We start from the raw sequence: 144179 nt of genomic DNA, 5'->3' as shown, positions 1-144179 counted from the left end.
GACGTCTCACAGACAGACAATTGTTGAAATGGTTTCATTATTTCTCTTCCAAGACCTCCAAGAGGTCATTGTTTTTTGGAAGAGGGGGAAAAAAGAGATAACTTTTGGCTGGGATGAGTCCGAAATTTGCCTGAGGACACACACGGGACACACACAAATGCGCACATGCACGATGTACCTCTCACTCAGTCCTAATGAGGCTTTAAAGCTCTGAAAGGTGTTGGCACACACATGTCTACACACATGTTTACATATCATGCAAATGAAGGCATGAACCACTGTTTGACCTGATGGGAGCACCGACTGACTTGCTTTACGTACTTCAAAAGAAAGTACTTCAGTGACTGATCATCTGAGCATAGTCTGATTCAGATCAATAGTCTGCACAACCCATCTCCACCCACAGACATTCATCCTACTCTGTAATCCAGATATTACCAGATGTTATGTGACGGATCGTGGCCTTTACACGCCCACACATGCAGAAATATAGGCAAACGTCTTTTTTTTCCTGTAAAAGCCAGCACCTGGCATAAGGCTGATTTGACTGAGAAAACAGGTTCTCATATTGACTTCCTACTCTAATTCGCTCGTGTGTCTGTGGTATACTATGTATCGCTGACTGTTATTGCACACTAATAAGAAGACTATGTACACTGAAGGGCTTCTTTGTTTCAAATACACCCTGCAGTTAGTAAGAATAAGCTTACTGTCTTCTGGTACAATCTAGCTTTTTGCTGCTGCTCACGGTCTTTGATTGAACTTTGATTTCCCTATTACGCTTCATTTTATGCCTGTTCTCTCTCACAAACAAAAACACGAGTTCACATGATAAACAACAGGGTGATGGTCCTGTTACTGGTTTTTTTTTTGAGGAGCAGAGTGTATCAGTAGTCAGCTGAGCTGATTTTAAATCAGGAACAGGAAATGTGATCTGGGGCTCTGGCCAGCCCAGAACACTGTCCCTATTGTCAGAGCTCACACAGGGAAAACACTCGGGACTTTTAAAGGTTATCTGTCCTGGGAAAAGGTTAATATTCTCCTCCATAACTACCCTACAAAGGACAAAGAGACACCCAAAATGGATACTGGATGATGACCCTATCACTAAATATGTCTTTGTTGTGCCTCTTACTATAAATGTATGAGTTTATTTCCAATCAAGAGGGGTCAGAAAAAGGTTCTCTATCAGTGTTTGCTCAACTGTTTTTAAACCACTGACGAAATATACTGGAAAGACGTGAATAATGCTGGTGGTGGAAGATCCCTAACTGGTCAACTTAGTCATCAATGCAGCATGCAAAGCGAAAATAAAACATTTACATGGTCAGTTTATGATCTCTGCTCGATAAAATCAATACTACAGCTCCCATTTAGACCATAAATTATTTGCTGGTTGACAATGAAAATAAACTGGCGACTACCATGATAATCTATCCAGTGCGTATAATTCACGAAAAGAAAAGAAACAACTGGAAAACAACAGTTCCTTTGTTCTGTGTGATAGATCTCTATCGCATCATCTCAACATGAATGAACCAATTAGGAATTCAAGAGAAAATGTATCCACATCTACTTTGATAATCAAACACATGATCTTGGGCTCTTCAAATCAGGCTTTCATTAAGACCAATGGTTCCTGTTATACTGTATGTCCCACTGGGTTTGTGGGAATCAAGTCTATGACGACTAGCGTCCCCTATAAGATGAGCCAAACCAACTGGTTAATCGCTAGGTTAAATAAATAAATACAGTGATTTAGTATGTTTTAAACCACCATTTATTTCTATGACCCCCAATGCAAAGTGAAACTGGGCTTCATGCTGCAAAACCAAACAAAACAACACTGACTGATTTCAGCCCCCACCACAGATAGGCTACTTAGACCAAAGTGTCACTGTCAGTTCATGTTTGCTGTGTGAGAAAAAGCTAAAGTTAAGTTGACTGTGAAAGGCCTCGGTTTACCATAGGCAGACAGTAACACAATTTCTACATCAGCATTGTAAGCGTGAATCATCTTTTCTTTTTGTTCTCTCTGCCATAGAAGGCCTAGTCATAGTGACTAACCCATGTGCTGCCACAGCCTGTGGGCCAAAGGGAATAGTTTAGGTAAGGTGATAAGCTAACAGCAAGGCCTGGTAAATACAATATGATCAAAGTCTTTATTCAGGGATACACTTTTGTAAACACAAAGGGACATAGATGCGAGCAGAGAAATCTAAAAGGCAACAGAAAGGGGCCGCGGGGTGTAGGTGGTGTCGATTCCTCTGGCACGGCCCACATTAAACTAATGTAACTGTATCTCTGTAACAGCACTAAAGGCTATGACCTCATCCCGTGGTGAGAGAGGGAGCAAACCTGGACACATGACACCATTACACCAGCATGGCTGCTGTGGGTGTGTATATGTGGGTGTGCTTTTATTTTCCCTGGATTGAAGGGGCTTGGGTGGGATTGAACTGTTTTCTTATTCCACGACTTCTCTCATATTAAAGCACATCAGCCCACAGTCCATCATACAACCAAACATTTGTTTCCTAGTAGTGAATGAGCAGTGGAGTTTGTCAGCTATGGGCAGATATAGATCCAACAGGAAATTCTACACTCACAATGAGGCCTTAACGCCATAATTGCACACTTATTTGCCCCATTTAATGCCCTAAAATAGTCATGTTGTCTGCCAGATTAGATTACCGGGCCACCTTTTGTTACACATTCAGTTCTTTGTTAAATACTTCCATAGCAGGGTCATGATCTCGAGACATGGAAACTCACTTTATTTAAAATAATAATGATAGTAATTTAAGCAGTTTTTAAACAGTTGTACACCAGCGATTTTTGAAGTGTATAACCATCACGGTCATGTTAGGATTTACACCTGCAGATTTTGGACTGAAGTCAAAAAAATTTTGTTGCAGTGTTTTTTGTTTTGTTTTTTTTAAACAGAGGAGCTGAAATTGAATTCACATTTTCACAATACATCAGTGTGGACACAGTAAGTAGTTCGGCACAAGAAAGTAATAAAGTGACAGTGGGTTTTTTTGTTTTTTTTTTAAAGTAATTAGAACATTTACCACGTTTTCTAGCTACTTTTGCAGAACACTTTAAGAAAGTAAACACCGCCTACCTTTTGGAGGTGAAGTTCAAAAGCGACGTATTTGAAACTTTCAAAGGCAGGTGGGAGTAAAAATCCCGTTACGAGGCAGCTACACCAAGTCGGGCGAACGTAAGCACAGTCCAACAGCCTATCCTCGTCATCTTCGCCGGGGTTTTTCCTCCGTTATTGTGACAGTTATCTGACTGCGCGAGGTAAAAATATCAAAAGCGACAGCTCCAGCCGTGAGCGCGCGCCGCTGTCTAAGCCGTACGTCCGTACGTACAGTATAACATCACCTCCGCGCTCCGAAATGTCTCGGTAATCAACTTATGTAAGAGAAAGCGAGTGTGCACGCACTGCTTTCTATTTATCTGTCTCCTCCTCACCGAGTTCGTCTGTCGGTGTTGAAACTGCTGATAAAACCAGCTTGAAGTCTCACTTTCATCCGCGTGTGTCCTGCTGGTGTGCGGGCTCCATCTGCTGAACTCCGCGGGGTAAGGGAGATGCGGATATGTGTGTGTGTCTGTGTGTGTGTCTTCTGCTCTACGTCTGGCATAAATGTGAAAAAACGTACCAATATATCCACAGACCGTTTCATCATAGATTTATAATCAGTTTGAATCACTTTGTTGTTCCTGTACTTTATGCTATATTGCAAACTGTTGTGCTACAAGTAAGAAACACTCACTGTGTACACGTTGCTAGTACTGAGTTGGACCCTGTTTTACCTTCAGGACTTCCTTAATTCTTCTTGGTACACATTCAGCAAGGTTTTGGAAACTTTCCCTGGTCCGTACTGACGTGACAGCGTCACACAGCAGATTTGTGAGCTGCTCAACCGTGACTAGGGTTGCCAACTCCCTGAAAAATAAATAAGGGACACCTCGTGGCCAGGGCCGGGCGACCCAGTTGTCTTCACCCTTCCCAGTGTGGTGAATTTTCTAGCTCTTTTTTTGTGTGTGAAATTATTTTTTTAACCATTTGACTTGAAGTTGATTTAAGTAGATGCATATTCTATTCTTTGTGATATGAACACATGTGAAACAAATGATCATTTAGCCATTTATTTTTAGCTCAAAATGACAACATTAACACAGTAAAACAGGTCTCTTTCTTAAACAGAAGCCTGTCATGCTTAACTTTTGAGAATATAAGTAAATCTTTCTTTAAAAGAACTCTGTCCTGCTTAACTTAAAATAATAGAAAACAATAGAAAGAAAAACATTCTTGTAACAGTGCACATTTAGTGCATTTAGTACAATTGGCTTCAGTTGAGGTATTATTTCAGCTTTTCTAATGCTAATCAGCTGCTCCTGTTTGTAAACCCGCTTGTTCCCATGATTACGCATCATAACTCATCATCATTATTCATCTATGTATTACTTTTATGTATTAGTCATCAATTTGTTGTAATCATCTATCCTTGCAGTTGTTTATTACACAAAATAAATTATATTATCACACTTCTGGCCACATAGCGCTGATATTCACTGCACATGCCCATATTAACGTTTTCCAGCCAGGTGTTTTCCTTTTCCCATTCTTCCCTTTCTCTGAGGGGAACAAACATTGCTGCTCTAATGCTGGGCTCACACTGTGCGATTTTTGGCCCATTTTGAGCCGATTTTTGAGTGATCGGACCGATTTTGGCCTTCATCGTGCATCGTGTAGTATACGTGGGGTAACGAGAAGTGATTAACACCTCACGACCAGCTCCCAATCATCAATCGCTCGTGAGGGTGTCACCACAGGCGCTCACACTGCTCACGCGCAAACGTAAACGTTGGTGAAAAAGATGGCGCAGCACGGCTGTGCAGCGTGTGATCTGGACACAAGCGATGGAGGCACAACTTGTAGAACTTTGGAAAGCTCATCCGAGCCTTTTCGATGTGGCATCACAAAATTATCACGACCACAACAACCGTGAAAATAGTTGGATCTACACTGCTGCTCAATCACAGCTGCCTGATCAATGTTTTTCATTAGCAATTTAGCAAAGTTGATGGTGGTGGTGGTGTGTCTGTGTGAGTGAAAGACAGAGCGACAGATTTTCTGTTATAACCTTCATTTTATGGAGGCACAGTGTGAGCACTCAGGTCGCATCAGAGCATCGGGCGGTATAGTGTGAGACCTGCATCGTGACCTACCAACTTCTAACCCCTGTGAGTCAATCGTGCAGTTTGAGCAGGAGCTGAATAACGTGACTGAAAAAATCGCACAGTGTCTGCCCAGCTTTAGGTGTACTGTCGTCCGAGACTTGCACCGCAGAGTCGGCGTTTGTTTCCCTGTTGACCATGCTTCTTGTTGTGGTCATCTGTTGTCTTCCGGTATTTTCTCCGCAAGCGACCTTTCCTCGACCAATGAGATGAGCGGTAATCTGAATTGTCATACTCGAATTGTCATAAGTGTGCTGTCAGCTCATTGGTCACAAAGCAGGAGAGGGGCTGGGAATTATGTTTTCAAACAAAGCGTTAATTCCATAAACATTTATAGACTACTTTTGATTCTCACTGTATTACGGGACAAAGTGCGTCCCTTATTAGCTCAATACGGGACGTGTACTTTTGTTTCTAAATACGGGACGATTCCGTATTTTAAGGGACGGTTGGCAACCCTAACCGTGACGCAATCTCCACATCCCAAAGGTGCTCTGTTGGATTGAGGTCTGCTGAGTGTGGAGGCCAGTGAACTCATTGCCATATCCAAGAAACCAGTTTGAGATGATTTGAAGTTTGTGACACGGGGCAGGAGGCAGCCATCAGAAGATGGCTACACTGCAGTCATAAAGGGACTGACCTGGTCAGCAGCAATACTCTGATAGGCTGTTGCCACCAACAGCAGCCGCAACCATTAACACATGGCACGATGGATCCATGCATTCATGCTGTTTGCAACAAATTCTGACCCTACCATCAGATTAACACAACAGAAATCGAAAGTCACGATATTTTTCTAATGTTCTATTTTTGTTCACTTTTAGTGAGCCCATTTGAAGTGTAAACACAGTTTCCTGTTCTTAGCTTTCAGGCGTGGCACCCTGTGTGGTCTTCTGCTTCTGGTTATTTCAGTTACATTGTGGTACTTTTCCTTTGACTTCTGACATCATCGAGGCATTTTCAGTCAAAGACTAACTGGATGGTTTTTCTCTATTTTTATTTTTGTTGATTGTTCCCTGTAAACCCTAGAGATGGTGTGGAATAGATCAGCAGTTTCTGAAATACTCAGAAAAGCCTGTCTGGCACCAGCAACCACTTCACATTCAAATGGCTGATTAGACATTTGTGTTAATGAGCATTTAAACATGTGTACCTAATAAACCGGTCAACGAGTGTATCTACTGTACACTGAGTGAAAGCTAGTTAAGCCAAAGTAGACAATCTTGTTCTGAAACTGTGGAAATGGTAGAATTGGTCTCTATTCTATTGTAGGCTAAGCAGACTTCAGTATTCTCTAAATGTCAGAGTGAACTTTGTTTTTCATAGCTCCCCCCTCCAACCACCAAAAAATATATAACTTGTATTTAAGATATAAGATGTCATGGCAGGAAAAGCAAAGGAATTACTTACATTTTTGTGTGCGAGACATGAGAGTCTGACAGCGTGAACACTGCAGTGACTGATTTTAATAATGACACCCGTGCTTTTCTTACCGTGACATGTCATCAGTCAAAAAGACTTGTAGCTACAGTCATCAGGCTAAAAATGAAAAAAATAAAAATAAAAAATACACGCATGCATTGTTACTAAGTTCCACTTCCAAAAACAGAAGAATGCAGGTATCGCAGTAGGTAACAGTTGACTGAAATACAATAGGATGAGTCACCACTGGTGACATAACAAAAGCCACGCTACACATCCCCACAGCAACAGCATAATTTAACAATGAGTAAAGTGAAACTACCGTAACGTTGATTAACACGATCCTTAACGACTTTCACAATACATCTATAAAGATGAATTACTCTCTGTGTTTGATGTGCAGTTATGTAGACACAGCAGTTGCTGATTTGCTGCAGGACGACAATGCAGGTGAAATGTTGTTTTTGCCTTATTAATGATCATATTGTGCAAATAGTTAAACAGTTATTTTGAATGTGTCAGTTTTATAGCAAATACATCGTGCACATCTGGAGCAGTTTTATGTTATCTCACATGTAAATCTGACCACACAAATGACCTGGAAGCCATGAAAGTCTGTGTTTAGCTAACTGCTAACTGCTAATTTTACTTTTTAATTTGTCATCTGACCACCATGTGAACCTCACTGGACAGTAGATATATCACATTGTATAATATAAAAGTAATAGACTGTGATATCGTTGCTACAGCAACACCATGCATTTGTGCTCCACGGTCCTCACAACAATGGGACAAGCCCAGGTATCTCTGACAGCAAGAGCCAAGCCTCCGATGATGATTTAGTACCTAAAAAAGGAGCTAGTTGAACAATGCACTGGACTCTGAAAAATATGCAAGAAAATTACTCCTGCTAAACACACACCAAGCTGTGAAGCCATGAAAAAGTCAATACCATATGTCACCCCTCAAATGTTTTTCTTTTGTTTCCAAGGAGCCAAAGTTTTATTTAATTTTTTAAAGTGAGTCTTGAGCAATAGTTCTCCAGGCTTTCAAAGGTCTTTCAGAATTTTTCTTTGGACATTGGCGGATTTTTCCACTCATTTTCAATCCAGTCCTGATCATTTTCAGGTGAATGTTTTTTTGTTTTTTTTTCTTAAGCCGCTTAACACTGAGCCATTCAGGCATAAAAAGGCACCTTTCACAAGAGATGAACCAGTGTTGTTTCTACGCATTGCAGACAACTTATCAAAGAACCAGTTTTAAATTGTGTTTTTAGGCATTTGTTACTAGCAGCCTGTTGGAAAAATATACAATCTGTACCAATTTCTTTAGCTGAATCGATGAAAAATGCCAAAGACAACAGTTTAACAGGCATAAAATAATAATTTTGCACCAACAAAGTGATTCCCAAAGAACTATTAGCTGAAAACTCATCTCAGCATGTTGTGCAGTGTGTCCTTAAAGTGAAGGTAAAACAAAAAGAGTTAAAAATAAAAATCCAGCAAAGACTTGAGATATGCACCTGGCCCTTCACTTGATGCATTTGCTGTTCATTGAAGTCTTACCAGAAGCTTTCAGTAAGCCATTCTTACAGATAAGAAACAGGGAGTAAAGGCTGAGGTATGCTAAATTACAAGAGAACAGAACTGAAAATCAGTGGCAACAAGTCTAACGGAACGAAAGGCAGCAATCATCCAAATAAGAGCTTTGAATGTCCTTGAAGGAGCCTGGAGAACTATTCCTGAAGAGTACTTAAAGAAATTATAAGAAGTCTTGTCCACTAGAGTGGAGACAGTGTGGAAGAACAAAGGTGGCTTATTGAAAAACCGACTTTCAAGCGCATTACAATTGTACAAACTCTGTGTTTGCCTTTTTGCTGTATTTCCATGTATGATTGCTCATGTTTCAATGAATCACTGCACTTATCTCCAATGTTCCTTTCAGAATATAAAGAAATGAGGGATGACTAAAGACGTTTGCCTAGTACTGTACTAGCAGCTGGTGATGTGTGACCCAAAAAGTACACAAATGAGTCAGCCGAGCATCGCTAGCTGCACTCGATAGTTGCACTCCATACAGGACGAGCAAATGGTGGATGGAAATTACTGCCGTGTTTAAGCAACTGGTTAAAAGAGCTCGACCCGGGACACAACATCCCAGGTAGAAAATATTCTTCAGTTTTGTCATGCGACAGTATTGTGTAGGCTAAGCTTTATAAAGTTAAGTATCTTTAGTGATTAAACTAAAAAGCCATGTTCTTACTCTCCTTAAAATTTCCAGGGAAATTCTCAGTAGATTCCCATTTTGATAGTTTATTTATTTACATTCACCCATAAATGCTGCTGTCCCTGAGCTGTAAGCATCAATAAAACATTGTTCAGCAAGTTTTTTCTCTATATCATAAAAAATACTATCGAGAATTTTCTTGAAATATCTGCCGTTATGTCTCTTTCTCTCCTCTCCTGGACAGCAATATGCGAGTTTATCGCTAAAAATACTCACACGTTCTTTTGCATCCATGCTCATCCAGATTAAGTCAGCATAACTGGAAAACCTAACATAAACTAATCACAGAGACAACAACTGATAACTGTCAGCGAACTAGGTCAGTTCTATTTTTTTTCCATTCCATGTGACTCAGACTGGTCCTATGATGGAGTCAGTAGATTTGAGGTTGTTAAATTATGTACCTAAAGGGAAAATTGTGGCCTGAGAATTTAAAAAAAAAACCTCCTATCAACAGCACTTTGTGCTTTTCCTTGTACTCTTGGCAGGTTTTACCAGTCCATCCCAGAGTCACGGGGCTGACTGTGGCCTGAATCATTTGAGATGCGTTCGAGCAAATTGAATTTGATTCGAGTTTGAACAGCACATGCTTCAGACAGAGCTTCTCCTATTTACAGATATAGAGGTCATTTGGAAACGGTTGCTACTAAAATTACATTTGCCAATAAATTAGCTTATTTTGGATTTATTAAATCATTCCATGAGCTGTTATTAAAACATCATTATTCATATTAAAGAGGGCAAAAACAGGCTTCTTTCAGCTGGCAGTGATCACTGTCAGCTGGAATTTGCAGCCTAATACGGTTGGTAATGATTTTATTTTTTAATATTTATGTTAATACATTGTCTACAGATGTCAGTAGAGCTCTCTCTTCTTACTTTCCACCCTCACAGCATCACTTTATTGCCTTTGCAGTCAACGAGCACTCTGGCTGCTGGTAGCACTGAGTATTTAGATTTCACCATGCAAACCTTTTGGATTCTGGACAGTGGGGTCTGACTAGACCCTCCAGTAAAAATATCCTAATGTCAGCGAGGTATCGGGGCTCAATTTTCCCCCAAATTTCCAAAAGGATATTAAAACGGAAAACACTGGTAGGGAGCGATAGAGTGAAATGGCACACGGGATACATGGGAAGGACTTCAAGGTGGAGGTTTGTGGCCGGTGGGGCTCGCTCCTCATTCAGTCACAGGAAGCCGGTAGGAATGAGAGGAATGCAGTCAGGCAATACGGTGATGGAGGGAGCAGCAGTTGCAGGGCAGATTGCCAGAAAGAACGGAAAAAGGAAAAGATAGGAAGAGTGAAAAGTGATTAAAGGGTGAAAAAAATGGCAGGTCTCATTTACCAAAAACAGACGCCCAGTGGCAATTTGTTGTTGCTCACCGTGCAAGTGTAACTTCTTTGTCTGATACTGACCACAGGATGCGGATAATGTGCATGATATTGGAGGGGTCAGGCACGGAAATACCTCAGTACATTATTGGGATTGGGATTGGAATGTGTGGAGTTATCAGTCGGACAGATTTCCTGAAAATGGATGGAAGCAGAGGATCCATAAACAACAATAAATGATTGTTTTTTTGTCATCCTACCTTAGAGACACATCTGTGCAGACAGAAACGTGCTTCGACATGAAGGGAAACATGCACGCAGGTGGCGCTATGTGCAGTCTGTTTTACTTATCCAGTTTTCTCTTTCATTCTGATATGTTTATTTTTTATGTTTGCTCCTTTTTTTTCTCACTACTGTGCCAGTTATTCCAGTTTTCCCACAAAAAGACTTTAGCAGACGCAGTAAACTGACAGAAAGCGTGCATGAGGGGATGGTAAACAGGATGCGCTCAAGCAGCACAGGATTGGATATTTGCTGTGTGCCACCTCAAATGAGGTGCTCACTTCCAACCTCTGCAGTCTTTAGGCTCATTGTTTTGGTTTTGCACCACTTTCCTGTTTAGATTAACGCTAACTCTCATTAGCCTCTTTTTCATGTGCAGCTGTATGTTATCATAAAAGCTAACATGATCTACTGTTAAGTACAAATGCAGGAGCATCAGATAGATAAAAGTTAGCCAATGAAGATGCTTCAACACTTTACAAGGCGGTGCCAAACATAAGGCCCGGGGGCTAGAATCGGTCTGGCAAAGACTCCAGGCTGGCCCACTGGAAAATAGATAGATAAACAATTAAATGACAGAAAACCTCCTATTTTTTCACTATCTGCTACAGAAATGTGATGTTAATTTTACACATTTATGTCTCACAATTTAAGCCCCAAAATTTGACATACTGTCCAAATTGTACTTATTTTTCTTGTATTAAGAAATCTGATAGACTAAATTTTAGTTTAGACAGAAGGAGTTTCACTGGTCTGGCCCACTTAAAATCAAAGTGGACTGTTTATGGCCCACAGTGTAAAGTGTGATATATTAGTGTTGTGTTTATAGCTTGCTTTGTTTCCTCAAAGTGGCTAAAAAGATCAATTTAGCATAATTAATGGTGCTTTAAGCTGTTAATGTGGTTTGCAAAACCGAGTTAAATGAAAGCCAGTAAAAATGAAAAAGACAAAAATCGTGTATTCAATGTAAAATTGTGGTTTTCAAACTTGTGTCATAAACCATAGCACGTGTTCAGGTGGGCCTCGCTAAGCTTGAGCTAGCAGCTGTGTGGTAACTTTGAACCAAGGGAGGCTGCTGGAGGCCGCTCGCAGCGGCGGGTGCAGCCTCTAAAGCCTTTCCATTCCCGACAGCAAAGCGTAGGAAAGCCACAGAGGGGAGCGATGGCGCTCATCGCTCGCCTGGTTTCTTGGGAAACTGTCTGTGACACTGGAAAGTGTCGCTTTGTGACGCCTTCACACTCCTCTGCGAGCGCGTGTGAAAAACATTTCAAAGTTTGGAGCAGTGTATAAACCTCTGACAATGTGTTCAATGTGGCTTTTAACGCATTTTGCATATCAGGCTGCACAAACCCACGAGGTGGTGATTTTACTGAAGGTTCTGTAAACTTTGCTGCTCTTGAAAGAAAGGTCTTAAGATGTGGAACTGTGCTCGCAGCGGCCACAGTGCATTTCTGAAAATCCTCCTGCTTATAACCCATGCTGTTGCCTACATAAAAATTTAAACAGAGAGGAAAGCAAAACCCTTAAGATATATAATCTTTCCTGCTATGAGGGCTTTTTGGATCTAGTCTTGAAATTTTTGAAGCTCTTAAATGAAACTACTTCCTCCAGTTCAGCTCAACACCGCCACAGATCAGGCTCTTACATTAAAAGTACACTTCCACAAGATAGTAGTATAAATATTAATGACTGGGTCATTTGTTTTTATTAATCAAAACAAACAACAGCCTGAGAAGACGACCTGAGCTTACAAAAGGACACTCACTAGAGGCTCTCTACACGTCCTTCCTCATTGCTTTATAGTGCTCACTTCACTCCAGTTTGCAGCCTCTCCTGTCATGAAGAACCCTCTTTAGACCAGAGCCGGCCTGATGAAAGCCGCTCTGATTTGCTGCACTTCTGGCCTGCCGTAAAGCCAAGTTATGGTACTCTCAATCATCAGCTCGGAAAATGTAATGGGCTGGTGCAAATCCACAAAAACAAATGATGTGTTGTGGGTTTGATCAGAAAACAAAAATTATTGGTGGAGATTTCCAAAAATAAACAATGACCTCAGGTGAAACCTTTAGAGAAAGCCACAGCAGACCGCAAGACTAATATCGCAGATGTCAAAATGAAACATTTTTAGCAGTCCTTCCTTTGGCCTCAGACACAAAGTCTGAAACCGAGAGGGAGAGTGACGTCCCAGAAGGCCACTTTTAGAAGACCGTGGCCTCTTAACTTGTTGCCCCCCGACCTTTACAAACCAAACAAACCAGAACTCTGATGATTTATCACAGCACCAGAAACACAAACTACCAAGTTCATCTACTTGTTTGTCTTCTCAAATTTGATTTCACATTTTGCACTTTGTTCTTCTCCAATCAAATCAAATAGGTTGTCACGTTCCAATACACTTTAAAAATGGCCACAAATATCCATTATTATTAATTAATCATTTTGTCCATGAACTTCCACATGTTGCTATAAATCCTCAATTTAGAAGTTTTAAATTTCTCTTTTAATTCAGCCAAACAAAACTATGTAAAGAGCCGTCATGTCCCCCATTACTTTAAAGACAGCAGAGCAATTAAAGTCTGATTTATAGTCCTAAAAAAACACGTAGCGGAGTCTCTAAATGTGTAGCAGCACATGGGAGTAAAAATAGAGCCAAAGTTTAGTGCTTTGAGCGAGAGAGGAGCCAAAGGCCGAAGCCAGCGTTTCATCTTATGCAGGAAGATTTACTGTATGTAGAGTCACAGTGCACGAAAACAAGGAAGAGGTGGTGAAAAGCTAAACCTGCTGTACAGTGCGCCCCCCTATCTTTACCTGCGTTCTACAAATGAGCCCCCCCCCAAAAAAAAGCATGCCATGTTAAAGCAAGATTTGTCATGTCAACACATTTTCAATGTTCCTTTACTCGTGATATCCTTGGTTGCTGTGCCACCAGTCAACTCTCACTGTCAAACAAATCTCTTTCCACCTTTTCGCCGTCTCTTCTCTATCGCTCTGTCTCCTCCAGCAGTTCATCGCAGTGAGGGACTGTTGTTTTCTGTCTACTTGTTTTAGGCGCTCTTATACTTTTCGTGGACACACTAAGTCTCCAGGGTGCCTGCTCTGTTTCCAATTTTCTCCCCTTCCCAATCCTGAGAAACAGCACGTCCAAAACCAAACAAATAAAGCCAGAAAAAAACAAATCAAATGGAGTAAGAAATCATTTATCCTTGTTACCCAACCGCAGTGTCCTTCCCGGGCATTTGATACACATGTATGATCTTAAAGTGTTTGCATACATTACAGTGTGTGTAATAAATTAAGAACAAACTCAATCTTCTCAAAACTCACAGCCAAACCAAAACTCTTAGCACTTAAAACCACTCTCCAACAACTGGACCAAAAAAACCACGTCCACATCTGCAAGTTTAACTAAAAATCCACTCCTAAGTTCATGAAAGGCTGACATACTTTCCTGGTGATACATTTACGTTCAGTCCCTGAAGAAGACTCTTTTTTTTTTTTTTTTAAACACAGCTGTTAATTATTCCTTCACAGATAGATAGAAAATAGAAAATGTGCAAAAGCTCACCGGCTTTCTGCGCTGACATTCAGCGAGTGGTCCTTCTGTGCTCCCACAGCGAGTCCAGTCAGTCACAGGAGGCAGTGGTGGGACGGAGTGGAAAGCTCAGGGAGAAGATAGCTCCTGCTCTGACAGGGGAGTGGTGGTGCTGCAGCGCCGGAGCCCAACCGTGCGCTCACAACGCGAGTCACAGTCAACTGCTTGACACAAGCAGCTCCCTCTGACTTTTCTGTGTCTTGCACTTCCTCTCATGTGAGCTGAACTATCTCGCTGTAGTTTTTTTTCTTTTTCTCTCTCACTCTTTCGAAGTCGCTACCCTTAATTCTCTGTTTCAGAGAAGACACAGTTGCTCTGCCCTATCACACACACACGCACACACACACAAACTAACTTATTTGGCAGGGCTCCCCTTGCACCAGAAGCTCCAGAGAGGAGGGAGGGGATGGGGTTTGTGGACATTGTGTGTGTGTGTGCACGCGTGCAGACAAAAAGAAAGAGAGAGCGACAGATTGTGTAGTCACTTGCGTCTGACAGACAATAGCAGGAAGTGTTGCTTTTGGATGCACAAAGTACACAAGAATGAAATAAGAAAACTGCGACAAGCGTGAAACTTTAATGATTTTTACTTTTAAACATTACAGTGGTGCTTATCTCTCAAAGTGAAGCAAACACCGAAGGAATAACAGCACGATTATCACTCGGAGAGTCTCAGACTTTTTTGTATTCGATGGCATAGTACAATTTACACTAGTTTGGATGTTTTTTAGGTTTTTTTTTTAAGATTGCAAATGATTTTAGGTCATCCACAGAACTTTGATGCTTCAGAGCGGATCTTGTTAGAAATTTGCAAAACAACACGTTTTTACCAGTTCCTCAGAGGGATCAGTTGACTTGGGATGCTTATCAAAGGCACATGACTTTTGTATTTGAGATTTTTTTTTTTCTACTGCAGTGACCCAGTCAAGCTCCTACTTCGGCGTTTAAACACAAGTGGAGCATTCAGTGTGATTACTTACGTAAGGCAACACATTTCAAACCAGCAATTGCATTTCAGTCTGAGTAAAATTATCAAGGGGGGAAAAAAAGCATCCACGAGGTCTGTGTATGTGGAGAGCAGTTTCAGTGTTGCCACAAATATACTCACGAGCTCGCTTAAAACATTTAATGCTTTCACATTCATTTAAGTAACTGAATCCGTGTAATACAGGCTGGAAGTACATATGATATAAATTTATATGGGCGCTGTAATTTGAGTAAATATGCATTTCCCCAGAAATACAAGCGGAAAAGACACGTTAGTGAATGTGGTTTTGTCTGATTTGTCATCGCTGAGATCACTTGATTCATTCATATAGCACTGCAACGTCAGAGAGCGTAAAAAAGCCAAACCTATGTTTCAAGGCTACGGGATGAGTGCATGCATTTAGCATATTCATAGCTTGAGCCTATAATTCCCATGTAGTCTTGGTTTAAATAATGTGGATACACAGGATTCTCCAACACATATAACCACAAAAATCTTGTGAAACATAAAACTGCTCCCCTGTGAAATGTAAAGCGTTTCCAAAGATTCTAGTTTTATTTTGGATACTTACATTATTTTACTTTGCACACAGAAATTAAATTATTTCACAAAAACCGAAAACTAGTCAAAATTATTAGCCCCCAGTGCTAATAGTCAACTATGTAGCCTTTTTGTTGGATGACAGCCTGCAGTCGTTTATCGTAGTTTCGCTCATGACTCCTGACCAAGCCAGGTCCATCCTTCTTTGGCGACTCTCTCCAGCTCCTCCAGCTTTGTTGGTCTTCAGGCCTGGAGCTTGGTCTTCAGTTCACCCTATAGATTTTCAATGGGATTAAAGGCAGGGCTTTGTGCAGGTCAGCCAGTAATGTTCTTCACCAGGAACGACGATAATTTTGGGTTGTTGTCGTGACAGAAGGCAAAACGGTGACCCAGACCCAGTTTTGGTGGTGACTGCTTGAGGTTTCCTTTAAAAATCTTCACATAACCTTCTGTCTTCATAATTTCTTCCATCTTGACAAGATTCCCAGTTCGAGACACACTGAAGCGTAACACTCCCACCACTGCGTTTCACTGTGGGGACAGTGTTCTTTGGGTTGTACGCTGCTCCCTTCTTTCTTCAAACATAAGAATCAGAATCAGAGAAACTTTATGAATCCCAGAAGGATATAGCAGTCGTATAAATAAGTGCACATGTGTACAAGTATACAGTGTGGCGTATATTAAAATTGATAGAGTGCAGTGAGGTATGTTTAGTGAAGAAGCGTCTCTCTGGCCAAAGAGCTCTAGTTCCAACTCTTCTGACCAAAGGATGCACTTCCAGTATGGATAATCTTTCTCTGGGTTGTCCTTGGCAGACTTGAGTCTGGTTTTAAGGTGGGTCCTCTGCAGTTGTTCTGGGGTCTGTAGACACATCTCTCACATCTCTCACTATTTTATTTTTTCCAAAGTCTTTTAAATCTTTTGCTTCTTACTTCTACCAGTCTTGTTCTGTACTGTGTGGCTCTGTTCATTTCTTGATGATAGTTTTCAATACAGATCTTGACACTTGGAAACATTGTTATAACTTTATACGTCCATCTCTTGCTTTGTGAACATCAACAACCTTTTTTATCAAGTCTAAATGGATTTTATGTTTTGGCACGATGCTTTCTGTGCGACTGCCAAACTCTTGCTGAAGTTTTTATACAGTGTGTAAACGGCAAGATAACCCTCAGGTTTAACTTGATTTCACAAGCTTTGAGCATTACAAAGTTAAAGCATGTCATTTCACCGCGGTGGTTTGTGCTGTGGCTCAATAAAAAGGTCTGCTTGCTAATTATAATGACTCTGGAAATTTGGGGTGTTTTTTAGTGAAAAAAATTCTGCAATTGCGTGCAAATAGAAAAAATTTATGTTTTCTAAAGAAAACGAACGTTTAGAAATGCTGTGTTGAAAATTTCTTGCTCTGTTAAAAACAGAAGGGAAAATGTACACAAAACATTTCAATTACATAGGAGGCCTAATAATTTTCTCTTAATTTTAAACTGTCACCAGTTTCATGATCCCATTACATTTTTATAGAAATGTAAAAGTGAGTCTGCTACAAATGTATAGTTTCACTTACTATCTAGCCTTCCACAAACCTTAACTATGCCACAGACAGTAGCAGACAGTGCACTGCAACTAAGCCAACTCACATTAACCTGTGTTGATTTTAGGCGGTGCACTCTCTGTGGTTTCTTCTGTCTGAGGGAGAGAAATGCAGTTAAAAGGTCAACAAGTCTTCTGACCTGAACTGTTGTGTGGTCTGGCTCGCTCCGGTTTGCCGCTAGCAGCTATGGATTAGCTTACTGGTTCAAATGTAACTTTATCCTTTGGGAAAACACAGTGACCAAAGGAAACTCATGTTTGGGGGTTATGACCTTCTGTCCTCATGTCAAGCGAGAGACATTCTGAGGCTGGCTTTCCCTCTGGTTTCAGTTTCTCCTCAAACAAACGTTATGATGTGCAAACTTTAAATCTATGCAAAAAAGCAAACAGAAAAGAAAAAGGCAACACATTTCAGGTTGTGCATGCTTTTTTTGTAAGAAAAACTACAGTGGATGAATACTTGTGTCTATTCCAACATTTTAAGACCTTTTAAGTTTACCAGAACTTTCATTCCCATTAGAGCGGTGCACTGTTTATGTGTTCATATGTGCACTGCAGAAACACAACCCTCTCAGATGGAAGTTGGGCACTTGTGGTTGAGTTGATACAAATAGCCGACCTGTTCCTTTTGGATTACAGAAAAGGAAAAGAAGAAAAAATAGACGTCAAGGCTGATAAGAAGCAGGTTGGGAGTCCTTGAGTAATACAATGGGATCTGCAATATCTGGAAACATGAGGTCCACGCTGGCTGTTAAAAGTCCCTGAAGATCAGTGTGTGGAGGAGCAGAAGGAAAGGGAGGGGGGCGACTTTATCTGCCAGTGCAGTTGAGGCAGATCACATAAGAGGAAAATACTGGATTCGTCTTATCACCCTGTGACTGGCCTGCGCTTTTCCACGTTATCCGTTTTAACTCTGTCTACATTATGACTGCACCGCATGGCATTTGCAGCAGGGTTTCAAAACGTCTTCACTCGCCTCAGAAAGTTTATCCTTTATCAAAGAAAACATAAACATTGTTGACACAACTATTTTCCCCCATTAATGTTAACTAGCGTTTGCCTAAAAGCTGAAAATATTTAATAATTTAACGGTCTGACTAAACATCGGAGAATATATTCATCTTTGGATTAAGACACATTGGATAATCTGAGTAGTTATGGCAGCAAAGATATTTTATGTAGTGTTTGTATAACTTTAATGTTTAGTTTTCGCCAAATCACAACAACAGTCAACTCAGGGCACTTCATATTTTATGGTTAGGACGCTACTGTAATAGAGAGAACGAGACGATCCCCTGTAAACAAGCATTTGGTGACAGTGGGAAGAAAAAACTCCCTTTTCACAGGAAGGAGCATCCGGCAGAACCAGGCTCAGGGAGGGAAATTCACTTTCTGTTTGCTTTTCAGTCGACTGTATAGGCTGAGGAAGGCTGTTTAGGACCTGCAACCAAAAAAAGCATGATAACCTCAGATTTCACAATAAGAGTGTGAAAAAGTTAAGAGACCCTGATCAGATGATCTGGCCCTGAGGATTTATAACGTCTCAGCAAGTCTGCTGTATACACAGGAGGCTGGGTATGTAGGGCTTTATATATTATTAAAATTAATTCTGAATTTCACTGGAAGCCAGTGAAGCTCAGCAAGAACATGGATCTAAGGAGCTTGGAAAGAATAGGGATGATAGAGATGATGTGGTAGCTTTAGCTAGTTTTTGTTCTGAACCAACTGAAAACGAGCTAGCGAGGACGGAGAGACGTGCGTGAGTGTTACAGTATGAGTGAATATATTACCCATCATTCAGAGGATACAGTGTAAGCATGTAGTTTAACAAGTTTCAATTCAGTTCAGCTAAATTCCATCTGATTTGCTGGATGTAGTGCAACAACAAAAGTAATCTCTGGGATTCTTCTATGATTTTGTCAAGACAGATTTTACAGAAACATAACTATTCAACCAAGTACTTGGTGACACTGTTCCTGGATTAGATTTGTTTAGTAACAACTTAAGTACCAACTAAATGGGGAGTCGGGAGGATTATATTAAGATTTGACACTGATGTTGCTGTCTAAACTGTAAAGGTCGGTGTAAAGGTTGTGATGAACGTCTAAAGAAATAGCTTCTCCAACTTTGTCAGGTGTTTTCTCGAACTACAGAAGGCCCCAACTGAATTGTGGCACTGAATGTTCATAACATTTTTTGAACAGTTTAAGCACTGGAGACAATACTCACGATTAGTGTTGGCTCTTCCTGCAGTGGAAGAGAGCCAGTGTGCATCTTAAATATGCACACTGGACTAGAGAGAGCAATCACAATGTAGCAGCAGCTGGAACTGGTGCAACACATTACAAAGCAAAAGCTGTCAGACTAAATATGTCTTTTTTATGGGAAAATCACTGAACTTTTTATTTACAGACAGCGATCTGATCTGCATCAACATTTGTGATATTTTCTGGCTGATTGGCTGGAAAATGACTGAATACAGACTCATCCTCTAAGCAAACAAGATTAGAAATCTCACAGCGTTCAGATTTTTTCTGATGCTTGGTTGGTTTGAGAAAAGTATCGAGGCTCATTACCAAAAACAACAAGTAAATTAAACAATGCCATTCCTGCCTAGACCACAAAGGTTAGCATGTAGGTTGTGCCGACTACTTGAGAGAGAAAAAAAAGGCATCAACCAACTGTGTCAAACATGCTCACGTATTTCCAAGAATGCTGGCTGTTGTGCTTCTCAGCTTTCAAACAGCCTGAGCGGCGAGTCGACCCGTCTCTAACAGGAAGGGGGAGTTTCCTGAAAGGTCACGGTTGTTCCAGCCAGACCAAACACCAGCTAATTGCTTTGTTGTTTGTCGGTTCGGTGCCTGTTTTTGTGTTGCGCTTTTCCTTTGTTTAGCATTCCCAAGTATATTACCTGAACCTGTGCCCAAAAGATGAAGAGGACAGCGAGGGTAAGTTCTGAGCATGGGAAGCAAAGGAGGGGGAGGTAAAGCACGGCAGTTGCGTGATGGATGCTGTAATTAGGCCGTGAAGGGGCCCCAGTCTCGCTTCGTCTCTAAAGCTAAAAATAGCAAGAGTGGGAAGGTGCTCATGGGACTGGGGGAAGCACTTGAGGGGACAGGACAAGCAGGGACCACAGTAATTGGTGAGAGACAAACAGCTGGAGGTGTGTGTGCGTGTTTGTGTACTGCTTGCAGCTGTACTGTCTTTCAGCCTCTAGATTCCTCTCAAATTGTTACATCGCCTTTTTCTCTTTCACACACAAACACCCAGCAGGAAGGGCTGTAATGGGTCCCTGACAGCCTGAGCCCCGAAGAATGAAAGAATGTGCAACATGAGGCAAAGGAACAGCTGTATAGAGCAGGAGGGTGTGTGTGTGTGTGTGGGGGGGTTGATTCATAGAAGGCTGGTGGAGGTACGGCCGCAGAAGAGATGATGAAAAAAACGGGGCGGGAGGTGGGGGGGCTTTCTGAGAGTAATAGTATGTGGAGAGGGTGGACTTTTTCTGGAAGTGGAATGAACAGATTTATCGGTTTATGTCAAACGTCGGTCTAAATCAACTCCAGTGCGTCCTGGCTGGAATCCCAGCAGATGTTTTACTCAGCTGTTGCAGAACTGATCCACAGTTGTGTGGATGTGCCTCCTATTAAGTGGGCTCTCTGTAATGAAACAGCCTTGGGAACTTGAATGGCTGAAAGGGGCTGAATGAACAAGGACAACAAACTGCAGATTCCCTTGTGTGGGAGGAGGTGGGAGGCAGTGGAAAAAAGACATGAAGTCACCATGACTAAGAGGGTACTGGCCATTTAATTTTGTCTCTGGGCTCCAGTTTTGGCACTGTTCTGTTCATTTGCTATGCGCCCATTCACATAAATTGGTATTTTTATGCACCATCGCCATTTATTTTGGAGGCAGATGTGGCCAAGATATACATCTGTACGTTATGTTTTGTCTTTTTTAATGCTAGAAAGCATCTGCATGTGGTTTACTGTGGCACTCCCATTTTTCAGACGACAAGCTACATTTTACTCAGTGTGCACACGGTGAGTGGAGGGGGGAGAAAATAGCAAGAAAAAAACCACAAACATAATGAGATATAGCCAGAAGACCGCAGCAGCAGCGCATGTGTCGCAGATACAAGCATTCATACATGCAGAGGAACGTGCGAGTATTTCAGTCAGTTTGGGAGATCAATCAGCCTCCGTTTTCATTTCTTTTCTTTGTGCCGTTCCAGAAAAATTGACACCTACTGACGACGCACACCTGGATCACATGTGCACACTTCGTTTAGAGAGCTTTTTTACCTCTGAGGCTTCTCTTCTTGTGAAATCCCCTCCTCCCCGTATCTCTACTGAAAATACCACCATCGCAGTGGTTGGAGATGACACCTATCGCACCATCTGAAAGTGTGTGTGTGAGATCAAGGTTGTGCCGGGGCTATATGTCACAATGCACCTGCGCACCGGCGGAAATGCAGCTCCCACTGTCACCACAATATACACACATACACGCAAACAAACACAAAATGCACACTGGCCACCTGTACTTGTTCTGCATGTCTCGTAACCTTAATACTTGTCTGCAACTGTGTCGCTTGCCACCACAGCACAGTGGCTGTCATGCGCAAAGTCAGTCAAGTCTTTTTATTCAACTGTGTGTTCATTTTGAAGTAAAAAAAAAAAATACACAAATGCTCTTTTTCATTATATGACAAATCATAACCAATTCACAAATGTTTAAGTTTCTTTTTCTTAAAAGACTGAACTTCTTTTTTAATTCTAGTTGTGATCAAGTAGAAATAGCTGTTAAATAATCTGCTCTGATAAGTTTTTTTATATGTTTCTGCACCTAAAATGTTGTTCTTTTAACATCTGTGCAATTAGTGAACAATTTCCCTTGGCAGAAGTTACATACAGTTGTTCGCATTACTAATAATGGCGTGGCGATCTGAGGCATGCATTCACCGTCTGAGTATGAACTCCAACACTTGCTGATTTCCGGTCCTCTGCAGAGATCTCACGTTCCAGATCTTTGTTCCATTAATTAAGCTTATCGTGTGAACGTTCTAGGTGATAAGACTCGGACATAATCCCAGTTCTTCATCGCCGTAATTGCGATAAGTGGTTGTAGGACTTTGGAATGTTAAATTAGCTTTATTTTTTATGTTCATGAACTTTATTGTGCATCTTAAACAAAAAGTGGCTTCAAGAATGGGGTCTACCCTCTGCTGTAAATAGATTTAAAACTAATTTGGCTTCTTCTTCGATTCACAAAGGGCCATAAAAGTGTTTTCATGGCCAGTGTCTTTCTTGAAAGGACCCCAAAGGGATTAGTGAATCTTCTTGTGATCAACCTGGGAATCTTTTCCTTGTTAGGTGACTGTGTAACTCACTAAGCTAAATGATCAGTTTACCTACATGCAACCAAAGCCACCTCAAAGACGACTTGTGAATTGGATTTAAACTACAATCAGACAAAGAGATACCAAAAATCCCGTCCTTTTTGGTACAGATTCTGCATATTCACATGCAGATTAATTGATTTGAGAGTATTCAGATGGGATCTGATAGAGTCAGAATTACTCGTAGATGGTTTTATTCCATCTTATTCCATTCCACTTACCAATCTCGTTCACACCTTTTTCAGACATGAGTAAAAGCTTTAAGACGAACTGGTCTTAATTATAGCACTTTTCCACTTTGCCACATGCACCCACTGACACACAGGTCCACACCAGCGGACACATCTGAGGGAATTTGGGGTTACGTGCACTTCAACATGTGGACAGCAGGAGCCAGGGGACTCAAACCACCTGCACCACAGCTGCCCGAAAACCCACCCCTATAAGTCGAAACAAGCCCAGCCCGCTACACCATATGGGACACACGTGAAACACCACACACACTGCAAATTAAGTTAGCCATTAGCGTCTGGCCATTTCAGACAAGTGATCTTGACCTCAGCAGTAAATGGACACTAAAGCAAACAAAATAGGTGAGTAAACTTATTGGGTTCTTCATATGGATGTTCATGCTAATGTTCATACTCTGTCCACCCAATCAAAACTTGAAATAAAAATATCACTGTGCGCTTGTGCTTGAGACACTTCAGATGATAGTGAAGAGGAGAGGCCTGCAGAGGCTCTAGATCTAATAGTTTTGACTTTGTTTTTGTGTTCACGTGCAAAAAAACAAAAAAAAAAAAAACAAGTACAAAATCTTTATGTGCTGCAAACATTTGAATACATGAAGCCTGTGGCGTCAGTATTTGCTGCACCTGCAGTGCAGCTCATATCCCTGATGTGAACCTTTCTAATCAGATCTTATCTGTATTATAGTTTTGTCTGCTGTGTTAGACATGTTTTTTGTCTGCCTCTTGCTGTATGTAGGGCAGGGTGACCACAGGGCTGATGAGGGGACGACAGGTGTCCCCCTGCCTCCAGCTGTGATCAGAAAGTCTGTGGTTTTTACTGAGAAAATGCCCCGCTGCAGAGGCGTGAAGGCACATCTTCGAGCTAAAGAGCTGCTCGCTTCACACACACACACACACACACACACACACAAACTTTGTCTGACTGAAGATGAGCACCTATTACACAATATAACCATCGTGATATTCCTACACTCTAATGACGCAGCCAACTCATAAATGCGTAAAACACATGTGTACACAAGCGTCATGCTTTTGCTGTACGACTGCAGAAAGTCCTGCGTGCACGCACACTATTGCACAATTAGTCGCAAAGTTTAATATGAAACTTGCATTTTGGTTTATCCGCAAACCTGCTCATCTAACGTGCCTCATCTAATTGGCAGTGTTTCATGTGCTGCCTATGTGTGTGATCTCAGCAAAGCCTGAGATGTTAAATGTTCAGGAAACCACAAAGACATTGAACTGGAGCACCACACAATGACATTTAAAACCACGTTCGTATACACACACATTCGTGTATTGAGCAGTAGTCAGGTGGCTAACTTTCTCTACAAGTGTTTAAACTTTTATATGTTGCGCCCGCGCAAGTGGAGAATGTTTTCATACCTTTTTAAGTTTTCCTATGCTCCCTGTTGACCTTAAAATGTATTTGACTCGTTTTTCTAAATCATCAAGTCATACGTTTAATCAGAAATGACAAAAATAGGTTTTCAAACTGTTTGGAAAAATTATTTTAAAAACTAAAATAATGAAATATCCCAATAAGATAATTCTGTCATGACAACAAAGCTCTTAGACGTCCTATTCCTACAAAGGCTTCTTGAGATGATACTATAGCCTGACTGGGGCCTGTGCCCTCATAACATTTACTACACATGTGAAAGAAATGCATACCTGTGTCATAGGTGATGGTTTTGAAAGTGAGAACCAAGCTGTGAAACAGGGTTTTCTGAAGGTACTGATGTGGTGGAGCATACAAGAAAATATCTGCCTAGGAGCAAAGTAGCTGATATTGGTCTTAAATGTAAAAGTTCTTAAATATTTTCTGAGCTTTCCCAAAACAAAATACTCACTGACAAGCGGCTTTGGTCAGACAGGTAGCCAAGAACCAAATGGTCCTCTGATGGAGATTGGCGCACACAGAAGAACCATGTCTGCCTCCACCCATCAAGCAAGCTGGGATGACAGAGTGGCCAGATATTCCTCACTAAAGAGCTCAGAGCATCGGAGGCAAATTCCTCATCTGTCTGATGAAACTAAGATTGAACTATCCAAGACCAATTTCTAACAACCAGAATATGTCCTTCAATGCGTATATTAATCAAATACATTTAGGACTGCTTTCCTTCACTTGTGCAGTATCTCTAAGATCAGAAACATCCTGTCTCAGAGTGATGTTTAAAAAATAATTCACACATCTATTACTTGAACTTGAATTCATTATCATCAGGTTGTCCTAAAATGCTCCAGCAAGAGTACTGACAGGGACTAGAAAGAGAGACAGTATTTCTCCAGCTACCAGTTTGGATTTGGGAGACAGACACCCTGCCTACGTTTAAGAGGCTTAAAACTTTCCTTTTTGATAAAGCATGCAGGTAGATCTGCATCAGGTGACCCTGATTCCTCCCTTGGCTCTCCATGGTTATGCTACGATAGGGCTACACTGCCTGCAATAGGCTTAGGCTGAGTGTTTCTCCTTTACTCACCTTTTTCACTCTCTATGTATTTATACGCCACCCTTCATTTAATCATCAGTTATTAATCATCTGTGGCTCTCTTCTACAGCGTGTCTTTAGTCCTGTCTCCCTCCTCGGGTCTGGTTTCTTCTTGTAAAAGGGAGTTTTTCCTTCCCATTTCTGCCAAAACCTGACTCGTAGGTGATCATCTGAAGCAACTGATTTGGTGCTATATAAAAAAAATTGAATCGAACAGAAAAGTGTGTGTGGTGAAAGCCTGGCAGAGGCTACAGCATGTGGTGGAGTTGTTTTTGTCAGGAAAAAAAAACAGGAAATTGATCTATGGGTTGTTTTTCCAGGGAAACCCAATCTGAAACCTCGATCTTGTAACATTTTGGCTGTTGCCACCTTGTTTGCTTTTTTCACCTTAGTAATTTGGTAACCCTAGACAGCTTGGTTAGCAGGTGCTTCCAATAGGAAATAGGAAATATTAATAAAGTACTCAAAATTTGCAGCACAGACTTTGTGGATGGTTTATTAGTATAATTAAAGTATAATTAAACCCATAGCAAATCCATATTGTAGCACAAACGCAATCAAGAGGTCAAGTTCAGTGATTTGGTCAGCAGAGGTAAGGCTACAGCCAAATGCTTTGGCATTCATCCTAGGCTGATTTTGGACAGGCCAGAATAATTTTGGCTGGACTTTGTAAGCACAGAAGTTAATGTTTTTACTCCTACCTCTTCTATTCATTACAAGTGTGTACATGCACCTGTACAAATTTTAAAAAACTGTACCCGATCTGTCATTGTTATTTTAGGGGCAGGTTGAGATCGAGAGTGTGATTAAATAAATAAATAAATACAGTCTTATCCAAATGATTGCTGTCATATAGATCAGGGAAGGAAAGAAACTGCCGAGCGAGCTTCTTGTCTGAAGTTAACAGAGAGAGAGAGAGAGCGGCGCACTGTGGTGCAAAGATTCATTCCTTCCTCTCAGTGGAAGCCGCTCGTGCTTTCAAGGAGAAAGCCAAAATGGGCAGAAATTTTCAACTCCCGTCGTCTTCTTTATTGAAATTCATTTTCTAAATAAACTGTAGTTAAGCGACTTTATCCTCACTCTAACCTGTTACACCACAGTCTGCGCATCATGCAACTGATGCAGTGTTACAAATACAAACTGTGAAAGCATAAAGTAAAATGAGAGATATCCGACATCTATTTGTTACTGATGATATATGTCTTATAACAAATGAGGTTTTCTATCAGATATACTGCTTGACAGGTATTAGCTGTAGTGAAATGGGCAGTTTGCCTAGGATGATAAAAGTTGACTTTTGCCCTTTTTTTTAGAAAGGAAAACACAGTTGTCAAATTTATTTTTATTTTATTTATTTTGATAATTGAAAACAAAACTTAAGAAAATGCTTCTCACGGGCAGTCAGCGCCAGCCTGTTCAAGAAGTCAGTGAGTACAGACCCCCTTAGGTCTACCCAAAATGCAGCGCTAGATTCATCTGTTAGTCATAACCATACATAGTTAGGCTGCCCCTCTTCATGTGGGTCTGCAAGGCATTTTTATTCCTTGTTCCACATCTTGAGACAATGTCCCAGACTTAGGACTGCAGGATAGGCACACACGACTCCATCGTTGTACCCACTGTCTATAAAGGGGAGACTTTTGTTATTATAATCAAAAGAAGAGGGTTACATTGTCTAATGCAATACTCATTAGGGAAAGTTACAAGTCACCAAAAAGTCGCAAACATTTCAGATTTTGTTGAATATGATGGAAACTACCACAAAGAATATGAAGCTGGAGCACATTGTGAGAAATCATAGTTTTTGGCTTTTTTTGCTAATTAGTTTGTTGGTTTCGCACAGGAAGGAAATACGATGTGAAGTGACACCGAATATGTGTCATAACTGGATAAAAATATCAAATATGGTCCAAAAAATGGCATGAATCAAACTGAACTGAAACCTGAAAGACTATCGCATAAGACCACAGAAACAAACTTTAGCTTTCTTTTACTTGGCAAGAGAGTTGTAAACATGATGTGTTTGGCCTGTTAATCCCAAATTTTTAAGTTAGATATGAAATCTTCAGACTCTCAGCGTTGTTGACGTGTCCCACTTTGTCCCAAACAAACAGTTAGTTGGTTGTGATCTGGTTACCCTGCACACAGCTGATCTGAGCTGGGAAATTAGCTACAGAGATCAAAACACTGCTTAAATACGCTCATTTCTGCTGTAAAGTGAAGTGTTTTTGGAATCGGCCTCAAGCGGCCACTTCACTTTCTTGCATTTCTATGTTGGACTGATTGATCCTCTTGTGTCAAAAGAGAAAAAGCTCAAAGTTCAATGTAAGGTCTGTACAGAAATGGAGCCAGTACTGGCACTCGCCAACACGTCAAGGGCTTTACAACACGTATGGCATACCTATTGGTTTTCCATGCATCACACATAAAAAACTAAAGTGAACAAAGTGATTAATCCTTGTCGACATACTCGGGGTGATGCCTGAACAGTTGAGATGTAAGGCTTTTCCAGTAAGCCAATTTAAAGCTCACAACACTTACTCTATGTTTATGTGCATCTGACCAAGAAGCCGTGTGAATCGGAGAATTTGCTGCAATCTGAATCAGTTCTTGGGAACTTAAACATGAAGTCTGTTCTCAGTTTCACAACTCGGCACTGAAAACTTTCACTCTTTTTTTTCTGAACATCAGGTTGATGCTAGACCTGTTCTTGTTTTCAGACCAGGCAACCACTCATCCTGTTACTACTGGGATTATTTTCAGCCACGAGCTTACCTGAAGTGACAGCAAACAACAAACAGCAGAAGGCTCTGCTGAGAAAATAATCAAAAATCATGTGGTTTTATTCATATATTTTCGCAATTGTGAGAAAAGTCAGTTGAAACCTCTCAACTGACTTTTCTCAGAGTTTATTTTTCACTCATGCAGGACTAATTTGGGTAGATCTGTTTTCAAACTGTTATTTCTTCTGATGTTTCTTTACAGTAAAAGCTCGTACTTTAGCACGGATCTTGAATGCATCAGTCTGACTCCGCAGCAGTTGAAGTTTTACTTTTTTTTTTTTCTCAAAGTCTCACTAAGAGTGGCATGCTCACTTTCACTGACGATTTTCCCCAGTTCTTCTGGAAAATGAAACCGGTGACCTTTCATTCGTAAAGCAGCATGCAGTTTTAGGATATGAGCTAAAAAAAACCCACACATGACTTGGAATTGCAACGAAAAATGACTTTTCACCTTAAAAGAGCAGCATATCAGAGTCGTTAGATCACATCTTTAAAAACAGCTCGTTGGGATCCAACAAGCTGTCTGCACCAAATGTGTAAATACACACTCACTGGCTAATACTTTTAGGTTCACCCACCTTGCTAGTACATATACTTTGGACCCCCTTTCACATACAGAATTGCATTCATTTTTCACTTATAGGCTGTCATGTCAGCCATACTGACATGACAGCATCACCCAGTAGCTACAGATCTTTCAGCCCCACGTTCATGATGCCAGTCTTCTGTTCCACCACATCCTGTGAGTGTTGCATTGTTCGTACAGTGAACTCACTGCCATGTTCAAGAAACCAGTTTGAGATGGTTTGAGCTGTGGTTTGTCCTGCTGGAAGAAGCCATCAGATGATGGACACACTGTGGTCATAAAGGGATGGGCATGGTCAGTAACATGACTCAGATAGGCTGTGGAGTTTAAAGAAGGCCAAGTATCGGCCACACCGTTAACTACCACTGCAGGCTGGAACGTTAATACAAGGCATGATGGAACCATGTTGTTTATGCCAAATTCTGACCCTGCCATCCAAATGTTGCAACAGAAGTAGAGGCTCATCAGACCAGGAAACATTTTTTGAATCTTCTATTCGATTTTAACTAGCCCATGTGAACTGTAGCTTCAGCTCTGTGTTCTTAGTGCCTGGTGCGGTCTTCTGCTGCTGTAGCTCATCTGCACTTCAGAAATCCTCTTCTGTACGACCCACTGAAGGACCAAATAAAAGACCCACTGAGCGACCTACTGAACGGCCCACTGAATGACCACTGAACTGAATTTGGTGGTGAAAAATGTTTGTTATGCTAATTTAAGAGCTGTTAAAACAGACCAGTCAATTTTGACCGGGAGCACTAAAGTAAGGGGTGGGGTGAACGCGACAGGAGGGTTAAGTAATTATTTGAGTTCCTGTTGAACTCAAATAACCACAGTTATCAGTCTGAAGCAGTCTGGCTATTCTACTTGGACCTCTGACATCATCTGACTCACTATATTTTTTCCTCTTTTCCCTAGAAGTGAATTTATTGAAAATGATCCCATTAGATCAACTGTTTCCTAAATAATCAGACCAGCCTGTCTGGCACCAACAATGATGGCATGTTCAGAGTCACTTAAATCACTTTTCTTCTAAATTCTGATGCTCGATTTGAACTTCAGCAGGTCATCTTGACTGTGTCTACATGCCTAAATCCACAGAGTTGCTGCTATGTGATTGGCTGATTAGATATTTGCATTAAAGAGGAGCCAAACAGGTATACCCAGTAAACTGTTTGGTGAGTCTATATTATACCCTATTAGACAGTTTATATCATACCTAGTGTTTGAATTCTTGAGTAAAGGTTGGGCCAAAAACAAGCTCATACTGTAGTTCACCCTGAAACACAACCAGCAAAATCTAATAAGCGGATCACAGCTCCCAAGTAAAAGGTTGTGCAATATTAAGAAATTCACTCAACAGAATGACCTAAATGCTCAGGGATGTATGTACAGATGTACGGACAACATGAAAACAGAATTCCTCTGGACACGCCCGTCTCCAGCACAGGAACGTAATAAATCAGCACTTCTTCCAACTTTCCACCAAGACTCCATACATAATAAAATCAAGGCTGTTATGGAGACCACATGACTGAAGTGGCTAAAAAGTGAATAAACACAGTGGTATGCAAACTGTGTGTGTGCGTGTGTGTGTGAGACAGAGAGACTATAAATATAGGGCACGGGGAAAAAATGGAGGAAATGTTTGGCCATTAATGTGATTTTGCTGCCATTATTTTCCAAGGAGAACACTTCCTTACACACACACACACACACACACACACACACACATACAGCATCTTTCAGCTCTGCCCTCTTCCTTTTTACTTGGAAAGTGAGGAGGGCAAAAAAACTGCAAAAAAAAAGGAAAAAAGAAGAAAAAGAAAGCCAAGATGTTTTTCTTTCCTCTTTGGAACAATGCCAAACTCAGAGGAGGTAGAGGATGAAAAATAAATGCGTCGGGAAGAAGAACATATTCTTCGTGCCACAGATTTCTTTTAAAAAAAACCTCTCAGTATCAGTAACATGTTTTTTCCTTGCCTCAGTCTTTACACAATTGCGATCGCCAACCTTAGCAATGATAACCAACAGCATTTAGACTAAATGACTGCATGCTGAAGTGTGGGGGGAAAGACCCACTTCAGTCTGGTGAGTGCTACATCCCAAAGGTTTATTGATGTTCTGCACGTACTGTATTTTCTCTGCGTCTCCACCTTCGGTTCTGTGAGAACACAGACAGTTATGCCGCCCCATGTTGGGCCTGAGAGCAGAGGGACATCCATGCGTTCCTCACATTCTGAACCAAACCACATGGTGGGTTTAGCCCTAATGATATTTGGATGACTTGCATAAAGGGCAATAACATCCAGTCTGGGATAAGTGGGCACAGAATTTGTAGAAGAGAGGAATAAAAGGCCTTCTCTTTTGACCCGCAGGGTCACACAGAGGCAGAGTCAATGCATTGCATGAGCTTCACATTACTGATTCGACTGCATGATTTTTTTCCTTTGCTTTGCCCTCTTATCACGACTGTCTGTTTAGTTAGCAATAAAACTCTCTGTTGCTCTCTCTCGCTCCTTCACTCACACACACACAGAAAACAACACGCCCTTGTTATTACTGGAAAGTCACAACTGACATCCCCCTGCAGGCGGCTGTGTGGCAACCGAACAGTCATACCCCAAGCTGGGCGCACAAAAATGCACTATCAGTGTGCACATGTGCTGCTTCGAGTTGTAGTATCAGGCGCTGATCAGGGCACCACCCGTCAAGTATTAATATACCCCAACAAACAAAAATAAATAGTCTTTGAGGACTACCTTAAAGTACGTGTACACTGACGCCACTCAGCTCTGTATGTGCGTGTGTATAGCTGTTATCTGGTACCCACGAGTAGCATCTGCCTCACCCGAAGAACCTAACGAAGTCACCGACCGCCGCTCCAAGAAACTGTCCTAGTGTGACCCCGGACACTGAGACAGCTAAAAGTGGAGAATTTTGAACTTTGATATTATTATTTTTCCTTGTATCTTCGTCACATTGAGTATAAAGTCCTTTTTATTGGGCTTTATGGTGTTTGATTAAGGTCATTCCATCTAAAATCAACCAAGCCTTCTGTTCGACCATCTCAAATTTTAGCTTGATATAGCAAAAATATTTCAAGATATATATACATATATTTTGAAAATGGTCCATCCGCCCACTTTTAGGGCGAGTCTGAGGCAGTGTTTGAACATGAATATTTTAAAAACAGGTCTTGAAAATAAAAAAAATACACACATATTTAACAAAATTATTTGGCGAGTTATCTGGAAACTGCACTCTTTTGTCTTATTTCAGTACAACTTGTCATTTTTGCTCAATCCTGCATGAAAGTTGAATGAAAATAGGATTTTCTTTATTTCAGAAGTTTTATGTTAAAAACTGTTCTTGGTGTATCTACCATTCTTCACTAGTTGTGTTTTACAAGTTTTTTTTAAATTAGTGTCAGTTCAAATAGGAGACTTTGCAGGAGTGCTGGACTTTATTTTTCACATTTTAACTAACCAGTACATAACATTTTACCGTGTATCTGTTCTAAATTGCAGATTCTGCTTAATTTTGATGGTAAGAAAGGAAATTTGAGGCTTTTATCTTTAATCGTTTTTGAGATATTCCTATTCAAACACTGCTGTGAAAAAAATGGCTTGAAAGTGGGTCAATGGACCACTTTTCAACACACCATATCTTGAAAAGTATTTGATATATGAAGCTAAAATTTCACAAAGATCATTATAAATGCTCAAATTTTCTACCATAAAAGTTTTATGTAAAGTGGCGAGCAGCAAATGTTCTAAAAATTGGCAGATTTCAGATGGGATGATGGGAGAAAAAAACAAAACAAAACACAAACAAACTGTAATCAGAGGGCTGATGTATTATCACCCCATTGGTGCTGAAACCGTGTTAGCAAACAGCTGATTAACGACACATCTGGCACCATTACTGCTCACTTAGAGCTGAATTTATACCCTCTTTGTGAACAGAAGTCAAATTTTCACTCTCGTTTTAGCTCTGTTTTGTGTTTCGGCAGATACCTTCTTCAGCTCCATATTATCAGTCTCTAACAGCTCCTGTCTGCTGGGCTAAGAGGGTACAGTGCTGTCTCTCGAAACCATGCTGATGAGAGCAGTGAGGCCTGAAGCAGCAGGTGGAGCAGGTGATCTACAAATTGGGATGTTGGTGGTTTGATTCCTGGCTGCCTTAGTCTGCATGTGAAAATATCAGTGGGCAAGATACTGAAGCCTGAGTTGCTCCACATGTGGACTTTGAGTGTGTGCATGTCAGATAGAAACAGAAAGAGTGCTTGTATTAATGGGTAATTGAGACATGCTGTGTAAAGCAATGAGCGCTCAAGTTGGATAGAACAGCGGTGTACAAGAATCAGTCCATTAACCATTCACCTTAACATCAGTTAAATGTTGTTTAAGTTTTGTTTAGCCCTGATGAGCACCAACCCTACCCTATGGTATCAATGTGGTGATCTATTATAAAAGTCCTCTCATTTCTTCCTTAAATGCAGAGTTAGGGTTGCCAAAGATCATTGGTGTGGACTTTGACCTCAGATGGTTTGTTCACTTGTGATTTTTGGTGTCTGATTCCATTTTTACCATTAACATACAAAGAAACAAAGAAATAAAAGCTACTGATTAGCGCAGCCTTAAAGAATAGAAATGAAGTGATTTCCTCAGCAGTGATCCAGAATCTAAAGGAAGTGATGCGCATGAGATGCAAATCAGCGCTGACTGAATGGAGGTTTTAAGTATCATGAATTGAGTTTGACCTGCACCTCATAACCATTTAGTGTGCCCAAACTGTTGCAATAAACTGCTGCTCATTAGTAAGGCCTACATGTGGAAAAGTGCAGGATGTAGATTCTTCTGGTTCCTTCATTGTATAACGCAGCCAGAAAGGCCTCACCTAAGGGCCGTCGCTGCAACCAGAGCCTCGCTTTCCTTCATCTAACCTCGTGCACAGACACAACGGCTCAACAGACCGCACGAGCGCGAACCTTATCAGCAGGCAAAAGAAGTGCCCCTGCTTCGTACCAGAGCTGACAATTAACTGTCGCGCAATGACTGGATTTCTCTGATAACCTTTTATTTGTTCCGCCTGCACCTCGCCACTCCTGCAATCTCTCTCCATACATGTCCAGCCGGGGAGATATGAGCTGAGGTGAGCTCAAATCTCTTCCGACATATTGTACATATGTCACATCTATGTTGATAAAGGCCCACTGTGTGTGTTAATCTAGGCTGCTGCGCTTCCCCAAACACACCACAGTTTTGCTGTGAGGCAGTCCAGCGTGACCCAAATGATCTTAGTTGTCTCAGGCTGACCTCAGCAGTAAATCAGAGAGGTCATTAGGCCATTGACTGCATGCAGGTAAATGTGATGAGAGACACTGCCCTCTGGTGGCTAAGTGAGATACCAACGTCGAAATCTTTATCTGCAAGGACATGAAGAGAAAAATGGCTGGCTCCAATAAACCGGACACATTCAAAATCACTTAAATCAAGTTTCGTCTCCGTTTAGATGCTCGGTTTGAACTTCAGCAAGTGATCTCAATCATGTCCATGTTCCTAAACACGTGTGGCCGATTAGATATTTCAGTTAACGAGCAGTTGAACAGGTGTGCCTAATAAAGTGACCAGTGAGTGTATGTTACTATATTGAATATTAATATAATGTATCTTTGTTCACACTTAATTCACTAGCTGTGATTTGGAACAATGTGCAGGAAAATCTACATATAAATACTTTGGTTCTCCTGTTAGTTCATTCTTGTGATTAATCTTACTGTGAAGCGTTCTGTATGCAACAGTGTAACATTATTAAAGTGGTAACAATAGTATTGAAAGGGAACTGTGGTCCATTTGTGCAGGTGCCAGAAGATTTCTGTGTGTGACTCATCAAAGACCCCATTTTCCAGCAGGAAGGTTAATAAGGGGGGGAAACAGTTCACTTCCTTTTGTATAGCCAACCATAACTAAACAGCAATGCTGACAGTTCAACACTGTTAGAAAAAGAGAGAATTATTAAAAACAACAACAACAACAAAACAACTTTTGTGTGGAAAGCTGCTAATTTTGTTACTTCAGCAGGACACGGGGAGTCAATAGCCTGCGAATGGCAATACATACTCAGATGAACAGTACATGATATATTACACTGTGCTGTTAATTACTGAACAAAAACAAAGAAGCAGAAGCTGTGTGAGAAACTAAGTTGATATAATGGGTTGTAGAACCACTATAACTGTATGACTTTTTCAGTCTCTCACATACTTGTGGAGCAATTTTAGTCCACTCTTCTTCACACTTTTTCTTCAGTTCATTGAGTTCACTGTTCAGGTCTGGACTTTGACTGGGACACTGCAGCACATCTACAGCCATTCTGCTGTAGTCATTTTGGGAAAAGCTTTAGCTGTTGGACAGATGGCCTCACAATGGACTCTAGAATACTTTGTTATACAGAAGAGTCCGCGGTTGGTTTCATGACTGCATGGTCCCAGGGTCGCATGGCTGCAAAACAAGCCCAAGTCATCATCCCTCGTCCACCGTGCTTTACGGTTGGTATGAGGTGTTTGCAGCAAACCAAACACATCATATATTTACTTTGGTCTCATCTGTCCAAAGAACATTGTCCCATAAGTGTGACCTCTGATCTTGGGGTGAATTAACTGGGATGTCCAGTCCTGGGAAAAACTGGCGACTGTCTTGAGTGTTTTGGGCTTGTGAATAATCTTTCTTATTGCAGAATGATGGACTTTGTTTCGAAATGGCCTTAAAACTCTTCCCAGATCAATGTGCAGCATCAGGATCATGTTTTTCCTTCTTGACTTTAACACAATCAGATGGATTGCTCCAGACCAGCAAACTGTCAAAACTTTGGTCAGTCAAAGCTATGTGTTCATACTTGCTGATCATCAATCAAGTTTGATTGATCAGCACTTGGCTGCTACTTACCCCTTTCATTTTCAAGGAACCAGCAAGTCTATACTTACATTTTCACTCACTGCTTCTACATTTTGGATGATTTTTTTGTTAATAAAATAATGAAGCTGGGTATTAAGTCATGTTGTAGCAGAGGTGTGGACTCGAGTCACATGACTTGGACTCGAGTCAGACTCGAGTCATTAATTTTATGACTTTAGACTTGACTTGAAAAAATGTTCTAAGACTTGTGACTTGACTTGGACTTTTACACCAATGACTTGGGACTTGAATTGGACTTGAACCGGTTTACTTGAAAAGACTTGATATTTTACCCCAAATATAAAATTTAACACGCATATTATATGGAGATTGAAAATGTGACGTCATTCACGGGTAGAACCGCAAAGGATTCTGGGAACTCGTGGCAAGCGGTACTAGCGCACGCAGGCTTTCAATTAAAATCAGTTATACAGCGATAAAAAGAAACACAAAAATGGCAAGAAGCTGTTGTATTATTAACTGCAATAGCCGGTCGCATGACAGCCACGGGAAGCCGACGGGTAAAGAGATCGGTTGTTATCGGATTACGTCGTTGAAGAGAAATTGTTCGAGCCATGTTTCCGAAGTAACAAAGACGCGACGGATGGCCTGGAACTCCAAAGTGTTCAAAATTAAATAAATAAATAGGTCAAGATGAAATAAATAACTATGTGAATAAATAAGACACAGATATGTAATGTGAGAATGATATTGTGAAATCATGGAACACATTTTGAAAACAATGCTCATTATTGTGAAATATATTACATTCTGCTATATAAATTTACTTATTATTGTGAAATATTATTTCATGGTCATTATTTTTCACAATAACAGAGATTATTCCTGAGGCATTTTATTTATTTCCAGCCGTTTTTAGTCCAAAATGACCTTTTTTCAAAGTCAGTCTTTATTTCAAAATCCCGTTTTTCCCGATGGTCTATTTATTTCATAATGCGACTTTTCAGCAGAATGACTTTGTCTGTCAATCAAGAGAGACAGGGCGGAGCCAGTTGTGTGATTGGTTGCTCCTTTACTCAGACATAAGTAATAGCACATGAATTGTCGATTTAGGTTTAATTGTGCAATGCGTCTCCTATGCAGCTCAAAATAAACTTAAGGCACCGACAAATGCAAAACACTGGGCGCGAATAACGTTACAGGTGTATCAATTCTTGTGAAGGGCATGGCTGCAGGAAACAAGTCCGTTTCTGAGTTACTCAGAGAACTTGCTAACCGCTTAGATTGAACGTCTTCACCTCAGTCTGAGTATTGCAGCAGTGTACTGGAGATGAAGTGGTCCCTGGTCCAAGTTCTCATCACAACCGCACAGGGTTAACCTTAGCAAATGCTAACGCTATCACAGCTAGCTCCACTCCACGAAACGCTGTTCAGGGTAAGTAACGATATGTTATTATTGCTTGGTTAGTCTGTCTGTCTGCCAAATATGAGCTTTTTAAACAGTTTAGTCACAGATTTTTTTTAATACTGTTTTTTATCATAGCAAAGAATTCTATAAATTAGGTAAGAGAAAATAATTGTCTTCTGGGTTAATGTCTGTATTACTATTTACATTGTTGTAGGTAATAGTTATTCATGACTGTTTTAAAGTGGCTTATCTTCTGTGCTAATATGGAAGACAAGTAATCTATGTGAAAGAAAAGAAAGCAATTTTAGTTCAACGTAGTGATTTTGTAAGTGGGTATAATTTGAAAATGCTTTTACTAGTATAGTGGATGTTCTTTAAATATTTAACATTTAAAGTGTGTGTCACTTTACAGACTCCAACTTCAGTTTTGGTTTGGTCTCACCGCTGTAGGTCATAACACAAACAAGTCGTCAAGTCAAGCAGCTGAGGAAAGGGCTTAAGGAAACCATGGTATGGCCGCTTCTGACAGAAAGATCAGACATCATTCCTCCTTTCTTACCAAGGGAATCAGAGACTGCTCCCTGTTGTGAGGTAAGGTCAGGTCACATCTTTTAACATTTGAATAGTAAAGCTATTTGGTTAATTTATGAAGGATGAACATTAATTGTTGACACAAAACACCAATATACTGTTTTGTATGCGTGGGTTAGTTGAACAGCTGGGTTACATTTAATAAAAATACACCTAATGTTGCTGATGCTCTTAAGACTACAAGATAAGTAAAGCTATAAAATGACTGTGGCCTGCCACAGAAGATGAAGATGAGGAAGAAGAGGAATGCTCTCGAGGATAAATGCAGAGTGGCAGGTTACCTTCGGTCCTTCATTGAAAATGGTAAGTCTGCTGCGATAGGTATTTTGCCATTGGTTTTCTCTGATTATACTTTGGTAAATTACATACAGTCCAGTGATCTTGGGTCATTAACAAAGTACACTATAGTAGAGCTGGGCGATATGAGATTTTTTCATATCACGATATTTATTTTTATTTATTTTTTTATAAAAAGGACAAGAGCGGTGAGGTCTATCGCAATAGTTTAATTTTTCTATTGAGAAAAAGTTATTTCGCAATACATATCGTTATCGTTCTATCGCCCAGCTCTACACTATAGTATAATTTTGTTTTGTTATTTGCTCCATGCAATACATAAGTGGTGGCATTATCAGTTGCACTAGAATTGTATGTAGACTACTTTTAGCTTTGTTAACATAAAAATATCTATAAAAGCTACAACAGCAATTTGAGTGGGGCAAAAATGTCTGGTGCCCTGTATGTAAGTGGTCATCTTTTATGGTATTTCTCCATAAAAGATTCAAAATAATGAATATAGGATGTCATTATAGTTTAAAACAATCTTCTGTTGCAGCATCTTGTGCACAACAAAAAGCCCTCATCAAGTTTTGGACAGGATGGGAAGTCTTGCCGAGAAATGACTGTGGAAGTGGTCAACAGCAATCTTCCAAAGTCTTCCACCGGTTTTGAAGTACTACGTCTTCCTGCACACTACTGTACCTATGAGTCATTTCTAATGGACATTCAGGTGTGTCTCAACTCTACTGACTCAGGTTTTGGTCTGGTTTACGATTGATTCCATAACCACATGGTAAAATTAGACCATTTCTTATTTCTTGCATCACATTACTGTACTCGGTGTTCAAAGAAACGGACAATCTAGTGAGTTCTAGTTCTTTTTAATACACTTGACAGTGAAAAATACACACTACAGGTGTGCATTTATGGCTTTTTTAATATAAACTGATGAAGAGTTCAGATATCAAAATCAGTTGTTCACTGTACATTATAAATTACACAATATGTTTTGTTTATACTCGCTACTGATACAAAAAAAATTTCTAGAAAAAATTATTTGAATTAAGATGTTACACTACTGTACTGTGTTCATTGTATTAAATCTGCTCAGAGTTGACATGTACTGTATATCCAACCAAGAAATGAATATCATTAAAGTGACAGCTGTATAAAACAAATCCTGTTTTATAGCCACTCACTGTTTTGTTGAAAATGAAATTGGTTATGCTGTTTTGAGTCAGTATTAGCTACAAAGCTGTAGAAATTTAAAAAAAAAAAAAAATCCTCCTGACATAGAAACTGATTAAATGTAATAATGTCTTTCTACAAGTGATTTTGAAGTATTGGTAGCACAGCAGGGTCTTGTTCATTCAGTGCATCTGGGAGCTGAATCTCAGGAATGGTGATCTCATTTGATGGGCAGCGATTATGTTGTCCTGTCCAGTCCACACCATAATCCTCATCAACCTGAAAGAGCATGCACATGTTTTAAATCTAAACTGAAGAGGTGTTTCCTGCAGCTGTTCCTAGATGGACTTATTGAGTCTGCCAGGGCCTATGTGAGTTGCTTAGGCATTGGCTACCAACTAATTATTCATTCACCCATTCTAGGTCAGGATTGGTTCTCTTCAGGTATAACAAATGTAACTTTGTTTAAAGTATTGCCATCTATACCTGACAGGTGGGATAAAAGAGAATGGCTTGGGAGGCGCACAGCAAATCTCAAAGTTTTCCAATTAATGCTGAAAGAACCAAGGATGTAAATGTATTCTTGTTTTAGCTTTGCCGAAGACACCAGAGAAAGTATATCTATAATGCTGCTGAAATAGACAAAACCATTTCAATAAACTCGCTATTTAACATCAACCTTGTTATGCATTATCAGAGAACAATCAACTGCAAACAGCAATGAAACATTCAACTATGTACTATTTAAAGCACTAATGACCCTGTTGTCTAACAAGATGTGATAAGTAAGTAGACTGTGGAAAGCTGGTGGGTCTACTCTCTGTGTAAAAGGTTCCTACAGGCTCCACTGACCCCAGTCTCCGAGTTAACACACTAACAGCTAACACTGCTAAACGTGTCTCAACGCCGAGATGGCGTTGAGAACTACAACAGTTGTAGTTCATCTAAGGCTGTATTTCCCGGGTTTTAAGACTTTTATTATATCCTGATAGATAAAACCTCATACCGCAAGGAGGGTTTACTTTTATATGAAATGCATTTATACATTACAGATAACAAATAACATAATTTTAGTTTGAATAAGTAGTAATAGCTGCACACATGCAGGTCTAGTGAGAGCTGAACCCTTTCTCTTACTTCGTTACGACAAAATAAAACAAGTTTAAAGTGCATCACCACGGGTCTACATGGACAAAGCATCATTTCATAATGAATTTCCTCAATTAGCTCTGAGCGCCGTTTAAATTATAGAAATTAATTTCCTATAACATTATTTTTTTTAATGGCACCTGAAAGAAAAGAAAAAGGAAACTTTAATCAAAAGCTACCAAATAAATAAACTGTTAAGACATTAAAAACTAATCACACAGAGACCTACTGCTATGTACAACCTTTTATTTTTGATTTGCAAAACATCAGACAAAAATAACATTACATAAACACCAATTTATAATAGAAAAAGAAGATCTGAGACAAAAGATAAATTGCAATTACATTAGAATTTAGGTGACTTTGATAATTGGAGCCATATGATGCTGACCTACAGAGGCAGTTTATGGCTAGTAGCTTGATCAGTATACATGTGTTACAAACATTATATTAAGTGCTTTCGTTGGTTCAGGCATTGAAATTCAACGTGGCATGGATTTGGGTTCACAATGCAGGGAAAGGATTCAATACCAAATTCAAACTGATTCCTTATTTTTTTAAAAATAAAAATAAATTAATCATCAATACACGTGGCTGCCAGAGTACCAATTAAGCCGCCAATCGCACACTTGGACAACCTTCCTGCTCAAATTAAGCCGGGGAACATCTGAAGCCAGCTTTGTTAACACCCTCTCCTGCATGAAAAGGGTCATGTTATGGCACACAGCTCAAAGTTGATGTGACCACAGCGTTCCTCAGTATTGACTGATCAATAAAAACTCTCTAATTTTATTCAGTGTACACCTGAAGCAGTTTGACATGAAAGCAAATAAAAAGAAGGAATAAAGAGAGACAGCGAGAATTAGAGAGAAAAGAAAAGTTGGTTTGAAATCACCAAAAGTGAGCAGTTGCTCCTTAAATATGATACTCGGGTCTGAATGGAATACCCCCCCCCCCAAAAAAAAAGCAACTCCAAGCTGCACTTCCAAAGACACCATCTTCTAATGAGGCTTGTCGCGCCACTGGGGGCGGACACTTTGGACGATGCCAGCATCAGGTAGCGTCAGTGTTGCACAACTTGGTGATGCTCAAGATAAAAGCAGCATTGCATGGACACTGAGGATTTCGCCACTCCCAATTCCCCTGTGACTGAAAAGCATCAGGAATGACGAAGGTGCACGACAGAAGGAGAGGCGATGACGCGGAGAGGGTACGGCGGACGCGATGGGACAAACCACAGGGCCAAGGTCATGATGACGCACTACACAGCATAGGTCATGCTAACAGTACCAAGGGGAGCACAAACGCACCTCTCATTTCTCCTACTGCCACTTCTTTAAAGTTGCATTCACACTGAAAAGTCTTCAATTTGCCCTCGAAAGGGACAAATTACGTGCACGTATCTACACCCCCTCGCCTGCAGTGGTATAAATGTGAAATACAATAAAATTGTTCCTAAATGAATCTGCTCACAAGGTTTGTGGATTTGTCATTTAGTCCTATAACTCTGCCACTAAAGACACATTAAATTCAACAGAAACACAGCTATTTTCTCCAAAACTTACATCAAATCAGTCTAGAGCAAAGGGTGTCAAACATAAGACATGTGGGCCAGAATCGACCTGGCAAAGACTCCAATCTGGCCCACTTGAAGGCTTTGAAAAGTGTGATGGAGCGCATAGATTAGGAACTCTTTGTATTTTTATACGTTTTAACAGCTTTTCCTACTTATAAAGACCATTGTCATCCTGTATTTGCCATCCTCTTTCCTCTATGTACTAAAGAAATTAGTTTTCTTCCTAAGGTCAGTCCATATCAAAAACGGACAAACATACAAACAAAAAACAAAACAAACATTACAAATACAGGTCAGTCTGAGCAAGGAGCTACTGGAACCTTTTCCACGGTTATTGTGCAGAAAACTGAGATGTAGTGTTGAAATTGCACTGCTTTTTCTTGTATTAAGCCTTCTCAAAGATTAAATGTATACTTAAATGTCTTTACACTGACAGATAGGTTACTTTCACTGGTCCATCCCACCTAATGATCAAAGCGGGCTGCATGTGGCCCACGGTGTAAAATAAGTTCGACATCCCTGATCTAGACTGATAAATAGCTACAAGCCAGAGGAAAAACATGCACATTTCATTTTTGAGTAAATGGTCCCTTTAATGCCTGTAGGGATACTTGTCTGCAACACCGCAGCAAAATAAACTGCACGTGTTTCTGAAAGCAATGGAAGAAAAAACAACAACAAAAAACCCCCCAATAACCCCGAAACAAACAAACAAACTACCGAGCTAAAGAAGCAGAGAAGAATGAAAGTAAATGCAGCCTCATCCTAGCCAGATCCCCGATGGTAAGAGTGCAGGCACTATTTTTAAAAAACACTCCCGGTATTTTTGTGCGTAAAAAAACAAAAATGCCTTTGCCAAGTCTGAGAAGAAAGACCAAACAGAAAAAAAAAGAATGAATTCTTTAGCTGGACTCTCCCAAATCTGTGAGATATCTCTGAGGTAATCATTGAAGTATGACTCATTAGACAGCAATAAATACCAACATGAATACAAATATTATAAAAGTAAAAACAGAGGCAAATGCTTAATGCTAAAGCAAAATCTGAGCTAAAAGAGGTAGGTTTTCTTTTTAGGTAGATTATGGTGTACATCCATTGTGGACACTCCTCTTTTTTGTAAGAACTACATTATGTTGATTCCATTACAATCCCTGTCCTAAAGGGAGGAGCAGAAAGAATACAAAATAAAGACTTAAAATCATTTGCACGGGAGATGGCCAACAGTCCTCTGTGAAGGCTTTCATACATGTTTTCAGACAGGATTTGTAATGGCAACAGTTACACACGCATGCACGCCCACACGCACGCACGCACACACAAAACACCTCCTACAACATCTACGAATATGATAACTGTAAAGCTTGCTGGTGATAGTGTACCATGAGCTGTATATTGCAGGCATTGTTACTGTGTTACGTCGCAGTTCTTACGGATATCTCAACAAAGATGGCTCCATCTATTTTGAGGTCGGATTTCCACTGATGTATAGATTACAAGTTCCAGTATTAGAACAACTACAATGTAGAGTTAAAAAACCCAAAACTGATTCTGAGCAGCCTATCACGATGAAACCAAACAGGAATCTCTGGGAATGAACCACAATCAAATTTAACTTTATTTATGAGCTGTATACCGTGTTGGGAAAGAGAAAAGAAAAAAAAAAAAATCAGCAATAAGACATTCGGTTCGTTTAAAAAAAAAAAAAAAAAAAGGGGGGGGGGGGGGGGGGGGATTCTTTTTATGACAGAAACTCTATCACTACACAAATACTAACTGCTCGTTTTATACATCCACAAGAGTTTTCCTGTTCGGTTTTCAAACCCCCAAACTCAACTCCTCTTTTTACCCTGTTCGTGTGTGGAGGGAACTCTCCCTGTGGCACTTACATATTCATCAAACCTCCTACTGTATTTAAACATACACAAGTCAACACTGCAACCTCTATCTCAAAAAAAGGAAACAGAACAATTTCAAAGCCATATCTACATACAGGAGTATGTATTTCGAAATAAAATCAACATGGAGACTTTTCCAAAAAATAAAAGAAGTCAAAAGTCAGTATTCAGTAACCAAGCACATCACACCCCTCATCAAACTGACATACTATACATACAAATGGTACTGCCTAACGACACTCGAGCTTCAACTCCTTAAAGATCAATCACAGCAGGGTAATTTGTGGGGCGTGCGGATTTTTCTGTTAGTATATTATATTATATATATCTCGATGATTTCTAGGAAGAGGGCAAAATTAAATGATAATACAAAATAAATCAAGCCTATTATGTGACTACAGGAACACTGAAAAAAGCGATCAAACGGTTTGTGATATGCGGATTATCTAAGCGTCGAGCCCCAGCTGTCAGCTTGTGGCGTTTCACAGTGACTGCAGAGAGTTGGAATAAAGCCACAGTGATGTTGAATGGACTTTAAACTGTTTAAAAACAGTTTAAAAACAGATCAAAGCGACACCTGTCACAACTTCTCACAAAGCAGTTGTGAGAAAAACTCGCCATCTTCCTCACAGAGTAACCCTGGTCTACTGAGATGAAGGAAAATCTGTGTGTGACAAATGTGGACCGGACGGTCAATCGCAGGAACTCTTTAAAAGATTTCTTTTGTCACACAGCAAATACAGGACAAAGAAAAAGAAAATATAAACTTTTATATTTAATTCTTCAAATGACTTCCTTTAAGCAACACTGCCTCTAGTGAAATCATGAGCACTTGGCAGGAAATCGACTTTACTTTAGGGAATTGTCTTGATGTAAAAGATATGTTGTCTTGTATAATTTTACCATAATCCCACATGCAGCAAGCCATATATTACTGGCCTGTAAACTGAAGCATTTAAAGTCTCTTGGCAGTTTGGTTTATAAGCCATTAAATGCTGTCTGATGAAGCATAAGCCAAAGATGACGGACAGCAGAGAGAAGGCATACAAGTTCTTATCATATACAAGTTCATTTTCCAAAAGCCACAGATAAATAGCATATGAATTCAGCAGATGGCACAATGAGAATGTCCAAGGTTCTGGAGTCATCATTTTGATGTACTGTAATGTACCAGGTGTATAGCTAGCTTAGTAATCTACATGGCTTATATTTGAGAGCAGCACGGTTTGTTTAGGTTGTCCTTTTTTTTCTGAGAATGAACCTTGGATATTCACATCAGTCAACCACTAAACAAAGAATCGTTTGAGTGTGTCAAATATACAAGCAGTTCCCTGTTTAAGCCATTCCTAAATACCCCCCCAAAAAGGAACAAAGACAAGAAAAACAAAGATCAAAGACAAAACAAAGAGCATAGTGTTGGAGAACATGGTGCTTATGGATCAGAAACAAAAAGTCAGTTGTGTTTGCATATATATTTTTGAGGAAAAACAAAACAAAAGAATCTATGTAGCCCTATGTACAGCGGCAGACATTATTTATATATACCTGGTATTTACACAATGCAGCCACTAGAGGGCCACGCAGCATACATCATCAAACAGGAGGGCCCGGGTGGAGGACGTGCGCAGCAACACCACCACAACCAGGCCCCTGGACATTCTAGAAAATCCGCTTCCCAGTCAGAAACGAAAGGGGTGTGATATCTGTGGAGGTCTGAAACAGCTTCCCAAGCTCTCCATCCACTGAGCTCACTGTATACTGAGGAGGAACAATTCATGGAATTGTTTTTAAGGTGAAGTGACATATAAAAAACAACAACAAAAATATCTATTGCAATTATATCCGTAGCTATGCCAATTCTGAGTATGCTATGCAGCTATATATTAACAAGGCAGGCCCTTTGCTTTGCCATCAATTTACTATTCCAGTTAGATTTGGCATTTTAGCCCTTTAAAATCTGTGATAACATAGATACTGTATATCAATACATAGGCTTGAGTAAAAGGTGGTATAACAGTGCTTAGGATACATTTGATAGCAATTCTCTATTTACATGGGAAAAAATAACAACAATTAAACAAGAGAGGAGAATAATGAAAACAATTTCAAAAGAGAGCAACAAGCCATAAGGTTGGCTTGGTTTGATTGACAGTTAGCAGTGTAAAAGTAGCTAATACATTTAGTGGCTAATTCTCACCTCAAAACCAGGCACCCTAAGGTCCTATCAGAACCTCACTAAATTACAGTCTAAGCTCTGTACTCTGCTGTATAAACCTATAATAATATAACATTTTCCTTCATAGGCTGTGAGGCTAGTCAGACAACTTGCCGAGCGGCTGCATGAGTGAAGCAAGCCAAGGAGCAGCAAGGTTATTTTTAGGTACTGGAAGCTTTTTGAGAAAGTAGTTGACCATACCTTTGGTGAAAGGTGAAAGGCATGTGTTTGATTTGTACACAAAGTCATATACATATGCTGCCTTGGAGAGAAGCAGATTAAAAAACAAAAAACCCCAAAACAAACAAACACATAAAAATACATGATTTCTGAAAATCATCAAAAGATTCAAAGTAATGTGCAGGCACTGCGTTTGCACTGGTAAACTGAAATGTAATGCGTACTGTATCTAAATTGTTCTGAGTAAAAGTTTCACATTGGTGATGTAAATATAAAAACAACCCCAGTAAAACCAAGAGGTAGCTCAACTGAATGGCTAAATGAATAACTGAGTATGCTTGTTGTGTTGGTGTGTGCACCACAGGTACACACAGGTAATGTCCAGGCATTTGAAGCAGCTGTTTGTTGATTTAAATACAGACAAAAACACTGTATATAGCCAGAAGTCATATGTATAGTTTAATTTGTACTATCTGAAATTCCCTTGTTTACTCTATCTCTTCATATCTGCTTGCTCTCCTGCACAATCTTGGCCTCTACACCAAGACAGACTTCTTTATATGGGAATCCACACACACATGCAGTCGCACTCGCACTCACGTGCGCAGACACGCAGACACGCACACACACAATTTACTTTCTCTTTTTCATTTGCTTCATACACCACACCTGCATCTAGTCCAACCAGGACATTCTCAGCTCCCCTCTCTCTGTTTTTCTCTACCTACTGGGGTCTTGCCGCCAGCTTCCTCCCCGACCAACTGAGGTTCGGAGATTGCTTCTAGGAGACTTCACTGCCAAACACCTCCAGCACCAGTGGAGTGAGCTGCATGCTGTGCTCCGGCTGAAAGGACAGTGAGCGGTACTGTTTGGAGTGCTCCTCGTTAAGACTTCGCAGGTCGGCCAGCTTTTGGATCATCTTGGCGTAGAGCAGCCTCCCTCCCGGGTGGTGAAGCCTGATGTAGGCTTGCAGAGTCTCCGACAGTCGGTCTTGCAGGGCTTCGATCCGTGCATGATCCTGCACACCTGGGCGGTCTGCAATGAGGGAGGGGGGAAGAGACTCAGTGGTTTGATGTTAGGGAACAGAAAATAGCTTTTGAAATCTAACTGTCAGAAAGGATTATATCATTTGTGTTTATTGTGAACTAGCATACTGAAGAACAAGCAGAGGATCCAGTCATAATTCGTTTAAAAGCTTTGTGCTGCTTGTCACTTTTATATAATCAAGTGGACATATGCACAAATAATAGCAAAGTTGGCAACAATGTTTCAAATATTTTCTGTTGCAAGAAGGATACACCTCTATACTCAAATCATTCCTTCTACAGTCCTTTCTCCACACCTACACTACCTGGAGAAAGCAGACAGATGGCCATCAGCAGCACGTGCTCCTCCTCTTGCAGGTTGAGCTTCTTCAGTCCCACCTGGAACTTTACCAGCGGCTCCAACAGCTCCAGAGTGTGTCCCGCTGCAGAAGAGAACCATGCCATTAAAATGTGTAACCTACAACTCATTTCAGTGAAAATAGGCGATCAAAGAAATACAACCAATTCTTGTTAAGACTTCATTTTCATTCTCAGCTTTGTTTACACTAAAACCCGGCAATTTCTGGCTCGCACAATTGCCTAATTACCAAAGTTGAATTAGGCTCGTTGTACAGACTAATAAGAAACAGCAAAGCTAAATTTTGCATGCAAATGAGAAGACACACAATTATATATAACAAAGAAAACCCCAACTAAAATTCATAAAACACCAGTAGGCAGATCTCAACACTGTCTTTCTTTTGTCCTTACAGCAGTAAACATGGCAGCATTTAGACTGATGTTTGGACTGACCTTTGGTGACGTCACTGATCTGATATTTAAAGTCAGGTCCACCACAGCTCCAGGACATGTCTTCCAGGTTGAAGCTTTGATTTGAACGCAGCATGATCACCTCAATGGCACTGGACTTGAGCAGAGCAATCTGGTCCTCTGCAGTCAGCTCTCTACAGAAGGAAACAGAGCAATGACAACTTCCAGGAAATACGGGCCCTGACTCGTTTCAGCCTTGACCCCACGAAACACTGTGGATTTGTCAACGTAAACACAAGGAGAGAGTTTCAAGTGTGGAAGGTGGGACCCTGGTCAGCCATTCTAAATTTGTTTTTGTAGACATGTAATTTATTCTATGTGTTTAGAAAGAAAAAAATAAAATAAGATAAATCAGTTTTTCCTGGAGGTGCCCAACATAACCTGGTATGAAAGGAGATCCAGGAATTAATACTAAGGATGGTATAATCAATAAGTTATTTATCTATTCTGCACTAGGGACTGAAGAAATCATGAAAATACATTTGCTATTTACAGGACTGCAGAAGGGGGCAGCATCCATAGGTAACATATATAGTATATAGGTAGATAAGTTGGCAAATTTAGCAGTTTTATTAGCTCAGACTTTTACTAATTTAAAAAAAGTGAAGTGAAATTTGCCTTTTCAATTTTGGTTTCCTTTTTGTTGCACAGTCTAGCACATTCTTGAAAATGTTTGGCACCCATGTGTGAACTTCAGTAATCAGTAAAGCACCTTTCAAGGTTCAAATGGCTGCCCCATTAAAGACAGATTGCCATTTTGCTGTTCTATCCCTCTCCAAATATTTTTCTGTATAGTTTTGAAGTAGTACCCTTGTAGAAGGCAACTAGTTCAATCTGTGTCAATGGAGTAAGACATGACTTAGTGATATGTGTCTTTATTAAAAGGTCCCTCTGATCCTGTACAGATTACTGTAGAAACCACCAAAAAAAACAACAACCCCAAACTATCACAATCTGTTAACTTTGTGTGCATCTCACAAATCATCTGTTTTGGTTTTGTTAATTATTTTATAAATAAATAACTATTCATTAACTCTATGCTGATATCATGACTGAAAATCCGTAGTTATGGAAACATGAAAATAATTGTTTTAAAATGTACATGAAAATGAAGATTGCTCATAGATCTGACTCTATAATGACTCCCTTACTGATTCCTGATCATAATAGCACACCTACACAGGTTTTCAGGTTCAACAACCGTTTTACTATCTTAGTCCAAACAAGTAGAAAAGAGTAGAAAAGAAAATATGCCTGCCTGCATGTGACTCAGCTGTGTAAAAGCTCCTCTGCTATGTGTTTGACATTACTGTTTTGCAATGAGAACTGCCAGAAAAAAAAACATGCCAGCATAGATAAAAGAAACTGATAAGCTTAGATATAGGCTTGTCCTCGATACTGTGCTTGCTACTCCTCAAAGAGGTTTCACTCATAGTCATAAGAAAATCATTTCCACTGTAATAAAATTGTTTTTGTGAAACTGGATTTCGTTTACTCAAGTAAGCAGACAGAGTACAGTACGCAATCTGTGTAATCTATGGCCTTTGGCCCAAAGCCATCACTATGCCACAACAACAAATCAGGCAGAAAAAAAACAAGTACAAAGTCCTCAACACCAATTTAGGTAAAGTGTCACTGATACAAGCAAATAAAGAATACGTAAAGAGAGATCGCAAAAGCACATTTAAGCAATCAGAATCAGAATATATATTAATCCCTAAGGAAATTATGTGGGTTACAGTTCCTCGAAGACAGTAACAGACTAAACTATTTAAATAATACAATACGTTACTGAGTTTACAAATTTAAGAAATAGCATTAATACATACAAATGGCTCAAATAAAGGATTAGATTTTTCTAGAGCTGCATATGCTTTACTATTCTAATGAGAGCCACACACACGGACGCACACCTAAGATAAGATAGATAAGATAACTCGTTATTGTCATTGCACAGTCATGCATAGTACAGTAGTACAATGAAATTGGAAAACTGTCCTACGTCGGCACTACATATAACACAACACGACACAATATGACACATCACAACGCAACAAACAACACAACACAGTATATTAACTTAGTATAAAAAAGAAGAATAAGTGTATGTGTATTGCACACTGTTATTATTGCACATTAATTATTATTGCACCTCGTTATAAATATAAATATTATTATTGTTATTGTTTGGTATGTGACGAAACTGCTTCACATACAGTTTGGAATGTGAAGGATACCAAACTGCTAAAAAAAAAATCAAGAACATTTTAAAATCTCTTTTCTTCCTGTCAGTGACTTTACTGTCTGCCATGAGACACACAGATGAATAAATGAAAAAAAAAATCAGCAACCTAAAAACAAAATTGGTCAGATGTCAATTATTGTAATGTTATTTAGTAATTATTCTAATTTAATTAGCCTTTCTTGACATTTTAACATCGTTTTATAATTACTAAGAACATTTTTTGGCTGCACTAAAGGCCTTGGAGTCAGGTTAATCAGAAAACACTCTTGATTCTTTTGACTGACATCAGTCAGAGTGCACGCATGTACCTGAAACCGGGAATCATCTTGGCAAAGCCGATGACCTTCTGAATACTATAGGAGACCAGGTCAGCCAGATGGGGCAGCATAGAAAAGCTGGAGCCTTCTTCTTCACTGGAGTCAGGACTGCTGCCCTGATCCTGGTACATCATCAGCAGGTTGTTGAAAGTCATTTTGGTGTCAACTGACTCTGCAGTGATCATAACACAGAGAGCAGAGAGAGGGGGGGGAAAAGAAAGAGATCAAACATGAAGCAAGAAGAGTAAAGTGGTCACATGACGGCATGCAACAATTTCACACCATTTCAGTGTGAATATGCACTCAGAGATAAAGCAGTTGTGAAAACAGAGAGGGCTTGTTGGTGAAGCTTTACGACTTTAAGCTAACAGGAAGTGCGCTGAATATCCTCTGAGTGCAACTCCGAGAACATAGGAAGCTTCAGAGCTTGCTGTGGTTGTTTTGAGCTATCCGTCTCTGCTGTGTGCCGGTGCTAAGGCACATGACCCTTGCTGTGCTCACACCATTACTGACATATGCAGTAATGAACTGAGAAGCCAGGTGTCTGAGGAGTGCAGGTAATTCACACGATTTCCACTGAATTCCCAGTAAAGCAGATTATATAAGTTAACGTGAAAATAACTGAACTGGAAAATGAAATCCTTTTCCAAGTCAGGTGTTCACTCTTAGTAATTTTCCCAAAACATGTCTACCAGAAAGAGGGGAAAAAAGGGTGTTTTCTGACTGCAAGCCATTAGTAATTTCTGCTTTAATATCTTCTAATTGTAGCCTTTTTCTCGTTTTTGGAAAGACACTGCTTTCACTTGATTGCCAGCGAAGTCTTCACAGAATGTGAATTTTACCTGGAGAGTGACTGAAAGAATCAGAGGAGGCATCAGACAGGGAGTGGAGAGAGGCAGCTCTGCTAGCGCTTCGTGTCACTGGGCCCTCACGCACAGGGGGCTAGACAGGAGAAAAGGGCACATGTAAAGGTTTCACGCAGCAAAAATTAAAAAATAGACAAGCATTTGATCTAAAAGTACGCTATTTTTCTGCTGTAAAATAATCCAAACTTTTATGTAAACTGGGTTAGGGTTTCATTAATCAATAATCAATTTAAAACCATTATGGTAAAATAAGGTGAACTATGTTTGACTGGATGATGTTAATTTGATGAAGACACAAACCCTAAATTGGCCGAAGTCAGAATAGGAGTCGTCATATGTTTTATGGTGAGCCTCCACCAGCGTGGCAATGATCTGACTCTGTTCTTCGGTGAGTCTGGGTCGCCGTGCCTCTTTCTCCGCTTCGCGCTGTGCCTCCTCATCCTTCCTCCGCTGAATCAGGTCCTTCTTCCTCTGCACTTCCTCATCTGTCAGAATGACTGGATAGGGAAGATCGAGAGAAAGTGTGAGAATTGTCAGCAAAAGAGAAGAAAAGTGCACAAATAAATTCTTTGCATGACAGTTAAGCTCATACACATATACAAAGACAACATTAATGCAAAGAAAGAATAGGAAATATCTGGGGTTAAACTGGGAAAAATGAAGAAATGTATAAAAAGTTATAGTAACAGAAGTTCTAAGGTACACCACTTTTAAAGCTTTTCAGTCTGGATTTGTGTGCTACATTGTGTTGACAGCTATGTCAATGTTGTGCTGGGTAAAGGGTGTCTGTTGTTCTCTGGAGGAAGAGAAAGGCTGGGGATGGGTCCATATGGAGACCCCTGCTGCACTGAACAACTGAATGCATTGTCTTTGTTCTGTCCGCTCCTTGTTGTTCAAGCCACTGAATTAGCTCACAGAAACAGAGAGAGAGGCAGAGAGAGAACTGGCTCTCAACAACATGCTGCTGGTTTTGTTTTGTTTTTTCACTTTTAACAGCAACAGCAACGACACTGGCTCCTGTTCACATGCAATAAAGTGAAGTGTTGTTGCCGCTACAAGAAACTTTTTTTTTTATTGGAGGAGGGAGTGGGACATTTGGTTGGCAGGGAGAGACTTGGACAATATCCGGATATTAGCAGAAGAGAAGAAAACACATATCTGCTATTTACAGACTATAAAAACAAACAGCAGTGTGTGGAAAGAAGAACCCTGGCTAGACGGTACATTAGGTGTTTAAACTTCACATGGAGTATACTTACTGTACACAATGTGAGGAGGAACTGTTAGTTCAAATGAAATATGTAAACACTAAAGGAGCAAAGACCCAGAGATACTTGACCTCAGACCAAACATTACATAATGGTTACAAGCAGGACAGCAAGCCCCCATGGTAGCAAACACCACATGTGTACATTTTACTGTGAATTCAATAAAAAGAAACAAGAATGCTTTAATGTATCTAACACACAAATCTGTACACAATGTGTACATTTTTCAAAGTAGGAAGTCGGTCTTGGGCGGTCCGGGATTCCAACATTATATCCTGGATTGGTGTGAGGTCCGGCATCCAGGGAACAAAGGCTTGTGGCTTCATTTTCAAGCCCATGTGCTATGCAGTTATTTCAAGAAAGAAGAAAAAAACTGATTGTTTTTTAATAAGAGAAGTTTTATTTATTTATTTATTTATATAATTATTGTAATTTATGCTTTTAATCTTAATTATTTTGTTTCTTTTTGTGGCTTTTATGCTTTCTATGTATCTTTTTAAAATGTTAATAGCTCAATTGGAAAGCATTTTAGGTCAACTTTTGTTGTTTTTTTGTTTTATGTGCCATTTAAATAGAAATGATTTGACTTCAATAATTAATAACCTGGTTTATTAGAACTGCAATCTGAACCCAAATTGAATCCACCTACATATGCGGGTTGGGCCAGTAACTGAAGACAAATGGGTGACCTGTCATACTTACACTCTTTCATCATGCCAATGTCCACACACCGTTTGAGGCGGCATGCCTGGCAGTGGCGCCTGTTGTCCTTGGTGATGGTGCAACTGCCGTTAAAGGGACATGTGAAGGTGGCCTTGCGCTTCATACTGCGCCTAAATATATTGTACACATTACACAGTATATTAAAATACAAACATAATGAAGTCTGTTAGCGCACAAAAATAAAAATCAAAGAATTAAATTAATACAACATTTATTTATTTATTTATTTATTTTTAAAGAGAAAGAGAAGAAGAACCTTAAAAGTGTTTGGCTGAATTCAACTGCTAAGGCAATGTGGAAACCTTTTGACAAATTATTTTGAGAGAATTACAAGACATCAAGAAATTCTGTACTTTTCCCCCGTCTTTTACATAAATAAATAAAAGATACCGAATAATAAAAATGCTGAATAAACAGGTTACCGTCTTTGTGCAATTTAAAAACAGCTGTATTTAAGAAGGTGGAAGGGCAGATTGATTAAATGTAATGACCTGAATAATAACACTAGAAGACAGCAGAATCATCTCCAACAAAAACAAAATGGAGAAGCTTCATAAATAAATTACAGCAGCACAGGTTGTGGTAACTGGATGTTGGGAAAAAACTGACATCTGTCATTTTGCCAGGTTAGAACACTGATGCTGGGGCTACTGAAACAATAAATGATTTACAACACTGTTAAGAACAGCATCGGTGGTCTGTTTCTTTCACAACATAATATTAAACATACATGGCGGAATATACCCATGACCACTACGGGGGTCACAGGTGCTGCTACTCTTTAGTGCAGAGGGGGCACGTGCAATACGATTTCCTGTCAGTCAAGTGAGAATCTGCAAATTCAAAGATCTTTGTTGACTTCTTATCATTTCCCTGAGAGAAAGGTTCCTCGGATTATAATCAAAGGGTGCTGGGAATATCAGTTTTCAACTTGATAACAGAAGAAGTATTAAGCTTTTAGAATAACATAACAATTAATTAACAACAAACAAACAAACAAAAAAAACATCAAATGGGGAAAAAATGAATGCCTGCCTCGATACATTGATTATTCTTGAGCAATCACCTCAGTCCACATACTTCATATCTGCCTATTAAGACATATTGACTGTGGTGTTTAAGCGTCTCTGCTTTAACTGCAGATAGATAAATAAATAAATAGCTTTTTGGGACATTAACATAGAAAGTAACTGCAGTTAGTATTTCTGTTCATCTTTTTTCTCCAAGGCTTCACAAATCCATACTCTTTCTCGTTATTAGTTATTATCAGCTGTAATGCTACTGTACAGGTCATTTAAGAAAAAAAATCCTTACAATTTTTATGACCCTGTCGAGAAAATCTAATATAACCTCTGGATGGCAGAGTTGTTGCACTTGACTGCATTAGATTTTATAGGCATGCCTAATAAAATGGCCATTTAGTGTATAAATGAGTGCAAGAAATTTTAGATTTTATATTAAACATTTTATATTTTATTTCTGAATTAAAAGTAAAAGTTCTGTATATACTGTGTCTAGTTACACACCGTCAACGACCTCCTCCATCTGGTAGCCTCATGTGCTTTTTATTACTGACTTCTTAGAAAATCAACAACATAAACTGACTATTGCTTGCTCAACATACTTTATCTAGGCCATCAGACCCAGATAAATATTTTTGACCTTCAAGTCTGAGACTGACTAAAAGTAAGTCAAAGGCAATCTACGGGACAAAAATTTGTCCTGACAAACGGTGATGCAAGGCACAATGATTTACTCGGTAATGGACATTTATGTATGAAAATGTATACACAGATGTGAGCAAAAACACGTGCTTCGTGAAAGTTCAAACAAGGGCCATCAGCGAGCCGAGGAAGGAGATTATTAAACATCCGTCTTTTTTTCCCCCTCCCCTCCCGTTATATATATCAACACTGCTGAGAGAAACAGGCGGAACTGCACGGACACATCAAACACACACACACACACACACACACAAGCCTGGCACAAAATCATGACTTGCTCCAGTTTCGTCTTTGGAGAAATTGGAAACTCATGTCTGTATCAATGAGCAAGGAGTAGCCAAGACATTAAATACAGGAATGGGCTCGTTTGTATTCTCGGCCTGCTGCCGAGCATTAGTGTGGACACGAATGCTGTCAGCTGGTGTGTGTGTGTGTGTGAGAAGCTGTGGGCAGCGACTATACTTTATATCATAATACATACAGTGGGGCAAAAAAGTATTTAGTCAGCCACCGATTGTGCAAGTTCCCCCACTTAAAATGATGACAGAGGTCAGTAATTTGCACCAGAGGTACACTTCAACTGTGAGAGACAGGATGTGAAAAAAAATCCATGAATTCACATGGTAGGATTTGTAAAGAATTTATTCGTAAATTAGGGTGGAAAATAAGTATTTGGTCACCTCAAACAAGGAAAATCTCTGACTCTCACAGACCTGTAACGTCTTCTGTAAGAAGCTTTTCTGTCCCCCACTCGTTACCTGTATGAATGGCACCTGTTTGAACTCATCATCTGTATAAAAGACACCTGTCCACAGCCTCAAACAGTCAGACTCCAAACTCCGCCATGGCCAAGACCAAAGAGCTTTCGAAGGACACCAGGAAAAGTATTGTAGACCTGCACCAGACTGGGAAGAGTGAATCTACAATAGGCAAGCAGCTTGGTGTGAAAAAATCAACTGTGGGAGCAATCATCAGAAAATGGAAGACATACAAGACCACTGATAATCTCCCTCGATCTGGGGCTCCACGCAAGATCTCATCCCGTGGGGTCAAAATGATCATGAGAACGGTGAGCAAAGATCCCAGAACCACACGGGGGGACCTGGTGAATGACCTGCAGAGAGCTGGGACCAAAGTGACAAAGGTCACCATCAGTAACACACTACAACGGCAGGGAATCAAATCCCACATTGCCAGACGTGTTCCGCTGCTGAAGCCAGTGCATGTCCAGGCCCGTCTGAAGTTTGCCAGAGAGCACATGGATGATACAGCAGAGGATTGGGAGAATGTCATGTGGTCAGATGAAACCAAAGTAGAACTTTTTGGTATAAACTCAACTCGTCATGTTTGGAGGAAGAAGAATACTGAGTTGCATCCCAAGAACACCATACCTACTGTGAAGCATGGGGGTGGAAACATCATGCTATGGGGCTGTTTTTCTGCCAAGGGGACAGGACGACTGATCCGTGTTAAGGACAGAATGAATGGGGCCATGTATCGTGAGATTTTGAGCCAAAACCTCCTTCCATCAGTGAGAACTTTGAAGATGAAACGAGGCTGGGTCTTCCAACATGACAATGATCCAAAACACACCGCCCGGGCAACAAAGGAGTGGCTCCGTAAGAAGCATTTGAAAGTCCTGGAGTGGCCTAGCCAGTCTCCAGACCTCAACCCCATAGAAAATCTGTGGCGGGAGTTGAAAGTCCGTGTTGCTCGGCGACAGCCCCAAAACATCACTGCTCTCGAGAAGATCTGCATGGAGGAATGGGCCAAAATACCAGCTACTGTGTGTGCAAACCTGGTAAAGACCTATAGTAAACGTTTGACCTCTGTTATTGCCAACAAAGGTTATGTTACAAAGTATTGAGTTGTATTTTTGTTATTGACCAAATACTTATTTTCCACCCTAATTTACGAATAAATTCTTTACAAATCCTACCATGTGGATTCATGGATTTTTTTTTCACATTCTGTCTCTCACAGTTGAAGTGTACCTCTGGTGCAAATTACTGACCTCTGTCATCATTTTAGGTGGGGGAACTTGCACAATCGGTGGCTGACTAAATACTTTTTTGCCCCACTGTATATATCATAATATAAGCATCTGAGTATCCATTATATATGCAACTTGTGTGTACATGTGTCAGTAACTTATGCAATATTTTCCAATCATTTTGAGCTTTTTTTTTTTTCTGCTGGCCACACAAACGTTATATCTGCACAGGCGAAAATTAAAACCATCAATTTTTGTACCTGAAAAAGCCCTTGCAGCCCTCACAGGTCATGGCGTTGAAGTGGAAGCCAGTGGCTTTGTCGCCACAAACACCACAGATTCGTGGCACATTCCTATCGAACTCATCAGCGGCCACAGTGGACGTACTCACAACCGTGGGCTCCATCACTAAAAAGAGAGATGAAATCAAAGGAGGAAAAGGGGAAACAAAAAGACACAGTAAACAACACTGTAGAAACTGTATGCAACAATTAACACACACACACACACACAAGAAAAAAAAGAAAAGAAAGAAAAGAAAAATCGACACGCTTGCCCAACAACCAGCTAAGGACCCGGGGTGGTGCAGCTATTCAGGCTGAGGCACCTGATCTGTTGAATTCTCTACCTGGATCTGTAAGATCTGCCCAATGAGTGAATTTCTTCAAAAGTCAGCTAAAGATGTAGCAGTTTAAAGGGACTGTTGAATTTCAGATACAGAATCTGCTTTTACATTTTGTGCACTTTTATTCTTTAATTCTTGCATTGCTTTCAACTTGTAATTTCTGCATGGCTTTAAATTCCATCATTTATGTGCATAGATAAACTTTGATTATATTTGATTTGATATTTGATTATGTTTATATTACTTAATAATTTAATTTAATTTTTTACACTGACGCACAACACTACATATTTGAGAACGCAGATAATAAAAATAAAGTTCCACTGTCAGATTTTTAATTGTCTCTCAATTATTTGATTGTAAAAAGTGAAACACTTTGTTTTTTTAAATTTAATCTTTGGCCCTTTTTTTTTTAGGACTGCAACACCTCATCCTACTCTCTGCAGGGAAAATTAATTCTATGTTTTTGTCCAAGGAGAAAAAATGAAGACATATGAATTGAATATAAAAAAACCAACAAAAAAAACTTGTTAAACTTCAAAATGCTGAATCTCTGTAATTTGACTCTGAGGAGAAGAAAAAACTACATGTCACCACAAGGCTAGAATCCTCATGAACAACCGATGACTGTCTTTTTCACAAAGCTTCTTTCTTATTTCTTTTTTTGCGTGCACTCTACAGTTAAAGTGAGATAAAATGATTAAAGTGTGTGAAGGAAAGGGAGGGTAAGTAAACCAGTAACCCTCTTCCTTAAAAAAAACAAACAAACAAAAAAAAAACCCTAAAGAAAAGAAAAGAAAAACAGCCACTGACATACCTGAATAATAAAAAAGTTTGACGGAGTCCTTCATCATTCACAGGTAATTAAGAAACAATATTCAGCCCAAAAGTCTCAGCGACTTTTGTTGCTTTTCTGTTAGTTCAACTGTGAATATTAATGGTGTTTTGTTAAGTGAAGGTCTAACTCCTGGTCCAATTTCATTAAGGACGTTTAGTCTTCATTACAACAAAAGGTCAAAAGCAGAATAAAACAGAGGGTCTAGTCATTGCCCTTGTTCTTTGCATGCATCAAGTGTCTACAGTAGCTTCAACAGAGACCACATGCCTTAACCAGGAATATGTGCTATGGTACAGTAAGACTTGTCAACAAATATTTGTTTAGCCAATTCAGCAGATGGTCACACAAACGTCTGATAAACAACAGACCACAGGCAGACAACAGACAACTTTTCAGACTTTTCAGCCTCGCTTCTGAAACAGTGAGCCCCAGCGAGGTGATATAAAGAAAACTGAGCAATGTTTCGCATCCTACATAAGAAAATAGTTATACCTAGACTAAAATGGAGTAGTTTTGTGTGAAAGCTGGAGAGTATTTACCATCACACAATACTGGCTGTGAAAAAGCTTCTACGAATACTGTGGCGACCCTGTTTTGTTATTCCAACTAGTCTATAGTGACAGACTAGGCAGGGTGTGCCTAAACTCTTGTTGTTCTCTGTCGTCTCAGTGCATAGCTTGTGTTTCTTTTCCCACCTCCCCTTTCTCACATCCCTTTCTTTCTGAGTGCAAAGTAAACAAGTTGTCTCAAAGGTCCTTCAGAGACTGTTGGCCTATAAAGCTGCGCTAATCATCAATCATATGACCAAACATTAACAAAATTCATGTCTATGTGACAGTGCCCCCAGGTTATTTATTACATGGCTATGCTTGATATCCAGATGATGAAAATATAAATGAACATAGGTTTTACATTTCAAGCACTGGGGCTCCATGTATCCAAAATAATGAGCATTACCCTTGCTGGCCAGGATTCCGGATTTTGTTTGCAAACACCAGAATGACCCAAAACACATTTGAAGAGGCTGTTTCCAAAGCAAACCAAACAAATCCACAGATGCATATACCACCTGGGTTAACCTTATGTTGTTGCAATCTTTGCCCCTAAAATTCTCATAGGTATGTGTTATAAAAGTTATATCCTCTGGTAGTTTTGCAGTGCCAGTAGATGGAAGGACTAACTCCTAAACAAAGAAATCACATCCAGGCAATGCAATGTCCCTGGGGGGGTCTCGTGGTGCTGATCTTTCTCACATACAGTCATAAAAAAAAAAAGCCTTTAGAAGTCCTGCTGGTATTTGGAAACGTGATACATTATCAAAAACCAAGAATACTCCATGATTCAGCAGAAAAAAGCAATGCTATGGCTGATTAAAATTTATAATAATCCTTTTCACGGGTCTAGTATAAGAACCACAAAGCTGTGAGTGCTGTCATGTAATATTACACAATTATGACCAGTATAAATGAGAAAAGACCTTTACAGAAAAAACAAAAACACACACACAAAACATAAAACAAGTTCTACTGAACACAGGAAAACTACTCCCAGTACACATTCACACTCATTACTCACTGTGAACCAAAATGCCCATTTGCTTCACTATATCATCAAATGATCACTGAAGTCAGCCTTCTGTGATTGCATTCAGGCTTGACAGGCCATTACACTAAATGCACAGTAGAATTGAGAGAGCTCTAAATAATGCATCAGGTTATTAGACCAGATCTGTAGTCATTCCAGTATTGGGCACGCAAAGCCAGGCGGCAAGTTTTGTAGCTTCGGGCTTCTACTGAACGTCTCACTCTTGAATGATATACATATTGTGTGTATGCCGCTTGCCATCAATCAAATCTGTCACTGTGGTAATCATGCAAAATAGTATACTACACTGTGTGTTACAGTGGTATAAAGTATAACACTGATTTGCTTACAGAGTTGAGGCAAAGGGTAAAAGAAGACATTATGGACATTGCAAGATATAACTCTGTACAATGACATTAACCATTTTTTTGTGAAAGGCTGTAAAGTTAACCTTTTGGTTTCCTCAATATTCTTGAGAGCCAGAAATTACAATATTTAAACATCAGAACGAAGTGCTAACTCGTTTAGCAAGTTGTACCCACAAACTGAACAGGTGAAATGCACAGGCATACTTCATTCTTCTAGTCCCAAGTAGAAGAATAATACAAAGGCTAGAATGTGCTTGTCCTACATTATATGTATACACAGCAAGACATAAAATGTGGTACCTAAGTCCATTATTAATGCTCCAAAAGGTAGCAACAGCACAAACATGGTTGTGAGGTACAGTTCAGCAACTTTATCTAGAGAAGGGAAGAACGTTGCATGTGTCAGGACTAGGGCTGGGCTATATCATACCGTTCACGGTAATACCAGTGTAATTTTGGGCAACGATAGGAAAATGACATATTGCGACAGAATATGGGTAAAACGCGCATGCGCAGTGCCTTTGTTTACATACGCACATGTCGGCGACGCAGAATGAGAAGAGCGATAGTGGATCGTTAAATGAAACCGATGAACCATAATTGGTTTGTAAAAATGCTGCAACTTCAGTGGTGTGGCACTGGTTTAGCTTTCATCCGTCAGATACACAACAAAGCACTATTTTTGGTAGCGCATGCTAGCAGGCCGTCGTTATTACCGTGTTGTTTGGAAAATATGGCACACTTAAAATCAATCCTTTAATTTTTCTGAAAATTGACAGTGCCCCTCATAATCCCATGTGCCTTATGTATGAATTCTGGTTGTGTTTACTGACCTCGAAACGATTTTATGTACATGGTGCTCGAATATCTGTCAAGTGTTTTAGTGCGACTTTGCTAAGCTACGAACCCGCACCGCTTGATGGATTGTTGGAGCATTACGGCTATATTAGGCAGGCGCCTCGTGGAGTGATACGTACTGTGCTTCAACATAATATTACCGTGTTGTGTGTGTAATACCTCTTTTTAAGTTTTGTGGATATTATACATGGTTATGCTGAGGATATGTCGGCCAGTTTCCACTGGAAATGCCTTTTGGTTAAACTGTCAGCAAGGAATTTGCATTTGCACTGTTAAATTTTTATATGACTTTAATGCACATAAAAAAAACAGCTGCTTGTTTAAGTGAAAATACATTGATGGGGTTTTTTGCACTAATAAAGTTGTGGAGTTGTAAAGTATTTTGTCTAGTGTCAATTATATCGTCAGTTATATCGTTATCGCAAATTTTCAAATGTATATCATGATAAATATTTTTGGTCATATCACACTGCTCTAGTCGGGACACTTATTAGTCAAAACGACCACACTACCGTTGTTATGACGGTGGAAATCAGCCATCTAAAACCGATTCCCTAGCAGCCTGTTATCACACTGTTTTTGTCTTTTTTCATTTTATGATGGTAGTCTACAGAGACTGACTTGATTTTGGAGCAACTCCCAAATGACTACTGGAGAACCTGTGATAGATTTCAAGCCAATAAAATATAACAAAAGAGAAAGTGATTTCAGTTTTCTTAAGTGATTTTTTTTTTCTTGGAGTTATAAACTGCTGATACCGATTTTTGCTGACTCAGATTTTCTTCTTTGCCTCAACGCAAAATATTATTTTCATAATAAAACGAATGATTGAACTTTAAATTGAACTGTAATTTCCCCCACACGGCAGTAAGTAATGGGATCTTCTCGCTGAAACAACTGAAAATAAAATTGTCTGCTAGGTATTGATAAACGAAAAATGGGTTGATGTGCACCCATCTTTGTTTCCTGACACATTATATCTTACCAAACAGTGAGTGTAACAGATTTATACAAAACAAAACAATCTATGGTAATTTAACTCAAAGGTAGGGTTAAACCAGGCAGCAGCTCAGTGGAGCTGAGAGCTGTGCAGGAGCTCAGCTCCTCCTACTCTATCCCATTATTGCTAAATCGCACACAACTCTTAAAATGCACTTTCAGACACTGCAGATTTCTTTCTTCTTCATTAAGCAGGTCATCCCACAGCTGCAGGATCGATGTGTGGTTTTCTAGATTAGACCGTATAAATTTCTGAATTACTTAAATCTCCTGATATGATCTCATTGTAGCATTATTAGAATAAATGCTTTTCTGAACAGCAAATAAGTGAGCATCTGCACTAGCTGATTCAAGTTTATGAAGGAAAAATCATTTGAACCACTGCAAGATGGTTTCAAGTTATTTTCAGCAACAGTCCAAATATCACATTTTCCTCATAATTGAAGAATATAAAGACGCTGCATTAGTTCAAACTGTCATTGGGCTGCAGTAACCCAAAGAAAATCTTGGTGTTAAAGTTGTGTGTAGTTGACAACAACAACAAAAAATCTCCAGGTTACTTTTTGATGACTTTAATGGGCCCTGGTGCAGAGTATCATGTATGTACTAGCCTTATTAACCTCAATTAAATTATATTAAAGTATATTAAATCATTTTCCCATAACATATGAGAAAAACTATTAATGCTATCAGACCTCATACCCTAAACAACAAATTCAAAATTACATACCGTATTTTCTGGACTACAAAGCGCACCCGAATATTAGCCGCACAAGCTAAAATCAGGGGAAAATCCTGTTTTGTACATACATTAGCTGCACCTGACTAAAAGCCGCAGGTGTTTCAATGTTGACTTATCATATGTAAGAGAATATGCACAAAGCGAATTGTCAGGAAAGAGATGGCTGTTTGGAGACACAAACGACACACTTTTATTAATATTTTGAAAAACAAGTTATGGGTAAATATTTGCATAACTTTTTAGGTATATGTACAAGTACCGGTAATTACAAGTGCGAAACATGTACTGTGCTTCATAAATGAGTAACAAATGTAGTACATAACAGTAACCTACAGCACACCAGAAAAATAGATTCGGCCTACCTTTTAGGCTCAGGTGCAGTGACACAGCTTTAACAAGAAGAAAAGTCAGTCATTCACCACCATCTTCCTGCGCACTAAAACCACCAAAGTCCTCTTCTCCAGTGTCGGAAACGAACAGGCTCAGGGTGGCTTCGTCATCCACTCTCCGCTTCTTTCCTTCGTTGTCACTTTCAAAACCAAAGAAATCCTCGTTGTCAGTGTCAGAGTTGAACACCCTCAGAAGGGCCGTGGCAGTGTCCTCCTCTCCATCATGCAGCAGTCCAGCCCTTCAAAATCCGTTGGTGATCGTGGATGTTTTCACACTTTTCCACGCTGTCAGAATCCACTGGTGGAGTTGGGCATAACTTGCTTTTCGTAAGTTTATCGCCGCTCATCATCCACGCCTCCCACTGAACGCGTAGCGCTACTTTGAAGTTTGTTTTTCGCGCTACTTCGTACGGCACTACGTTGCCTGGCGGACGGACATGTGACCAACATACCACTCTTGAACCCCGATACTGTGTGTCTGATCACATGCCCTTCCGCCAGGCAACGTAGTGCCATACAACAGCGGAACAAACAAAACAAATCCTCTTACGATATCACAAAAATCATGGACAATCCATAGAAAAGCCGCACCTGACTAAAAGCCGCAGGGTTCAAAGCTTGTGCAAAAAGTAGCAGCTTATAGCCCAACAATTACGGTATGTAATATACTGACTTTTTTGTGTAGCTGCTGCTACTGACAAATGCCTGAGTAATCGAATCTGTTCCTACCAAACAGTCATTACACCAAGCATTTCTGATATATTTACACTAAAACTCTCAAGTGTTAAACAGTAAAGTTTAAAAGTTTTTTATCTGACCATTCACCTTGCAGTGTAGGTGATGTAGGTTTTCACAATTACGTGCTGCAACAGCGTAGATGGTATTGTTTTCCCCTTCAGAATAAGTCTGTTTGTCATCATGGCAAAATGATCATGTCAAAGTCCATCTTCTGGAGGACAATTTTTTTTCAAAGCAATACTATCACAGCCTTGAAAGGTGCAGATACACAACTTTACAGGTGTGCAGTTGACAATGGATTCAAGGCCCAGTTTGCACTGCAAAAGAACCAAGTCAGATTTTTCAAATCCTTATATTTTAACTTCGTGTTTTCTAGCATACTTGTTTTTGTTACTAGGTGGGAATATCTTGCAATAGACGAAGGGTTCATAAGAACTAGAATAAACTGAAAGTCAATGTGTTACTTGTTTCACTGTTATTATGCACAGAGCAGAGTGTTGTGCTTTTGGAGACGGGGGCGGTCTAGCAATGCTTTTACCTTTTTTCCATACAAGGTGCATCTAATCAACCATGACATGGCTGCACGAGTTATTCAAAAACATCACCGTGTTGCCTCTGCTGTTATCTTAGCAGGAAGAAGGAAAAAAACTATCCTACTGTATATAAACGATGGACACAGCCAATGAAGCCAATGAAGCCATTTCAAAAGTGCCAACTGAATAGAGATCTGAGAAAAATTACCCAAATGCTCATTTGATTTATGATACTAATGAGTGTATAGTTATAATCATTTGTTTCAAATTTTACTGAACACAAGCTGTTTTTCATTTTATAAATAATGGTCCTATTTAGCCTGAAAAAAGACAAAAAAAAATGTAACAAACAACAACAAAAAACCCCAACATCATCCCCTTGCTTGTGATGTCTGGTTTCAAAACACAAGGCAAGAGCCACAGTGCTCAGCCTTAGGCTTCAACATTAGAGTCCACAAACCAGTGGGTGATGTCATGCTGGCTACATCCTCCATCACAGTTTACCATCTTATAGAAGCCATTTTTATTCTTTTTTGATCTGGTGCAGTTGATGTTCATCCTTTTCTTTTAATTTCCAGGGCAGAAAAGAAGGAGAAATGTTAAGGGGGAAAAAAATAGATTAATTTTATCTTAATTTTAAGGCTGCTTTTATCCTCCTACAAGTTTACTTACAATTCGCTCCCTTTTAAAGAACAGGCTAAGCAATTGTGCATAGAATAAGCACAAGACAACATAATTTCATGTTATGATTTGCATCAGGACTGCCATCTTGGCAAATCAAATGAAGCAGGGCTTGAGAAAGAGGGAGTTACTATGAATTTGAAATGTATTGTATATTTGTGGCAAAAGCTCTAAATATAAAAAGAACACGAGGAGGTAAAACAAGGACAGTCAGTAAATGACACAGAAGGCTGTACATATTCTGTGCGAAATTATGTGGTACTGATGGCAATTAAGGTCACCCATCTCAGCCGTATGACTAGTACAAACAGGGATAAGTTTACCTCAGCTAAAAGAAAAAGAAAACTATAGTCTGACATGCTCATCTAGACACCTCCACTGGTTTATTTAAAATACTTTGAATCTCTTATGCTGCCTGGGTTGTTTATTGAATGTGGTCTGTCTCCAAAGCAGTAGTTGCAGTGTACATGCACAAATTCATAGCTTTGCCCTTTGCTAAACCACTACTTAGTCATAAGTACAAAAATATGGGTTTAACAGTGTAACATCAAACGGTTTTGTTGTTGCACAATTTCCGCTGGATTCCATAATCTTCGTTTAATCTTGGTGTTGGGAACATCACAGGATACAAATCTTTTCCCTTTCTTTATGTTTCAGTTACACCTAACTACAAGGATCATTTAGATGAGTTCCCATCTATTTCCCTGTGAATGGCTGTTTGCACTCATAAAGAGGAAATGCCATCCCACAGAAGCGAGCAGTGAGTTTCGTAGGACAAGAAGGATGCAGACGAGAAGCAGGCCAGAGAGTGAAAGGAGATGTGGGGGTATTGGAGCAATAAGAGATAAAGACATATACAGCAAGTAGAGGAGGGGTGACCTCTTTGTCAATGTGACTCTGTGTCTCACAATGGCCCACTGTACCCTGCTTGCTGTTTTGGAAATGAGGAAGAAATAAATACTATGAGGAGCGGGCACACAGCACTGTCCCAAAGACGGCGATCAACGCAAACAGCCTGTTTTTGTCATTTAAAAGGCTGACTAAAAATACACACAGTCATAAGCCACTTCAACTACTGGCTAAATATAAATACATGTCTCATCTTTGACAGGCCCTCATCTTGAGAAGGATCAGGGGGGAAAAAGCAATTTGCTATTCGTGTTGGAATCACATTTAGAGTATGATTTATTTCTGCTGGTCCTGCTTCACTCTCATTTTAAAATCAAGGAGCTCATTTGGCTAGTATCTGTTGTTGTATGCATACACACACCGATGACTAAGTTTCTCTACTGATCGGTTAGGATAACTAGGGCAGCTATTAACTGATATATCTGACTATATGTTGCTTCATCATTAAACGTCCTAGAAATTCATAAAAATATATATCCCAAGGGCCTCACGTCTTTGCTAACAATCCAACAGCCAATAATATTCAAAATATGAAAAACAAAAACTTTTAATCAATTCCTTAATACAGAGATAGAAACCGAGAAACAAATTGATTATAAAGCTTATAAGCAGCTTCTTTTGCACCATTGGCACTGTTCTCTCCACAACTGAATAACTCTCATTTTAGAAATAATTGCTTGAAATGAAATGAAATTACAAAAAAAGGCAAAAGCAAAATGTACTGAAAGACTGGAGCTCGGAGGTCAGACATACAGTGGCAGTGGAGGATGAGCAAGAGAAGAGGGCCGCAGTAATTATGCGCAGTACCACAAACTGACTCTAGCATGTCATTTTAACTGGGTGGTGAAAGCTGCAAAATAAAGACATTACCCCAATTTTGGATGAGAGGCTAGGGAGGTTCCCTGTCTTTTAACCCAAAAGACCAGCTGAGGGAGAACAAGTGCTACTTAACATGCAGTGGAGCAATGACTCATCTTTTCCTCCTTTGATTTATTCACGTTATGGCTGAAATGACACACATGTTTCTCATAATCCAGAGTAGGGCTGTGCGATATGACCAAAATCCCATATCCTGATATAAAACATCTATCGTCCGATAACGATATAAATCACAAAAAATTGAATCTTTTCTGTAAATTCTGTGAATCTCGGGTAGGTGAAGTGTTTCCAGCTGGGCGTCTTGTACCTGGAGTCGAGTGTTTTAACCGATGCATGAAACTACACATTTTTAGACATAGGTTGTAACGGCTGCCGTTTTCTTTGTGAGTATTTATTACACAGCGTGCTGCGGGGAAAAGCCTGTTCTAACGTTTGAGTCTAAGGTTTATTTTTTAGCACCTGACGGCTCTTTTTTTGCTTCTCATCCGTCAATACTCTGCATACTTTTTCAAGGGATTCCTTTTTTTTTGAAAATTCTCAACAGGATCTTGAGCTTTATTGTGAAAGGTTTATGTGGAAAATAAACAAGCGGACATGCGATGGTTTTACCATCGTTGTTGCTAACGACAACCCATAAAAACAGGCGCTTGTCCGTCTGTAGTGTGGTTATATTAAATATAAGAGAAAGCGAGAACTATAAGAAATTAATATAGCCACTACAGTGACCATCAAAACGATGAAAAAATATTGCCGTAAACAGTTTATTTTGCGACACCACGAAACAAACGATAGCGTAAAATGAAACGATAGATGTTTTTATATCGTCATCCGATATATATCGTTATATTGAACAGCCCTAATCCAGAGACTGATGCTATAACTGGTCCCAGGTTAGACCAGCATTGTCTGCGAAATGCTTAATGCTTCGCAGTTGAGCAGCTCATCAATTCTTAAGATAAATGGTCTAGAACTGTGAGTGGTCTGGTCTGAATTAGCATTAATGTGCCCGAAAAAAATAAAATAAATTAATTTTAAAAAATTTATCACATCTTGCAATAAAACAGAGTATCCTTATTTGCCTTAACACATGAAAATCATTTAATTAAATGTTAATTAATGAACACCTGGCAGGATTTTAACTCTGAGGACTTGGAGGAATATCCCACCAAAGTCTGCATAATTTCTTCAGAAAATGGCAACAACCACATCACATTTATTAGTGCAAAGTGTTTGCACCACACACATCCTTGTGTCCCAAATGACCACCTCTATAACTACACCTTCTAACAGGTTGACATTTGATGTCAATCAATGCAAATATGATGTCTTGAATACAGATCGTGTTAATCTGAGGAACACAGAGAGCAGACATCTTAAGAGCTAGTATATGACATGCAGTAACACAATAAACATGAAGGATTATTAATATAGTAATGCACCACTTTGTGTACCCCTGTGTGATTCTAGGTATCTGTAACTGTGTGTTTCTGCTACACTTACTGGATCTACAGGGAGTGTGAGCTGCTGTGAAATATTCATACAGGGATAAGTGCCAATGTGGACCATGGCAAGAGTCCAAAATCACTCATAAGATAACTTTTTTCCCTCTGTTCTTCTTGCCATTGAATTTCCAGCTGCATCACAAGTATGTGATTACCAAACAGGAGAGTGGTCATTGGTTTTCATTGTCAGGTGCCCTTGTTACTTACAGAAGAAAAATAAATAACACTTCAGCTGCGAAAAAGATTTGGAACACAGCCCAGATGTTAGATTAACTTTCATCTCAGTCAATATCAAGTGATTATAAAACACACCCTCAACCCATGCCCACCATCTAACAAACCTAATTAAGTGATGCCATTAGAGCCTGGACGCTGAAATGAACCGTGATTGAGGACAGGGCAGGATATAACAAAGCAAGTAACAGGGAGGACCCAGACAGCGTTTTCAAGAAGGGATCATTTTAAGTGCACCCAGATATACAGAAGAGAGAGGGGAAAGCGGGAAATAAAAATCTCTGGCATCACGTCCCAAGAATGTCAGCAATGAACTTACAGACCACATCCCAACACATAAGAGTCAGAGTCAGAATCACATCCAGACCTATAACAGTACTGGAAGAAAGAGAGAGATTGCTATGGAGCGTGTGAGGGTGTAAACTAGAGGAGGACCTGCACCACAGTCCAATGTGCATGCTCCATCTACATCACATGACGCAATCCCACAAATGAATCTGAAATTGTTCTCTTCTGCCAAAAGTTTTTCTTAAAGGGAAAAAAAACATACAGTTAAAGAGAAACCAACGAAGGGGGGTGGGGGTGGGTGGGTGGGTGGGGGGGGGGGGGGGGGGGTTTGGGGACAAAGATGAGTTTTTGAGGGAGTTACAGAGAAAAGGGAGAAAATATAGGCGATGAGTTTTACTGCATACTTCAGGCTGGGTCACTACGAGTACTTAACACATCAAACAAACTGGATCTGGAATGACCCTGGCTACAGAGGACTGTTCTACAATGGAAATACACAGCCTTGTGACTCATGCTTAGAAAGGTATATAGAGTAAAGCCAACAATACCATTTTGGGGGGGGGGGGGGGACGACGACACACAATGAAAAAAGGAAACTGAAGGAACAAGGAAGGTGGGTCTGAAAATAACACAATCTGAGATTAGTGATATATAATCTCAGATTGTGATTATATATATGTTAAAAACTCTTAAGTTAGGAAAAATAATGAATAAATAAATGCAGGAAACTGTGTAGAGAAAACAATACAACCCCCCCCCCCCCCCCCCCCCAAAAAAAAAAAGAAAAAAAAGAAAAAGAAAACGGACAACGTAGACCTAACAACAACAACAAAGCAGACAACCAGAGTCTGTAATGCAGCTAAACAACCGGCTGAGCAGACTGGTCCAGTCCTGTCTATTCACTTTGCCTCTCTCTCATTCTTCCTCCTGCAGCCTCCATGGGACTATCTCATGCTCTTTTCCTACAATCGCAGGGAGCATGTTACAGCTGCAGTAATAGCACATGACAAGGTGACCTGTGCCCCACACAGGATGGGCTAAACTGGGGTTGGAAAGGGTGGGGGGTCCCATGTCCCGTGTCCAGCCCTATGGTCTCTGTAACCCCCTCCCCACCTCACGCTCCCCCAACACCCAGGCCCCTCTGCTGGCCAGTAACGAGAGAGAGAGAGAGAGAGAGAGAGAGAGAGAGAGCTGCAGTGACGGCAGGCTGCCCCCCTTATGCTGGGCCCCTTGCTGGACTCTGGAGGGGAAAGAGACGAGGCAAGGAGAGGCCCACTCAAACACACACCAAAAGTCTTGTTTATGTCTATGTTGAATTTGACAGAAAAATGCACATTCTCTAGCACACGGAGTCACACACGCAGAAAATCCAACTGGACAGAACCGGACACACTACAGACATGTGGGTGAGGTGGATGCAAAAACACTTAGCCGACATGTCAGGTTATATAACCACCATAAACTGCTCTCTCTCATTCAGGAAATAGTCCTATTAAAAGACATAAACTTAAAGAATTCACTGTTTGTATTTCTATAAAGAAGTCAGATTTTGAAAGGTGAAGAAATGTACAATGCCATTAAAATTTTGTACTTTACCTATTTATATACTAAAATAAACAGGGAAAAAACAAACAAACAAACAAATCACTACACGCAAACTGCCCCAGTTAAAAACAATGACACAGTTTGCTTTCCAGGAATAATTCATTTCAGCATGATGCGCTCCATATACATCATGTTACCTGTGTGATGCTTCTGGCCTAGAAAGCATCAACCACAAGATGTAAAAGAGGACCCAAAGACATTAGTGAGAACTTAACACTTCATTAGTCTTACAGGCAACAGAACATAAGTGTCAAAAAGCGTGCATGCGCAGAGGTACGTATAAGTGGGTCTTCACAGCAAAGCACAGCAGCTTCTCTCTTTCTATAGGGTCACATGTAAGAGGAAGCAACCAATTACCCTAGTCATGAAAAAGAGGAGGGGGCTGGGGTATTTCAGTGTGTAGGAGACCTAATGGGTTGTGCTATCACCACAGCATACCCCTCCATAAACAACCTGCTACCTGTTACTGTAAATAATGACACAAACCAGGCCCTTTTCGTAGCTTCCCGCGAACCGTCTGTGCTCAGTCCTACAACAAAAAGGATTTACGTCACCGAGCCTAGTTTGTCTTGATTTAGGTTGAGTTCAGGCCCTGACCCAAATAATATCGGTTCTTGAGTAAATTTCCAAGTTGTTTGAATTCAGAACATCATTAATAATATGTTAGTTAAGACACTGGAAAGAGACAGACCATTTATTTCACAATGCGAGTTGTGTACGCTGATACATTAACAGGCTGCTTTATTAGAGACTCAATAGAAATCCAGTCTAATCCAAAAACACTAATTTTACAACCTTCTGAGTTTCTGTTGACATCAAAAGGCGGACAGTTTCTATTTTAGGTTTACTATTGAAGTCATACATTTTGTGGAAATAAAATCCACTCTGATTTCTATAATTATTTTATTAGTCCTTTATTTATCCAGGTTAAATTTTCACTGAGATTAAAAACTCATTTAATAATAATAATAATAATAATAATAATAATGGATACTTTATTGATCCCCATGGGGAAATTACTTGTTTTTCTCTGCATTTGACCCATTCACTCAGTGAAGCAGTGGGCAGCCCACTAAGCAGGCGCCCGGGGAGCAGTGTGTAGGGACGGTACCTTGCTCAGGGGTACCTCAGGGTAGCCGTTAAGTGGATTCGAACCGCCGACCTTCCGATCATGGGGCGACCACTTTACCTACTGAGCTATCCCTGCCCCATTTCCAAGAGAGACCTGGCATCATAATAAACATAATAAAGTAGAATCATCACCTTAGACAAAATTTACAAAAACTGAAATTTTGTAAATGTCTAAGAGCTGGTGTATTGGCCTGGAATAGAATTTACAGCTATATGTATGTAATAAAGTGAACAAGTGTGTATCTCCCATTTTTTCATCAAAAATGGATAAATGTGAGCCCACTGGGAAAATAAGCAGTATATATACCCCTTGCTATTAGTTTTACCTGGACCCATAAGTTAGTTAAATGAAGAACAGTGGTAGGCAACCTGTGAGCAGAAGGTTGTTAAAATTTCAGACTTGAAAGAGACAGGAGGCTTGTGTTAATTAATGGTGTCATTATTCTTAAATGGCTCCATTCCCCATTACTATTAATGTGAGTGCTTAAGGTGTAGTAGTATAAATAATTCCAGCCAAGCAGAAAGCAGTATGTGTTGTGTTACAGTGAAAGGGATTCTGCTCCCATGCTCACATAACAGTAGTAGCACAGGAACACTATAGCTGTAAGCTATGTGACAGGAAAGCTGAATTGTACACCAAGTACATCAAGTCACTGCAGCTTCTCAGTATCTTATCATGTTCTTATTGAGCCAATAAAATGTCAGCTGATATCAGTTTGTTATTAAAGGTGAATAAGAAAGCAGCAATTTAATATTAATATTTTCACTCTGTAAAAGTTTTTATGGGGACATATAACAATAAATTTTAAGTAACCCTGATATTCACTTTTGCATATAAACACACCTTAGTTTTGGGACTGTGACTGATTTAGGTAACTTTCCAAAATTTAAAAACTACTGACGCTTTCACTGAAAATTTATTTAACTTGTCATGGGGTAATTAACTTATAATCACTCGGGTCCATGTTAAAAAAAAAAAAAACATCTAGACACTATGGGAAATTTTGCGTATGAACAAAGTTGCATAATTTCTTAGTGTACCAATATACTATTGCACATTGCAAAGTATGATTTAAAAAACAAAAGAGAAAGAAAGGTCTCACCTGACGCTTTAGCATGTCCTTGCACAATAGGTAAGACGTGAAACCCTTCTTCAATTTATCCCAAGTTCTTAATCCTGTTTAACAGAAAAGCAAAAAAAAGTGCAAGACGCAAGTCACTGAGTGGGCCTTTTCCAACAGTACCTGACCTGCAGTTACTCTTGTTTATGTAACGCTGAACTATTTTCAACAGCAACGTACATACTCAGGGGTAATCATATAGCGTTGAGTGCGGGAACAAACACCGTGATAGAGCCACAGAGTGAAACTGCGCTAAATCAGTTTCTTCTAAAGTCTCGAGCGACTGAAATCACAACAACTCAACTCTCGACCTTAACATTCCTCCTGTGTGTGCGAGTTTCATACCTCAGCTCAACTTTTCCCCATCAAGACCGAGTTGTTTTTAATCCTCTTTAGTCGTCGTTCGTCGTAGTCGTCGTCTTCATGCTCTTGCAAAGTATGTCCCCTCCATGTTGACGAGAGGCAGGTTAGCTTAGAAAGAGAAGACGAGCGCGCGGCACTAAACTCAGAAACGTGTGGAGACTTCGGGGAGAAAACGTTAAACTCGTACGCCCTTCCAGACGTTGGCTCTCACAGCAGCCGCGGTAGTAGCTAACGTTAGCGTGGCTAGCTTGGCTGCTTTAACCCTAAAACGCGGCACCAAGTTCAGCCAGCCCATTAACCGTTCTGCAGCCGAGCGCAACGAACGAGCTGCGGGGGAAACGGTTAACACGCAACTGGGTATCACTCAACAGACAAATGCACGTGCCAAAATGATAATAACGCAATAACAGCGACGATACTCCGACGAGATTTAGGCTATCCCTCCTTCTTCAGGACCCAAATAGATGGCCATTACTTTTTTTCTTTTTTTGTTATGCACCGCCCCCTCCCTAGGACCTCTACGGGAAAGAGGGATTTCCCCCCCAGCCCCTACGGCAACCAATCACGCTTGGGCTTGATTTGTCTCCTCCGTTGTGGTTGGCCACGCGTCTCTCAAGCTCTAATCTGTTCGGTGGGCTCCGGTGCCAATAATTCGGAGTTCCGTCCCCCTCAAACAGGGGTGTGTCGTGACGTCAAAGGTAACGAAGAGGTAAACAACTTTGACCGCGTGAGGTTTAAAGCGACACCGTTTGTCTGTGATCTCTGATTCAACGGAGACCCGGTGTGGGGATTACCGTGCTTAACATTAGACACGGTATGTCGTCCCAATAGGTGGAAATTGCCTCTCCCGGGCCGTGTTTTTTTCACCTACACAGGAATGTCTTTGTTTGCAGCTACGTGCAATATGAACAATATTGATTAAAAACGTAAATATTGCCACAACAGCATCGCAAACAATAACACACATCTGAAACAATAACAAGAGTTAAATCTGGCTCTAAATCTTTTATTTTATGAATTTAACCCCGCGAATTTTTTGACACTTCGCAGATGTGTGCAATGAGGCGTGCGTATCGGAGGGGTGTGTCTACTCTGCAGTACACTGGTAGGCTGGAGACGCAACGTCGCTGCATGGCGATGTTGCCATACATTTACAATACACCAGCGGTGGCCGAGTGTGCTAAAAAAAAACCCAACCCAAAAAACCCCTAGACGATTACACACCTCCACTACACGCTTTCACAAGCAAAATACGGTCAGTATCCTGTGCTCTAGTGCATTTATTTATTTTGTATTCATTTGTTTATTTTGTCGTAATTTGAGTGACGTTTCTTCGGAAACCGGCTTTGTGCGTAAATAATCTCTGGGATGTAGTTAAAATGGTGGTGGTGTGTGTGGTATTAGGCCCAGCAGTGGGGGGCCTGAGTGAAGGTCAGAGGTGTGTCTGTAATGTAAACACCATAAAGGTCTTAGATGTGGAGGGGAGAGGGAAAAAGAGAGGCGGCCTATCCGGTCCCAAGTATCCTTTTCCAACTAATTGTAAAAACAAGCGGTAGATCTGTGCCAATTACAAAAAGAATGTCGATGTCAGTGCAGCTTTGAATATGATACTTTGTAAGCTCCTGTTCAAGTCGTAAAGTGTAATTTTTGCCGCTTTACAAGGCCTGTGTTTTACTGTAAAAAATAATACCGCTTTAGAATATTGTGCATGAGCTTTACCATTTTATATATTACTTGTTTGTGCTACCTTGAAATGATAATACAGGCACACACACACACACACACACACACACACACACACACACACACACACACACACACACACACACACACACACACACACATATAGGCCTATCTTACAAAGTACATGGACATGTTGCATAGCCACCTCTGTTCATCAGATTGTATCACGTACTTTGCTGCCTCACAAGCCTTCCAATTATCTCTGCATTGATCTAACAGTGCTCGAGCCACAGTATATTGTGCACTGCTGTTCTGTTTTCTAAATCCCCTGCGAGTATAGCTTTGGCTCTAAAACAGCAAGAATTTTTTTTGCAACAAACATTCCCTAAATATTCTGGTCCATTCCTTGTCTGAGGGTTTTTACATTTGGTACCCCCTGTTTGGCAAGGATTAGCCACAGACCACTAAATAATTTGACTTGAACCATAAAACCCAAAGGTATGTGCAGAGTTCATTGTCGACTACAGATGTTTTTATGCCAGGTTTTCTATCTGCACCGCAGAACTAGCATATCCAGAGCCCGCCAGCACCTTAGATATGTGTCATAAGCTTATTAGGTGTTGATTCATGTGCAGTAACTGGTAGTAAAGTGTGTGGGTGTTAGGTTAATGCTCATGGAGAGTTGATCCTTGTCCTGTGGCTTGGGCTATTTCCAAGTCTGGCACCAGCACTAGATCAAGCCATTCTGCTGCAAGGGGTTTATTTGGCTCCACAGCACCCATGTCAGACATGTATCCTGGCCCAGCCATTTTGTGTCCTCAAATGCTCCGGCCCTTCTCCGTGAGCTGGCTTGCTGTTTGGAAACCAGGAGAGTGGAAATAATAAATCAGAAACACTGACCCACTAAAACTATGGGAATAGTTTTCGTGGCACTAGTGCAGACACATAAATAACTTTCATAGTAACAGAGCTTAAACTGAAATATGCTCTAAGGACAGCTCGATTTCACTTTTGGCTATTATGCCAGGACACCAGCTGATCACACAGCCAAACTGCAATGGGGCTTTATGTGCACTTTGTATATTATAATGCATTATGATATTTTTATTATAGCCACAAGTAAAATCTATTGTGCAAAATAGTGCTGATGCACTGAAAGTGGAAAATTAATAAATTACAGAGGACGTCTGAGGGACAGGCTCAGAGGTCTGACAGCAATTGCAGAGCCTCCAAGGAAAGCCCAGCAATGCCAAATGTGTCTGCCCAAACAAACACATTCTACATGTCTTTTGAGAAGAAGAAGAAATAGTATATCTAACAGTACTCAATTATCCAGAGTGATCAAGAGTGGCCTTGGGTCCACCAGATCATGTAAAGTACCTGAGAGCTTTTGGAGCTAGATTGTGAAATCATGTGTTGATCAGCTAGTAGATGTCCTGCTGTGCAATGCAGCATGCATCCATGTTATGCCTATGAAACTCAGGATATCCTGCTTGAGGCACTGCCACCCTGTTCCACTTACATCTGTCATCATCGCATGCCTCGGGCTGCTGGTCAGAGCCCTCATGGGCTCACTTCCCCCAGGCAGTGTAGACGGTCGGCACTTTAGACAAGCAGCAGCTCAGCTAAGGGTGCCAGCACTTTAACCCCACAATGCACTGTCTCTCAGAGAGAAAAGCAACAAACTGTAAGTGAGAAGATAGTTGATTACAACAAAGCATTCATAATATTCCCCTCATCCACAGGGGACCGTGTCTGAGCACCATTATGTGCAAGTGAATCCTATACTTGGTGACAGGCAGGCTACTGGTGGTGAAAATGGGCACTTCCTCCACTGTTGTTCTCAGCAGTGCATGCTAACACCTACGGCAGTTCTCAGTGATCACACATATCTGTGGCAGAGCCTCATGTTTATCGGTCTGAGAATGACACAACAGCCGCCACAGTTCTCACTGACGAAGAAAAAAAGTCTAAATATTTCTGCACCTAAGCAACAGTCCAGTTTTTGAGAAAAAGAAAACCACAAAACACATATCTGGATGCAGAAATCAAAAACATAAATCTGACAGTTTTGGATAAAAATATAGTCATGTTATGAAAAAAATACATTTTTATGTAGAGATGTAAATCCATCCACATATTTCTTGTGATATGGTTTCAAGTGATGAGAGTGGAAGTAAATGCGGCCATTGCCAGGAAAGAAGAGCCCCGGTGACAGGGGAAGATGAAAGGCATGATGCTGGGATTCAGGAAGCAGCAAGGACAAGGAGGAAACAACATGATCAATATGTGTGACGTGGAGTCAGCACTTTTCGATTCCTTTGGCTCAGTATTACTGGGTAATGTAAACATCAAATTCAACATGGCTCTGAACATCTTTAGAACCTTTGAATCTGCTTGAATGAGAGTAACTGCAGCAGCTGCATCACTGCATGGTGTCCGGGCTGCGCCATGCTGAACTGTAAAACTATACAGCAGGTGATGTAAACAGCACTGTTTTTCAGCAGCAATAAATGGCCATCCCTCTAGGACATTTACCACAGGAGGTGCGTGAAGGAGAGCAATAAAGTCAGGCAGGACCAAAAGCAACCCAGTTCTCAACTTTGCTTTCTTCTTCTTCTTCTGTTTTTTTTTTTTTTTATAATTTAAAATCGCTGCTAGAATTTAATTTGCAGAGCTAGCAGGTTCAGAACAGTATAACCATCAGTCTGGTAAATTAATAACTGAATATCGCCTTTGCCCATTCCACCTTCAGTACCTGTACTACTATATACTAATTTTAATGTACCTTTGTTTGTATGGTCTGTTGAAGTCAACAAAACAAATGCAGTTCTTATTATATGTGACTTAGACTTTAGTGATCTTTAGTCTGCATTCACTCTCTGACTTTATAAATTCCTTTTTCAGCTTCATTTTTTAAAAATGTATTTTATAAATGTATTTTTTTAAATAATTACTCGTGGTTGGGCGTTAGGACATGGAAGCTGTTCCTGGACTTTATAAGCCACGCACACGCAAACACACATTGAAGACAGTTACGTGAGTTGTTACATGATCCGCTTCTTGACTAGGGTGCGGCGAGACCAAGCATGTTTTTATTCACAAAAAATCTTAAAGAGAAATCCTGGACTTGTACTGTTTTCCCTTCAGAACCTCGCCAGGAGCAGCAATGTGGAGATCCAGTTGCTTATTAAAGTTCCTCTAGTTCCCTCTTCTGGAAGAATCAGGAAGGACATGTCTACTCGTCACACGTGGGTCCTTGTGATATAACAAAGCAACAGTACTAAAGCCCACAGGGTTACATTGCTTCAGAGCAGCATAGAGCTATTCAGCCATAAATCCCTGCGTGCCTGCCAGAAAAATGCATTTTTATGCAGTAGTTGAGCTTATTCCAGCAATCGTGACAAAGAAGCCTTTTGTTGTTTCAAAGGAACGAACGGGGGAAAAATACACAAGCATAAGCAACTTATGGCTCTCAACCCTTTCAGGTGATTTAAAATTTGAATATTGGACAGAGAACCTGCTAAACAACTGGGCTTGAAAAATACATAGGTGTGCGGTTATCAAGTACCCTGGAACACCTGATGTAGTTACTGTGTCGTTATGTTCATTACACAAACCCTTACCTCAGTACACTATGTCCATGGCGCTTCAAGTGTCGATTTGAGTTAATGGCTTGCGACTTATTTTCTTGGATTAATAATTTCAAATGTATGTAATATTTCTCACCTATAATGCTATTGGTTAGAAATAAAGCCTCGCTTTTCACATTCATAAAGCTTCACGGTATATTAGTTTATAAATTTAACTGAATCCACACTTAGCGCTAATGAAATTGGGGAAACTTTATTTTGAAAACGACGCTTTTATTTTGTCAAGTCGTATCGGATAACGAGTAGCTAGCTAGATTCTAAAGTGATTATCCCGTACGATACAGGATTGTATTGATTTTATCAAACATGTCGGTTAGGCAGACGTGGTGGACAGTTTGCATCTTTACATTGATGCTTCGAATATAACGAATTAGCTTTTGTTTCTTATTCCGACACGGTCAAGCCTCTGAAGCTATGATTGTTAGCTTGGTTAGCTTTATATATACGTATATATGTGTGTATCCAGCAGTGTCCGAACACCAGATAGTTGCAGCGAAAAGCCCAACGTTAGGCAAGATATAACCGGAGAACTAATGTGTTTAATCCTAAACGACAGGTTAACAGCGTAATTATTACCAGTGCTGACATTGGGAGAGAGTATGATGAAACATATATACGTGTACTTGAAGCCGTATGTGCGCAGCGCTAACGTAACCGGTCCCATGGTGTAATGGTTAGCACTCTGGACTTTGAATCCAGCGATCCGAGTTCAAATCTCGGTGGGACCTCGTCCTTTTAATCGATGCGTTGTGATTCCTGTCGTGCCTAAATTATGCGTTCAAAGGCTGAGATGTACCAAATCAAACCGGCAGCCAGATGTTTGCAATTAGAACGTCACAACTAAGCTATCACCTGTTCTTTGTAAGTAACACAGAGAAGATGATCCTTTAAACTGAAATTGTCTCAAGATGTGCCTAACTTATAACTTTAATTATGAAGACACTACTTGGTTTCAGAACACTTGCTTTAATGTTCTTGTCAGATATGACATACATCATTCTTTTCACCACCTCAGACACCTAAAATATATTACTTCTTGTACATAAAAATCCAATATGACAAATAATAATTGTGCTGAAGTCACCTCGATACTGTTTCAGTGTACAGAAAAAACACAAATAGCAAAATGAAAAATGTATTTCAAAAAAGAAAAAACAACAGTTCAAAATATCACAATAGTCTTTGGTTTTAAGTGAAACAGTTCACTCATGAAGTGATTATTAACTAAAAACTTCTCTATGCGCTTTTATTATGACATTACCAACATAAGAAAAGTTGTTCATATTCATGTAATGCTTATGACCTCTTAACTTACTGCATGTTTGTTAAAATCTATTTTAAGATTATATTTTACATTACAAAATTTTTTGCTAGATAGTCTGCATTTTAAATTCTGGTTAACATAATGCTCTATTGTAGTTAGACCTTTATTAGTATTCATGCTGTGAGGACAAAACTGATAATGTTTCACATTTATATGTAATGAGTGAGTTAAACTGCAGCCACACCTTTGCCTTAGATCATCAGAATACACACTTTCATGAATCTACTTGCTTTACTCTTTCCAGTGTTTCATAAGTGCAACTATACCAGTTTACCCTTGAACACATGACTCTTACTTCCTGCCACATTCTGAGCCCTTTTTCTTCAGCTTTTGATACTGATGTATGGAAAATGTTAGGAAAATAACATGGATGCTTGCTCATGCAGTTTCAAAAGTTTGTTCATCATGTGAACAGTTTGAAAAATGATAACATAAATGATTTTAACAACAATAATAAAAATAAAAGATACAAACACAAAACCAATTAAATCTCTTTTTCAGTCTTATTCAGCAAATATCACCAAGTTTCGGTCAATCACTGGCTATTCCTCTAAATAATACTTTGACCTACAGAGCAGTGATTTGTCAGAATTAGATTCTCTTATAAAAACAGTCATACAGCCAAGCACAGTGATGCAAATTGTATAAACACAAACAAAAATGGTATATACACACACTTCATGAGAAAATATGTCAAAAACCATTTTAATGTCTTCCCCAGATCCCTAACAGTTCAGAGAGGTTTTTTTCCCCCAAAAAATTCTCAGTTTTTCTCATCTCCGTAGCTGTGGTCCCAGCATGACTTTGTTGATAAAGTTGACGATTGCTACAGCTGGTTGCTCGGGGTCCATCTCTGCAAACAGGTGACACACATTCTCTGTAGCAGTGCCTGTCCGTCTCGCCACAAAGCCAAACATCCTGCACCAGAGGGCAGACACAAGAGGTCAAAAGAAAAAGCAAACCCCATTTAACACTGAGGGAAAGTCAATTTTCTTTTGAAAATCGAGTAGCAAATCCAATGGTGATCAATTGCCATGCAAAGAAGCACATAGTGCCAGCTGGTATTGTCACTGATAAGGGAAAAACACTGCCACACAAGCACTTACTTGCTTGACGTGCTATCAGAATTAGTCCACCTGAAGCACGGGTACACAAATAGAGACAAAGTGACAAGGACACAGAGACTGTTTTACTAGGGAAAAGAGTAGCAATATACATCCATTTCTCACATAAAAAAGCGAATATGCAACTCACAAAGAGAACTTATATTAGAAAAATATAAGTCATTACAGCAGCGACAAACACACGTCTGTTCCCACCTTTACTAAAGATAATCAACAGTGACATAGAAACAAGGGTAGTTTTTTATTAACATGGATAAAACTGGTTTTAGTTTTAACGACCCACCTCTGATCATGAGGATCAAGACTGCTAAAGGTGATACTGTTGATTGGGTAGTGTCTCCTAAAAAATAGCCTGTGTAAACATACATAACATTAAGTCTGGCATGAAAGAAAGACTTAATACTTCCTATGATTGTTTAATACAATAACAAATACCACAAAATTTACAAATAATACTCATTAAGTGAAACTGACGCTCTTCCTAATATGTAACATTGTAGTGATTCATAAGTACCTTCTCTTGCTGTCGGTTAGTGTGATACCCTGAGAGGACACTTTGAAGTGGACCATGGTTGCCACTGGGCGTGGATTCAGAGACAAAGTGAACTTCGTTGCCTTAGAAACTGCTTCGGGCCCAGTTAACGACTCTGTTTCCACAGAGTTCAGGTAGAGGACGTTGCACGCTGGTTCATTAGGGAAATGACAAAGATTATTATTATTATTAATATTATTCTTACAGGTCAACATTGTGAAAATATGGAGCTTGAGAAGTACCTGCTCCTTGTTTGAGGAGCTCAGCTGCAGTGCTGGTATTTGTTGCACTCTGCATTTCCTGAAGCTCCCCAACCAGATCTGAAACATGATGAATTTCATTTAAGGCTGTAAAATGCCTCCTATTCATAGAAGAGCATTTAACTGTTCTCGCATAATAGATTTAGTTGAAATCTAATTAAACAATTAATACCTTTTTCTGGGATGTGAAGAGGACATGGCAAAGAGATGGGAGTAATTGAATGCTGGTACACCAAGGCGGATAAACTTCCTGAGACAAAAAAAAAAAAAAAAAAAAGGTAAGAAGATTGCAAATGTGACAGATTAGAAGGGATTAAAACACAGAAAATTGAGGCTTGGAATATAGTAAATATTCAAAAACTGTATGTAGATTAAAATGCTAAGTTTCTCACACAACACTGAAAATGTGAAATAAATGGCAGCATTTGCATCTACAGTGTAACTAACCAAAGTAGGACTCATTCTGACAGCCCTTGATCTTCACTCCTCGCGGCCCAGACTCGATCAGGAAGTGTCTCACCAGCTGTTCCAGAGGATCCCCTGGGAGACAGGAGATTGAAAAGGAAGGAAGGATGAAAAAGGGCTTGTTTTGCTGCCAAAAATCTTCTATAAACATAAACGAAAATACAGCATAATGTAGCTGATATCTTTTATTCTGACCATATTATATTTATTATGTTCACCATGAACCATTTTAATACATTAACACACTGTATCACCATCACAAAATAATTTATTTGGCGTTTTTCAAAATGCAGCCATCAGTGTGTCTTTAGATGCTTTGGTAAATGTCCATTTTATTTCTTTATTTCTTTCTGTGTTCCAGTTTGCATGCTTTATGGGCCCTTTATACCAGCCATTTTCAACCTCACAAACAACACTGCATAGCAAAAGTGCCATACATTCTTTGGCGCAAGTGGTCATTTCGGCTGATTATGCACCTCTCAACTTTTGTAACTTCACCCAGGATCTGATTTATTTATTTATTACCAACAGTTTAACTATATATCAGTGCAGAAAATCATAGATTCACTCATAATACAAAAGGAGACATTGCAACACTGGTTTTGACTTCCTCTGATTTGGAGGTTTTGTCTCAGTGGCGACACGTATTGTTCAGGAGAATACTACAGTGACAAGTTGTGCCCTAGAGAACAGTAATTGAGCCCTTGGCAACCATTGGCCTCTAGGGAAAAACGTGTATTCACTAACAAGTTGCCAAGTTGGTGGCTGGAGGAATTGAGGCACAGAGGTGTACAGTGCTGTACTGAAAACATCCGGACATCTGTAGTTTGCATGGAAGACGCTGAAATGTATGGAAACACTTGCCAACTGCTTGCTGCGAGCCATATGCAAATCAGACACATAAACTGTCAGCCTTCAGAGTAAACATTGTGCTTTCTGAAATGTATGGGTTGCAGTGGTAAGGCACAATTTTACTTTGAATGCAGAGGTTCTCTGTTTCCAGTTTGTGTTGCACTCATTCAAGTTTTACTGTCTCTTGTCGAGTAGTCAGTGAGTGATTGCAGACAATTTGATACCTTCCATGCAAACTACTGTGTGCAGCAAACATTATTGTTTGCAGTTATTGCCTTGGTTACTAGCAGATTGCTGCTAACAAAGAGGTTTTAGCTGCAGCAACGAATTTCACCCAGCAGCAGCCAGCAACCTCCAGGAACTGCTTGTCAAATTGTTGGGCAATACACCGGTTCACAAGTGAGAGGTTGCCTGGGGGTCGCCGATCAGTCTCTAAGCCTGTGTGACTGAGGCATTATAAACAAGCTAAACTTATGATAGATACCTTTGCTCCAAGAGAAGTTGGCATTAGGAGGAGGGGTAGCCACCTTGAGGGCCAGGCCATAGGCACCCTGGAAGGAATTGCTATCTCTGATGAGGAAACTTCCTGGCTCCTTGTCCTTCAACACAGCTATGGCTATGGTAGAAACATTAGAGCTATGATGTAATGGCCCAAAACAGACACACTGACCATAATATGAGTTAAATACGAACCATCCTGATGTATTAAGTGTTCCTGATACTACCAATTCATGTTTCATTAAAGCTCTCACCTTGGTCTCTGGTGATGCCTGGTTTGTACCAGTACTTGGAGCTGTCCTGGACAAACTTAGCATTGACCCTGATGTCTGGCTCCTCCCGGCAGCTGTGCTGTGCAGACCCCCTCCTCTGCTCTCCAACAGCAGGGGAGAAAGTAACATGATGTGTGGGGGAAGGAGCTGAGGAAGCCCGAATTAGAGAGTTGTGTCCATTTAGGGATCCTGCTGTTGTGGAAAAGCGTTTCTTCTCTGGGAGCGGTGGCTGGATGGTGGGGATAGTGACTGCAGTGTACCCAGTGTATGGAACATGGGGGACATTTAGTAATGAGTAGTAATAGGATGCTGAGGGAAAGTTTGGTGTATGGTATCCATCGGGAACAGGTGAAGGCGGTTTGGTGTCAGCTGAGCTGTTTCTGTCTGGAGTCAAGCTTTGTCCTGCTGTGTCTGTAGCAGATGAGGAGTGCAGAGGAGAAGACTGTAGCTCCGGGGAACCAATAGGAGAATTTGGGAAAGTGGTGGAAGGGCTAGAACTTAAACTAGTTGCTGGATTTATGGATACACCTCTGCTGCTGTCTGATGGGCTATCATTAGGGAGGGCAGAACCATTGAGTTGCACTTGAACTGGGGTGATAATGACAGTTGCATAGCTTGAAGCATGTGATGTGTTAGATCCATGTGCATGTCCCGTTACCTTGACTGCTCCAAGCTTACCATCAGGACTGCTACTTTCAGAAGACTCACCTGATGTTTGCACGGGGTTGACAGGTATGATTGAACCTTGAGTTTGTGTTTCTGTTGGTTTCACATTTTTGTTACTTGCGCTGGACTCTTGAGGTGTTGATGTGTCTTGGCTTTGAGAAGGACTGTCGACATTTACACTAATGAAAAGACCACATATGATAATTTTCTTCATATCTTTATATGTAGCTGTATTTTCCAGAATTGTGAGATGTCAGAAAGCAAAGTTTCACTCACCTGTCTTCTGTGTGTGTGGGGCTGCTGCTACCAATCAGTGTGTAGTCATGGTCAGAGTCTGGTCCAGGGGTGCTTGATTGTCCATTAGAATCAGACTTAGTTTCTGAATGTTGGGATATCTCATCTTCTGTGTCTGTCTTGGCCTTTTCGACTTTGATAAGAGAGATTAAAATATATGAGATGAAAGTATAACATAAGAGAGTGATGATGATAAAAGAAGGGGAAAAAAGCATGTTAACCCATCCACTTAGTCCTTTCCTCTACCTTTGCGATGCTCATTGTGCATTTGGTCTCTGGATCCCAGTGGGGTTTCGGGCAGCTTTCCTTTTGCAGGTGATGGGCTATTAGCAGGTAGAGGGGAGGCTGATCCAGAGTGATATCCTGAGGCATAACCTCGACTCTCATGGCTTTCAGCTGGAGATGACTCATAAGGTGAGCAGGGACAGGAGTGGCGTGGCTGTAAGGGCGTGTGGTATCCACTGTTGGCTCCATCCCGTATATCTATTAGTGACTGGGGGATTGGGTAGTTCTGGTGAGGTGCAACAACAAATCTAGGGTGCTCTAGATTTGGACCTCGGTCCAGAGAGGGTTGGTAGAGATGAAATACAGGTGTATTGGATTTGCACTGCCAAAATTCTGCCTCTCTTGCTATGTCCCATGGATTTTCAGTTTCCCATTGTGGAGGTACACCTGTTCCTTGAGACCAGTGTATTGTTTCTGATTGGTCTGGGTAAGCTGAGTGTATTGTTTTAAGTGAGGCTGAGTGATGTTCACGTCTGCAGGAGCAGTCTTGCCAGGGACAACCAGAGGACTGTGCAGGAGAGCCAAAGAACATCTCTCTGTAAGGGCTTGATGGCTGCGGCTGGTTGGATAGATGAGACGCTGGGATGTGGCTGGAATAATGAAGAAGGTGACACTCTTCCCCAGTGCAGAGTCTATTTGAGGCTGGCAGGGTATGGCTGTGTGGGTGTGCATGATCGCGAGTGGAATAAGGGTAACATGGCCTATGGACAAAAGGTAGAGGTAGAGGTGGAGTTGAACGTTCCCATGGCAACTCTGGTAGAGGATGGACACTGTGGCGATGACATAGCTCCATATGAGCTGAATGAGGATGAGGGGACACTGATTTGGATGGTAAAACTGGCAGAGTTTGACTTTTTGGATGATTTTTAATGCTTTTGCAACGTCCAAGACAGTGACTGTTGGGAAGACAGGGCTCTCTGTCCCTCTCCAACCCCATGTCACCACACTTTATACTTGCTTGTCCGCAACACAAGTGCTCTCGTCTCAGCCCTCCAGGACCCAATGGGTCTGTATCATCTAATATAGCTGTTTCTCTGTCCCTTTCTTTTCCTCTTGTCTTCTCTTTTGTTTCGTCTTCCCTATTGCTTCTCCTCAATGGATAGTCAATATTATCTCTTTCATTAATGGATAGAGCGGTGTCAGCCAGGTGATCAGAGGGGACTGAGGAGTAGCTGGAATTTGAGGTGTAGGTGAGAGTCTTGGATTGGGTGGAAGTTTGAGTCTTCACTGTTGGGCTGGTAGTGAGGCAGCCATTGGTTGATGCTGGTGAGGCAGTTGCTCCTGGTCCACGTCGCTTCCTCACTTGGGCGTATAAGCTTCCATCCAGCGGTCCCCTTGTATGAAAGATATCTAATAAAAACAAGATGGAAATCTGATTCCTCCTTCTTTATCTAAAGCCCATAGTCAAAATATGAAGAAAGCTCACCTTCTTTCTATTCTAATGTTTCTTTCAGGACTCAAGAAAAAGAATCCAGTCATTAGCAGGTCTAAAAAATAGGTAACTACAACCTCAGATGAACTACAGAATATGACATACTACACTGGGTCATTATTTATCCGACTAATATTGAGCTAAAATGAAGAAACAGTGTGTCAAAAAATAAGTATATTACTGTTTCTAGAGAAATTAAGGGGAAAATTAGTCCAAACCTCAATCCAGTTGAAATGCTGTGGTGAGAACTTAAGAGAGTTGTGCATAAATGAATGTCTGCAAACGTCAATGAACTGAAGAAATGCTGTAAAAAAGAGTGAGTCAAAATTCCCCCACAACTATGTGACAGACTGATAAAGTCATACCAAAGATGATTACTGCATATTATCACTGCTAATTGTGGTTCTACAAGCTACTGAATCATGGAGTGTACTTAGTGTTTCATTGGACTGCGTCTGCAGTTGATCTGAGGTTGTATTTATCTCATTTTAAGCCCTGGTAAGGACTAGATGATTTTTTATTAAATAAAACAGAAGACTTAACAGAATTTGACCATGGCTGTAGATCTTAGATGTATATGTAAAGCATTTCTTACTTTCCATGCTGTCTTCATGATGCAGATTGAAATTCTCATAGGAGTCCCATCTGACAACAGGATCCGAGGTGTTATATTCCACTTTGATGGAGGTGTCATTCTGGTGGTATTCTTGACCTCAAACACAAAGTTTTTATTTGAAACATATTTACACATAGCTCATTACTAATATATTAGATTTTATTAGTATTTATGAGTGGTGTCCTGTATGTGTATTGTTTTTACTTTATATAGCTATTGTATTAAGCCTGCTGGTATAGCAGAAGCTAAAATCAAGGAGTTTCATGCCATAGAATAGAACCATGAAGTGTTGAACTTAATTTAAAATGAGAAAGAAGAGACTGGGTGCGAGGAATGCATGAAATGATTCAAAGATATGCAGGTAACAGTGATATTTACCTTTTATTTTTTCTGGTCCATTAGCGAAGATAAACTCCACTGTAGCATCAGGGGGGAACCTGTCATCTACAGAAAGGCAAACATAAAGGAGTGACTAAAATATCCAGACCGTAACTACAGAGAGACACCAAAACAAAGTAAATAAATAAAGATACTTGCTTTTACTCTCAGCATAATGGAAATAAATAGGCCAAAAAAGGAAACAGAGGACGGCACATCATAGAAGTCTATCTAAAATTAGCTTGTTTTTTAGTTTCATACATAAGTGTGGATTTAATATTAGTTGTATATTTTATGCATGAGTCAGCATGTAGCACTTAGAGGTACTGTCCTTAGACTGCTGCTTAGTGAACCACGTTAAACCATTTCTGTTTCATCTAAGCTGACGCTGTCCTTTGCTATTTGTCTCTGAAGACAAACAAAACAATGGTCTGAGGAATAAGTGGGTCTTGAATAATACAGTCATGTAAACAATTTCAAGTTTGCAGCAGAATTATGCAGCAGAAAGTTTCCTTTTTGTAATATTTTATGCTGTGAGGCAGAGTCTAAACAACCATGCTGCAGTTATTTAGAGTACTAACAGTACTAACTCCCCTTGAAGATGGGGTGGAGCCAAGGGATCGCAAAGGGCGGCAACAATGACACAGACTAAAGTTTTACAACCACACACAGCAAGTAAACATCAAGTAAGCCTGCTGGGGGTGCTATGCACATAATTACAGGAATAGAGTTACAGACAGTAAATGCTCCTTTTCAGAACCATTGTAGCTAATGTCTTTATATGTGCACATTTCAAAGAGCACAAGTCATTTCAACAGTAATTATGTTATGAGCTTTACTAACAGTTACAGAAGAAAAAGTTTGGCTAATGCTCCAGTTTTAAAAGAAAATTCAATTAAGAGTGACATAAAAAGCTTGTGATTGCTCAAAAAAGTCGAGAAACACTTTGAAAATAAATCAGATCTCAACAGGGAAAAAAATCATGCTGGATATCTGTCCTGATATGACTGGGTAATGTGAAAGAAAGGATGCCACATCGTTGGATGGGAAGAAAATTATCACCATGTCAAAGACACCTCAAAAATCAAAGTGAAAAAAATTATGATGCAGCAGGCTAGTCCAATTTGTAGAAATTTCGTTGCAGCAAGTCAAAATTGTAGTCAGTAGTTTGTATGAAGCTGGGCATTGTCGTGCACCTGGAGGAACCCAGGACCCAGCGCACCAGCTTAGGGTCTGATAGTGGGTCTAAGGATAACATCCCGATACATAATGGCAGTCAGGTTGCTGTTGCCTAACCTGGAGAGGTGTGTTAGTCCCTTGATGGATATGCCTCCCCAGACCATCACTGACCCACCATCAAACTGGCCATTTTGAACAATGTTACAGCCAGCATAAAGTTCTCCATGGCTTATCTGGGCTTTTTCACATCTGTCTCATGGGCTCAGAGTAAACCTGCTCCCATCATCTCAAATGCCAGTGAAGCTCCAAGGTGCCAGGCAGTGAGCACAGGGCCACTAGAGGACGTCAGGGCCTCAGGCCACCCTCATGAAGTCTGTTTCTGATTGTTTGGTCAGAGAGATTCACACCAGTGCTCATCCTGTTTCTCTTTGCAGAAAGGAGCAGATACTGGTCCTGCTGATGTGCTAACCACCTTCTACAGCCCTGTCCAGTTCTCTTAGAGTAACTGCCAGTCTCCAGAAATGTAACTGGCCAAATCAATACTCCAGAAGTTTAACTGACTTAATGCTATACTTTGATTAAAAACACTGTTCTTTTCATTTTTGAGCAGTGTAGACATAAGGAATGATGACATACCTCTACATTGCTGTTATGTCTGCAAAACAAATGCTTAAAGTGAGTTACAGAAAAAGTGACGTTGTCTGAAACAAATGACTGTAGTTACCAGCATCAGTTTCTATGCCCAATTGTCTGACTCTGTCATTGCTTCAAGCTGGCATTTTTTTCTTGCCATTCCATGCTCCTCCAAACAACTGACAAACTTTGGACTTGTAATTTTATACCTATGCAGGCTTGGTCGAGTTCACTCTTGCCAAACCACAGCTGGGCTCCATGAACAGTACAGGTGTGGAACTGGACTCTAAAGACCACCTCTCTTTCTGTTGCTCGTCTCCGCCAGTGGTAGCACTTTACCTATGGACAAAGATGCATATAGAAAAGCAGTGTACAACGATAGTCTCAAGATATTGATAGCAGCCCCTTACACTGAGATAAATAAAATGCCTTCTTTTATTCCTGGGCTGCTAAGGACTTATTTTTATCCTCTTGATGGGAGAAAATGATCATGCAGTCTCGGGAAGATTTAACTCTTAAGTGGTTTAAAAATAATCAAGCACTGTTCAAAAGTAAGGTTACAAAAGTGCATCAGAGTCAGGAGGGCAAAAAGTGTTTTGTGTAGCCGTTTTGTTAAGCGTGGATAAAATCCTGACTACAGGATTTAGCTTAAAAAAAACAACACGCAGTAGTGTTGTAGTTATTGCAGTGATGTACTGTATGTATTTGTGGATACGGAGAGGATAGAAATCAAAGAAAGGTTGTAAATTACTGACATACAGTTAATCATGTGCTATTTCTCACCATAATGTCCCCCTTCAATAGTAGTGCTGGCTCCATAGTCACGCACAGCTTTCTTGCCCTGGAGCTTTGTGGATCACTAGACACACACACACACAGGTACACGCAAAAAAATGGACAGTCCATCTTAAAATACATAAAACAAGTCAAAACATGCCACAGTTGGGTAAACACTGGCAAACAGCATAAACTTTAACATAAGCAGAGTCCCAGCTCCACCTAAACACAGACAGAGTCAACATGTGTGAAAGAGACTGAGGGAAGGAAAGATGTCTGCCCGCAGGAGGTGAGCTGAAAACACACACACACTGACCAGTTACTTACTAGACTCCTGAGGTATACACCAGTTGAAGAGACTGGTAGATTTTCAGGAAAGGATAAAAACCTGCAAATACAGAAATAAGTTTAGGGATAATAAAAAGGGTAAGAATTTGCAGACAGAGGCTTTGTTGCCCCCCCCCCAACATTGTAAAACACTGACTGTTCCCACTTTCACACTGAAAATTACCATTTAAAAAAAAGTGCAGCCTATAAAACTGACCTCCTCCTGCCTGGAAGTTTGGTAGTGAAGGAATGAGGATTTGGTGCAGGAACAAGGGATTGCTGTTCATTTTGATGGTACCTGACAACAAACCACCAAAGTAGTAGATGTATCTGTCAAAGATAGGTGAAGAAATGGTGTGATGACACAGTGACTGAGGTGATAACTGCAACACAACAAGAAAAGATTAATGGTGGGCGGAGGAAATGGATGATATGCAGGGGATTGACACCTCTTCTGAGAGGACTGCAGGGAAGAGGAGACTTTATCTTCACAGAACTTCCTCATGGCCAATGTGGTGAGGGCCTGGTCGGCTCTGTGAACACGGGCAGAAGTGTATTAGTTCATTCATTATTTCTTGAGCTTGATGTTGATGAGGTGTATGCTAAGAGGAAGTCATGAAATCTGTTGGTGGCTTTATCTACAGATTTAAACAAATCCACAAAGATTGTTTTAGTGGCTTTTTTGGACATAAGGACTCATTTGTGCAAACAGTAGATCCTTACATATGCTGGCATATTGAGGCTAAGAGCAGACTAATAATCAAAATGCAGATTACCCCGCTGTTATCTTGCTGTAGTGCATATAGGCTGCCACAATGACCCCTGTTTTTCCTTTGTTCCCCTGTCAAAACAAAAATCAAAGGGATTATCAAATCAGTTTTACTGGTGTTATAACTTTTTAAGCGCAAAGGAATCAGATGAGTATTCAGACTACACTGACTTTGCAGTGGAGGACCACTACATTGTTTGGATCAGAAGTTAGCCACGTCTCCATGGCCTTACAAACAGCACAGATCCTGTCCAGGGGTGGAGCATGAAGATCGGGCCAGGCGTAGTCCTGCACCTGCATCGCAGAGGAAGATATTTCAAATACTAGTGGTTTTATGCTTTGTAAAGTATTTTCATTAACCCTAAATATACATATAAATGTACCTACAGTATATCACATACATTGCTCATGCACTTCGGTGATGTCTTAGTAGCCTGAGTTATGTGTCAGATGTGAGTGCCTGTACCTTTGGATAGAGTCTGGTGATGTCATGTCTCTTCTCTGATAAATTTAGAAGCTGGGGGAAGGCAGAAGAAATTTACAAATCCAAAACTCCATTGCTTGAATCTAATATTAAACATTGTTATGCCTGTTTTGAATTTTATGTTTCTTATTGTTTCAGTCTTTCACACTGACCAGAAACTTATCTTGGTGCTTGGATTTCAGCATGGAGGCCACTTCCTGTAGGTTTCTGCGGTACTGCTGCTCCTCCAGGTCTGGCAGGAAGAAGACTGAGATGATCCTCTCTGTGATGTAGGTGAGGTCAAAGTCGTAGTGGCGCTCCATCACGTGCTCCATCACCTGTTCCACGCTTTTACTTCTGGACATTGTGAAAATCCATTCTTTTAGTTCAGGCAGAGCAATAATTAATGTCCTCACTGTAGATTTTGCTGTTGTCTGTGTCTGTCTGTTATAAATGCACAAAAATGCCTTTTTTCTTTGGTTTGAATGTGTTTGTGTTTTTGATCAGGCTTTGCGGTACCTTGGTATGGAGCCTCTCTTTTTCTGCGAAGTTGATTTAGTGGAAGTGTGCTGCGAGACAAGCAGAAAAAGATCTCAGTGCTGCACTCACATCATCATAAAAATTTCTCTGTGACAAAAAACATGTGATCCCCCCCCTCCAGAGCCTACCACTTCTGGTGTTGAGGTGCAGCTGGGAGTCACCTGAAAGGAAAGAAAGCACGTGGTTGTTTCTTTGCAGCTTTAACAGACCCACACATATACATTGGGAGGAAGCAGCTCATGCCAAGTCATGTGTTTGGTTTAATGCTTTTGGTGCAGCTCCAGCAGTACAGATGAGGAGATGGAACGCTGTGGAATGAGGAGAGCTGATGAAGAGGATAGTAAAATTCACTCTCGCTCTCCTCCGTCTCAGAGCAGCTGGTTTCAGGAAGAAGCTGTCGGTCAACAGATGCAGCTGTTCCTTATGATGGACTAGTGATGGATGACACACGTAGAATGATCTATACGCTCAGTGGTGCGCACAAGCGTAGATGTTTAGAAACAAACTTCAACAGCTGCTCATGTGTACATGTGTGTAAACAATTGTAAAAAAACAAAAACAACAAAAAGCCTGAGGCCAAAGAGTGTTCTTTCAATTCTCAGTCATTGCTAAATGGTGTTTATTGTGCTGACCAGGCAGCTGAATAAGCAGCTCAGGCTATTAAGAAGTGCTCAATAAAAATGATTGATTTCACTTTTTCATTCTTTTGGCCTCTTTAGAAAGAAACACTGATAGATAGACTTGAGGGGGACTCAACATGTGGCATCCAGTTCTTGTAGTGATGAGCCAAAGGTAAGTTGCCAAAACTACAAACACACGTATACAGATGGAGAGAGACAGAGGGAAGCCGAGGTCATTTGAACAGAAGACAGCCACTGCTATGACAGTAAACTTTAACAGGTTCCTGTAGCTTCCTCTGTTCTGGATTATTTGATACTTTTCGGACTCATCTGGAGGTTCTCGTAAAATGTAAAAATGTTTAATGCGGCTGAAATGATAGAAAGTAAGAGGGTAAAGAAAAATGGAAAGAAACGCATGGATAAAAACGAAAAACATTCAGCAATCCAGTGCAACTAAGGGCCCCAGTAGTGCGCTTTGACAGGTGACACCATGTCAGGTTTCAACCTTTGAACTTTCCCACGAGATTGAGCCGCCCTCTGTGGCTGTGTTGGCAAGTGCTGACAGGCCTCAAGCAACAGGTTAACTAGTCAAATGCCAATCACAGTGAACCACAGTGAAAGGAAAACAGGAAAATCTGTGACCATGCAGGATTACATTCACTAGCTCTGTGGTGACATAACAATACATTAAGACTGTGGCTGCTTTGAACACTGTCTTTAGTAACCATCTGCTGTCCAAGCATCTGGTCATTATCAAAATCAGTCTGCAGACCCCATGACCAGTTGACTGGTTAGCATCTGGGAAACTTTTATTTCCATGGCCTGCGTTGTAGCCAGCAGACAAATTTCTTTTTCCAACAAGGAATCAGTGTGTTTATGAATGCAGATTATTTTTGGATAGGCAAAGGTTTCAGGGTTGCATTTAAGCTATGCAATCCATCTCTCCGTGCAAATTTTATTCCTGCATGCAACCAGAGCCTGCTCTTCATGATAGATCAAACTAAGTACACAAAAACAGAAATTTTCTTGTAAGAAAAACCTCATCCTTTATTAAAAGGTTCTATGTCTTTATGCACAGCATCTGTCAAAGTAAGCCACTAGTACAAGCTGTGTTTCTTATTGAGTACTTAGTAATAGATGGCTTAGTTAGCATTAGCCTGTCTCTTCAGGCTCACTAATGTGTTTGTTGTTTTCATGTTCAGTGACTGTATCCTTTTAGCTGTGTGTGTTAGCTCAGCTTGGTTTTAAATAGACACAATAAATGTTATGTAAAATGCAGCACTGTGATGTGACGATCACCAAATTAAGAGCTGAAGCAGCTGCATCACGATTGCTATTCAGCTTCTCAGAAAGAGACTATATTACACACTGGCGCGCCAAAACATTATGACCACCACTCATATGTTGTTGGCTCTTTGCATGCTACAAATAACAAAGGACATATTAAGCCACTGAAGTTCTCTGAAGGTGTCTATGGTATCAAAAACTAGAGATCAGCAGCAGATCGTCTGAGCGTTGTATCTTGTTGGCGAGGAGAGGTGCCAGTCTGACTTATTCCTACTGCTACACTATTGTCAGTGAGTTTTCTGAGAAGTAGAACACAATTTATTTTAAGTCACTTTAAAGGAGCTTTGAAACCAGGAAAATTGGATTAGTTTAGTGTTTTTGGCAAGAGGACAGTCGAACTGAGATTTCTACCCAAAATAAAACTTTCAAATTTCACAGTGCACATTTTCTAATACACAAAAAGCAGATTACAAGCAACGTTGCAGTGGTGACAAGTATTACACGCAGAAGGTTTAGGCCTGTGTGACTGGAAAAAAGGGGGACGTAAATGAGCATGCAACCTAGGGAGGAATGAGTAAAAAGGGGAGTGAATGGGAAAGGGCACAATTGCTGCTTCATAAATTAGCTCCTGCTGAAATTATAAGAAGGTCGTGTTATGTAACATCGTGTACCTCCTATATAAAGACAGACAACCAGCATAACAACACTTATTTATTCAGCATAAACGTGGGACGCTTTAGAGTCACTGAGTCCATAAAGTAGTTATAAAACTTATAATAGGAAATGAAAGAATGCAGAGATTCAGCCACAGGGGATAACTCTTTTCTTAACAGGTTTAATAAAGGTTGTTACTGGATAAAGTAGTCAGTTCCTGGAAGGAACAGTGGGAGACAGACATAACACATGCATGTGTACCCATGTATAAACATGAACATGCACACACGCACACAAAGAAGACCAGGGTTTGAACCCAGAGGCATAGAACATAGAAATACAGCAGGAGAAAGACATCAGAGTCAACAGGAAGCAATTTGCAACAGGATGTCAGCGCTGCTCGGCCTAGGTTCACACGTAACGCACACACAAATTACACGCAGAGCATACACGTGTCTTTGGTAGCTCTGCCAGCCTCAGGGTCTTCATTAATGCATGTGGACTGTAAGCTGGAGCCACTGGGAAAGGAGCCATCTGGTTCAGTTTGTCTCGTTGATCAGTCAGCAATTACTGAGGTGCCAGTGACAGCACGCGACCCCCCTACACCACCCCCCGCTTCAGGGGACTCGACGACTGTTACTGAACTCATTAGCCGATCGATTTATCAGGTGAAACGTCTTTTTTTTTTGTCAATGAGAAACATCCATCCATTTAGTTTCTTTGGTTTATCTTGGTAAAAAAAAATGGTAGTGCTGAGCAAAGCAAGCAATTGATAACAAAAAGCTGGCCTTTTTGAGATGTTTGCTTCCTTGCTGGCAGCTAGATGCCAATATCGATGCCACTCTCGTGTGCATATAAAATAGGACGCTACAGCTGATAGCTGTCTCACAAGAAAGAGTAAAAATGAGGAATCACCAAAATCGGCGAAAATCTAGCTCCTGCTGTCTGCTTCCAGTCTGAATCCATCTCAAACAGACAGACGTGTGATAACTCTTGGCAAGAAAGCAAATATTTCCCCCCCCCAAAATTATCTTTGAAAAGCTCTTTAATGTTTTCTTTCACAGTGTAGCTTAACAATAAATAAATAAATAAATCCCTGACTTTTAATCACTGTTTAGATCCACACTCTTTCCAGATGAATGTGCCTGATCCCATCTGCCGGTGGATCACTGACTTCCTGACGGACAGGAAGCAGCATGTGAGGCTGGGAAAGAATGTCTCGGACTCCCGGACCATCAGCACCGGCTCCCCTCAGGGCTGTGTTCTTTCTCCTCTGCTCTTCTCCCTGTACACCAACTGCTGAACCTCCACCCACCAGTCTGTCAAGCTGGTTTGCAGATGACACCACCGTTACTGGACTCATCTCGGACGGGGACGAGTCTGCCTACAGGAGGGAGGTTGACTGTCTGGTGTCCTGGTGCAGCCACAACAACCTGGTGCTGAATGCCCAGAAGACAGTGGAGATTATTGTGGACTTCAGGAAGCACACAGCTCCACTCCCCCCCATCATCCTGACTGACACCCCCATCACCTCTGTGGACTCATTCCGCTTCCTGGGTACCACCATCACCCAGGACCTGAAGTGGGAGCCCACCATCACCTCCGTCATCAAGAAAGCCCAGCAGAGGATGTACTTCCTGAGGCAGCTGAAGAAATTCAACCTGCCAACACGGACGATGATGCAATTCTACACTGCAATCATCGAGTCCATCCTCACCTCCTCCATCACCGTGTGGTACGCTGGAGCCACTATCAGGGACAAACAGAGACTGCAGCGTGTTGTGCGCTCTGCTGAGAAGGTGATTGGCTGCAGACTCCCATCTCTGCAGGACCTGTACACCTCCAGGACACTGGGGCGTGCAGCTCGGATCTCAGCTGACCCTTCTCACCCTGGACACAGTCTGTTTGACCTGCTCCCCTCAGGCAGGAGGCTCCGGTCCATTCGCACCAGAACCTCTCGCCATAAGAACAGTTTCTTCCCCTCTGCTGTTGGACACATGAACAATAACTGTATGACTGTTCCCACCACTAACACATGACCCTACGCTGTGTTCACTGCATCATTCCATGTTTGCACTGATCCCCACCTGCACTCATGTATATATCTATCTACTTAGCACCAAAAATTCTTATTTTTATGTTTATTTAAGCGTTATCTGACAGTATGTTTTGCACTAAGCACCGCAGCAATTTCCTAATGTTGTAAACCTGCTCAACATTTGGCAATAAAACCCTTTCTGATTCTGATTAAACTTTCCCTCCTTTTAATCCCATCCACAGCACAGCAACTGCAGCTGGAATATGAATCTGATCTGACCACTGCCACATCCTGAATTATTCCTGGGAGAGGAAATCCAACACAGAGAGATCTGTCACAGCAGGGAAGGCAGAAGATAAATGTGAGTGTCTGAGACACAGGCGTCAGCGTGCCATGTAGAGGGAACGAGCTTCAATCTGACAGTCAACTCAGAGCTGACATCACGCCCCAGAGAGGGAGAAGTGAGTAAGCCTTCAAACCAGAAAGTGGAAAAATCTAAATTACCAGGTTTATTCCATGTTCTGTACTCTCACAAAAAAGTCACTCATGCCCAAAGTTGCTGAAAGCTAAAATAAAATCTGTGGGCTTTTATTTTTAGCGGCTGGAGAGATTCATGAGGCTTTACCTGAAAGCGCAACACGCCCTCTTTCTCGTCTTGTTAGCAGTCTGCCTTTCATCCTCCTGTCATCTTTGATCCCTCGTTTCTCTATTTCCTACCTCCTGGAGTCTGTCGCCCCCTTCTAATCCCCCCTCTCTGCCTCACTACTTAAAAAGCCGTGGGGCAGGATGACCACAATCATCCCTGCCATGAAATGCAGGCATGCACTCCTCCTGAATAAACAACGTCAGATGACAAAGAGCACCTCGATAAGCATCACGCGCATCAAAAGCACAGCACCAACTAACTAACAAAACTGACCCATGGGATAAAGCAATAAGGGCTCAAAGTGAAAAACCAAATGTCGAGGGAACACAAAGTAGACATAGGAAAAAAGGAAGACAGGAAGAGGAAAGAGGAGAGGCAAACAGGGACAGTAAAAGAGACTGACCGCTGGCCAGGAGAGAGATGTCAACAGCTGAACATGCCTCCTGACCACTGACACAGAGCAGAGAGATTTCTCAGAGCTATTTTAATAGAGCTCCTTATTTTAGACTAAATGTCCCCCAGAACACTTACAGGCTCATTTTGTCTATTTGTCTGTCAATCATCCCACAAAGTCTCTTTTTCAAGAGATCTGGCAGTCGATTTTGAGGAATGTGTCACGTGGCTGCCTCATAACTAACATACATTTGGAGCTGGTCCCATTGTCACCGCATGCCTTTTGACATTCAGCAACTGGAAAAATAGCAGCAACTGAATCAAAACTTTCTATCTGCATCCCCTGCGCAATACAGTGACATCATCTAAGCAGACACCATTTTTTTTAAAACATTGTTATGACCCTGTTAAGAAAATGGGAGCTGTATAATTCCTGGAATATTAAACAAAGCATTACGGTGTGGCTTAGCCTCTCAGGAAATTAAAAAATATAAACGCTTTGAGCGTGCATCTGTGTGCACCCTTGTGCCCGCCGATGCTTTATTGTTGCTAAGGTGAGTAAAGCAGTAAAATTAAATTAACCTTGATAATTATTTGTGGACAAGTACATCATGGTTATAAAAAGCAGCAGCAGCACAGTGACAGTGATAAGCCACCACCCTAATCGAGTTACAAAGATAAACAATCTGTTGGGATTTTGTAATAAACGGCATCCACTTTAAACATCTGTTGACTTCTCGTCTACCTTGTGCCCCAGCTGTGAGACGTGCAGGAGAAAGTGGGCGGCTTAAGACAACGGAAAGGAGAAGAGACTCAGAAAACCAGGACAGCTGGTCAAGAACTAGACTAATAATCAGCATCTGCTCGAAGAAGAAGAAAAAAAGGAAATCCAGCCTATAATCTGTTGAGCATTTGCAAACTGATCTGAATTCACATCATTTCAAACTCATGACCCTATGTCACTTCATATATCAGCACAAAACATTAGGAGAACAGCTGGTGTGCATGAGCAGACAGTGTAAAACCATCTGTATTTCACTGCATGACATTAGGATCCATCAGATGGTGTCAGGACAGGTGACTGGGTCCCTTTGTCTCTGGTGTCCTTTGGTCCTAAATGGTGACTTTGCATACACACAATAACAAACAGCACAGCACTGAGGCAGTAGACGGTAATCTGGAACCTGCATCATCATATCTACAGGATTAATATTGATACAGTTAAAAGTAATAAAGTACAAGCAAATAAAAATACACAGACACAGTAGCAGACACATGCACACAAATACATCCAATCAAACCCTTAACAAGTCTTGCACAAAATGTATTATATATAAATGAATGAAACACAGATTAGGCCCAGTTCCCATAAACTACTAACCTGCTCGACTGTCTCATGAAAAAGTAAGTCTTATGAATCCATTCTCCAGTTTAAATAATTAAAATCAGCGTATTTTTGTAGGTCACAGCAGGAATCTCTGCTTAAATTTCTGCACTTTCCTTAATCACAGTAAACAAAATCCTCTTTCTGGGCAAAGCAAGAGCTCTCTGGCTACGGCTTTAATGGAATAATATGCACAATCACATGCCGCACAGTTTGAGCTAACACCGTAGAAAGATGGTAAGGCTGTTACTCGGTAGAAAATAAAAACCTAGACAAGCTGAAACTGATGCTGCAGCTGAAGGCGAACTAAAGCAAAAAGCTGTAGTCAGTCAATATAGAGCGGAGCGTGTTTTTACCTCACAACAAGCAGCTTCAGTCTTTCCCTCTGCCTCTGAGCAGCGTTGTGTGTAGAGTGTCATACACTACCTCCCTCTCGGCTCACTCTCCTTCACCAACTAAGTTTGCCCCCCCCCTCCCTCTCTTGCATACACTTGCAGAGTGCCAGCAGCACATGCAACATAGCGTTTCCCCTCCCGATTTGCCTGTGCCTTACGCACAGAAGGCAGCGACGCACATCAGCCATGCAAGCACTTCCCCTCGCACGCGTACATCAATACGCCACATGCAGACAGTGGGTGCTGATGTACAGTGACCTCTCCGGTGCCCCGAGGGAGAGTGATGACAAGAGGCAGGAGGACAAATAGCAGCGGGGACATACACTTGATGAGATGGGAAAAGACAAGACGATGCGCAAAGGATAAAAAATAGGGGGGAAAAAACATACTATAACTGTAGTGGTGACTGCTGTATCACACTGATGAAAGGATCAAACATTTGAAAAGGAGATAAGAAAAAAATGACACAGAGAAGGTGGGAGATGCTTTAACTGTGACGGCAAAACATCAGAAAAAGGAGCAATCTAACAGAGATTAAAGGTTAGAAGAGATGATGACAGTGAGACGCAAGAAATGAAAGAAGTGAAAAAGAAGGTGGTGCTATGACATGTTCTATAGCAAGAAGACAAACAGCAGAAACCTACGAGGGGTGGGGGGGTATTGGTATATGAAGCACACCAGTCTGAAGCCTTGACCCAGTGTTCCTTTTTATTTATGAATAGCCCCAAATGGGACTGATCACACGCACTCTCACACAGACAAAAACTGCCTCCCCAGCTGCCTCTCACTTATTTGCGTCCCCTGTGATCACTCACTCGCAGGCATCTGCGGCACTCGCGTTATTTTCTATATTTACCCGCTCAGACTTCTCCTATCCAGACTGATCATCATCCTGCGTGACGATATCCACTCACCGTGGCACCCGCTCTCCTGCAGCCTCCGAGAATTGTTTTTGGCTGTTGCCCCGGTGACCGGTGGAGGGTGGATGCATATGACAAAAATAATAATCCTCTTTTAATACGTGCAACTAAGTCACAACAGCTGGTAGAGGCGTGTCATACACCATTAGAGTGTGCGAGTTACCTTGGTGAAGAGAAGAGCAGAGAAATATATATGACAGGTCCTTCTGTGTGGCGCTGAGAGAGGGCAGGTGTGCTGCTTTTGAGTGTATGTATACGACTTGTGCTGCTGGATACTGAGTGAGACAAAACAGTCCCGCTCCAGCAAGGTCATGAACTCACTCAGTGGCGTGTGACACTGAGGTGATGTGAGTGGGGTCACATGAGAGTAGAAGCTGCTGCTGCCAATGGCTTGACATGAGCTGTGGATGGAGAGAGTGCTTCTCTCACACAGTTTAAATGAAACAGGCCACTCTTTGGGGGACTCTATAAGCAAAGGTCGGGACATCTTACTCAAAGTGTATAAGCAGCTTTTTTAAAACCAGGACTTACTAATGCACATATGCCGCTGTGGTGAAGCTCAGCTGAGCTTAAAGTGTTTACTGGGCAATTTCCTTTCTAATCACCAACAGACAAATGCAGATTGTCTTACGGCAGAGCATGTGGTTTGAAGCTGTGAGCACTAGCTTCACTGAGCTTTGTGAGTGCGTTTGTTCAGAGAGCACTACAAAGTGACTGCTTGCAAACAAGGGCCTTCCAGTTTTCCAGTTGAGAATCGTATTTGGCTTTCTTATAACAAACAGCAACTTATCTGTAGACGGACACACAGACGGCATTTGTTTGCAACGTGCATTATCCCCTGAGACTTCTCGTCTAGGCTCCTCCTCACTGATCCCTCACTGTGCATTCAGACCACTGACAGCTCACAGATCCCTGTTGCCCCTAATTGATCACCCCGAGAGCTATTTTCACAGTGCTAATGATGAGTAATGATGTATCATATATACAGTCATGACCTCTAAAGCCACAGACTTTATTAAGAGTCACTTTGAAAAACAACGGAGACTTTCCGGGTGCTTGAGAGATCACCCTCTCATCCATGTTACTGCATGGATGAGTGCAGTTCTGGAGGCAGGCCTTCTTTAACCAGACATCTAGGTCAATGCACATGGCTTATTCCACTTAAGACTAACATCACATTAACGTCGGTACCTGACAAACCTTTGAAAAAGGTGCACAGTTTGCTCTGGGCAGGAGGAGGTAAGGTATGCAGGTAGAAAATGTATAGCTCACCTTGGCTTCACATGTCTTGTGAACTGTAACCTTGCACTCTGTAAGCAAAAAGAAGCAATAATTTACTCCGAGAGTCAGCGAGCTGCTCTGACCTGCATCTAGATCTGCTACCACCCTGAGATGTGGACTCACCCTTGCAGAAAGCCGCAGGGGTGTCAATGTTGTGCTTGCACACATCACACATTCGTCTCCTCTTTAGTGTTTTCAGTGTGAAGGCATGGTTCCCTGACTTGGAGAGCTGCGGATACACAGGACAATCAAATCTGATCACCACACACGAGACATAGAAATGTTACAAAGGACGAAATAAAGGCTCCTCCTCAGTGGAAATCATTCATTTAGTGAGGCGGTAACTGTGTGCATGAAAGCAGCTTGAAACCATCGATCCCCTCGTGATAACATGAATAGTAGATTGTGGGCCTGCTTAGGTTTACCAAGTTTCTCAATTTGAGTTTAGCATTCTTCCATCTGAAGCACTAGATGTTCACTATCCCCTGCGTGGCTGCTGTCAGTACAGATATGCGCTGGTTTAGTGATACACCAGCATGAGCACTGGTGTCCTACCTGCTGTACGTTCAGCTTCCTCCACTAATATCAGCTGTCGTATCATGTTGTCTTTGAAGGCATCCTGTTGTCTTGTCTTTTAACTTGTCCTTATTCTGTCTCAGTCTGGGGGCTAAGACTGAAAAATGACAAGCTTTACATGCTGCTGTTCCCAGTCGACTGTGCAGTATGGTCACAGGCAAGACGAATTGAACCTAACAGATTCTGTCAGGGGATAAACGTGTTTTAATCTTTTTATTATTTTACCGTGGTCACTGTTTTAAGCTTCTCTGTGTCTCCATACTGATCAACCACAACTTCACAACTGTCAGGTGAAGCAAATAACAATGATTGTCACATTAAAGTCCTGCTAGTAAAACATTCACATTCTCGCATTCCTGTGCATGTTACTTTTACACATCGTATCCCCAAGTGTATCCAAAGTCTGCCTTACTCCTCTTTTGGTGATGGAATTCCCAAAAGCAGTGGCCTCCCCCGGCAGTTCAGGAACATGGAAAAAGTACCAAAAACACTGAGATGTCCCGTAAACTCCTCTACTCCAACTTTTCACCAACTAAAAACAAATATTCCCCGATGACTGAATCCTCATGTTCCCCTGGTTTGACCTCTAGCGTCATTGTCAGGTTAACCTTTTTTCCTATTGGCCATTTCCCTGACTAATTTATGACCAATATTATGAATACACACATGCTTTGTCATCATCTCAAAGAACTGTGTTGCCTGCATACATACTGACTTTGAAGATAAATCTTTTTCAGCTAAACAAAAGACTAATATTTAACTTACATTTAGTCTCCCTGTTAGTCTGGCTTAAGTAGCTGGGGCTTCTCCTCTTTGAAGACAGGCTCAGTTTCCTGTCAACATTTCAAGGTGGTACCACACTGGGCAGTCCTGGCAGCTGTGTAAACCCAGGGTTTGAGCTTCTTTACGCAAAGCCAAAGGTACAGTAAATCTGACATAAACAGGCTTAGTATGACTGTTCACTCTCTCTCAGAAATCAAACAAACATTATTTTGCTTAATATGGTGGGAATGATGATTGGCTGCATTATTCTTCATGTAAGCACTAATAAAAAAAATGATCATTTGAAAGCAACGATTAATTTGAATGTCTTTAAGGCACATCCACACACAGCTGTGGTGAAGATATGCACTCTAATAATTTCACCTCCCTGACTCATAATCCATGGATTTTTCTTTTTATAAACTCATACTCAACTGTCCCAGCGAGAAGCGGGACAATGTTTATACAGAGTTATGGCAACGCCCTCCCAAAGCAAAACCTTTTGACGGCATGTGAAGCAAATTAAACCATTACTTTTTTCCTAGAGCAGAGGATGAGGAGGGGCCTGGAAACATCAGGAAGGAGATGGTGTGAGAGTGCGGTATGTGTAGGAGAGGTGGAGGACAACAAACATCCCATAGTACCACTACATGCTGAAATTTCCCTTCATGTTAAATGCCTGTATCTAATTAAAATAAACACATCTCAGCTGAGACATTTTTTTGGACGCCTTGGTTTGACTTTAACTCGGGAAGTTGAACGCCGGTTTGGTCCCTCTCACAAATGATTATTGACTGGCCTCGCTTCCCTCACCGCCTTAAACGGTGAGTGTTGCTAAACTGGAATGTTTTATAAAGGAGCCTTGCCTCTCAAGTGGAGTGTACACCGTTTAAATCCTTAATGACAAGAAATGTCAACTGAATGTTTTATGCGGCCTCACCTTCAGCTTTTGTGCGGCTGCTTATAATGCGAACGTAAACGCAGCTGATTTGCAGACACCGCGCTTTGCAGCACACCATATAACAGCTGCAAAGTTTCTGACTTGCTTCATTAAAAATTCCAAATGCTCTTTAATTTGACGTTTACTTGCTTACTGAACTCAAGTGTTTCGAATCCAATTTCAGTTGAAAATAAAGGTTTACCAAGCAATAATGTTTAAGTCTCAAATTAAAGCACTGCAATTTATTTTAATCTCATTTTAAATGACCTCACGGTTAATAATCAGGAGCTTTAGAATAATACTTTTTTCTTGAAAATACACTTATTTGCTGTCTTACTAAGCGTTAGACGAAGGCTTCTCCTGTTTGTTCGCTAAACATGGGATTACATCCAAGAGGTGGTTAGAATATTACTGTTATAATTGTTTTTTATGCCTTTATCACGTCTCGATTATTGTAATTAATTCACTTTGTTCACTAGTCTGAAGGAAGCTTCTTTGTAGCGTCTGCAGGTTGTTCAGAGGCTTCTGTCTAAGTCTTTTAAGTACTCACATGTCACACTGTTACTAATTCAGTTACACTGGCTCCCCATTAACTTTTGGGTCCACTATATGATTGTGGATTAGACTTTTAGAGCTCTGCATTGACACAAACCAGCATACATCAGTGAACTTTTACATCCATACATGCCCAACCTGTCCCCGAGGTCATGCAAGCTGGGCCTGCTGGCTGTGCAGGATACAAGGCTGAGAACTGAAGGGGCATTGGCTACTGTGGCCTCCAAACAAACAACTCGACCCTTCTGAGAGAGCCTGAGAGCTGTGGACCCAGTGATCTCTTCTAAAAGGCAGCTAAAATTGATCGATAAAAATTGATTATTGATTAAAACTCATTAATTGGGTAACCTTTTGTTTTGACGTTTTAGCATTTTTGTTGTGAAGCAGTTTGTGATATTTCTTTTGAAAGGTGCTAAAGTTTTACTTGCCTGCTTGACAGTATGAATGTGAGCAGAGGGAGCTAAGCATGCTATTTGATGGTGGGTAGGTGGATTAGAGTGGGCATATATGACTATAGAAAAAAAAGTTGCTAGAATCTCAAATCCAGTGGTCAATTTTCTTCCACTTATGCAATACAGGTTTTGTGGGGGTCATCCCTCAATCAACCTAATCCCCAAGCATGTCTTTGGACTGCAAGAGGAATCCCATACGACACTGCGAGAACATGCAAACTCCAAACAAACCGTCCTTGAGTCTAGGATCCTCTTGCTGTGAGGCCCCAGAACTAACCACTGACTTTGTCCAGTCATACTGTTCATACAGTATGGAGTGTAGATTAACACAGATCCACCAAAGAAAGGATTTCCATAATGAAATCACTGTTGCTGTCAGGGTCCTGGGACTGGGCGACCCAGGATCCCTGGGCAGTCATGGACCTGTGTATTATTATTATGTATTTTTGGTGTCGTTTCTCCTTCTCTGTGCGTGTACATATGTGTGTTTCTCTGTGCTGTGTTAGTCTGTGTCCCACTCATATGTTTAGGCGAGGTATGGGTGTGTATGTCTGCGGGTGTGCCTGGAGGATGGAGCTCGGCCACCTGCAGGCCTGAGGGGTGTGGCCCTGCGGAGGGACTGGCCACACCCGAAGCCACACACCTGCCGCTGATCAGGGCTCGTCGGGGGAGCTACTTAGGAGAGTCTTGGAGCTCCCACCGACGCGGGATCATTGAGTTATCGTACCAAGTTAGTGTGTCAGCATATGTCTGTGTTGTTCGTATATGCCCGCCGAGGGTTAGTGTTGACGGCTGCCTCTATGGTTTCCCTGCAGGAGGAAGAGTGGTCCAGAAAGGCAGCACGCACGGGGTGTGCGGAAACACAACAGCGGGGAGCACGAGCACAGACGTCGGAGGGAAGCACGCACACGGGGTTCAAGGGAGCAACGGGGAGTTATTGTGTTTACAGCTTTCCACTGTAAATAAAGAGCACTGTTTGCATCGCAGAGTCTGCGTTTTGGGTCCTCCTTTCCCCACATCCCCACGGTCTGCCCTCCAGACCATGACAGTTGCACTCATTTTCTCAGGCTGCCTAATATTTGTAACCCATCTAGCCACCAAGCCCTCTGAGATGAATTTGGCTGTTGCCTCTGATGGACCGCGTTACCATCATGCTGTACGCATTGATCTCATAAACAAAAGAACAGAGTACCGAGTCATCTGACTATCGACACGTGCTCATATAAACGGTAACATCCAGTGAATGTGATGCATCTGGGTCTGTGTGTGTGGTAGTGTGGAGTATATGGGGGGGAGGGCTGAGGGCATATGAGGGGAGAGGATCACCATCATCTCATCTCAGCCGTTTACACTCTGAATGTTCTTATGTAACCCGTGAATATTGGAGATTGAATCAATTGGACTAATGCAATCCAAAGAGATGCGGTACACACAAATGCATGTGTCACTTCACAGGTCTGAGATCGCCTGCAGAAATGTTCCCTCGGCTACGACACTGCAAAAAAAGCTGCAATCATCACTCAACGTAAAGCAAACTGAATAATTATGGAAATAAATTACAGGAAAGGATAAAGACAAAAATCATTCAGCAGCATAAAAGCAATGTAATATGTGTAATACATACCTTGGAATTATTTTGTATGACATATGGGGACAGTACAAACTCTAATAGCAGTGAAGTAAACAACACTTGCAATGAAGTCACAGTTAGATGGCACGTGACTAACAAACACTGCATCAATTTTTCCTTTGTTTTTGCCGCGGGTCAAATAAATGACAAAGATTTTTAATGTTGCAAATCTTTGCCACTGAAGAAAAATCACTCAAATGTAGCTTTTTACATTTTTATTATAGAGATATGGCATTAAAGCAGCATATCAGTTCCACGCTATAACCGTGGCACTTTCCATCTGTTGTTGCCAGTAAGTCAGAAAGTTGAACCTGAAATATCAGAATGGGTCAAGGCTGCTACCCAGTGGACACACTGTGGCAGTGCAGCACATTTTCCAACTGAGGACGTTTTCACTGTTAAACTTATTTGAAAAGCATAGACAGCTGTATATTTTTTTTCATCATGGTGATGTAATTAGTTTGGATGTACTGCTTTTGTTCCAGCGAACACATTCTTGTTACTGCTGTACTTATATTATGCAGTGCAGTGAAATTTGGTTTGAAGCTCTTACAACTCTTACAAAAGTTTAGAAGATTAAGTTAAAGCTATAAAAGTATCCAATAACTACACGGTAGCACAATAATACTGTGCACCAGTTCAGCAGGATGAGTAAAGTGGCATGTGCCACAACATCTAGTATGAAATTAAATAGTTGATGGATCAGCAATACAGTGTGTTACATTGGAAGGATATTTCCAGTCTTTATTCGTTCTTGGCCTGGTTCCGAGCAGCCACAGCTCTGGGGGGAAGCTATTGTTCAGCCTGGTTGTGTGGGTGCGACAGATGGCAGTAGTTCACAGAGGTGAGGGCATGGGTGTGTGGGGTCCTCACGGCTTTCCTGAGACACCGATTCCTAAAATATCTGAATGATCCCTCAATCAGCTGACACACACGTTTTAAGCCATTCATTATTCATCTGACATTTTAATCAGAATCTTAGGGAACAGTCTAGTTAAATAATAACCTTTATAAAGTACTTTTGGTATGTGAGCAGAGAGCACATTTAGTGGTAGTTATCTGTCAATTAACTCAGGATAAAGAACAGTCCTTTCAACCTATTCCAGCTTACTTAACAACATTAAGTAAGGTGAGCCAAGTTAAACAGCTTTGGAGAGATGCTATCATCATGAAACTGAAATGTACGGATTTAAACTTGTACTAAAAACAACATTTTCATGTGAACTGAACATGTCTTTTCAACTTTGAAGTTCAGTTGTTACAACAACACCGTCGTTGTTGTTTGCTCGTCTAAAAGTCATTCGATCTTTAAATTTTTCCCATGATGGCAAAGCTCGCTTCTGCTTAACTCTTGCTGCACATTGTTTGGATTTTGTTCAAGCAGCCCATCACTATGGGTCTGGTTCAGAGTGTTTCTGAATATAACTATACAAAAGGATTTTGTTCCATACAGAGGGACAGAAAATTACACATCGGGAAAGCATTTTTAACACCACGCTCAAAAGATCAGGGCGACAAGAAGGACAACGCTGTCAAATAACTGGAGCACAACAAGAAAGCCAAAGTTTAGTTTAAACTGGAACTGCACAAACAACTGTCGAGGCATTTGTCATAAAAGCAGTACAGTTCAAAGCTGAGGTGATGCTGACAAATGCTTTGTCATTTTAATTTGACTCAGACAGTAAACACAAACCTTTTGGCACGATTTGCTAAATGCTTTGAATGCTTTAAAAGTTTGAATAATTTGAGCTTTCTAATGAATTTTACTGAGTTTTTTCAACACTAGGACTGAATATATGCTACGCTGTGCTGCACAGGTGTTTGTTAGATTATGCCCAACCCCCTTTATATGCAGTGATACCAGTAAGAAGGATCTCTGTTTGCACGGACATTCAGTCTCCAGAGGCTCCTGTGGCTATCAGCAGTGTTGCAGTATTGCATTGCAGCATTAGAACCCCACCCCATTTGTTTTTCGCAGCCAAAGTCTGTGTCATTCTCCAGGCATCTCCACTGACCAAAGAGCCCGAAGGACTTCCACATCTAACGTGTGGATGAAGAAAGGGACTGAACTGCATTTATTAGGGCTTTGTTTTTTTTACCCTGGCTTTTTAAAATGAAGCTGTAATGCCGCTTTGTGTCGTGAGAGTTTTCTGTCATGTGCCTCAATACAAAGCTTTAGTTATCTGAAATATACACTGTACCACTGCCTCACATTGGCAAAAATATACAGCTGCAACCACATACGCACACACGCCTGCATGCATGCACGCACGCACGCACGCACGCACACTGTAAATAAATACAGAGTACAGTGACACACGCACGCACACCTCCTTGGCACTAAATGCCTCATTTCTTTTTTCAGCGGCACCTCACAAGTGATGACATGCTGGAGACCAGGAGTCACAAAACTCTCACACGCACTCACACACAGACATACAATCTGCCCAGGAAGGGACGGGAGCAGGTGGCGAGCCAGGAGTGTGCTCAAGTTCTGGCTGGGTATTTATAACCTGCAGGAGTAGGGGGCTGTCGCCTCTAAAAGCTATGAAAATGCTCAAAATAGGAACAAGAATTAGTTCAGATTTTCATTTGTGTGAAAGAGAGGAAAAAACTCTTCCCCCCCCCCACCAAAACCAAAAAAACCCCAAACTCCTGCACTGTTGGTTGCATGTACAGATTCACACACTTCATTCTTCTCCACTTCATACGAGTCCGCCCATTCAGCTGGGACTATGTCATCATAATTTGGCATGCTCTGACACACACACACACACACACACACACACACACACACACACACACACACAGGAAAACACAAGCAAGGGATATGAAGCCGCAAATGATCTAATGTTTTTGTTCCAGCAATATCTCCAATATCAGAGAGAAACTACACACTCGTCACACAGATGTCTGAGCTTTCAGCTTCATTTCACTGTGTGTTTTATTAAAGCTGCACAACTTTTTTCATTTCCTATTTACCTTTTTTGTTCTTTTGCTCTCTTCTAACACTGACACAGAGCATGCCACAATATGATTTACTCTAACATGTGAGAACACACATATTCCAGTGCGCATACCAGGAGGCTTCATGCATGTGGAAGTGTAGCTTGCACCTAAATCCATAGATGTTCCTAAATAGAGGCTGCAGACAGGCAGGCGGTGGGTCAAAACCAGACAGTAACTTATACCACTTCCTCCTGAACCTTTGATACCCGAGGAACATCATTTAACAGCGATCGCATGAATCCTCCCTTCCGCTGCTCTGCATACCCCCCTTTTTTCTTGGTTCACTGTTGATGACTGTGGTTTTAGTTTACAGTTTATTAGCTTTCTTAGCTCACAAGCTTCTGAGAGAGGTCTAAAAGGAACATGCCAAACACTTTGATCCCTTCGGTATGCACACTTCTGTTTATGATGTGCTGCTGGAATATTTCATAAGAGAGACAGAGCAGCTCTGGAGTCCAGGCCTCGTCTAATTTGGAAACGCAGTGGCAATTCTTTGGATTCCTTTGGTTGTTATCAAGCATGTGATGAGTGTATAAGTTCAGCCTCTGCTGCTGAGTCAAATGGCAAAGCAGATCGAGCGGGTGCTGTGGATGTAAAGTGAGAGCTAGAGTGTTTCAAACTGACTTTAACAGCTGATCTCTAATGACCTGTGATTTTACTTTGTGTTTATCTTCAAACTGCACACGTTTGAGGATGGAACTGTGCACAACCAGCGTGTTGATGGTTACTCACTTACCTCAGCAAGCTGAAGGATTTCAGGAGGTACCTCAGGGTCTGCCTTCACAGGGATTCCTCCAGTTTCTGTGTCATGTGCGTGCTTTTGTATCCCCACAGTGCTCGTACTGTGAATGCACCCCATTCTTGCAGCAAACACGCCTCTTGCACCTCTAATCTTTAAATTTCCTCAGCTCCTCGCGAGTGATTTCCTCTTCTCTTCCACCCCTTTCAGCACTTCATGTTTTCTCTCTTCTTGTTCTCCAGCATGTTCCTCCGTCCTTCTCAGCGACTCCTCACACCTCTGTTCTTCGCCTCTGACGGCTTACCCTGCCTCGAAACCCACCCCAGATAACTTTCCACCCCCTGACTTCTCTTCTTACAACCGCTCTTTCTCCCTCTGTCACCAAGAACCTACCCTTCAACCCGCATCCCCTTACACTCCCCCTGCGCCCCTTGCTCTCTGACTATCTTCACTCTGAAAACATACAAGCATACACTCACCGCCTCTCTCTTCCCTCCCGCCCCCCTCCACCGTTTCCACTTGCTAATAACTCCTTCTCTCCAGCTTACAGACCCTCAAATGTCTTGTGCTCTACACTTACAGACCCTCCAGTCTTCCCTGTCTCTCTCTCTCTCCCTCCCTTGCTGTGCGGGAGAAGGGGGCAGCTGTTTTGGCTTGTTGATGTCAAACCCTTCCCTTATGCTTTGGCTTTACTGCAGCTCCTCTCACGCTCCTCTTCCTCATGGGAGAGTGATTAGTTTGAACCTCTTTCACACATGTCATCCTTCTGGTCTCTGTGGCTTTGCTCATGAGAACTTAACTGCTGGCTTGATAGCACTGATCACTCTTCTCCCTCTCCGCATTGTTTCGAGGAAAAGTCTTCTATCTCGGCGTGTCCCATGGGCGTTTATGTAGCCTAAAACGTAATCAGCTTCACCTCCTTGTTTGACAGGACAAATGACATCATCACCGACCTCGCTTTATTTCCTCACTTGGATGCAGCTCTCTCTCTCCACTGAAATTAAAACAATGACACATTCTGTGCTTAAATTTTAGATCTGTGTTCATTCCTTCAGACTACAGCTCTCTCTTTCTGTTACACACACACACACAACTGTAATCCTCAAACTGGGCTCCCCAGACAAAATACTGCTTCAATCTGGGGGTTTTTGCAGTTGGGAGGGGAAAAGCTTCAACAATAAACTCTTTTTAAAGCCACATTTTTAGGGCTTGGTTAGGCTGTACAAAGCAGTCTTTGGTTTAAATGTGAGACAAATCTGTGGCCGGGAGCTAAATTGGGCATCAAATCATCAGCATCTACAGCAGCAGTGAGAAGAAATCAGTGATAGTGAGAGATTAAAAGCTGTATGCTATAAATTCAGATAAAATCAAGGCAGCTTTCTTTGAAAACTTAACGTGTGGACATGAACCTCGGTCATTTTGTGGTGTGAAGTGGAAAAGGGTATGGAGGACCCTCCTGTGTGTGCCATCCTCTTAACTGTCATGGCGACAGGTGTGGGGGCTGGTTATGTGTGGATACAGTGGGGGATACAAGTATTTGATCACCTACTTGACCTATTTGTAAGTTTGCTCGCTTTCAAAGAAATGAACATGCTTTGACTTCTATGGTAGTTTCATGTTAAAAGGGAGATACTGAATATCAACCAATAACCCAGAAAAAAACACATTACACAAAAGTTATAAATAGATGCATGTCAACGAGTGAAATAAGTATTTGATCATTTAGTACTTGGTGGAGAAATCCTTGTTGGTGTGATCTTTCTTGTAGTTGGTCACCAGGTTTGCACACATCTCAGGAGGGATTTTGGTCCAGTCCTCTTTACAGAAACTTGGCAGCTCGAAGCTTCAGTTTCTGCCACAGATTTTCTATCGAACTGAAGTCTGGAGACTGGCTAGGCCACTCCATGACCTTAATGTGCTTCCTCTTTAGCCACTCCTTTGATGCCATCTTCAGTGTTCTGACTGAAGGAAGGAGGATTTTACACATTTTGCTTTCTCCCAAATCTTTCCTGAATGATTTAGATGCTCATTAGCAAACTTAAGATGAACCTGTACAACTGCCTTCTTGAGAAGGGGGACCGTACCACGATTTCAGTCTATTACAATCAGTGTTGGGTAAGTTACTTTAAATTAGTAACTTAGTTACATTACTAGTTACTTCTATCAAAAGTAACTCAGTTACTTCAAGTTAATCGTTACTTTCAGAGTAACTAGTTACTAGGGAAAGTAACTTTGGTTTTACTCAGAATTCTCTTGTTAATGTGTTTCTTCCATAACTTTGCCAGTCTTCTAGCTTGCTTACTTGCCACAAGTGCACTGTGCCACCTACCAATAGAAAGGAAAAAATAATGTGCACATTTCCACGAGAGAAATCCCACGCCTGATTCTATCCTAGCCTGCTTTTTACATCCAACACAAAAACTGCAGTCGTGGTGCTTTCGATTGTACTCAGAACTCGGAAATTCTGCCTTCTGAATAGGAAGATGTAGGTAACACCAGACTGAAGATGAGCTGCATACAGGGCTGGACTGGGACAAAAAAATCGTCCCGGGCATTTCGACTAGAGACCGGCCCACCATTATAGGAAAAATCATAAAACCTTTGAATGAAAACAAACGCTGTTGTGACAGTGATGTACACTGTTCTGATGGTATATATGCATCAATCTATCAATCGTTTGTTGTAAGACTCAGATAATTATTTTTTTAAAAGTGAGACATTTTAGAGAATAAGAAAGTATTTCTTTGTGCCCCCCTTTCCCTTTTAATGCCCTACATGGACCCCTGGCAACACTTTGCTAGACCCGCCCCTGCACAGTTACCAGCTGTCAGCTACTTAGAAAAGGATCCTGGTGTTATTTGTCTCTCAGAAACAGTTCATAACTTCCCTTCAACTCATTCATGTCACCTAAAAGGTAAACCTGTTTCTTCATCACAGCTCTGATGATTCAGTAAGGACATCTCCTGGTTTCATCTTCATGTTTCCCTCTCATCACATAACCAAACCGATATCATGACCAGCAGGTTTACAGCTGTGGCTCCAGCCAACATCAGCTGATACTAGAAACTAATATTAAATAAATTCTAACAACAGCTGATCAAGCTTAAACGTGCTGCTGTTGTTTAGCGCGACATCTGCTGGTTTCCTCTTTCTGGCGCAAAGTGGGCGATAAATAAACAAGAGAGAAAAGCCGATCAGCTGATCATTGATCGGTTTCATGATTGAAGTAGAAACAGGAGAGGGAGGGTGAGAGGATGAGAGAAGAAGAGGCAGCTGTGCAGCGTAAACACAGAATAACTCCAGCTTTGTGTCTTTTTCATTGTAGCTGAAACATAAACTGTGTTCCTTTTCACCTCAATACGAAACGCATGATATTTTCTCTGAATACCAGACGATTCCGTTTTTTACGGGACGGTTGGCAACTCTAATAATTAACCTTATGAACAAAATAAAGTTCAACATCAGTAACATAGCACCCACCCAGCTGTATCGAAACGGATGATCTGATATCCTCGTGTTGGTGTTGTTCCCAGACCATCATGAAAATGTTGTTCCAGGTTCAACATTGCAAGTGACCAATCACATTGTTGTGACGTTATTCCTTTGCGCGCCAAGCCATTCGTGCATTTATGAAATTCCAATGTTGCAAGGACAATATCAATTCTGCTTACTGTTTATTAAAGGGTTACGGTTAGGGTTAGGGTCAGGGTCCGTTGATCGGCGGACAGAGGCGGTTTCACGCAGCTTAAGTACAGTTTTTTGTTTTAAGCCGGTTTTTCCCGAAGTCGCAAAAGTATGACGTCACAACATTCTGATTGGTCACATGCAATGTTGATCCTGCAACAACATTTAGTATGATGATCTGGGAACAACACCAACACGAGGATATCAGATCAACCCTATCCGGTTGTTCAGTCTGACGTCACTAGCCGTGTCTGGGTCTAAACTCCGCTGCAGGTCCATATATCAAACGATCACTGTGGCATTACTGAGAGTTGAAAAACTGTCTAAAGTCTTTCATCTTTAATAAAATGATCAGCGTTCTGCTCTACCAGGTGTAACAATTGAGTTTAACATCCAGGCATCCATGAAAACGGAATTTATGACATTTAACGGAGTTAGAAGTTAGTAGGAAGTTAGCTCGCTAGCTTCTATCTAAATATAATATAGCATGTCCTGACTGCGGGGTTTTGGAAACAAATTAAAACGTACAGCTCTGTTATCACTTCCAGCATAAATGAAGACAGAAAACTAAACAGCAGTGACGTTTGTAGGGTTACTGAAGTTGGGCTAGCTGGTATATAATGGTGTGCTACGTGACCGCTAGCGACACAGCTATGTTAGCATAATATAAACAAACAAACTTTTTTTCCACTCGATAAAAGTTACCGTGAGTGTTCTCGGTGGTCAGGAACAAATGTAATCGCATGGCTGTAAAAGGACCAAACTTCAGCCAGGAGAACAACTGAGATAATCCATCCACAATACGAGGTTAGTCATTCATATACTGCTGCATGGGCTGGGCTGTAGTTACATCCTAAGGTTTTAAAAACTGAGCTTAATTAAATGATTAGCGGTAATAAAAGACGAGGGAGGTCAACAGTGATCACTGACTGTTTTAGGAGCTTTTTGAGATCAAATAGAAGAAAATACATAACATTAAACATGTTAACAACACAAAAGCCATATTAAACGCAGACTACTTTAGACCCGGAAGTAGGATTCGTCGCGTCATCACTGAACAACCGGATAGAAACTCCGTCATGCTAGCTAGCACGCAGTACGAAAAAGTCAGCATAACGAAAATAAACTCCACCTAAACTTGGTTCATATCTGACCCAGATGGACTGCAGGTTATAACTTCTTACCTGAAGTTCAGTTCACCTGACACTCTCGGACCAGCGGCCGCTTCGGGTCTCTCCCCTTGCCTCCCTTTTCCTTCATCCACCTGCTGGCCTCCACCACTTGCTAATGTTACTGAATCTGTGGAAGCTCCGCGATAGCCACCACACGAAGTAACGAATAACGAGCCTATCTAAATCCCAGTAACGAGTAACGCGTTCCCGGTTTTGGCATAATAACTAGTTACCGTGCTCGTTACCACAATAATAACGTAGTTAACGCGTTAGTCCCAACACTGATTACGATGTAGAGTTTTACCAGGTGTGACTGTGGTTCCAGCTGCCTTCAGATCAAGTTCCAAGTTTTGGACTGATCCACCATTAGCTCCATGAGCTAAGATCTTGCACAGAGCTCCAGATCAAGGGTGTCTGATGGTCATTTAAATTTCACTCACATATATTTCACTCAGTGACATGTAAATAAATTGAAAACATTTTAACTTTTGGTTGATATTCTGTCTTCCCCATCTCAGCACAACAAAGCACTCAGACCATGATTCTGCTCGCTAAAACTGCTCAACAGGACAGGTTATTGTAAAAAACACTGTTTTCCCCAATGCTCATGTTAAAACTATTTTCACTGAAACAGAGTACCACAATGAAAGGGCACTCAGATCTTTACCCAAGTAAAAGGAACAGCACTGCAGTTCATATAAATAATATGCTACCCCTCACTCTCCCAGTTGATGCACCTATGGTATCTTTCTTGATGTGTTCACAAGATTTTCAGAAAACGTGACCTTTGACCTTGAGGTCGAGGACACTGATATTCAAACTCGACAGAGATCTTTAGTAGACGCACATATTGTATAAGTTTCAAAATCCTACGTCGCCTTGTTCTGAAGTTGTCACATTCACAAATTTGGATGTCCCGGTGGGGTGGCGACAATACCCCATCAGCCTTTTATGGCTGAGAGACAATTAAAATAACACTATTACAAAAAGTGTTTGATCTAAATCAGGGGTCTCAAACTTAAATTAACTGCACTCTCATTTCAGTGGAGGGCCACTTTAGTGTTCAAGTAGTACAAAACAAACAAACAAGAAAACACCCGCAAATATTTCTGAAAATGTAGAGTTTTGTTTGTTTCTTTAAAATTACAAATATTGTACAACAGGACACAACTACAAACGTGAAGGCAGTTTTTTTCCTCACTCTTAACTAACTGAAGCCTTTCATTGAGCTACCAAATAGACACATTAGTCCTCTCTTTCTGGCCAGACATGTGGCGGCACTTCTGCTATCATTTTGTTCGTATCTAAATAAAAATGCAGACTAAGTGCACACATTAGTTTTTGACTGCTAGTGAAAAATGTTTTCTTTACAAGTAACTATCTCACTGAACTAACACAGACAATCCCTCAACATGTTTGTGCTCTCTGCTCATATTGCCCTCATATTAAATCATTTTTTTGCTTTTTAAACAATTTATTTTAAAATTGCCTTCAACAACAAACAAAAGAACTAACTTCAAGGGCCAAATTGCATCATATTTCTTCACATCTATATAGTTTGAGACCCTTGCTCTGAAGGATGCACGCTTAAGCATTAATCTCATGTTGCAGCTGGTGCACTATTAAGCGCTTTATAAATGTGAATGATTATTGATTGAAATCAATGTTTAATATTTTAAAAGTCGCATTTTGTATGTGAAACCTGAATCCATGGATGACCTTTAAAGAGGATAATGACGCTTCTCCTTATAGTTTTCAAATGTAAAACACTGAAATCATACTGTCCAATGCTGTAAGCCTATCCCAGCTGTTATTGGTGGGGGGTGGGATGTACACCCTGAATAGGCTGTTGATCGGTCACATGGCTTTTACACAAATGTTCACATCTATGGCCAATTTAGAATCACTGTTTAATCTGATAAGCATCTCTTGGGACTGTGGGAGAAAGCCGGAGTACCTGGAGAGAACCCACAGTCACAGGGAGGACATCCCGATTCGAACTCGGGATTTTTTCTCTGTAATTCTTTCTTATCTAGGCTTTATAATGATCGAAGTAATGTGGAGTGTGTTCATGCACACACACAAACACTTGCGTTGCTTTCCATGTCTGCTTCCCAGCTTTGGCATTGCTACATCATGGCCACTATTTTTGCCTCATAAATATTTAAAAGACATAATTTGCACGTGCCTAAACACACACCCTTGGTGTCAATCAGTATTCTTTCCGATATCCGCTGCAAAGAATGGTTTGCTTTGAAGAGTCTGAGAAATGCCTTCTTGCATTAAAATGCGCACCTCCTGTGTGTGGAGGAGGGTGGGTGGGTGTAAAGCTCAGCAGGATCCTAACCAGCTGCCACCAGGAGCCGGGGCCTCAGCAGGGGGCCCCGAGTCTGAAGAAAAACTGAGGAAATCTTATGCCTCACAGACCACACTGGGAGAGCAGAAAGTTGGTTGAAGCAACTCAGCATATAGACGACCGTGTTTTCACGGGTGATGGTAAATCCCGCAGGTGTTACGAGAGTATGTGCTGCCCATTCAGCATAACAAAAGGCAGCAGGGAGGAGTTGCATTTTCCCACATTAGAACTTTAATAATCATACTATTTGATTTCACATGATGACCCCAATTTATTACAAATTGGAAGACAGGTTCATATAACCTCATGAACAACCCCCCCCAAGCAAATCCACCCTTTCTCCATAGATTTGTACTCCTTCAGGGGCAATGAATGATTTACACAGATCTGTTAACTTGACTGGATACTGGAGTACCATGAGCATTTAACTGGTCTAATTCTAAGGTATAGAAACAGAGGGACATCTGTACAATGATGGGGATTGTAATAATGGCACTTAATTGATTCTCACGGTAAAATTGTGTGGTGGCTTTTTTCTTTCTTCCTTCCTTCCCTGCAACTGTGAAAATATAAATCCTGCAAAAATATGTTTGGGAATCCTTTTGTTAACACCATCGACCAGCTTATTTGTTGAATGGTGAATCACATGATTGGAAAATTTTTAAATTAGCAGGTTTTGTCTCAATGCTCTTGATAATGAGTACTGGAAAACAGGATTTTCAAATTTCAGCAGTACACTTGTATATTTTTTTTTAAATACTCTATAACATCAAATTATTTAATAACGTATACAGAAGGGCTTGCAATGATGTTTTGCATTTCTAAAAAGTCAATAAAGGAGAGAGAGAAAAAAAAAACCAAAACACGTTTATAAGCTCCATCTTCAGTCATTAGATGCGCCTGTGATCCACAAATATACAAAAATCATTTTTCCCCACTTTTTCCATTTATTTATTACAATTAATTCAATCTTTTCCATCACGTTTTCATGTGTCATGTATTCCTTTGTTCCATTTAAAACAAGTCCAGTATGTGACTATTCTTTAGAACCTGAAGAGTCCTGAAGGTGGAGCAGGGGGAGGAGGGATGGGTGAATGGTTTGAAATTAAAGGACAGGTTTGTAGGAGGAAAACAGAGAGGGGTGATGATTCCCCCTCCCTTCCCAGGAGCCACATCCATGTGAGGAGATTTTTTTTTTCCCATACGCTATGTGAGATTATTATTTTTTTCTTCTTGCATTCATCGCTTTCTCTGCATCTCGTTGTTTTCCCTCTAATCGGCGTCATCTGCGTCTTCTCCTTGGTCACCATCCATTAGCAAAGCGGCGTACTTACTGGCTGAGCTGAACTTCTGCAACAAAATAAGAAAAATAATCAGTACTTTGACAGCACAGTGCAACTTTGCACAAATTTTGATGTGGCTGAGCTACAGGACTTACGGGGGTTGGGGTCTCTTCGTATTTCTTTGGCTCTGGGGGTGGTCTGGAGTCTCGGTCTCTTCTGTTGTCCTTTCTAAAGGTCAGAGTGAATGCTGACGTTAGGAAGTATCTGTACTAAAAAACTAGTTGCGAAACCTTTAATGGCCACAGGTGAAAATAAATAAAGAGGAATCTGCTCGTTTTCGTCTTCTGAAGATTAACAGCCATTTCAGAAATTTCAGTTCTGATTCATGTAGTTCTGACATGAATTATTTCTTGTGCTACAATATGGGGATCATGATGATTTGGTGTAGCACAGATAAAGCATTCATGTGCACACCAGGAAACCCTGTCTTCCCAGTGACCCACAAAAAAAATAAAAATGAAAAAACAAACCACAAAGCACCATCAGTTGTGTAACCCGAGCACAGATGCCTGAAAAATATCCTCCCTGTCTCATTAAGAACTTTGCAGTTGCTAACCTGTCTGCCTCCTTCCTTCGGTCTCTGTTGGGCCCCTCTCCTCGCCCCCGCCCAGCTCCAGGCCCTGCAGGCCCCCCTCGTGCTCGTGGGGGCCCCCGGTCCCGACGCACACCATCAGCCTTGTTCTCATCTTAAAGAAGAAGCCAGACAGTTGAGTCAAGGGGGGCTTGGTGGACGGTGTACAGTAGACTACACTCTCAACGCACTGCAGCATAAACAGCTACTTTGGTTGGATTCAAAATGTGTTAGTCACTGATATAGGGCCAAATGAGAGGTGCACAACTGCCCCCACTACAAGAACGGGCCTCTGAGAAATCTGATGCCGGCTTGCAAAATGTGCCAAAAGGTTCCAAAACTGTAGAAAATAGTGAGAGCCACCTTGTGGCACCACAGCCATGAAGATATTATTGTTCTTGTAGTGTTTCGGCATGCACGTTCTGAGCAGGACCCGCTCCTAGCAAGACTCTTTGACAAATGCGTTCAGCACAATTTCTAGTAAGTGTGGAAAGCACAGATAAAAGCTGCACACCACATATGGTAAGTGAGCAAGTGAATCGATGAAACACTTTCTAAGGAAATCTGCTAAATGCATGAACAAAGCATTTGCACGACAACAAATGAAGTCCTGAACTATTCCACTTCCTTTTTCTGAGAATCTTGTGCTTTTCACAGTCTACAGAAACAAACAAACAAAACAAAAAGAAGTTCCCAGCTCTTTTTCCTGGACCACTCAAGAATTTGAAAAATCACTCTGTCATCACCTTTCAGGCGCCAATACTTACAAGATGTACTCTATAAGCACGTGCAAATGCTTCAGCTGTTTTTTTGTGCTTTTTTTGTTTCTCAGAGCACAGATGGGCAAATACAGCTGAAGCTGATTAAGTGCACCATACACTGATGATGTCGAGAAGAGCCAGACAAGTCAAAGGGGACAGGAAACTCAAAACACAACTCCTAATATCACCTCGTTGACTGGAAGACCTAACCAAACGCAAGTGTGTGACAAAGTTTACTTTTCCAGCATGGAATGAGATGGATTACTCACTGTATTCAATTAAGACATGCAATATACTGTTTCTGCTTCACTTCTTCAGTCAGATTGTGCTTTTCTAAGATTTCTTCATTAGGTAATCGATGGAGACACCCTGGTAACTTGTTTTCGGAGTGGGGGAAATCCCACTGTGTTTAGCACTTACCCTTTCCAGATCCTCTTTCATCTGCAGAACTTGAGGAGCTAAAAGGAAAGGAGGAACAGTCAAGGCAAAGTATATTAAGGCTGTAGGGAATTCAGAGCATCAATTACTCAATCTACTACAATCTACTCATTCATTCATTCAAGAGCAGAATTTAAACATTGCAGGCTTCATTCAGTGAGTGCTCACCTGAACTTGGGAGGAGCTGAACCGCCTGGGGAGACCGGGGAGGTCGGAGCTCGACCATCGCCCTCATTAGAGCCTGTGCTGACTGCACTTCTCTTGGCCCATGCATTCTCCTTGGGAGGAGGTGCAGGCATCACCTTCAATGGCTCTTTAGAAGAGCTGGTGGAGGGGGGCCGGGATGAGGACCCAGGGGAAGTGGAGCCACCTTCTACCCCGCTGAATACCTCATTCTCACCGGAGCGCTCGCTATCTCGACACCGTGACCCTAGTGGGAGAAGGCAGTGTTTCAGTCCCAAGTAGGACAAAGACGAAGGAGAGCTCGAGAAGAAGAAAGGAAGCGAGTGAAGAAACATCCCACCTCTTCCAGAAGTGCTTCCTTGCTGTGAAGACTCACTTCCTGTGCGGGATCGCTCAGTATGAGATTCCTCGTTGCGCCAGCTCGGGTCCCTAAAAGCAAAAAGAAAATCTTTATTTTCTTTCCTTTAGACCTTTGGGTACATTATGCAAATCAAACCACTGATGTCTGAAACCCAAACCACTATTTTAAGCACTTTGTTTCAGTGTAGCTACTCAAACAAAGTGCTCACACCACATGAGGGGAAGGACAGTTGAAACACTGCAACACTAAAACTAAACAAAATTTAAGACATGTTTTAGCTGATTGTAAACTGCAAATGGGGTAACAGGGTTTAAGCAAAACAGGGTAAAACACGGAAAAGGCCAAGCAAACAAGTTTCTGAGTTTTTGCAGAGACTGTGGGGCATCTGAGACGGACTGTTTCGAGTGCAATGTGACGACCCGACCAATCGTAAAGCAAGAGCAAGAGTTCAGCCCTCACAGTTCTGCTCTATGCAAATGACATGATTAGCAGATTTTTGCAGTGGACAATCGTGAACACAAACCCTGCTGCAAACAGATATTAAAAATATCAGTTGCTGTTTTTACCTTCGAGGAGATTTTAAAAAGTGTAACATGCAAATATTTGGAACTGCTACTATGTAAAAACTTGAGCAACTTGTTAGGCCTTAACTTACTGATTACACAGACAAACATCTGAAAATTCTGGATGTAAATGTCAAGCAGTCAAATCAAGACCAACGTGAAAGGCGAGTTGCAGCTATAACAGAACAGTGAACCAAAGAACATCTCAGAAATCTACCATGAACTCTTCAAGAATCACAAGATGAGGCTTTGAGTGTCCGTCAAGTTGTAGGCAGATCTTATAAACATGCCATAAACATCTCAGAAATTAAACTGAGCTGCAAGAACTTATTCACAAGTGACGGAGAAGGGGGCGGGAGATCAACAGACGGATTGGTGCTGCGGCTGCAGTGATGCGGACGCTGTACCGGTCTGTTGTGGTGAAGAGAGAGCTGAGTGTAAAAGCGAAGCTCTCAATTTACCGGTCAATTTACGTCCCTACCCTCACCGATGGTCACGAACTGTGGGTAGTGACCGAAAGAACAAGATCGCAGACACAAGCGGAAGAAACGCGCTTCCTCTGAAGGGTGGCTGGCCTCTCCCTTAGAGATAGGGTAGAGCTGCTGCTCCTCCACATCGAAACGAGCCAGTTGAGGCGGTTCAGGCATCCGACAAGGATGCCTCCTGGGCGAGGTGTTCTGGGCATGTCACACCGGGAGGGGGCCCCGGGGCAGACCCAGGACACGCTGGAGAGACTATAACTCTCAGCTGGCCTGGGAACGCTTGGGTGTTCCCCCGGACAAGCTGTAGGAGGTTGCTGGGGAAAGGGAGGTCTGGGCTTCTCGATCCGGCCCCGGATTAGCGGAGGAAAATGGATGGATGGCTGCAAAAACAGAAGTGAAGGATTCTAATGCAACAGCGACAACGGCTGTGGCTCTACTAATTGCCAGGATCGATGGTCTATGCCTGGCTCCTCCAAGGTACTGTACCCCAAAGTGCTCCCGGTGCATCTGCATGAATGTTAAGTTAAAGAAAGCACTTGTATGAATGTGTGTGAATGAGGCTTGGGGTAAAGCAGCAGAAAAGCACTTTGAGCATCAGTCCATTTAACAGAGACTCTGGCTGCAAAGGGCTTGTACAAGCTGTACAAGTCTCCACAGGATGCGTCAGCATTAAACACTTAATCATTAACATTTGAAAATAAAAAAGGCGCTCTCCCATTTCTGCATTAGATCTAATTTACTTGTGCTTGAGAAAAAAAAAAGGCAGAAAATTTAATGGTGTAATAAATGTACAATACTACTACATTCAAACATTACTCATCAGCCTCCCCGCTCACCTGTCCCTCATCTTTCTGTCCGGTCCCCTGCCTTTGTCCTCCTCCAGCTGTCTCTGCAGTCTCTCCTCCTCCTTCTTCAGCCTCTCCTCCACCTCCCTCTCCTTTGCTGCTGTGTCAACGGGTTTTGCTCCGCCAAAGATGGACGAGGCCCTGCTGCTTGAGCTTGAAGTGGCAGCAGGTGAAGTGCCACCACTGCCGGCGCTTTCCTCCTCTTTAGGTACACTACGAGGCTTCAGGTTCAACTTGGGTCTTTGCTGAGGAGCTAGGGTTGGAAAAGATGAAAGTACATACGTCACAAATGCACAACTTAACAAGATTTTTCCTGAAAATTAAGAATATTGACAAAGGATAGGATTTATACAATGAAATCTCACCCCTCTCTTCACGCCTGTCGTGCCGGTCTTCACGGTCCCCGTAACGATCCCGTTCTCCGTAACGATCTCGATCTCCGAAACGATCCCGGTCTCCGAAACGATCCCTGTCCCCATAGCGATCCCGGTCCCCGTAACGATCTCGATCTCCGTAACGATCCCGGTCCCCGTAGCGATCATTGCTACCCTGACTGTCATCATAATCACGGCGGAAACCACTACCAAAGTTACGACGACCTCCTCCACCACTACGAGAGTCGAAACCTACACAGACAGCAGACCAAAAAAGAAACGTGAAAACAGAACGCTGTAAACACTAAATACAACCACAAAAAATAAAGATTTATTTGGGATCAGAATGTTAAAGTAATCTGGATCTTGTGCCTAAGAAGCAGTTTCCAGAACTTATACAAACAAACCTCCATCATTGTTTCTGCGGTCCCTGTTGTCATAGCGATCCCGGTAACGACCTCCTTCATTACGATCACTGTCCCACCGCTGGCCATCTCTGTGACGATCAGACTCGTAACGGTCACGTGATCCTGCATTAGGTCGAAAGTAATGGGACGTGACACACTGAACAGCTGATTGGATGGTGTTACCACACAGGTATTTTATATAAACAATTCAAAATTAAAGACAAAGAAATAATAATAATAATAAAAAAAACAAAAAAAACACCTGCTCCTCAGTTTGAAAGCTGAAAACCAGGGCTGTGACATAAAGCTAAGGCTAGGTTTCACAAAATAGTGCAAAAGAAGCCACTTAATGGACTTGCTGTAATTAATTAGTTCAGTCAATATACTCAAATTAAACTTTCATGCTTCAATTTGTGAAACTGAAATGGGGAAAAAAATAGTCTCAAAGCATTCTGTTTTTCTGTTTGTTTATTTAGGTATATTTTTGTCTTTAGAGGGAATCTTATGCTATCGTGATAAAGCTCCAGCAGAAGCATATTAGACTCACTGTCTCCGAAGGCATCATCTCTCCTGGGAGGTCCATCATCAGCATCCGCACTTGGTCGAGCTCTCCAGTCACTGTCTGTCTTGTCAGGACCCATGTCAGCCATTCGCCCACCTCGGTCTCGACCACCCATAGGTCCGCTGTCTCTTTCTGAGATGTGAAGAAGGAGAGGAGACGCTGTGTTAAATTATCGAACACTTCAACGAGGGCAATGGAGCGGCGCGTGACTGCAGAGGCAGAGATGATCAAAATGTCCAGGAATAAAAGTGTACCTTTATCATTTGACTGGTCTGCAATATCCACACGAATCCGGCGGTTGCCCAGGTTCTGTTGGCATGAGCAAAGAAGTAGTTTGTTACAACTATTATTTACTGATCCTTCCTGCACTTTGGTGAAAGTCTCAGACTGTTTAATTGTGTCTTTTCCAACTTCAGGTTCTCTTACTTCCTCGCTGAGGTTGAGAGCCCTGAGGAGGGATTCTACGTCGTCAAATTCAGCATAACCAAAGCCTTTCAGCCTCTCTGGGTTACTGGGCTCTCGAGGCAGACGCACTGCACTGATCTGGACACAGAGACAGTTAAAGTGAAACACATTGATTAATAACATAACGCTCTAATTACACTCATGACAACAGAAACACACTACCCAAGTTTTCAAAATGCAAAATAACAACAGAAAACAACAACAACAACAACAACAAAAACTTTGTGTCGTTGATGTGACACGTTGAGGAACAAGTGTGAAAACAAACAGAATAACAAAGTGGACCTCTGCATCCTGTTCTTTTTTAAAATGCAAATTCAATCTTGCTGTTGTGTGGACAGCCCCACGTAGATGTGGACTGAAACTTCAGAAATTAGCCACACGTGTAACTTTAAAGTGATGATCTGAGAACCTGAAATGTAACTGAAACTGCAAAACCAACACACACAGAACTGCTGGCATCCTAAATGTTATTTGCCTTGGCTGTTATATACAATTATGAGTGATGGCTGTGTGTATATCTTGCTAAACCTACTGCCAAGCCGCGGAAGAAGTCTTTGATTGAGTCCTCAGTGACATCATAGGGCAGGTTTCCCAGGAAGGCGGTGTATGGCGGGCTGCGGGGGAGCCTGGCCCGGTCAATATTGGGCTCGCGAGCTGAGCGAGGCGCTGTAGGCAGAATGGAGCGGTCGATGGGTGGTGCCCTGTACGTGTCCTCCTCCGTGTGCCAGGAAGTCGAGACTGCAGAGACATTGGAGGAATCTTCAAATAAAAGCTAATATTTGAGCTTCCTAAATTCATGAAATGCTTTCACTTAAAAAAAAAAGAAAAAAAAGAAGAAGCTACCTATACTAGGGTTACCTGTGAGAAAACAAGAGAGCTCATTGCATAGAGATCACCGTTTTACATAATGCAAACACTTAAGAAAAAAACAAACATTAGGTGCCATTGCCTGCTACAGTGCTTGCGCAAACTGGCCTGCGTTTGCATTCCCCTTAATGATCCAGACTCGACTACGCATCAGTTTGTCTCATCATCTCAGCTCCTCTCTTTCTAAACAAACGCCCCTCATATGGTGTACAGCAATCACATTAGTCACACAAACTGGAGTTTAAGGGTCACACACACTCAGGTATGGTGTAGATAGCCTAGTCTCAACATAGAAGCTGGAACAATTAACATACAAACAAACAGGGCATTGCCACTGACGCTGCATAAAAACCAAACTTTGACTTGGTAAATATGTTAATTAATACTTTCTTATAAATAAAATACATGCCTCATGTAACTACCCCCAGCTTGGATTAGTGTTATCACCCTTGTATTACAAGACATTTATATCTGCATATCATATCTATTCATATCTCACCCAGCTCATTTTCATTTAAACACTCTGCAGCACATTTCACATCCTGCCACATGTTCGACTACATGTGTTACTAGAATCGCCAGTTTGACCACATTCTTCAATTTTCCCAACGAATCTAAAAGATCTTCTGAACAAGAGAGAGCGAGCACACCGATTTTACTACAGTAATTGCTTTCAGGGCATTTCCACTGAGACTGGCTTGTCATACATAATATCTCCTTTAAAACATGTGACTGAATCAACAGCTATGCAATTAAAAGGATATCTCTGCCTACTGATTGCATAGCTAACCTGACTTACACTGACCATTTTGTTACCACAAATCACTCCGGCAGGTTGCTTCTTCAAATGCAAATAGCTCAGACAAACACTGCAGCCTCCAATTCAGAGGTTTTGAATTTGCAGTTAAGGGGAAAAGGTAGAGCTAAACAGTCGTTACCAAGAAACATAATGCAGACCGTTTTTTAGTTCACCTACTGTTGTGAAACGCTGCTAAGATATTCCGATCACTGTGTGCATTTCAGTGTGTGCTCACCATCTCCGTCCAGGTCATCAGTCTCATCCGCCCAGCTTGTGGACTTGGTCGGATAGCTGGGGGCGACGCTGCTGCCTCCACTGTCCTCCGCAAGAAAGTCAGTCAAAGTGAGGGTCTTCCCCTTCTTATTCTTCTTCTTAGCTGTAGGGAAGAACACAAGAGTAAGTCATGGTTACCTTGCCCATTGTGGACGTCTCTCTATGGAAGTAACTTACAAAGTAACATATGGAATACCTGCAGACTAAACTATCAGAAACTGCAGCATCTCAACAGTTTAAAAAAAACAAAACCTAATGTTTTTACCTTAAATGAGAGCTGCTGTTTAAATGGTGACACTATTTTTAAGGTTTAGTAGTGAGATGATGTACAACCAAGCAAGATAAGAGTGGGCCCCAGTAGGGCTGGGCCATATTATACCGTTCACGGTAATACCGGTATAATGTTAGGCAACGATAGGAAAATGAAATATCGCGATAGAATATGAGTAAAACGCGCATGCGCAGTGCCTTTGTTTTCATACGCACATGGCCGATTGTTGAGTGAAACAGATGAACCAGAATTGGTTTGTAAAAATGGTGCAACTTCAGTGATGTGGAACTGGTTTGGTGTTTGTCCGTCAGATACACAACAAAGCACATTTTTTTGCAGAACATGCAAGCGGCCGTTGTTATTGTCGTATTTGTCGGACTAAGATGCTCTTAAATCTGGGAGTAATCTGGGTCCTAAACTCCGTATGTTTCAGGTCAAACAACACTGCAGCATCACTGAGAGTTAAAAACTGTCTAAATTCTTTCATCTTTAATAAAACGATCAGCATTGCTGCTTTACCAGGTGTAACTATAAAGTTTAACTTCCAGGCATCCATGAAAACAAAATGTATTACATTTAACGGAGTTAGAAGTTAGCAAGAAGCTAGCGGAAGTTAGCTCGCTAGTTTCGCTAGTTACCTAAGCATGATATTGCATGTTCTGACTGAGAGATTTCTGAAAAAAATCAAACGTACAGCTCTGCTATCACTTCCAACATAAATGAAGACAGGAAACTAAACAGCAGTGACGTTTGTAGGGTTACTGAAATTGGGCTAGCTGGTATATAATGATGTGCTACGTGATCGCTAGCGACACAGCTATGTTAGCATAACATAAACAGTGAAGCTGGAGGATGAACACTAACACTTTTCCACTTATAAAAGTTAACGTGAAGGTTCTTCATGGTTAGAGACAAATGCAATCGCATGGCAGGATACTGTAAACGGACCAAACTTCAGTCAGGAGAACAACTGAGATAATCCATCCACAATTCGAGGTTAGTCATTAATATACTGCAACAACATGGGAATAGAGCAGCTGCCAGAGAATTCAACATTAATGAATCAATGGTATAGAAGTGGAGGAAGCAAGAAGAATGAGTTTAATAAAGTTTGATTCATCTGACTGCTTTGTTTCGCTTAATGTGCCTTATAATCCCGTGCACCTTATGGTCCGAAAAATGCTTTTTAACTTCAGTGGATATTATACATGGTTATGCTCAGGATATGTCAGCCCATTTCTACTGGAAATGTCTTTTGGTTAAACTTTCAGCAAGGAATTTGCATTTGCACTGTTACATTTTTATAAAGCTTTAATGTACATAAAAACCAGCTTCTTGTTTAAGTGAAAATAAATTGAAGGTTGTCTTTTTGCGCTAGTAATGTTGTGGAGTTGTATTTTGTCTCGCATCAATTATATCGTCGGTTATATCGTTATCGCAAATTTTCAAATATATATCGTGATAAATATTTTTGGCCATATCGCCCTGCTCTAGGCTCCAGTGTGCGTGTGATAACAAATACTTCTTTTGCTACAAAAAACCAAAACTGCACACACACGAATGGGGAGTGGTCAGCCTGTCCAACCGTCACTGTGCAACAGACCAGAAAAGGCTGTTTAGCTCCAAGTCAGGTGAGAACCATAACGATTTCAAAACAACCTTACTGCAACACGTTTTTGAGGTTTGACTGACTGAATCATGCACAGACCACAGAATATTCTTGACAGTGTGTCCCAGTGCCAGCAGTTACCAGCCCCCAAGGGAGATGGGGAGGGGGGCTCGCACACAGTTCATGATGCAGGTTTTGACTTGGAAAAACAAAAACAAAAAATAGGGGGTGAGAAAGCTGGCTGGGAGCTTTATTGTGAAAATCCCAGCTGTCAGGACATTCTTTTGCACACATTATTTCAAAACCTACACAAACGCAGAGACCAACAAAGACTGTTTACAGCTCTGGTCCAGAATATTACACTAAGTTGTTGTTTACGGCCGTCAGGTTTGATCGAAATGGCTATAACCGCTTGTACTTTGCAAAACCAGCAAGCAAAAATATTGGCTGTGGTAGCCTGCTCAGCGATCCTCACTTATGTGACATTGGTGAGCTAAGAGCTGCGTAACATTAAGTTTCAGCGGAGCTGTCTTCTTCTTAAACTACAACCCCGCGGTCAAACTGTTAGGGTAACTATACGGGTCTTTAGCTTGCCGTATACACTGATCGCTTTTGTCTTGGCGGCTATGCGGGCTTAGTCAGCAAAGGACTGCTGACGGGGGAAGTATCCCTGCTTAGCTGGCTAGGTTTTACGGCCTAGCTCGCGTCGCAGCGCCACGATCCAAGTGCGCCATCAATCGCGCAGGACTTGGCCGGCTGGGGGAAAAAAGATAGCTTAAAGTTGAGAAGGAGCTAGGGAAGTGTTTAGAATGCGGCCAAAACAGGCTCAGCTGCCCCATTTCATCAAACACCGACACCAGGCAGCCACGCTTGCACACGTGGGGAGACTCCTCGGGCAGCCCGGACTCCTCGGCCCGACCCCTCCTCCACACATCGCGCTTGCGCCCGGCGCTTATCTTGCTCTGAGCGCCACGGCGAAACCCGCTACGGTCATACAATGTGCCAGCTCTGCACGCAGTTCCGAACATTTCACAGCCTGTCAACCACGTCCACTGCGCACAACAACGCTTAAAGTCAAAAGCGGACTTCAGCAGCCGCAGTAACCGTGCCCAGAGGTAAATGCTACAAGTTCTCGGGAGGTTACAACGTTCACATTTATGCTAGTCGTTGCTCCGTTCATTCGCCTATGTCTGGCAGTATCGTCTTTACCGAGCCCAAAACAACCGGGAACCCCTTTTATACACACGAGACAACGACGCGGAGCGATAAAGCGAAGAAAAAACAACCATCAAACTTCACGTGTTAAGTTGAATTGAAGTAAAATCCTCTTAAATTCTCCCCCGAACCAACCCGGATCGCTCACCCACATAAACCTCACCTGACGCCGCCATGTTGGAGAGCGAGTTCGTAGTAGTTCCCGGATGAAGGCGTCAGAGGTTTATTATCGGGAGCGCGCATCGTCGTCCACGAGAGCCTTGCCTCCTCCCTTGTTTACTTGCTGACCCACATCTGCTGCACCGCTGCTCCGTGCTCTGCTCAATATCCCTCGTATTTGTCACCGAACTGGCTGCAGCTTTCCCAGCTGTGTATTTATTTTAATCTTATAGCAATTTCAATCCACCTTTTCTGATTTTTTTTGCTTAAAATTCTAATGAATTAGTGGTAATAAGCCATTAAGTACTGACCCGTGTCCCAGAGATTATAGAACTTTGCTGAGTTTTCGTTTTTTATCCTAAAACATAATAATAAAAACCGTCCAAGTAGCATTTTTTTTGGTTAAAGTGGTTACCTTTATATCAGCTCTTCATGATGGCTTACATCTTATGTACAGGTTTGAATAACTGCCAGCTATCAGTTATATTATACTGGTTTTATGATTATATCATCCAAGGTTATAGCCACTCCTTGGTAGGGATGGGTATCGTTTAGATTTTATTCGATACCAGTACCAAACCGGTACTTTTGAAACGGTGCTGATGCTTAAACGGTGCTCAAACCTGTCCTTAAAGAATGGAGAACACAAAATTGGTCCAAAAACCTCTCATGTTCAGCTGTTTTTTTTGTAAAAAGATAACAATGTTAGCCTTTTCTGCAGCTATAGGGCATATATGGTATCACTCTTGGCTGGAAGCAGTGCTTAAACAATGGAAAAAACACAAATTTTGTCCAAAAACCTCTCATGTTTAGCTGTTTCCCACTTTTTCTTTGGCCATTTTAGCCTTTTTGGCCAGGGTGAAGGGAGTACCCGATCAAACAAGAAGACAGCCGCATGTAACTACAACGGTGTTTGCTAGTTCACCTTACATGCATTAATGCAGACCTTCCCAAAGTGTGGGAAGGTACCCCCTCCCCTCCCCCGGGGGGGAGGCGCAGAGCCATTGCGGGGGCGGCATGAAAAGGGAAAAGAAACCAAAACAATGCTTGGACACTGCTAGCACGGGGCGCCCACACAAATGCAAAGCAGGAGATGAAGTTCCAAACCAACTTCATTCTAAGCCAAAGACTAGAAAATATGGTGAAGCATATCTTCCCTTTGGATTCACCTGCACAAGTGCCGAGGTAGGTCTCCCCTGCAGAATTGGTCTTTCCTATGTCGGGAGCAGCGCTGGGCTGTTCAAATCACGACAAACAGGATCCCACATTCTTGATTTTTAGTTCACAAACACTTGTTGTAATAAATAACTACTCCTGACATTTTGGAGATGTTAGCTCTTTACACAGTAAAGTTACAGTGGGATACAAATAATATCAGGCTGATCCTGCCACGATTTGTTCCCCCTGTCTAAATCACGGACAAACAGTATCCCACTGTTGTTTATGTTTTTAAACCCATTTTGCACAGAGAGGTATTTTTTTGAAAAATTTATTGATAGCAATGTTGAATATTATTACACAGGAAAAAAACAACTACATGTAAAAGAAGTAAACCGTGGTGCCTCTGCCTTTCTAAATAGAGGGACAGTTTATATGTAAGAGTGTAAAACCTGAAGATAGAGACAAAATACTGTTTATTTGCCATTCTTCAATTCCTCTCATGTAAACAATAACGTGGCGCACAGCTGACGTGAAAAAAGGCACATACCTTTGAAGTTGTGTGACGAAAACTGTATTCCTTGTCCACACATAAAAGCAAAACAGGAGTTTTGAAAAATCTCAGTTTTCGGTGATTCGAAGTGCCGAAGTGCCTATGTGTGGATGACACAGCTGCGTTTTTAAAAAATATCCGTGTAGGTGCGGACGTAGCGTAAAAGAGTTAGTAGTTTATTTTCTTACCTGCAGATTACTTGTATTTGCTTAATTGTTTATGTTTGAGGTGTGAAATAAACTGCAATTGAGCAAAATATGCGTGTGTGTAGTTGGAGGATGTGTTAGTACGTGTGCGCGTGCGGGGGGCACGAACATTTTTCTGTAAAACAAAGGGGGGGGGGGGGGGGGGCAGCGAAAAAAGTTTGGGAACCACTGCATTAATTTAATAACATGGTGAGCCTACTCAACGTAAATTACACACGAACAACATTAAGCTACTCACGCAGAGAAGAACGGCTGCTGCTGCCATCATCATCCGTCATCATTTCTGCTACACTGGCAGGGCTAGGGGCCAGGACTCTCCTCTTCGGGTTTTTGGGAGATGTTGCTAACTCCGGGTCTGATAACAGGCACCACACCCGCAGTAGATGTGCATGGTGTGAGGTCTTGCAGCAAGCTATCAAATACGGCGCATTTCTCGGCTTTTAAAAAAAACACTATGCGTAGCCAGGTGTTTCATCGGATTCGAGGTGTTACCTCCTTTGACAGTATCACAGTATCAGCTTAAAGCACTTGTTGCAGGCTGCTGAGTTTGCATCTTTTGCTGTGAAGTACAGCCAGACTTTGACTGCCTGGCCTGGCCTTGGGCACTTTGAATCTGTAGCTCTGCTCTAAAAGAACGTACGTACCTGGACCCGCCTACTATCCTCGGAAACGTAAAACGATTGGCTAGAAGTGTATCACAGCTCAGGGAAAAAAAGCACCGAAATAAAGCACCGAAATGTGCACTGCTTTTCGGTCTGGTTACTGCCGTTTATGTCAGAACCGGTGCCATCGTGGCACCGGATACCGGTACCCATCCCTACTCCTTGGTGCATATAAGTAGTAAGGCAAATTCTTATGCAGCCACCTACGTGGCTCATTTAGGACTACTTCTTCCCCCTAGTGGCCACTTATCATGTTGCATTTGTAAGATTCACGTTACAAATTATGGCCTTTTCTCTGAATGGGATAAGCAGAAAAGAATGGATGGATCGTGGCTCATATGGATGGATCATGGCTTTTATTTCATCATAATATTTTGAGATGCAGCAAATGATAACACAGATAACAATTTCCCTGAATAAGATAGCAATATAGTCAAGCAAATTTGTGGATATTTTCTTTTTATAAATTGTTGGTTTCACCAACAGTAATGATCAGTTATTTTATTATTATTATTATTATTATTATTATTATTATTATTATTATTATTATTATTATTATTATTTTTATTTTTTATTTTTTTTAATGTATTTATTTATTTATTTATTTATTTATTTTTAATTTAGTAAATGCCTTTACCTACCAAACATGAACTGAACTGAAGTGAGAACCAGACAAAAACTGTGAATTCAGGTTTAAGAAGTGGTTTTATTTGTTTTTATTTTGCGGTCAGATCAGGCAGCGATCCATGTTTCGCTGTGGTGGAATAATGCCTTTATTAAAAACTGCTTAAATCAGGGTTCACTTGACATGTGGTTATAGTGCAAAAAATGTCAAAACTCCTCCACCCACCCCACTCATAATTAATGGGTGTGGGCAGATTGCTTCCATTGTTGCGATGACTCCCAATCCTTTGTTCCAAATTAGTCGGCGGCCTCCAGCTCGTCCAGTGCATCCTGGAGCCTGTGCAAAACACAAATGAAACATTTTGACTTCCAGAATATTCACATTAAACTGGCCTTGAGACCATGACCAGCTGAGATTTTTGCCTCGCATAATGTCTTGATGCATGCATCAATCATCCAGGTAAGGAAATCCCAGAAAGCTGATTCTGTTCATCTAGATGTAGCGTTTTGATTCTGCTCATCTAGATGTTGCGTTTTCAGAAAACACTACATCTAGATAAACAGAATCAACTTTCTGGGATTACCTTGCATAATGGTGTAGTTATTTTTGGCCATGCAACTCATGCTATCAATTGATTTTCATATTCACCTCCACCATCACCATCATCTTGCCATGACCTGCATTTTTTTTTCTTCCACCACATCTTTATAGCTCTTACTTGAAGTCTCCACCATCCAGCAGAGTCTTGTAAGTGCTGATCTCGCCCTCAAGTTTCATCTTCATGTTGAGCAGCGCCTCGTACTCTTGGGTCTGCTGCTGTATGTTCGCGCGTAAGTTAGCCAGCTCCTCCTCCAGCCGGATAATGAGGGTGTTATACTTCTCCATTTCTATGTTGTTACGTAGCTCTGTGTTGCGCAGGGTGTCTTCTAAAGAGGCTTTCTAATAAAAGGAGAAATAAAAGCTGTAAGTATAAGAAAAGATGAGGAAATATATGCTTTGCTAACTAAGAGTGGGCGCAGTGGTCATGGTATTCAACTGTGCCAATTTTGTAGTAAAAAGATATAGAGAATGCATTATGGAATAGGGTCATAAACTTAGAAAGGATTTGATAATTTCATGTTTATAAATAAAATCAGTGAAAATGCTTACTAAGCTCTGTTGAGATGCAAGTTCAATTTCCAGAGTCTGTATCTGTCGTGATAAGTCGCTCTTCTCCATTTGGGCCCCCTGGAGAGCTTCTGTGTTCTGTGATACCTGCACCTGCACATCTGCAATCTGCCAGGGACACGAAAGGAAGATGGTCAGAAACACAGTGGCTCAGCGTGTCTTTTGAATCAAACTTCTTGATGTCCACCGCACCTGATTTTCATGCCACCGTTTGAGATCTTCTGCGTTTTTCAATGCAATCTTCTCGTAGTTGGCTCTCATGTCCTCCATGATCTGAGACAGGTCCTGACCTTTGGGAGCGTCTACATCCACCTGCACACCTGACTGTGAGATCTGACTCCTCAGCTCCATCACTTCCTGTTGGATCAGCAGAATGAGAAAAGAAATGAAGAAGACAACAAAACGTGTGACTCTATATGTTATTATCAATCTGATGAACCGCAAGCTCACGTTCTCATGGTTCTTCTTTAGGAATAGAAGCTCCTCCTTCACGGCTTCAATCTCGTTCTCGATGTTGAGCCTGCTCATGTTCGTTTCGTCGAGGACTTTCTTCAGCCCGCCAATGTCGGCCTCCACGGACAGGCGGATTGCCATCTCATTCTCAGATCTGTGGGAATGAGCAGACACAGTGTATGAGAGACACAATCGCAGAGTGTAAGAATGACTCCACATGCAAAGACGAGACGATCACATACTTGACTTTGAAGTCGTCGGCAGCGAGGCGGGCGTTGTCAATCTGAAGCACTAAACGGGCGTTATCCATTATTTTATCGAAGATCTGGACAGGAAAATAAAACATTGTTTAAAAAATTATTATTTTATTATTTTCATTTTACTTGATTCTGCTGTTTAGAAAGAACAGAGCTGCTTAACCCGTGCACAAGTCAGTAGCCAGTTCTAATAATTATGTGCTTTGACACAGCATTTTTTGTAGGCCCGACTTGCCTTATGTAACCACCGATACTCAAAAAGTCAAACTGCAAAAACCGACCGCAGCATGATTGAATCCATAGTAACCTGTAGTCATAAAAGAAGAACCATAAACTGAAGAACAGGAAGCGAGGGTGTTCCTGTGCCAAAACAGAATCTGGTTTGTTTTAGCATTGCCAGAGCAACATGTATCCTGTCTCAATAAATCATAGAGAGAAAGTTTCTCTTCTGTCCACCCAACTGCACATGTCTCTGTCTGTCTGTCTCTGTATGCATCACCGATCGCATCTATGCGTGCACAGAGGGGAAAATTCTTTATCGTGACTGTGGCAGTGAGTCTATGATTTCTTCTTGTTTCCTGTCACAGAGGGGAAGGGGAAATACTTTAGTGTGGTAGAAAAAAAAAAAGAGTAAAAAACGAAAAAACCACCATAAATGTGTCATTATGTGATGCAGAAAAGCGGGACTCTGGAGAAGAATGTGACATTTGACTCTGCTGATTGTTATACAACCACTGCACTGACACGCATCTATCTGTGCGTGTGTGTGTGCACACTCACTCTGGCACTATGAGATCGCTTTGTATGTACGAGTGCCACACATCTGTTTCCCATTGAGCGCCTCCTACACTACGCATGCTTGTAGAATCCACATCTAACAAGCAGAACCATTTAGAAATGCTTTTGTCTGCTGGTTTTCTGAGAGCTTCGCAGTCCGTCTCTCGTGATGATACCCTTGTGTTGGTGATTCATCAGAGGAAGTTGGGGCCAGTCGAGAGTTTTATGGGGGAGGGGACTGGCTACAGTTGAGCTGCCACACCCGTCGTTCTCTTTAAAGAAATTTGATAACAAAGGAAACACTGCTGGTCTCAGTAAAAGCATTCTCCAGCTTCATTTTCAAACACAGGTGATCTTTAAATAAAGATTATGTTAAAACCTTCTTGCTGGAAATATGTAGTGTTGAGTGCTGTCACATGCACTCATTGATTCTCAAATTTTAGCCCAGCTAAACTATTTCTAAAGTATCTTTCTCACTGTGTCTTATCAAACACCTTTTCACTTTTCTAACATTTTCATTTGTTCTCAGTTCTTACCTGTCTGCGTAAGTCGTCTATGATGGGCTCATACTTGCTGTAGTCTCTAATGTCAGGGCCTCCTTTCTCCAGGGCCTCCATGATCTTCATCTCCAGTTCCTTGTTGGCCTTTTCCAGGGTCCTCACCGTCTCCAGGTAATTGGCCAGGCGATCGTTCAGGTTCTGCATGGCTCCCTTCTCATTGCCCAGGATCGAAGCACCGGAGCCACCGCTGGCTGTCACGGACGCGCTGGCACCACCGTAACCGGCGCCCATGCCTCCACTCAATCCACTGCTCAGCTTAAAGGAGGTTGAAGGTCTAAGTGGAATACCAGAACGCAGGGAAGATGCAGAAGCAGAGGAGATGCGAACATCCTGTCCACCAGCACCAGCATAAATACTGGCAGCACGGTACACTGGGGTAGAGCGGGTGAAAGACATCCGACTAGATCTTGTGGTCATGTTGGATAAGTTTAGACACGGCAGAGGATGAAGTGAAAAATGAGATGTGGAGACTCACTGCTGGCTGGTCTAGAAAATGACGCCGGCAGTGGGAAGTGGGGAACTTATACTCCCGCCTCTCTCCCCCAATGAAAGCTGGTGTCTCAGACCCTGCCCACTTCAACATCACCCCAGTCTTTGTTTCCTGTTTCACTCACTCACTCACTCACTCACTCACTCACGCACTCACTCTCTCATATGCTTCCTTTTTAACCCACAATGTTTTTTCTGTCTCCAAGGAAATGTGTTAAACATATTTTGTGGTGTAAACATGTAATAGCCTTCTGAGCGGATAACGGAACTACAGAGACCACATAAACCAACACACACAGCAAATAACAGAAAGCAGCAATGGACAAGCATATGTTTCTAGTGAGAATTAAAAGCAAATATTAAAGGGTAAAATATGGTGAGTATGCAACGAAATACTTTTGGTTTGCCCGAGAAAGGAATAATGCCTAGTACTTGCTGCGTGCTTGCAAGTTTGTGGTCAGCCAGGCCCAAAATAAACAGACTGTGCCAGCCTTCCTATCTTAACTGAACTGAATACAGTATGAAACAGCTACAACTAAAACATGGCGTTAAAGAAATGTCTCGATCAGATTAAGCAGATTTAGAAAAACCACACCAGAAGTGATGCCATCTGATTTACTAACAGACTCAGCCACGACTGTGATCGAATTCCAGCACACTGAGTAGGATATACAATGATGAACAAAGAAATCGGACATAGTGCTATAGGAATACCTGTGAAACCCAAGCTTCAGCTGGATCTAAAGGCTCTGCAAGAGATGAAAAACAAAGGTTAGCTGATACCCGGGTCAAAGTACAATCAAAAGGAAATAAAAGCTGCCCTCATTCAACTGTCACAGTATAGGCGATTATGTGCACAAATCAATTTCTATTGAGGATTCTGAACAATTATCTTTGAAGTCTTATCTTATTTTGTGCCTCTGGACATTTTCTCTTATCCTTTGAGAACCTCAAAGAAAGTAAAACAGAATACTGCAGTGCTCCTTGTAGCTGTCCTAAAAACGTGTTTGCAACATGATGAAGGTGAATAAATGAAGTGGAACATACAAACATAGAGGACTGATATATACACTGGAGTAAAACCCTGTGATAGACTCTCAAACACAAAAACCTTTAATTTTCTTAAATCCAGTTACAGTATTTAGTGCTCCAGCATGACCTTGGAAGCGCTTAAGTGAACCTAAAGTTGTGGCCAGAGAGGGTTTTCCTCTCTGAGCCCTTAGAGACCTGGATAATGAAGCACCCACAGGGGGAAATTCCAAAGACTCAAACAACCTCCTGCGCCCCCTTACAACCTCATTCTTTTCATTTCTGTTCCTCCCCTCGCCTCCAAGCTTGATCAGCTTTCACCGTGTACATTCCCACCCTATTACTGTGTATGTCTTTACTAATTTAATTTAGTAACACTCAGTAAGAAGAGAAGAGCTTGTACTGTAGAGTGGCAAAATAGCAAAGAAAAAGCAAAGAATGCACTGCAGCAGAGGCAGATTAGAGGAACGATGAATGAAGTCCGCATGACTCATACCTCATGACTTGTGGCTGCCGTCTCGTTTGTTTGAATGTGTGTTGGCAACCTTTTCCCCAGGCCAGTAAGTCCTAAACCTTGCAGTGACAAACAGAGAAATAAACTTGAGCTACAGGTTTATATAAAACAGCTTAATCTCTAAATTGCAGAAAACATCCCAGATTCAATCAAGACTCTTATCTTTAAATCCCGACTCACACCACTAAGATTTCTTTTTAAACCAAAGATAATAAAAGGAAAACAAGGGGATACTGGAGAGAATGGAGACTGTGAGTCATAGTAACACACAGCAGGAGTCTGGAAACCACTGCAGAAGTTTCTGTTCTTTTACAAATCTTGGCTAACTGTCAGATTACTGCAATGCTCAGACTGCTGCGACCTCGAATTAATTTTACTTCCCTCCTTCTTTCTCTTTAGTTTCCTTTCTTTACAGCGTAAACCGTATGCTCGTAGATGTATACAAAATCCAAAATCTACATTTGCATAGATGCATTTGCATATTTATTATCATGCATATTGTATCTGTGGTCGTGTCACACATACACAAAACAGTGCTGACATGCATGTGAGTATGATACACTCTAAGTGACTCACATTTCTGCATCCTCCCTTCCTCTTTTTTGTCATTCTTTCACTGACTCATCCAAGATGCTCAAAGATACCAAAGAAGGGACCTTGTTTAAATTTGTACATACAGTACTGTGTAAAAGTTGTGAGCCATCCCTGACTTCTTTATGTTTTGCTTCCCAGGAGCCAGACTTTTATTTTTATTTTTTTATTTTTTTAAGTGGTCTTGAGCAATAGTTCTCCAGGCTTTCTTAAGGTCTTTCAATTTTTCTTTGGAGATTAGCAGCTGTTATACTTTTAGTCCATTCCTTGCAGCTGACTATTTTTAGAGCATTTTTGTATGTTAAGCCACTCAACACGGACCTATGAATCATTCAAGTATGAAAAAGGTACCTAACTGAAGATATAAACTTAATAGAGAGTACATTTTATGTCTTCAGGCACTTTTTCTCTAGCAGCCTGTAGACTTGTAGTCAAGACTGCCTAAACCAAGACCAAGACAAAGACAGACCGAGTCAAGACCAAGACAAAGTCGAGACGAGCAAAGACCGAGACAAAAAGGTCTTTAAACTGCAGCCAGATGCTGCTTCGTTTACTGGTGTCAGGCATATTTATGTGTTTTTGGGATGCACTCGCACAGCCCTCCTCACCACTGTCTACTGTCTCACTCACTTACTGAGAGGACAGACGCAGCTCCACTTGACTGTCACATCTCTCACCCTCTCTGTTTTTCACATAATGATATTATCCTATATCCTTGCATGTGATTGGCCACAGTATGGAGGGATTGGAGCATAGCTGAGTCACTGTGTGAGAGCTGAGCAGCGAAAGGAAATTAAGTGAGGAGCCGGCTCTCGCTCAATGGGAGTCGACTCTTCTGATTCACTACAAAGCACTCTCTAAGCACGGCTCTTAGAGCTGATGCTTTTGCGCATGACACATTATCGAATGTTACGTTGTGTGTCATGGATACTGTTGACTCCAAGTCTCCCGATCACTATGTTGATCTGAGACAGCAAGACCGAGAAAGCGAGACCAAGACAAGACCAAGATCAAAGTCTGTCGAGACCAAGACAAGATCAAGTGAAGACCAAGACCGGTCTCAAGACATCCTACTCTAGCAGCTTGTCACAAAATATGTTCTCATTTATTTACTTGATTCTATGAAAAATGTCAAAGATAACACATTTTGAAAGGCATAAAATGCTATCTTTGGATCAGTGAGGTAATTCCCAAAGAGCTATTAGCTGAAAATGTGGCATATCTTAACACTGTGTGCAGTGTGTCCTTAGTGTTTCCTGTGACGTAAAAACTATCTACAGCAGATAATCAGTGCCTGAAAGTCATGTCCTCTCCACAGAGCTTGGACCTCGACATTACTGAAGCAGTGTGGGATCATGGCGAGAGAGAATGGAACAAAAGCAAGCAAGCATCCAAAGAAGACTACTTAAAGAAATGATAAGAAAGCTTCCTCAGAGATTCCAGGCTGCGTTAAAGAATAGAGGTGGTCACACTGGATATTGTCAGTAGAATTGTACAAACACATTTATCTTCTAGGTTAAACGTGGACCATTGGCAGACAAGAAAGCTCACACAGCAGAGGTTATTGAATTGTGTCGCCTAAGAGACATTTTCTCTGTGAGATGTCATTTTCATTTCTGGCACAAAGACATTTCACAGGAAGACCTAAAATGAGCCTGAGCTACGAGTTTGAGCTGATGCACTGGAGAGTCACCTACATGCCCCTGTGCACGAGAGATAGATTAGCTTAGGTTCATTGCAGAGTTCAGCAATATAACTGATTTAAAAAATATCTGTTTAAGTGGTAATTTCACGAATTTATCCATTGTGTTTCAAAATGTATTTGAGGAAATGTGCGAGTTTATTCTCTACCAAAGTCCATGCCCTATTTCTCAGTTTTAAAGTGATTCACACTATAATTTTTCAGTTTAATATCTTTTACTATGCACCTCCTGTAAATTAAGATTCACAATGTAGACGTTTTCACAATACCAACAAATAAAGGACTCGCTTTATATATGGGAATGGATTCACTTTACTGAATCTACCTCTGCGCTCCAACCACAAGGGGGCACAAGTCTCAAAGCAAACAAACCTACTGGAGCAGAAGAAGGGTGGTCCTCTGCCTTTAGCGAGTTTATGTCCATTGAGTTTATATACCTCTTACCAAGCGCGTAAATGTGTATTTCATCACTGTATGTGGGTGTTTTTTGTTTGAACAGGCATTCAAGGGTGAAGCAGGAAAAGAGTTTTATAGCACATACTTTTGATTGCTTTCAAGGCTTGGCAAGCTCCTCTAAACACAGCAAAGTCCAACTTTGAAGACCAAAGAAGAAAAAAAATAACAGCAACGCCACTTCTTACTGTAATGAATATTTTTGCATGCCTGCTTTTTATGCCATTTCTAAGTATATGCATTTTAATCTTTTATCATATACCTGTCAAATGATAGCTACACAACGGGGGAAATAATTGGATCACTTGCTGAATTTGTAACTTTTCTCATTTCTAAAGAAATGATCCGTTTGTCATTTTTATTGTAGTTTAATTTTAATGAGGAGAGACAGAATATCAACAATTAAAAACAAAACAAAACACAATATACAGGGTGGGCCATTTATATGGATACACCGTAATAAAATGGGGATGGTTGGTGATATTAAAGTCCTGTTTGTGGCACATTAGTATATGTGAGGGGGCAAACTCCTCAAGATGGGTGGTGACCATGGTGGCCATTTAGAAGTCGGCCATCTTGGATACAGCTTTTGTTTTTTCAATAGGAAGAGGGCCATGTGACACATCAAACTTATTGGTAATGAAAAACAATGGTGTGCTTGGTTTCGACATAACCACTTAAAAAATGTGTTCAATGTGCTGCCCATTGTGTTGGATTGTCAATGCAACCCTCTTCTCCCCCTCTTCACACACTGATAGCAACACCGCAGGAGAAATGCCAGCACAGGCATCCAGTATCCGTAGTTTCAGGTGCTGCTCATCTCGTATCTTCACACCATAGAGAATTGCCTTCAGATGACCCCAAAGATAAAAGTCTAAGGGGGTCAGATCGGGAGACCTTGGGGGCCATTCAACTGACCCGGCTCTGAAGGACTCGGGGGTCCGTGAGCAGTTTTGACTGTTGTTGTTATTATTATTATTATTATTACTATCGTTATTATTTGGTGATGTGTGTGTCTTTCTGCACAATGCTGTGTTAGTCTGTGTTCCACTCATTATATGTATAGGCAGGGTGTGTACATGTGTGGCTGGAGGATGGAGAACAGCCACATGCAGGCCTGATGGGTGTGGCCCTGCAGGAGGACTGGCCACACCTGAAGTTCCTGCCACACACCTGTTGGTGGTCAGGGCTCGTCGGGGGAGCTACTTAGGAGAGTGTTGGAGCTCCCACCGGCGTGGGATCATTGAGTTGTCATCCCAAGTCAGTGTGTGTCAGTGTATGACAGTGCTGTTTGTGTATGCCCGCCGGGGTTAGTGTTGACGGCTGTTTCTGTGGTTTTCCTGCAGGAGGAAGAGTGGACCAGAAAGGCAGCACGCACGGGGTGTGCGGAAACACAACAGCGGGGAGCACGAGCACAGACGTCGGAGGGAAGCGCACACACGGGATTCAAAGGAGCAACGGGGATTTATTGTGTTTACAGCTTTCACTGTAAATAAAGAGCACTGTTTGCATCGCAGAGTCTGTGTTTTGGGTCCTCATTCCCCACGGTCTGCCAGCCAGACCGTGGGGACCAGACCTGGCACCAGACCACTTTCCAGGAAACTGTTCATCTAGGAATGCTCGGACCTGGCACCCATAATGTGGTGGTGCACCATCTTGCTGGAAAAACTCAGGGAACGTGCCAGCTTCAGTGCATGAAGAGGGAAACACATCATCATGTAGCAATTTCAAATATCCAGTCGCCTTGAGGTTTCCATTGATGAAGAATGGACCCACTATCGTTGTGCCCAATATACCACACCAAACCATCACTTTTGTTGTTCCAACAGTCTTGGAGGGATCCATCCAATGTGGGTTAGTGTCAGACCAATAGCGGTGGTTTTGTTTGTTAACTTCACCATTCACATAAAAGTTTGCCTCATCACTGAACAAAATCTTCTGCGTGAACTGAGGGTCCTGTTCCAATTTTTGTTTTGCCTATTCTGCAAATTCTGTGCGCCAATCTGGGTCATCCTCGTTGAGATGCTGCAGTAGCTGGAGTTTGTAAGGGTGCCATTTGTGAGTAGCTAATATCCGCCGAAGGGATGTTCAACTAATGCCACTCTCCAGTGACATGCGGCGAGTGCTACGCTGTGAGCTCTTGCTGAATGAAGCTAGGACAGCCACTGATGTTTCTTCATTAGTGACAGTTTTCTTGCGTCCACATTTTGGCAAATCCAACACTGAACCAGTTTCATGAAACTTAGCAAGCAGTTTGCTGACTTTAGCATGGGCGATGGGTGGTCTCGTAGGGTGTCTTGTATTGAAATCTGCTGCAATGACCCGGTTACTGCGTTCACCA

The 144179-nt window shown here is 41.2% G+C and overlaps 5 protein-coding genes, 2 long non-coding RNA genes and 1 other non-coding gene across 20 annotated transcripts in view; 3 read left to right on the top strand and 5 right to left on the bottom strand.

Annotated features, from left to right (window-relative positions):
- Positions 1-14472, bottom strand: part of LOC101467054 (histone deacetylase 7) — a 43466-nt gene extending 28994 nt beyond the window's left edge. Inside the window, exon 1 of the mRNA XM_004545144.4 lies at positions 14142-14472. Coding sequence (XP_004545201.1) covers positions 14142-14160 — 19 coding nt within the window. The 5' untranslated portion in view covers positions 14161-14472. The remainder of the gene's footprint in view (positions 1-14141) is intronic.
- A 22388-nt stretch (positions 14473-36860) lies between these two features.
- LOC143418607 (uncharacterized) lies at positions 36861-39172 on the top strand. 2 transcript variants are annotated; one of them, XR_013098620.1, is made up of 4 exons: positions 36861-37151; positions 37575-37715; positions 37937-38018; positions 38551-39172. It is a non-coding gene; the product is annotated as an uncharacterized LOC143418607 (long non-coding RNA). The 2 variants fall into 2 exon arrangements; XR_013098621.1 differs by having other exon boundaries at positions 37892-38018.
- A 1385-nt stretch (positions 39173-40557) lies between these two features.
- On the bottom strand, positions 40558-74068 carry LOC101467549 (vitamin D3 receptor B). Of its 2 annotated transcripts, XM_076883886.1 has the most exons (11): positions 73559-74068; positions 73196-73269; positions 72073-72186; positions 57450-57597; positions 53452-53582; positions 51782-51978; positions 51458-51557; positions 50607-50787; positions 48036-48187; positions 47549-47665; positions 40558-47232 (listed from the first exon to the last, which is right to left on the bottom strand). In XM_076883886.1, exons 4-11 carry the CDS (start codon positions 57593-57595, stop codon positions 46979-46981), a joined length of 1278 nt encoding a protein of 425 aa, XP_076740001.1. In that variant the 5' UTR covers positions 57596-57597; positions 72073-72186; positions 73196-73269; positions 73559-74068; the 3' UTR covers positions 40558-46978. The 2 variants fall into 2 exon arrangements, with proteins under 2 accessions (XP_076740001.1, XP_004545203.1); XM_004545146.5 differs by lacking the exon at positions 72073-72186 and having other exon boundaries at positions 73559-74066.
- Positions 74069-74259: 191 nt separating this feature from the next.
- On the top strand, positions 74260-98207 carry LOC143418608 (uncharacterized). 3 transcript variants are annotated; one of them, XR_013098624.1, is made up of 4 exons: positions 74260-74390; positions 74627-74831; positions 92262-92352; positions 97440-98207. It is a non-coding gene; the product is annotated as an uncharacterized LOC143418608 (long non-coding RNA). The 3 variants fall into 3 exon arrangements; XR_013098623.1 differs by lacking the exon at positions 97440-98207 and adding an exon at positions 92566-93319; XR_013098625.1 differs by lacking the exons at positions 92262-92352; positions 97440-98207 and adding an exon at positions 77422-77755.
- Positions 79569-79640, top strand: trnaq-uug (transfer RNA glutamine (anticodon UUG)). The gene has a single exon. It is a non-coding gene; the product is annotated as a tRNA-Gln (tRNA).
- LOC101467852 (tensin-2) lies at positions 79859-115963 on the bottom strand. 7 transcript variants are annotated; one of them, XM_004545147.6, is made up of 28 exons: positions 115748-115963; positions 110877-111873; positions 102340-102445; positions 102208-102245; positions 92727-92759; positions 92578-92627; positions 92232-92415; positions 92062-92112; positions 91767-91889; positions 91603-91667; positions 91276-91359; positions 91044-91156; positions 90827-90887; positions 90506-90581; positions 89932-90061; positions 87911-87976; positions 87512-87628; positions 85446-86834; positions 85182-85332; positions 84222-85084; positions 83954-84085; positions 82600-82692; positions 82325-82402; positions 82135-82212; positions 81875-82043; positions 81644-81712; positions 81343-81372; positions 79859-81154 (listed from the first exon to the last, which is right to left on the bottom strand). In XM_004545147.6, exons 2-28 carry the CDS (start codon positions 110997-110999, stop codon positions 81010-81012), a joined length of 4617 nt encoding a protein of 1538 aa, XP_004545204.2. In that variant the 5' UTR covers positions 111000-111873; positions 115748-115963; the 3' UTR covers positions 79859-81009. The 7 variants fall into 7 exon arrangements, with proteins under 7 accessions (XP_004545204.2, XP_076739997.1, XP_004545205.2 ...); XM_076883882.1 differs by lacking the exon at positions 115748-115963 and adding an exon at positions 115269-115429; XM_004545148.6 differs by lacking the exon at positions 81343-81372.
- Positions 115964-118299: 2336 nt separating this feature from the next.
- eif4ba (eukaryotic translation initiation factor 4Ba) lies at positions 118300-130771 on the bottom strand. Of its 2 annotated transcripts, XM_014408003.2 has the most exons (15): positions 130647-130771; positions 127351-127491; positions 125982-126187; positions 125408-125524; positions 125236-125290; positions 124967-125113; positions 124420-124542; positions 124004-124264; positions 123630-123891; positions 121728-121816; positions 121373-121634; positions 121187-121224; positions 119991-120120; positions 119530-119602; positions 118300-119441 (listed from the first exon to the last, which is right to left on the bottom strand). In XM_014408003.2, exons 1-15 carry the CDS (start codon positions 130657-130659, stop codon positions 119364-119366), a joined length of 1995 nt encoding a protein of 664 aa, XP_014263489.1. In that variant the 5' UTR covers positions 130660-130771; the 3' UTR covers positions 118300-119363. The 2 variants fall into 2 exon arrangements, with proteins under 2 accessions (XP_014263489.1, XP_014263490.1); XM_014408004.2 differs by lacking the exon at positions 119991-120120.
- A 3136-nt stretch (positions 130772-133907) lies between these two features.
- LOC101469154 (keratin, type I cytoskeletal 18) lies at positions 133908-137572 on the bottom strand. Of its 2 annotated transcripts, none has more exons than XR_001341637.3 (7): positions 137037-137572; positions 135709-135791; positions 135464-135620; positions 135206-135370; positions 134996-135121; positions 134495-134785; positions 133908-134182 (listed from the first exon to the last, which is right to left on the bottom strand). XR_001341637.3 is itself a non-coding variant. In XM_004545155.5 (7 exons), exons 1-7 carry the CDS (start codon positions 137475-137477, stop codon positions 134143-134145), a joined length of 1233 nt encoding a protein of 410 aa, XP_004545212.4. In that variant the 5' UTR covers positions 137478-137572; the 3' UTR covers positions 133908-134142. The 2 variants fall into 2 exon arrangements, 1 of the variants encoding a protein (XP_004545212.4); XM_004545155.5 differs by having other exon boundaries at positions 134565-134785.
- Between the last annotated feature and the right edge of the window lie 6607 nt (positions 137573-144179).

Source organism: Maylandia zebra, linkage group LG5, assembly GCF_041146795.1.
Source record: "Maylandia zebra isolate NMK-2024a linkage group LG5, Mzebra_GT3a, whole genome shotgun sequence".
Classification (NCBI taxonomy): domain Eukaryota; kingdom Metazoa; phylum Chordata; class Actinopteri; order Cichliformes; family Cichlidae; genus Maylandia; species Maylandia zebra.
The sequence above is the reverse complement of the archived record's forward strand: the minus strand, read 5'-3'. Positions and strand labels throughout refer to the sequence as shown.

Coding starts and splice junctions, on each gene's coding strand:
- LOC101467852 (XM_004545147.6), bottom strand. CDS start 110,999: ATGGGGTGCATTCACAGTACGAGCACTGTGGGGATACAAAAGCACGCA. Junction 91,360..91,602: donor TACAGCAAGATAACAGCGGG/GTAATCTGCATT, acceptor CCGTGTTCACAG/AGCCGACCAGGCCCTCACCA. Junction 91,157..91,275: donor CTGCAGTCCTCTCAGAAGAG/GTGTCAATCCCC, acceptor TATCTTTGACAG/ATACATCTACTACTTTGGTG.
- LOC101467549 (XM_076883886.1), bottom strand. CDS start 57,595: ATGGAGCCCACGGTTGTGAGTACGTCCACTGTGGCCGCTGATGAGTTC. Junction 51,979..53,451: donor CATTGGCATGATGAAAGAGT/GTAAGTATGACA, acceptor TTCCCTATCCAG/TCATTCTGACAGATGAGGAA. Junction 47,233..47,548: donor CATCTGTCTGCTTTCTCCAG/GTAGTGTAGGTG, acceptor CCCTCATTGCAG/ACCGCCCAGGTGTGCAGGAT.
- eif4ba (XM_014408003.2), bottom strand. Junction 125,291..125,407: donor CTCTCAACCTCAGCGAGGAA/GTAAGAGAACCT, acceptor TCATGCCAACAG/AACCTGGGCAACCGCCGGAT. Junction 121,225..121,372: donor TCAGCTCCTCCCAAGTTCAG/GTGAGCACTCAC, acceptor CTTTCCTTTTAG/CTCCTCAAGTTCTGCAGATG.
- LOC101469154 (XM_004545155.5), bottom strand. CDS start 137,477: ATGACCACAAGATCTAGTCGGATGTCTTTCACCCGCTCTACCCCAGTG. Junction 135,371..135,463: donor TAAAGAAGAACCATGAGAAC/GTGAGCTTGCGG, acceptor CTGATCCAACAG/GAAGTGATGGAGCTGAGGAG. Junction 135,122..135,205: donor AACGGTGGCATGAAAATCAG/GTGCGGTGGACA, acceptor TGTCCCTGGCAG/ATTGCAGATGTGCAGGTGCA.